Source organism: Salvelinus namaycush, chromosome 4, assembly GCF_016432855.1.
Source record: "Salvelinus namaycush isolate Seneca chromosome 4, SaNama_1.0, whole genome shotgun sequence".
Taxonomy (NCBI): Eukaryota; Metazoa; Chordata; class Actinopteri; order Salmoniformes; family Salmonidae; genus Salvelinus; species Salvelinus namaycush.
In genome coordinates, this window is record NC_052310.1 from 70,148,670 (window position 1) to 70,292,848 (window position 144,179).

Genomic DNA, 144,179 nt, shown 5'->3' on the forward strand with positions numbered 1-144,179 from the left:
TCCTTGCAATAAAACTTGCCAATGGCCAAATAACAAGTATCCTATTTCAGAAGACATATTCCTCCCATGTCTCTGAACCAGTGATCAATAATTCCCTATTACAGAAAAAACACAATTTCCCTTCATTGTTATTACTCTATTGACTTCTCGTCCTTTTGACCTCTCGTCCTCTGTCTCTGCGTTATGTATTTATCTTCGACATATTCTTACACCTCCTGTACACCCTGTTCACCCACGACTGCTTGGCTGCACACGACACCAACACCATCATCAAGTTCTCTGACAACACGACAGATCACCGGCGACAATGAGGCAGCCTATAGGGAGGAGGTCAAAGACCTGGCAGTGTGGTGCTACGACAACGACCTCTCCCTCACCGTCAGCAAGGCAAAGGAGCTGATCATGGTCTACAGGAAATGGAGGGGCGAACACACCCCCATCCACATCGATGGCGCTGTAGTGGTGCAGGTCCTGAGCTCCACTACAATGTCCACATCATAAAGGAATGAACATGTCCACATAACTAATGAATTAACATGTTCCACAGATACCCACACAGTTGTGAAGAAGGCATGACAGCCTCTTACCCCTCAGGAGGCTGAAAAGATTTGGTATGGGCCCTCAGATCCTCAAAAAGTTAAACAGCTGCATTATTGAGAGCATTCTGACTGGTTGCATCACTGCTTGGTACAGCAACTGCAAGGTACCTGACTGCAAGGTACTAAAGAGGTGATGAGTACCGAGCTCCCTGCCATCCAGGACCTCTGTACCAGGCGGTGTTAGAGGAAGGACAAAATAATTGTCAAAGACTCCTGCCACCCAAGCCATTGGCGGCAGGTAGCCTAGTGGTTAGAGCGTGGGACTAGTAGCCGAAAGGTTGCAAGATCGAATCCCGAGCTGACAAGGTACAAATCTGTCGTTCTGCCCCTGAACAAGGCAGTTAACCCACTGTTCCTAGGCCGTCATTGAAAATAAGAATTTGTTCTTAAATAAATGTAAAATAAAAAAGTTGACTGTTCTCTCTGCTATCGCATGGCAAGCGGTACCAATGCACCCAGTCTGGAACTAAAAGGACCCTGAACAGCTTCTACCCCCAAGCCACAAGACTGCTAAATAGCTAATCAAATGGCGACCTGGACTACCTGCACTGGACTCTACACACACACACTGGACTCTACTCACACACACACACTGGACTCTACTCACACTGGACTCCACACACGCACGCACTGGACTCTACTCACACTGGACTCCACACACGCACGCACTGGACTCTACTCACACTGGACTCCACACACGCACGCACTGGACTCTACTCACACTGGACTCCACACACGCACGCACTGGACTCTACTCACACTGGACTCTACTCACACTGGACTCCACACACGCACGCACTGGACTCTACTCACACTGGACTCCACACACGCACGCACTGGACTCTACTCACACTGGACTCCACACACGCACGCACTGGACTCTACTCACACTGGACTCCACACACGCACGCACTGGACTCCACACACGCACGCACTGGACTCCACACACGCACACACTGGACTCCACACAAGCACGCACTGGACTCCACACACGCACGCACTGGACTCCACACAAGCACGCACTGGACTCCACACACGCACACACTGGACTCCACACACGCACGCACTGGACTCTACACACGCACTGGACTCTACGTAACGGATGTGAAATGGCTAGCTAGTTAGCGGTGGTGCGCGCTAATAGCCTTTCAATCGGTGACGTCACTTGCTCTGAGACCTTGAAGTAGTAGTTCCCCTTGCTCTGCGGCCGCGGCCTTTGTGGAGCGATGGGTAACGATTCTTCATGGGTGACTGTTGTTGATGTGTGCAGAGGGTTCCTGGTTCGCGCGAGGGGACGGACGTAAAAGTTAAACTGTTACATTGATGCTGTTGACCCGGATCACTGGTTGCTGCGGAAAAGGAGGAGGTCGAAAGGGGGGTGAGTGTAACGGATGTGAAATGGCTAGCTAGTTAGCAGTGGTGCGCGCTAATAGCCTTTCAATCGGTGACGTCACTTGCTCTGAGACCTTGAAGTAGTAGTTCCCCTTGCTCCGCAAGGGCCGCGGCTTTTGTGGAGCGATGGGTAACGATGCTTCGTGGGTGACTGTTGTTGATGTGTGCAGAGGGTCCCTGGTTCGCGCCCGGGTCGGGGCGAGGGGACGGACTAAAGTTAAACTGTTACATCTACACACACTGGATTCTACACACACACACACTGGACTCTACACACTGTAACGGTTTTGACTTGAGTATATTATTTATAGGGGTGCCAGGTAGGTTGTGCCTACCAGAGAAAACATTGGTTTCTCCTTTTGGTTTGGGAGGGAATGAGTCCCATCTGGTCCGTCAAGTCTACACCAATACACTCACACACTGGACTCCACTCACACACTGGACTCTTCACACACTGGACTCTACACACACTGGACTCTACACACACTGGACTCTACACACACTGGACTCTACACACACTGGACTCTACACACACTGGACTCCACTCACACACTGGACTCTACACACACACACTGGACTCTACACACACACACTGGACTCTACACACACACACTGGACTCCACTCACACACTGGACTCTACACACACTGGACTCTACACACACTGGACTCTACACACACACACTGGACTCTACACACACACACTGGACTCCACTCACACACTGGACTCTACACACACTGGACTCTACACACACTGGACTCTACACACACTGGACTCTACACACACTGGACTCCACACACACTCTACACACACTGGACTCTACACACACACACTGGACTCTACACACACACACTGGACTCTACACACACACACTGGACTCTACTCACACACTGGACTCTACACACACTGGACTCTACACACACTCTACACACACTGGACTCTACACACACACACACTGGACTCTACTCACACACTGGACTCTACTCACACACTGGACTCTACACACACTGGACTCTACACACACTGGACTCCACTCACACACTGGACTCTACTCACACACTGGACTCTACACACACTGGACTCCACACACACTCTACACACACTGGACTCTACACACACACACTGGACTCTACACACACACACTGGACTCTACACACACACACTGGACTCTACTCACACACTGGACTCTACACACACTGGACTCCACACACGCACGCACTGGACTCTACTCACACTGGACTCCACACACGCACGCACTGGACTCTACTCACACTGGACTCCACACACGCACGCACTGGACTCTACTCACACTGGACTCCACACACGCACGCACTGGACTCTACTCACACTGGACTCTACTCACACTGGACTCCACACACGCACGCACTGGACTCTACTCACACTGGACTCCACACACGCACGCACTGGACTCTACTCACACTGGACTCCACACACGCACGCACTGGACTCTACTCACACTGGACTCCACACACGCACGCACTGGACTCCACACACGCACGCACTGGACTCCACACACGCACACACTGGACTCCACACAAGTACGCACTGGACTCCACACACGCACGCACTGGACTCCACACAAGCACGCACTGGACTCCACACACGCACACACTGGACTCCACACACGCACGCACTGGACTCTACACACGCACTGGACTCTACGTAACGGATGTGAAATGGCTAGCTAGTTAGCGGTGGTGCGCGCTAATAGCCTTTCAATCGGTGACGTCACTTGCTCTGAGACCTTGAAGTAGCAGTTCCCCTTGCTCTGCGGCCGCGGCCTTTGTGGAGCGATGGGTAACGATTCTTCATGGGTGACTGTTGTTGATGTGTGCAGAGGGTTCCTGGTTCGCGCGAGGGGACGGACGTAAAAGTTAAACTGTTACATTGATGCTGTTGACCCGGATCACTGGTTGCTGCGGAAAAGGAGGAGGTCGAAAGGGGGGTGAGTGTAACGGATGTGAAATGGCTAGCTAGTTAGCAGTGGTGCGCGCTAATAGCCTTTCAATCGGTGACGTCACTTGCTCTGAGACCTTGAAGTAGTAGTTCCCCTTGCTCCGCAAGGGCCGCGGCTTTTGTGGAGCGATGGGTAACGATGCTTCGTGGGTGACTGTTGTTGATGTGTGCAGAGGGTCCCTGGTTCGCGCCCGGGTCGGGGCGAGGGGACGGACTAAAGTTAAACTGTTACATCTACACACACTGGATTCTACACACACACACACTGGACTCTACACACTGTAACGGTTTTGACTTGAGTATATTATTTATAGGGGTGCCAGGTAGGTTGTGCCTACCAGAGAAAACATTGGTTTCTCCTTTTGGTTTGGGAGGGAATGAGTCCCATCTGGTCCGTCAAGTCTACACCAATACACTCACACACTGGACTCCACTCACACACTGGACTCTACACACACTGGACTCTACACACACTGGACTCTACACACACTGGACTCTACACACTGGACTCTACACGCACACACTGGACTCTACACACACACACTGGACTCTACACACACACACTGGACTCCACTCACACACTGGACTCTACACACACTGGACTCTACACACACTGGACTCTACACACACTGGACTCTACACACACTGGACTCCACACACACTCTACACACACTGGACTCTACACACACACACTGGACTCTACACACACACACTGGACTCTACACACACACACTGGACTCTACTCACACACTGGACTCTACACACACTGGACTCTACACACACTCTACACACACTGGACTCTACACACACACACACTGGACTCTACTCACACACTGGACTCTACTCACACACTGGACTCTACACACACTGGACTCTACACACACTGGACTCCACTCACACACTGGACTCCACTCACACACTGGACTCTACACACACTGGACTCCACACACACTCTACACACACTGGACTCTACACACACACACTGGACTCTACACACACACACTGGACTCTACACACACACACTGGACTCTACTCACACACTGGACTCTACACACACTGGACTCTACAAACACTCTACACACACTGGACTCTACACACACACACTGGACTCTACTCACACACTGGACTCTACACACACACACTGGACTCTACACACACTGGACTCTACACACACTGGACTCTACACACACTGGACTCTACACACACTGGACTCTACACACACTGGACTCCACTCACACACTGGACTCCACTCACACACTGGACTCTACACACACTGGACTCCATACACACTCTACACACACTGGACTCTACACACACTGGACTCTACACACACTGGACTCTACACACACTGGACTCTACACACACTGGACTCCACTCACACACTGGACTCCACTCACACACTGGACTCCACTCACACACTGGACTCCACTCACACACTGGACTCCACTCACACACTGGACTCCACTCACACACTGGACTCCACTCACACACTGGACTCTACACACACTGGACTCTACACACACTGGACTCTACACACACTGGACTCTACACACACTGGACTCTACACACACTGGACTCCACACACACACACACACACACACACACACACACACACACACACACACACACACACACACACACACACACACACACACACACACACACACACACACACACACACACACACACACACACACACACACACACACTGGACTCCACTCACACACTGGACTCCACACACGCACTGGATTCTACACAAGCACTGGACTCTACACACACACTGGACTCTACACACACACTGGACTCTACACACACACTGGACTCTACACACACACTGGACTCTACACACACTGGACTCTATATACACACTGGAATCTACTCACACTCTGGATTCTACACACACACACACACACAGGGCCGCGGCTTTTGTGGAGCGATGGGTAACGATGCTTCGTGGGTGACTGTTGTTGATGTGTGCAGAGGGTCCCTGGTTCGCGCCCGGGTCGGGGCGAGGGGACGGACTAAAGTTAAACTGTTACATCTACACACACTGGATTCTACACACACACACACTGGACTCTACACACTGTAACGGTTTTGACTTGAGTATATTATTTATAGGGGTGCCAGGTAGGTTGTGCCTACCAGAGAAAACATTGGTTTCTCCTTTTGGTTTGGGAGGGAATGAGTCCCATCTGGTCCGTCAAGTCTACACCAATACACTCACACACTGGACTCCACTCACACACTGGACTCTTCACACACTGGACTCTACACACACTGGACTCTACACACACTGGACTCTACACACACTGGACTCTACACACACTGGACTCTACACACACTGGACTCTACACACACTGGACTCCACTCACACACTGGACTCTACACACACACACTGGACTCTACACACACACACTGGACTCTACACACACACACTGGACTCCACTCACACACTGGACTCTACACACACTGGACTCTACACACACTCTACACACACTGGACTCCACACACACTCTACACACACTGGACTCTACACACACACACTGGACTCTACTCACACACTGGACTCTACACACACTGGACTCTACACACACTCTACACACACTGGACTCTACACACACACACTGGACTCTACTCACACACTGGACTCTACTCACACACTGGACTCTACACACACACACTGGACTCTACACACACTGGACTCTACACACACTGGACTCTACACACACTCTACACACACTGGACTCCACACACACTCTACACACACTGGACTCTACACACACACACTGGACTCTACACACACACACACTGGACTCTACACACACACACTGGACTCTACTCACACACTGGACTCTACACACACTGGACTCTACACACACTCTACACACACTGGACTCTACACACACACACTGGACTCTACACACACTGGACTCTACACACACTGGACTCCACACACACACTGGACTCCACACACACACTGGACTCCACTCACACACTGGACTCCACTCACACACTGGACTCTACACACACTGGACTCCACACACACTCTACACACACTGGACTCTACACACACACACTGGACTCTACACACACACACTGGACTCTACACACACACACACTGGACTCTACACACACTCTACACACACTGGACTCTACACACACACACTGGACTCTACTCACACACTGGACTCTACTCACACACTGGACTCTACACACACTGGACTCTACACACACTGGACTCTACACACACTGGACTCTACACACACTGGACTCTACACACACTGGACTCCACTCACACACTGGACTCCACTCACACACTGGACTCCACTCACACACTGGACTCCACTCACACACTGGACTCCACTCACACACTGGACTCCACTCACACACTGGACTCCACTCACACACTGGACTCTACACACACTGGACTCTACACACACTGGACTCTACACACACTGGACTCTACACACACTGGACTCTACACACACTGGACTCTACACACACTGGACTCCACACACACTCTACACACACTGGACTCTACACACACATACTGGACTCTACACACACACACTGGACTTTACTCATACACTGGATTCTTCACACACACACAAACACACACACTGGACTCCACACACAAACACACACACACACACACACACACACACACACACACACACACACACACACACACACACACACACACACACACACACACACACACACACACTGGACTCCACTCACACACTGGACTCCACACACGCACTGGATTCTACACAAGCACTGGACTCTACACACACACTGGACTCTACACACACACTGGACTCTACACACACTGGACTCTATATACACACTGGAATCTACTCACACTCTGGATTCTACACACACACACACACACACACACTGGACTCTACACACACTGGACTCTACACACACTGGACTCTACACACACTGGACTCTACACACACTGGACTCCACTCACACACTGGACTCCACTCACACACTGGACTCTACACACACTGGACTCTACACACACTGGACTCTACACACACTGGACTCCACTCACACACTGGACTCCACACACACTCTACACACACTGGACTCTACACACACACACTGGACTCTACACACACACACTGGACTCTACACACACTGGACTTTACTCACACACTGGACTTTACTCACACGCTGGACTCTACTCACGCACTGGAATCTACTCATACACTGGATTCTTCACACACACACACTGGACTCCACACACACACACACACACACACACACACACACACACACACACACACACACACACACACACACACACACACACACACACACACACACACACACACACACTGGACTCCACACACGCACTGGACTCTACACACGCACTGGACTCTACACACGCACTGGACTCTACACACACACTGGACTCTACACACACACTGGACTCTACACACACACTGGACTCTACACACACTGGACTCTATATACACACTGGAATCTACTCACACTCTGGATTCTACACACACACACACACACACACACACACACACACTGGACTCCACACACTGGACTCCACACACACACACTGGACTCCACACACACACACTGGACTCTACTCACACACTGGACTCTACTCACGCACTGGAATCTACTCATACACTGGATTCTTCACACACACACAAACTGGACTCCACACACACACACACACACACACACACACACACACACACACACACACACACACACTGGACTCCACTCACGCACTGGATTCTACACAAGCACTGGACTCTACACACACTGGACTCTATATACACACTGGAATCTACTCACACTCTGGATTCTACACACACACACACACACACACACTGGACTCCACACTCACACACTGGACTATACTCACACACTGGACTCCACACACACACACTGGACTCTACACATGCACTGGACTCTACACTCACTGGACTCTACACACACACTCACATATACAGTACTTACACCGACACCCCAACACACACACGCTACATATGGCCACACACACATAGAATGCGTACACATGCATACTGACGCCACACACTCACACTTTCACACTCACCACATACTGTACGCTGCTGCTACTGTTTATTATCTATCCTGTTGCCTATTCACTTTATCCCTACCTATATGTACATATCTACCTCAATTACCTCGTACACATGCACATAGACTCGGTACTGGTACTCACTGTATATAGCCATGTTATTACCTGGTACTCCCTGTATATAGCCATGTTATTACTTGGTACTCACTGTATATAGCCATGTTATTACCTGGTACTCACTGTATATAGCCATGTTATTACCTGGTACTCACTGTATATAGCCATGTTATTACCTGGTACTTCCTGTATATAGCCATGTTATTACCTGATACTCCCTGTATATAGCCATGTTATTACCTGATACTGACTGTATATAGCCATGTTATTACCAGGTACTCCCTGTATATAGCCATGTTATTACCTGGTACTCCTTGTATATAGCCATGGTATTACCTGGTACTCCCTGTATATAGTCATGTTATTACCTGGTACTCCCTGTATATAGCCATGTTATTACCTGGCACTTCCTGTATATAGCCATGTTATTTTTTACTTGTGTTTGTTATTCTTTATTTACTGTGTATTTATTCCTCATGCCACTATTTCATATATTTAATTTGTGTATCTTTAACTCTGCATTGTTGGAAAAGAACCCTAAAGTAAGCATTTCACTGTCAGTCTACACCTGTTGTTTTATGACGCATGTGACAATTATTTATTTGTTTGATAAATTTCGCATGGCCATACCTGAATGCAATATAATAATAACAAAATAATAATCATAGTGATGTAGAATACACAACCAAATTTGCCAGATATATAGATGTTACATTATTCACAGTATTATGGTCAAAATGTTTCCTAAAAGCTGTCTGAATTGCTTATGTTCAATCATTTCAAACAGTTAATAGGATTACATTTTAAATCAGCCCACATCCATTAATATTTACATGTATAAATCAATTTTAAATGTTTGAATCAATTATAGTATTTGGACAGCTATTTGGGCACATTTTTACCATAATTCGGTGAATAATTGAACATCTTTATATATCTGGCACACCTGGCTCATGTGGTTGGGCATGCTACAATTAACAGGAGGTTGGTGGCACCTTAATTGGGGAGGATGGGCTCATGGCAATGGCTGGAGCGGATTAGCTGGAATGGTATCAAATACATCAAACACATGTTTTGATGCCATTCCATTTGCTCCATTCCATACATTATTATGAGCTGTCCTCCCCTCAGCAGCCTCCACTGCCAATTCTAATTTATACAGGTATGGTCATGTGAAATTGATTAAATAGGACCCCATTGAGTTGTTTGGTGGCCATAGTGGAAAAAGGCTTCTGTGGGATTAACCCTTTACACCCGTGGGAATTGGCCTATATTGATAGGGCTACATTTAAATGTTTCTTACAGAAGAAATATGAAATGCATAACCATGGTAGCAATTGAAAGGAAACAGTTTGGAGATTATGGGAAAATTATTAGACCAAAGGTGAGGACACAAGTTCACCTTGTTTACTGTACTTTTTGCCGCATTTGTTGATAACAACATCTGAAAATACTCTGGATACACTCAGTAACATGATAAGAATATTCCTGGAAAATGTGCGGTAGGTGCAACATAAAACAAAGAAATGACAAGGGTTTGAGTGTAACGTCTGGAGAGTGATGGGTGTGGAGTCAGACGCAGAGAGCAGAAGGTTGACGGGAAAAACGCTTTAATGTCCTTTCGTAAAGTAACCAGTTACAAACATGGGTCAAGCCCAAAACACAGGTGCAACAAACCCAAAACCATAGTTACTAAAAATACCGGACAGCGAAAACCCAAAAGAACACAAACACCACATACGTCAAATAACAACAAGCCCGCACAAACACCAGCGGGCTAAACGAACTTAAATAATACTCATCCCAAAACCCCAACAAGGAACAGGTGAAAACAATTAGACAAAAACAAACGAAAAGGAAAAAGGGATCGGTGGCAGCTAATAGACCGGCGACGACGACCGCCGAGCGCCACCCGAACAGGAAGGGGAGCCACCTTCGGTGGTATTCGTGACATTGAGTGAAAGGACTAACTGGTGTCTCCAAGTGGCCACATACCTCTTCAAAGTGTGCAAAGTTCCTTAGTAATTTCAAAGCACTTTTATGACTCAAAGAAGAGTCTTAAACTATAAGGTGCTTTTTTGAGCTCAGCTAGCTGTGTTGTTGAGGAACTAGAGCAGGGATGGGTAAATTCGATAGGGGTGGGCGCCACAAAAAATCTGAACTCATCATCAGGGGCCGGCCGCAGTTGCTTGCGGGTCTGCGTACGCAGAGAAAGCTGCCAGTACTGCACTGCTGCCACACATTTTCCAACTTTAGGGACATAGTCTTCAAGAAAATCGCTATGAGACATTGTCAACACAAGTGAGCCCGAAGGCCCAAATTTGTGAGTTTGACCCATGGACTATAAAGACCAGAGATGGGCAACTCTGACTCTGGAGTGCCACTGTGTGTGTGTGCAGGCTTTTGTTCAAGCGTAACACTAATGCAGGGGAGTCCATCCTGGCTGTGGATGGGTATCGGGGTTTGGAAACGGTGTCCAGGGAACATGACTATGTATCTAGTCCAGCCTAGCTCTAGAGAGCCCAAGGGGGCATTCCTACTGTAATGTAATGGATGGAATTGGAGTCATGATAAGGGAAAAGTCCAGCCAGACAGTTGCATAAACCATAGGGCAGAGTCAAAGCAGGACCAGGCAGGCATGTAGTATGGCACAACATGGTGGAGGCTAACCAACTTAATTAGATGAGGGCTCACTTCCAATACCCTAGAAAGTGTCAGTGTTATTTTTATATTTACGGTGATTTCGTTTTTTAATAATTTCATTGTAAATTGCACTTATAATCTAATCAAATTGTATTTGTCACATGCACCGAATACAACAGGTGTAGACCTTACAGTGAAATGCTTACTTACAAGCCCTTAAACAACAATGCAGAAAGATAAGTGTTTAAGTAAAAAATAGATAAGTAAAAATGTTTAATTAAAATAACAAATAGTTAAAGAGCAGCAGTAAAATAACAGTAGTGAGGCTATATAGAGGGGGTACTGGTACAGAGTCAATGTGCGGGGGCACAGGTTAGTTGAGGTAATTTGTACATGTAGGTAGAGTTAATGTGACTATGCATAGATGTAGGTAGAGAGAGTAGTAGCAGCGTAAAATAGGGGGTGGGGGACAATGCAAATAGTCTGGGTAGCCATTTGATTAGCTGTTCGGGAGTATTATGGCTTGGGGGTAGAAGCTGTCAAGAAGCCTTTTGGACCTAGACTTGGCGCTCCGGTACCGCTTGCCGTGCGGTCGCAGATAGAACAGTCTATGACTAGGGTGGCTGGAGTCTTTGACAATTTTTTTTGGGGCCTTCCTATGACAACGCCTGGTATATAGGTCCTGGATGTCAGGAAGCTTGGCCCCAGTGATGTACTGGGCTGTACGCACTACCCTCTGTAGTGCTTTGCGGTCGGAGGCCGAGCAGTTGCCATACCAGGCAGTGATACAACCAGTCAGAATGCTCTCGATGGTGCAGCTGTAGAACTTTTTGAGGATCTGAGGACCCATGCCAAATCTTTTCAGTCTCCTGAGGGGGGAATAGGCTTTGTCGTGCCCTCTTCACGACTGTCTTGGTGTGTTTGGACCATGATAGTTTGTTGGTGATGTGGACACCAAGGAACTTGAAGCTCTCAACTTGCTCCACTACAGACCCGTCGATGATAATGGGGGCGTGCTTGGTCCTCCTTTTCCTGTAGTCCACAATCATCTCCTTTGTCTTGATCACGTTGAGGGAGAGGTTGTTATCCTGGCACCACACGGCCAGGTCTCTGACCTCCCCCTTATAGGCTGTCTCATCGTTGTCGGTGATCAGGCCTACCACTGTTGTGTTGTCGGTAGGGTTGCACATTTTTGGGAAAATTCAGAGTTGGAAACTTTCTGTGGGAATTAACGGGAATATATGGGAATTAACGGAAATATATGCAAATTAATATGAATACCATTTAAATGTAGATGTTTTTTGCATTGGATATATTTACCATATCATACGGAGACAGAAACATAAACATTTTATATTTTCATAAGTAGACATAATTGCAAATGATTAAATCCTTCCAATAGAAATAAAAAAAACAATTTAGTTACGAATTGAACTTTAATTAAATGAGTTGACTCTTCACATGGGATGATTTCACTGAACAATAAAATAAAGGGAATATTGAATGATCCCCAAAGATCCATTGCATCTCCTAAAAACGTTTTCAACATACATATGTAACGGATGTGAAATGGCTAGCTAGTTAGCGGTGGTGCGCGCTAATAGCGTTTCAATCGGTTACGTCACTCGCTTTGAGACCTTGAAGTAGTGGTTCCCCTTGCTCTGCCACTGTGGAGCGATGGGTAACGATGCTTCGTGGGTGACTGTTGTTGATATGTGCATAGGGTCCCTGGTTCGCGCCCGGGTCGGGGCGAGGGGACGTACTAAAGTTAAACTGTTACACATATGTAAAATGATAGTCTAGAAACTAAAGCTTTGGTTGTCTTCCTCTCAGGCTTCCATGTCTTCTCCCTGGACCTCCTCAATGTCCACCTCTTGAACGACAGACTCTGAGGCCTCATCTTCACTGTCACTTTCCAACCTTGTTGATGATGGCTCGTTGTCAGGCTCAAAAAGCCTCAAATTTGCTTGGATGGCCACCAATTTTTCAACCCTTGTATCAGTCAGCCTGTTGCATGCTTTGGTGTGTGTGTTCCCAAACAAGGACCAGTTGTGCTCTGAGGCGGCTGATGTTGGTGGGATTTGGAGGATGATGGAGGCAACAGGGGAAAAAGCCTCAGATCCACACGACTGCCATATTGCATCTCCATCCCAAAGCCCTTACTTGGAAGTGTACTTCACCAGACTGCAAAGAACCTTGCCCTCATCCAGGCCAAGGTGGTGAGACACAGCAGTGATGACACCATAGGCCTTGTTGATCTCTGCACCAGACAAGATGCTCTTGCCAGCATACTTGGGGTTCAACATGTACGCTGCGGCGTGTATGGGCTTCAGGCAGAAGTCTTCATGCTTTTTGATGTATTTCAGAACGGCAGTTTCCTCTGCTTGGAGCAACAGTGAAGTGGTCAGGGCAGTATGGATTTCTTCTCTTACATCTGCAAGCAGTCTGAACATCAGACAGGATGGCATTGTCTCCCTCAATCCGTGCAATGGCTACTGCTATAGGTTTCAGGCTACTTACCACTCTCTCCCAAAATACATCATCCAGGAGGATCCTCTTGATGGGACTATCCATATCGGCAGACTGATATGGCCATTTCTCTTCCAGGAGGCTGTCAAACATGATGACAACACCACACCAACGGTTGTTGCTGGACAGCTTCAATGTGGTGCTCTTATTCTTCTCACTTTGCTTGGTGAGGTAGATTGCTGCTATAACTTGATGACCCTTCACATACCTAACCATTTCCTTGGCTCTCTTGTAGAGTGTATCCGTTGTTTTCAGTGCCATGATGTCCTTGAGCAGATTCAATGCATGAGCAGCACAGCCAATGGGTGTGATGTGAGGGTAGGACTCCTCCACTTTAGACCAAGCAGCCTTCATGTTCACAGCATTGTCTGTCACCAGTGCAAATACCTTCTGTGATCCAAGGTCATTGATGACTGTCTTCAGCTCATCTGCAATGTAGAGACCAGTGTGTCTGCTGTCCCGTGTGTCTGTGCTCTTGTAGAATACTGGTTGAGGGGTGGAGATGATGTAGTAAATTATTCCTTCTCCACGAACATTTGACCACCCATCAGAGATGATTGCAATACAGTTTGCTTTCTCTATGATTTGCTTGACCTTCACTTGAACTCTGTTGAACTCTGTGTCCAGCAAATGAGTAGATAAAGCATGTCTGGTTGGAGGGGTGTATGCTGGGCGAAGAACATTCAGAAATACACATTGCCTGTGAGCATCAGTGGTGAACCAGTTGCATACACAGCTCAAGCAAGACATTCATCAGCATTTCTCTGAATACGTTCCTCCATTGAGTCAAACGTCTGATTCCAGGAGGACCATGAGCTGTTGCTATCGATAAGGTGTCTGATTCATCATTTTCACCTCAAATAGAAGTAGAGCGACTTTTGTCAGAGGTTGCTTGTTGTGAGCGCTGAGGGAACTTTATGCCCATGGCCAGATGATTCTGCATCTTCGTTGCATTCTTCACATATGATTTGGCACAGTATTTGAAAATGTACACAGCTTTTCCTTCTACATTATCTGCAGTGAAATGTCTCTACACATCAGATAGTGCCCGTGGCATTTTCCTGTAATGATTAGAAACTAATGAGTAAAAAAAAAAAATACAATTCCATGTACAGATAAATAGTTAAGCAGTTCGATTAAACAACTCCTTTGTAAGATACATGTTTAAAAATGAACATGTATGGAAACAGGTGAATTAACACTCCTCAGTTAGCAGGCTCAAGCAAGCTAAAAAAAAACATGGTAGCAAAAACAAATGAGCAGAAATTGTTAACAAGTTAGAAATGATTTAAACACACTTTGCTGTAGGCTACTATTTACTAGTTATTTACTAAATCATGTATGTCATATAAAATATATTCACCCCACCCAGTACTGTAATCAAAACTTATCAGAAAGCACGTAGTCCTTGGCTCAGACAGTGTAGTAGTGTGGGCTCAATAGCATCTCATTAGTGAGCAAGATCTTGAGAATCAGCTGTACATGTGATGGAAGAGTGCACTGCACATGTGATGGAAGAATGCACTGTGCATGCAGAGGGTTGCAATTCCATTGAATTGGGGATAGTTTAACCAAAATATGCCACAAGACCTAGAATTGCCTTATGTGTATCCCACAAAAAAAGTTCACTGTTATAAGCTAACTTTTTTGATGAATGTAAGCAAAATTCATCAAATTCCAGGGCTTAACTTTCATTGGAAAATTCCCATTAAGATTCTGGAAATTTGGCAAACGTAATGATGTCTTTGGCAAACGTAATGATGGTGTTGGAGTCGTGCCTGGCCATGCAGTCATGGGTGAAAATCAAATCAAAGTTTATTTGTCACGTGTGTCGAATACAACAGGTGTAGACCTCACAGTGAAATGCTTACTTACAGGCTCTAACCAATAGTGCAAAAAAGGTATTAGGTGAACAATAGGTAAGTAAAGAAATAAAAACAACAGTAAAAAGACAGCGAAAAATAACAGTAGTGAGGCTATAAAAGTAGCGGGGCTACATACAGACACCGGTTAGTCGGGCTGATTGAGGTAGTATGTACATGTAGATATGGTTAAAGTGACTATGCATGTATGATGAACAGAGAGTAGCAGTAGCTTTAAAGAGGGGTTGGAGGGTACAGGAGGGGACTGAACAGGGAGTACAGGAGGGGACTGAGCACGCACCCCTGAGGGGCCCCGTGTTGAGGATCAGCATGGCAGATATGTTGTTACCTACCCTTACCACCTGGGGGCGGCCTGTCAGGAAGTCCAGGATCCAGTTGCAGAGGGAGGTGTTTAGTCCCAGTGACCCTGTGACAACAATTTTGGACCCCCTTGTGGCCCCCTTAAATGTGGAGTATGAAATAATTATTACACAACTAATTTTTGCTATCGTTCTTTTTTTACATTCGTTATTAGACAGTGGCAACGATGATGATTATGAACATGGTCTTTTGCCTGCTAATGCCTGCAATGCAGTGAAGAAAACGATGACAACAATAACGTCTAATGTAACTGGCCCCTCTAACAGTACAACTGGCCCCAGCTTGGCCCCCCCAGTTGAAATGGTCTAGAACAGCCACTGCGGGTCGGTAGTCATTTAGGCAGGTAACCTTAGTGTTCTTGGGCACAGGGACTATGGTGGTCTGCTTGAAACATGTTGGTATTACAGACTCAGTCAGGGACAGGTTTAAAATGTCAGTGAAGACAATAGACAGTTGGTCAAATTCAGCTTTGAGTGCCAGTGAGAGATGATGTGTCACAATTTAACCATTATCATCATGAAGTCCACATGGGCCTGTTACAGAGGCTACAACCTTACAGAACATTCAGATAGAAATGTATTGTGTAGCGAGAGATATGACTCACTGTCATGTTGAATAGGGATATGATAGTGTCCATTGCAAAGCACTACAGAACGTTCAGAAAATGTATATAATAAAACAGAAAGGATAAGGTGCCATGTAGAATAGGCCTATTGGGAATCATGCCAGTCCTATATGCATTTATCCAGTATATATAGGCCTGTATGACTCTGCATTTACTTACATTCTGAATGTTTCAGTAGGCTCCTGAACGTGGCCCGGTAGGAGCCAGGGGCCCTAAGGAAGGAAAGAAGAGAGGTGACTGAAAAACCTCAGAATTATAAAGAAGTATTCAAGAGTGTAGTCCTACTAGGCTAAATTAAATAAGTTGTTGCATGGTGCAACCATTGAGATCCCATTAATGTATTCAAATTCCCATGTCCATAATTTACCACCATGCATGCAGTTGCAATTCTGATTTAACCAGATACATTGTATCATATTTGTACTGCATTGCAACATATAGGCTACATGTATTGAAATACACACTTTTCAACTATTGCATTTTCCAGACCCTGGAGATAACAGGCTATTTATTCTATCCCCAATAAATTACAGCTGCGCTGGATTTTTTCGTATCACCTCTTCGCCACAGCCAACAAGGGTTTGCTGCCCGACGTTTATGTTCATTTTATGCTAAGGGTGGCATAAATGACGGGTGTAATCATGGAAGATATATATTGGGACAATTTTCTCGCATCAGATGAAGCTATATGAGTTTAGAGGAGAGCCGCTACGTGTGTCTCCCTCTCTCTCACACCGAGCCCCCTCCTCCTCCGCTGGCAATTTATAAAGAACAAAAAATTCGACTAGGGAGGGGGTTGATACGCCGAAGCTGAAATCGAGAGGCGAACCCAGGAAAGGAGTATATTGTACACGCGACTTTCCCCCCCTTCGTCCCCCAAAAGGAGGGGGAAAAGTCAGAATTGTGGAATCGAAAAGGAAAATAAGGTTCAAAAGACGTGAAAACGTCTTCCGTTGTGGATACCGTATATCTTTTTAATTCGAAAAAATATGGCCGAGAACGTTCTGGACTCTGGCCCGCCTTCAGCCAAGAGGCCTAAACTATCCTCTCCGGCACTGTCTGTCTCCGCCAGCGATGGAAACGGTAAATGTTGTTTTTATTTGGTTTGTTAGGGTATTATGTTGTATGTTTTTGTTTTGTATTATTTTAAATTAAATGTGATTTTTATTCGAAATAGGAAGGGGCCGTGCGATTGCCCCACTGTTTTTGTCGTACTAGCTCTAGCTAGCGAGTGTCGGACTAGCAATAGGCTAGTAATTTCAGCACTACGATGAACGCTGGCTACTACTGTAGCTAGTTACGAATGCGGGGCTTAGATTGATAGCTACTTCGCTGCATGGGTAGTTGGCTACAGCGTATATTTGGCGTTGGTATTTAGGTATTAAATACAGGAAAATATAAATGGTATGTCAGCAACACGGTTAACATTTTAAATTATCCCGATATTGACAAGTACTTCGTTTAGGCGACACAGCTAGCTTGCTAACTATTTTTAAGTAGCTAACGCGCTAGCTAGTGTTGAAGCTTACCGCTTGATCGGTGTGGCAAATGATGGTTGGAAAAGCTAGTTATCTAAATTATTATAAAACGTTAAGTGGCAATCCATGAAACATAAATGGTTCAACTCGCTCACCAGTAAATTGACTTGCCTAGCCAAGTAGCTAGCTACTTTGCTAACTAGTTAGCTATTTGTAGTTTGCTAGCTATCTATTTAGTCAGCTCGCTAGCTAACTTTCAAAGCGAGTTATGACAAAGCTCATCGCCATACAATGCTAACTAGCTAACGCGTTAACACAAACGCACCAACGAACAGTAAAATTCAACACTGTCTGATGTGTATATACATTTTCCAACAGTATTTCATAGTTATCATTAACTATATATATATATAACAAATGATATAACGTTAGCTCGTAAACTAATTGTTGAAGTTTCCTTCACCTGGTTACCTGGAAAAGTTCAATGTTTCCAATTTAGTACGCTAGCTTAGTTTGATTGCTGGCTAACGTTAATTTCATAGTTAGATAGCTACTGCAGCAGGCCCATCCATGTAGCTAGCTAGCTAACCGAGTGATTGTTATGCTCAAATTGCCATTGTCAGTTTTTCTGAAGATGTGTGGGAGAGACTGGAGGATCCAGTCCAGCAACCTTATACAAAAAGGTGAACAATTACACGGTTAAGACAAAAAGCCAGAGAACGTGGCCACATTATTTACCACCACTCCGATGTGTTAAAATGGCCTGCAGATGCTCGCTAGTAGTTATGTGAGAAGGCATGTTTGAAATGGGACTTGAAACTGTTCGTACATTTTGTCATTGCATAGCTACGGCCTCCCATTGTCCATCTGATACATGCTCAAGTCAGCCACTTGACACAAAATACTTTAAGGGTCCAAGTTACCCTAATAACAGAAAATAATCCAGTGCATGTACTGCACTTTTGAAATGTTTTCCGCCCCCATACTGCTCAGAGAATGCTGTGGCGGTCCAATATATCCAGAAAAAAAATCCTGTAGGCCTATATTTGTAAATTCTCTAGTTGTTGTGTTGAATACTCTGGCACAGAGCTGAGCCCTGTGTGTGTGTAAACATGTCTGTCCGCGCCGAGCTAAATCACGCTCGAGGTCCGGAACGGACAACCTGTGGTCGGCCACTGTGTTTGGGGGGGGGGGGCGTCTGTCTGTCTGTTTGGGGATCTGCCTTCATTTCAAAGCTTTGGTTTTCCTAGTGGTTAGAGCGTTGGACTAGTAACCGAAAGGTTGCAAGTTCAAATCCCTGAGCTGACAAGGTACAAATCTGTCGTTCTGTCCCTGAACAAGGCAGTTAACCCACTGTTCCCTAGGCGGTCATTGAAAATAAGAATTTGTTCTTAACTGACTTGCCTAGTTAAATAAAGGTAAAATAAATAAAATTATACAAATGTAGGTATATTGCTATGCCAATTAGCCACCTCATTTGATGCAACCATGTCTGAATGCAGTACACTGGATTTGGTTTTGTTACTAATAATTTGTTATGCCAGCAATGTACCCTAGCACACTTATCTCTTTCTCTCTTTTATCTTCCAATCCCCTCTTCTCTCACTCACAATCCCGTCATGCTATTTCTCCCTCATCTCTCCATATGCTCTCGTTCTCTCCCTCTCTGCACAGATTTCGGCTCGTTGTTTGACCTGGAGCATGACCTCCCGGACGAGCTTATCAACTCCTCTGAGTTGGGCCTGGTCAATGGCGGGGACCTCAGCCAACTGCACACCAGCCTGGGAGGTGGGATGGGACCTGGGGGAGGGGGTGGCCAGGACGCGGTGGCCAAGCACAAGCAGCTCTCCGAGCTCCTTCGGTCAGGCGCTCCACACACCTCCACCCAGCAGGGCGCAGTGGGCAGCACAGGCGGGGCCAGCATGGGCCACCTGGGAAACATGAAGGTGTCCCCTGGGCCCCAGGGCATGGGCCAGCAGCAACACCTCTCACCCCAGCAGCAGGCCAGCATGATGCAGCAGCAGGCGGGGATGGTGGGCAGCATGAATCGGGGAATGATGGGGGCCCAGAAGGGCAACGGACAGCAGCAGCAATCCATGATGGGTGGGCAGGTGATGAACGGATCCCCCAGGATGGGCTTCTTGAACCAGGGGATTGGGGGGAACAGTAACCTGCTGGCTGAGACTCTGCAGCAGCAACAACAGCAGCAGCAGGGGGCTGGTGGACAGGCTGGACTCAGAGTACAGCAACCTGGAGCAATGAACAAGGTATGTGTGGACCCTTCAGACCACAGGAGAGAGATGTTTTTTTTTTTTTAATTGACCTGTTCTTTATTTTACCAAGGAGGGGACATTGAGATTAGTGTCTTTTTTTCCGAGTAAGCCCCCCTGACCAAGAAAGCTACAAGCAGTTATTTTTGCCCACACAACGTTAATATCCAACAGTTTATTCACACGAAAAGAGAGCAGGGTGAAAGAGCACGTTTCAGTACTCCTATTAAGGATGTATTAATCATGGTTTAAAAACGTACACATTGGAGTTGTAGAGATCAAAAGCTTGGGATGGTTAAAGGCTCTGTCGGGGAGCAGGAAGAACATAGGAAAGAGCATGGCTGGGATATGGAGGGAGAAAGCTGGGGAGGGAATTAATGCAAATTGATGAAAACGTTCACTTAACCCCAAGTTCTTGGAGAGGTGGAGATGCATGAGCACACACACCAGCGCTGCTTCTTCTGCTTGCTGTTTGGGGTTTTAGGCTCGGTGTCTGTATAAGCACTTTGTGACAACTGCTGGTGTGATATTTTACTACAAATTGGGAGCCACGTGGAAGCCCTTGATTAATATTTCACATCAGTGGTCGTCTTAATCCAACATGTCAACATGAAATGTGGGGCAACCGTGGCATGGCGGAGTAGTAATTGGTCTGCCTGTTCTGAGCCATCATTAATGAGTTAATTGAACCCACCAGCGCTACCTGCCGCTAATTGATTAGAAATGAAGTACATTATCTCTCTTTAGAAGTGGTTGATTTAATTGGTGTGTAAATGGCAGGGAAGGGAAGTTGATTAGTGGTAAAAAGCAGTATGATTTAATAATCTCTCTCTGAAAGGAGATGGTGGTTCTTTTAGCTTAGATGCTCTTCACTGTAAGTGGGTAATATCCCTGGGGTTGTGTTCATTTAACAGGGCTACTGTCTGAAATGACACAATTGACTTGAACACTTACATTTTCATACACATTGTTTGGAGCAGCATATAAAAGCTGTAGAAATAATGTCAATTTATTAAACTGTTTTTCTTCTCTCCCCCCAAATCTCCTCAGATGGGTATGATGGGTAACCCGAGTTCATATGGAGGCCCCTATGGAGGGCAGCAGGCAGGCCAGGGCCTGGGGGGAGCAGGGCTGGGCCCTCCGCTCCAGAACAAAGGCTCCATGCCCAACAGCCTGGCCCAGTTCAGCATGGACAAGAAGAGCCAGCCCATGCAGGGCATGTCTGTCATGGTTAGGAAGTTAGCTAGCTAGTCTCCTACCTATTTCTTCTCACTTACCTGTCTCAAAGCTTTCTTATGCAGAAGGTGCTACCGTTTGGGTACCAGTCAACTGCACTGACCATCCCTTAACTGACCATCACAGTTCTCTTTTCTCTCTTCCTCCCCTCTCTATTCCCAGGCCCCCCAGCAGTCCGCTGCAGGTGTGGGCGGTGGAGCCGGAGGCACTGCAGGGATGGTCCCCAACGCCCAAGGAGGCCTGGGGCCCGCCGTGTCTGTAGCCGCAGCTGCCGCAGCAGCCGGGGCGCCCCCTACGGCCGACCCTGAGAAGCGCAAGCTTATCCAGCAGCAACTAGTGCTCCTGCTACACGCACACAAGTGCCAGCGGCGGGAGCAAGCCAACGGGGAGGTGCGCCAGTGCAACCTGCCACACTGCCGCACCATGAAGAACGTCCTCAACCACATGACCCACTGCCAGGCTGGCAAGTCTTGCCAAGGTGAGCTGATGAAACACAGAAGAGAAAGACCTGCAAGATGGTTCCCTGTCACACCTTTACCTGAGATGTGTATGATATTCACCATTGTCTGACGTACTCATCACATTAGCCTTTTCTCCCTCCCTTTTTATTTTCCTCGTCTCTGCCTCGCCCTCCTACTCTCTCTGCCCCACCCCCCTCTCTCTTCCCCAGTGGCTCACTGTGCTTCATCCAGACAGATCATCTCTCACTGGAAGAACTGTACACGGCACGACTGTCCGGTCTGCCTGCCGCTCAAGAACGCTGGGGACAAGAGGAACCAGCAGTGTGAGTGTCTCTGCCCATCAAACGCTACTCCCCCAGCTGGCTCATGTAATAGTAGTATGCATTTGTAGTATTCTTATTAGGTTTTAAAGAGCCGTCAGATCTCAACTCTTTAAAGTAGTGTGTATGGATGTATACGGGTGGTCTAGATGCTTTGAGAGATTGTCTTATGATTGAACTCTGCCGTGGACTTCTGGATCTGTTGCCTTATAAATATGTTGTAAGTGACTACATTTGAAACTTCGACAGACCAATTCCTTGTGTTCCTGACCTAGGTGTTCATAGCATACGTCCTAGAGGACAGAAATATTAACACCGATGGATCTACCCCTCTACTGTCTCTACAGCTCTGCTAGGAGGTGCTGGTGTAGGTCTGGGTAGTTCCCTGGGCTCAGTGCCCGGAGGTCAGCCCAGCGCCCCAAACCTCAACCCCCCCAGCCAGATCGACCCCAGCTCCATCGAGAGGGCCTACGCCGCCTTGGGCCTCACTTACCAGGGCCTGCAGAGCCAGCCCAACCAGGCTTCTCTGCCCTCACAGGGCCTGCAGAGCCAACCAGGCATGAGGCCGCTCAATCCCATGGGTAAGCTGTTTAGTTAGTCCAGTCTAATGTTTTTTTTTTTTTTTTATATATATATTTTTTACTGGTTTAAATAATTGATGTACTACAGCAACAGTGTGCATGTCCCTCTTGGGGATTGAAGCTGTAACCAGTCAATATCCACAGTAGTAAGGTTACACTGCTGCTTTCCCTAACCTCCCCCTCTTCTCCACTTTAATAGGAATTACTCCAGCACACATGTTTATCTCTGCATGTTTTGTTTGTCAACATTTGTCAAGTTGGCCTTTTTTATCAAGCCATTTGCAAATAAAACGTGCAGGGGGAGTAATTTCTATCATTGACTTATAAGTAGTGTTTGTTGGTGGCTCTGAGAAGAAAAAAGAAAAAAAGGTCATGTTGAATATTGACTGTGTATTAATGTTTCTTACACTCTGTCAGGGGGTAACCCGATGGGAGTGAATGGAGGTGTGGGTGTTTCACCCCAGAACCAGCAGGCCAGCCTGCTACAGGACACCATGCTACACCTCAACATGAACTCCCAGGGGTGAGTAGCAGACCTGCCTTCAAATATACTTTATTAGCTTTCTTTTCAATACTTCTATCTGTGCTTGATTGAGCATGCCCGGCGCAATGGAACCAATAGAATAGTCCCTGAAGTGCAAACCCCATCGACCATACCTGACACTCCAGGCAGGCGCTATCAAATGCTCCAAGTTGTGATTTTTGGATAAATAAATAAATAATTTTCCAGTGATGAATTTAACTTTGTTCTCTCTCTGTGTGTTCTAGTCTGATGAGTGATGTGGGTGGGGCGGGTAACATGGGATGCATGCCCACGGCGACCCCACCCTCGGCAGCGGGCATGAGGAAGAGCTGGCACGAGGACATCACCCAGGACCTGAGGAACCACTTGGTGCACAAACTGTAAGTGACTGAGCTGGAATGGAGGGACAATAGCCTCTGGATGCGGGCTTAACACTCTTATACGGCTAAAGAGTTACAGCCTGTAGTGGGGCGTGTGAGCCTATAGCAGAACACACTACTCTTCTACATTTGCACACACTGTACATAGACTTTTCAATTTTTCTTTTGTGTTATTGACTGTACGTTTGTTTATGTGTAACTCTGTTGGTTTTTGTCACACTGCTTTGCTTTATCTTGGCCAGGTCACAGTTGTAAATGAGAACTTGTCCTCGCCTGGCCTACCTGGTGAAATAAAAAATAAAAATAAGTGGGCCGTGTGAGCCTATAGTGGGGCGTGTTAGCCTAAAGGGTCTCTAATTTGTGGATAATGAAGACATCCTGCTAAATTTGGTTTAGCAGTGTCTTTCATTTGAATTTGGTTCAATTAGTTGTATACAAGCCAAAAACTAGCCTCCGTTTCAATGCAGCTAATGCTATCTCATGTCATAGATGGGTATACTGTAAGAACACGGAACATTGAATTGCTATAGGAAATATGAAGAGAACTATTTGTGGTAAATGTACCAGCCCAGACAGTGCAGAACAGGCCGCAGACAGTTTCACAGTAAACTCACATCCTCTGGGTTTTCATACAGCGCAGAACTACTATGACAGAACACACTGACCACATTCACCACATCTAAGCACCTCCCCACTGTCTCCCAGCTCACACAGCTGGCTAGGTGTGATTGTCTGCTTTCAACACTCTTCCCTGCTGCATCTCCCCTAGCGTTCCTCTTAAATCATTCTCTATGGGACAAAATAAAAGTTATCAAAATGGTTTTCTTTGCACTGAACTGTGATTTGCGTCCTGCTCTCGTTCACCCCCCCCCCCCCACCCCAGTTTCCTTAGTCTCTTGTCTCTCTCTCTGTGTAGGGTACAAGCCATCTTCCCGACCCCAGACCCTGCTGCTCTGAAGGACAGGCGGATGGAGAACCTAGTGGCGTATGCTAGGAAGGTGGAGGGGGACATGTATGAGTCTGCCAACAGCAGGGTAAGCTGTTACACTGACTGACTGAAGACTTTCACTGAGTTCCTGTTGAGGGGGGCAACCCTTAGACGATACAAATGTCTGGAATACAAATACACTTCAGAATTTTTCTCATTTTGTGTATTTGTCTGTTCCTAGTATGTTATAAATAATTTCCCCCTCTTTTCCTTACACTGTTCCCCTTTCTCATCATTACCCCTCTTCTATCACCCTAACCTTCATTTATCTTGCTGTCTCCTTCACTCTATCATTTCTCCTTGCCTGTCTCTCTCCTCCCAGGCGGAGTACTACCACCTGTTGGCTGAGAAGATCTATAAGATCCAGAAGGAGTTGGAGGAGAAGAGGCGGACGCGGCTCCAGAAGCAGGGTATGTTGGTGCCCACCCCTACAGGGTTTAGGGCCCTGGGCCAGCTGGCATGCCCCCTACAGGGTTTAGGGCCCTGGGCCAGCTGGCATGCCCCCTACAGGGTTTAGGGCCCTGGGCCAGCTATAGCCACTGCCTCTCACTGAGTGGACAGGATACACATGTAATATCACAAATAGATGTGCATACTGCATTCAGATTCTCAGACAGGACACATACTCTAGAGTGCAACAGCGGCAATACATCTTCTCTCCATCTTTTCGCCTCTTCACCCCTACAGATGGTCCCCTCCCTGACCACTCTCTGGTGCGGCCCGGTGGACCCAACCAGATGGTTAATAGGATGCAGAACCCTGCAGGTGAGTCCATGGAGAGAGGGGTCGCCAAACAGACATTATTGGGCTGTTTTTAGTGGTGTTATACCTTATCGTTTCACTTGCGGTTACTACATTTGGCTCATGTTGACAATATTTTATTCTGTTACTTTGTTAGTGTGCCTTGAGCCATCCTGGTTACTATGTCCAATGTTATGCAGCACGTTTAGATGCATAAGCACCTAAATGCGTTTCCTTTATGTGATCATCCTCATGCTTGTTTTCTTCAGGTATGAACCAGTTCAATCAGATGGGGATGCAGTCTATGGGTCAGAGGTTGACCCCTCCTCTCCCCCTCACACCCATCAACCAGGTCAGTACTCTTTTTATATGCACTTAATGGGCGCTGTTTTGAAAAGAGAGCATTATACCCAAATACAAACGTTTTAGTGTTCAATTGATCTTATAGATGTATTATGACGTAAGAAGAACCGTATCATGTCATAGCACTAACGTATACATTGATTAAACACATGGAGTAGTCCCTAGTATCAGTGTCTGAGAGGACTAATGAGCTCTGTTCTAAACCAATGTCTGTGTCCCCTTTTTAGATGGGCATGGGGAACCCCAGGATGGGCCAGCCCAACGTGGGCCAGAACCAGTACCTGCCCCAGGGACAGTTCCCAGGCTCCGGTCCAGGCCTCGGCACGGGTCAGCCCGGCGTGGCACAGCCTGGCATGAACCAGCAAGGCAACCAGGGAGGCATGGCACAGCCTGGCATGAACCAGCAAGGCAACCAGGGAGGCATGGCACAGCCTAGTATGAACCAGCAAGGCAACCAGGGAGGCATGGCACAGCCTAGTATGAACCAGCAAGGCAACCAGGGAGGGATGGCACAGGTGAGAGAGGTGGGCAAAAGTGGAACTACATGGTCTGTCGCTGCCCTCAAAGTCTTATGTAGATGCAGGAAACGGAAGGACAGATTGGGTTATGCTGTTGGTTTTAATTGTGAACCGTATCACCAAACCAACTAAACACAATCGCTAAGACATTCCCACACATCTGTACATGCACAAGTGAAACCCTACTTCCTACACTAGTGTTTCCTCATGTAGGTTCACTGGAGGGATGCCCCTGTCATACATAATGTATGTTAATGTCTGAATAATGTATGAACTGTTAATGCTAAATACCTCATCTCTCCTTACAGACTCAGATACCCATTCCTTCCCCTCTTCCCGTCAACAGCCCTCTAGCTGGGCCCGGCTCGGTCGGAGGGGGTAGTGGTGTCCCCTCGGTGGGGCCCATGGGTCCCCAGAGTGTGGGTGGAGGCCCCTTGTCCAACCTGCCCCTGTCCAACAACCCCCAGCAGCCCAACTCCATCCCCCACCTCGCGGCCATGCGCCAGAGCTCGCCCTCCCCCGCCCGCAGTCTTACCCCCACACCCCACCAAACGCCACCCAGGCTAGCTGGCTCACAGACCCCCCAGCCCCACACCCCCAATCCGTCCCAGCTGGCCCCCCCAGGCCCTCAGCAGCAGCTAGGGCCCGGCAGCCAGGGACCAGGCTCCAACAAGCCCATGCAGCAGGGGATGGGGGTGGGGTCCACCACCCCATCGCACCCTGCTCACGCCTCCACAACCCCCAACCCCCATGGAGGCCAGCTCCCTCGCACGCCTCGCACTCCGGTGAGATTGACTTATTAGATCATGTAGAAAAGTACAGCTATATCTCCAACATGTGGTATGAATAGTACATTGATTCAGTACCAGTTTTACAAAAGTGATCACAACATTGACATACAGCTGCAAAATGGAACAGTTAACAGCCAATGTACTAATTACTTGTTTTGGAACTTCCTCTCACCCACCTTACTGCACTGAGTTGCCTGTCAATTTCCTCACCTTCACTAACTCCCATGGGGGTTGTTGCATTCTCTTGTAATATCATTTTATTTTCTAACCAGTGTCCTGTTCGTTCTCCCCCCCCCAGATGTCCCAGAAGGGCGGCTACCAGCCCCAGGACGGTCAGGCTCTGACCCCAGCGTCGGTCAGCAGTGCGGACACAGCCTCCCAGCAGGCCTCCCATTCGGATGCCTCGGCCTCCGTGGACCCCAAGACGGAGGTCAAGCAGCAGCAGGACGAGGAGGACGACGGGGAGGAAGGCTGCTCCAAGGGGGGGAAGTTATCCAACGTCAAGATGGAGAACAAACCCATCAAAATGGAGGGGGTGAAGAAAGAGGAGTGTGGGGGCAAAGGTGTTCCCATGGAAACGTCGTCATTGGTGGGGGTAAAGAGTGAAGATAGGGTGAAGACTGAAGACCGGAAGCCGGAGGTGAAGAAGGAGCCAAAAGAGGAAGAGAAGGGGTCCGAGTCCCCTGGTACACCGTCTGGTGCCCAGAACAAGAGGAAGAGTAAGGACTCTTATTTTGTGGTAGCATATGTACTGAGTTGTTTCTATAACCACACAGAGTATGTTCCTGCTTCTAAAAATGTATGCAGTTATCCGTTTCTGAATCTGACTTGAACCCTAACCTGTCTCTCTACTCCTTCCACCTCATCTCCTTCTACCTCTCTCAGTCTTTAAGCCAGAGGAGCTGCGCCAGGCCCTCATACCCACCCTGGAATCTCTATACAGACAGGACCCAGAGTCTCTGCCCTTCAGACAGCCTGTGGACCCTCACCTACTGGGCATACCTGTATGTACTGAATATTCACACTGTTTCAGTTAATGCTCCATCAAAAATGTGCTTTTTACATGTGAAGCTAGCCAAACCAATTTCCCCTCTGTGGAATAGTAAAGGAACCTAAACTTGACCAAACCTCTCTCCCTCCCCAGGACTACTTTGACATAGTGAAGACCCCCATGGACCTGTCCACTATAAAGCGGAAGCTTGATACGGGTCAGTACCAGGAACCCTGGCAGTATGTGGACGACATCTGGGTCATGTTAAACAATGCCTGGCTATACAACCGCAAGACGTCCCGTGTCTACAAGTACTGCTCCAAACTGGCTGAGGTGTTCGAGGCCGAGATAGACCCCGTCATGGTCAACCTGGGCTACTGCTGTGGTCGGAAGGTGAAATGGGAGTGTGATGCGGGGTTATGTGTTTGTGTGGTTGGTTATTAGGGTGTGTGACGTATAGTGTCAGGCTAGATGTGGCTATTACATCGTTAGTTTCACATCCCATTCTGTGCATGGAGACGAGGCTTGGCTAATTTCAGCGTTGGCATAACACCGCCATATTAACTTTCAACCCTTTTTTAAATATTGAGCATAACCTTGCAGCTATTTCTGACTTTGCTCTTGAATGGGCTAAGCAAAGTGGTCAACAGGGGATGACTTGAGCGTCTCCGTTCATGAAAACGAGGCGTGGCGGTCGGGGCTCAGCCCCATACAGCTGTTGTCTTGTACTGTGACAGTGAGCCTGAAGGTCCATGTGAGCCAGGACTGACACATTCCTCTGGCCTAACCAAGTGACCCATGATGATGCCAAAACATTTTTCTATTGCTTTGGGCAGAGGCTGTAGATAGTCTGTCCTCTTGGGTCTAATGGTGCTCATGATCATGTTTCCCTGGTCGCATGGTCTGGTAAAACTCTTGGCAATGCGTAACAATTTTTTAATTTTTTTTTTAAATTAGCCATCTTTTCATTCTCCTTGCTCCAGTCTTTTTGTTAGTACTTACATTTGTAAAATGGGTAGCACTTTCTTTTTTTGAACCTGTATTGAAAAACTGTACAAATATTATTATATTCCTCCTGGTATTGAAGGACCAAACTATTTTGAAAATGTAGTTTGGGTTTAAGTGTTCATTTATCATCTACCTTTCTCTTTCCTGTTTTCCTTTCTTCTCCTAACTCAGTTGGAGTTTTCTCCCCAGACGTTGTGCTGCTATGGGAAGCAGCTGTGCACTATACCCCGGGACGCTGCCTACTTCAGCTACCAGAACAGGTATGGAGGGGGGGAATCTGAGTGTCACACACGGTGATCAATAGAAAAGTTATTCTATGTTGAATTGTGTTTCTATGGAAATAAATGGTTTGCCACTTCATTTTCATATCTGTTCAGTGTCTGCATTGTCCCATGTTTCCCCTCCCTCCCCCTCCAGTTGATTCTGTCGCTGCTGTGGTGGTTTTGCTCATCTTCTCATGTCCAAATGCTAATCTGTGCTTTGCCTCGGCCTTCTGCTCTGTTGTCTTGTCCTCCCTCTCCTCACCATCCAACCCTTTTGGTCCTCTCCCTCTGTCGTCAATGCCTGTGACATCTGCATTGGCTTGCTTTTGTCTGATCCAATCATGCGCCTCCAAACCCCTCCCTCCCCTTCAATCCTGAATCATGATTGGCTGTTCTGATGACGACCCCTGCCCCGCCCGCTCTGCGCTCCTCCTGCGTGCTTGCTCCCGCCCTGTCCTGCCATGCCTTGCCCTGATTGGTGGCTGCCTCCCCGTGCCTTCTCTGTGATTGGCTGTGCTGTTGGGGAACGGTGTAGTTCACCAAAATTTGGGCTTCTTGCTGACAGGTACCACTTCTGTGAGAAGTGCTTCAACGAAATCCAGGGGGACAACGTGTCCCTAGGAGACGACCCCTCCCAGCCTCCGACGTGAGTAGAACGTTACCCTCTAGCCTTCCCTCAACTTGTCTTTTAGTTTTAACGTACATTTGATTTTATATTTAGGCTTTTATTATTTGACTCCTCATATGCCAAGCTTCTCCCTCATATCTGCTTAAAGTACCTCCATTTGCTGTTATTGGTAATATTTTGTGAATGTCTCCCTTCCATTTCTATGTTTTCTGTGGTATTCTGTCTTCTGCAGTAGGTGATTGGTTTTATTGTACATCTGTACTGCCGCTGTTATTGTTTGTCTCACCTCTGACTGGTCTTCCTCTATAGCCCTACATTTGTTTTGCAGCATCTCTTTAGTAAATCAAGATTGGGATGAAAACACACCGTATTTAAAAATCTGGCCAGGATATCTGGCAGGTTTCATGAGTCTTATACTTTCTATATGAAATGTTGGACAAGGGCACAGCCAGAGAATCTAATGCCACCTTGTGGTGATTTTAGAGTTTGATGTATTTATTTAATGGTTGGGGGAGGGGGGGAGAGGGTTGGGAAGTGAGAACCATTTAGCCCAGGCACTTTATAGCTAAGTAACAAAGCATGGCTTTGTGTTTTACCTTTACAATGCAGAAAACCACTTGCTTCTAGCTCAAACGTTCAAAACTAAATACCTTATTTAAATTAATTTTTTATCATGAGTAAGGAGCTATGGCAATAGCTAAACAAAAAATAGAAACGCAACATGTAAATTGTTGATCCCATGTTTCATTAGCTGAAATAAAAGCTTCCCAGAAATGTTCCATACACACAACTTATCTCTCATATTGTGCACAAATGTGTTTACATCCCTGTTAATGAGCGTTTCTCCTTTGCCAAGATGATCCATCCACCTGACAGGTGTGGCATATCAAGAAGCTGATTAAACAGCATGATTATTGCACAGGTGCACCTTGTGCTGGAGACAAGAAGGCCACTCTAAAATGTGCCAGATAATTAAATGTTAATATCTCTACTATAAGCTGCCTCCAACATCGTTTTAGAGAATTTGGCAGTACTTCCAACTGACCTCACAACCGCAGACCATGTGTATGGCGGCATGTGGGCGAGCGGTTTGCTGATGGTGTGGTTATGGTATGGGCAGGCGTAATCTACGGATAACGAACACAATTGCATTTTATCGATTGGGAACTTGAATGTGCAAAAATACCGTGACGAGATTGTGAGGCCCTTTTTTAATTTTTTAAAATATCTTTCACCAACAGATACATATCTGTATTCCCAGTCATGTGAAATCAATAGATTAGGACCTAATTTATTTCAATTTACTGATTTCCTCATATGAACTGTTACTCAGTAAAATCTTTCAATGAAGGTTGGGAACCACCTAGGCTGTGGTTCATCCATCTTACCTTTTTTCCATTTTCATAAACTCATGAGGCTTTTGACTGGGTGTGGCCTGGTTGTGGATGTTGACTGGGGGTGGAATTTCTTCTTTCTCACTTCAGTTCCATCGGTAAAGATCAGTTTGAGAAGAAGAAGAATGACGCATTGGACCCAGAATTGTAAGTCCACCATTAGAAGTAAATATCTTGTTGAGTAATTGCAATTCATGTTGTGATTTGTGTTGTGAGCGCAATGTAGTTGTGCAGTTGTAAGAAGTCGCAGTGATTGATTTGGCTCCTCTCTGCAGGCTTGTGGAATGTATGGACTGTGGACGTAAGATGCACCAGATCTGTGTCCTGCACAACGACACTATCTGGCCATTAGGGTAAGTCTGTCTGTCTCTGCCCTGTAACCTAGGAAAGATGAGGCAGTTTGAGTTTAAGAGTCTGGTTTCTCTAATGAACTCTTTCTCCTACCAGTTTTAATTGTGATGGCTGCTTAAAGAAGTTGAATAAGACACGTAGAGAGAACAAGTATGCCGCCAAAAGTAAGTACCAATGTCTTTATATAAAAAAAAATCTAAATATCACTTACCTGTGTCCATTTTGATGTAGTTCATCCCTCTTTACCTAGCTTACTTCTAACTAAACTAAGCTCATCTCCCTCCCTCGCTCCAGGGTTGCCCCACACTAAGCTGGGCTGTTATTTGGAGACGAGGGTGAATGACTTCCTGAAACGTCAGAGCCACCCTGAGTCGGGTGACGTCACCATTCGAGTCGTCCACGTCTCTGACAAGGTGGTGGAGGTCAAACCAGGCATGAAGTCCAGGTAAGGGACACCATGGGGGGGTATGTGTGTGTTACCCTGAAGAAATAGAACAGGAGAAAGGGATAATGGTAGTGGTGGAACAAGTGCGGTTAATGTAGTAATTTGCTGAAGCCAAAATCAACCCATAGCCTCTACTCCCTAGGCACTTTTGTACATCTGAGAGGATTGGATCACTTCTTTCCCTCAGAATTAGTTTTTATTTATTTTTATTTTTAGAATTGTTAGATGGAGAAACAGTAACAGTTCATCCCGTCAGTAGATGATACCTGGCTATTCTTTAAAAGTGCCTTCCTCACCATCTTAAATAAGCATGCCCCATTCAAAAAATGTAGAACTAGGAATAGATATAGTCCTTGGTTCACTCCAGACCTGTCTGCCCTTGACCAGCACAAAAACATCCTGTGGCGTTCTGCATTAGCATCAAATAGCCCCTGTGATATGCAACATTTCAGGGAAGTTAGGAACAAATATACACAGGCAGTTAGGAAAGCTAAGGCTAGCTTTTTCAAACCGTACTACAGGATGCAAATTTCCAACTCAAAAAAGTTCTGGGACACTAAAGTCCATGGAGAATAAGAGCACCTCCTCCCAGCTGCCCACTGCTCTGAGGCTAGGAAACACTGTCACCACCGATAAATCCACTATAATTGAGAATTTCAATAAGCATTTCTCTACGGCTGGCCATGCTTTCCACCTGGCTACCCCTACCCCGGTCAACTGCCCGGCACCCTCCACAGCAACCCGCCAAAGCCCCCACCATTTCTCCTTCACCCAAATCCAGATAGCTGATGTTCTGAAAGAGCTGCAAAATCTGGACCCCTACAAATCAGCCGGGATAGACAATCTGGACCCTCTCTTTCTAAAATGATCTGCCGAAATTGTTGCAACCCCTATTACTAGCCTGTTCAACCTCTCTTTCGTATCGTCTGAGATTCCCAAAGATTGGAAAGCTGCCGCGGTCATCCCCCTCTTCAAAGGGGGTGACACTCTAGACCCAAACTGCTACAGACCTATATCTATCCTACCCTGTCTTTCTAAGGTCTTCGAAAGCCAAGTTAACAAACAGATTACCGACCATTTCGAATCCCACCCACTTCTCCGCTATGCAATCTGGTTTCAGAGCTGGTCATGGGTGCACCTCAGCCATGCTCAAGGTCCTAAACGATATCCTATTCGCCATCGATAAAAGACAGTACTGTGCAACCGTCTTCATTGACCTGGCCAAGGCTTTCGACTCTGTCAATCACCGTATTCTTATTGGCAGACTCAACAGCCTTGGTTTCTCTAATGACTGCCTTGCCCGGTTCACCAACTACTTCTCAGATAGAGTTCAGTGTGTCAAATCGGAGGGCCTGTTGTCCGGACCTTTGGCAGTCTCTATGGGGGTGCCACAGGGTTCAATCCTCGGGCCGACTCTCTCACACCAAACAATTATGTTAGCTCAGTACATAGCCACATAAAAACACAGCCATTTTCCCAGCAAAAGATAGTAGTCACAAAAAGCAGAAAGAGAAAATTAATCACTAACCTTTGATCTTCATCAGATGACACTCATGTTCGATAATGTGCATATTTATATCCACAAATCTCGGTTTACATTGGCGCCATGTTCAGAAATGCCTCCAATATCTGGAGAAATTGCAGAGAGCCACGTCAAATAACAGAAATACTCATCATAAACTTTGATGAAAGACACATATTCTACATAGAATTAAAGATACACTTGTTCTTAATGCAACCGCTGTGTCAGATTTCAAAAAAACTTTACGTAAAAAGCACACCATGCAATAATCTGAGACGGCGCTCAGATATAAACAACATTTCTCCGCCATGTTGGAGTCAACAGAAATATGAAATTACATCATAAATATTCCCTTACCTTTGATAATCTTCATCAGAATGCACTTCCAGGAATCCTAGTTCCACAATAAATCGTTGTTTTGTTCGATAATGTCTTACTTATGTCTCAGTAGCTACTTTTGCTAGCATGTTTAGTGCACATGCGCAGATGCAGGCGAACTCGGACGAAAACTTCAAAAAGTTTATATAACAGGTCGAATAAACTGGTCAAACTAAGTAGAGAATCAATCTTCAGGATGTTGTCATAACTATCCAATAACGTTCCAACCGGAGAATTCCTTTGTGTCTCTAGAAGAAATGGAACGCAAGGCGATATCATGTGTAATGCGCGTGACCAGGAACTGGCATTCTGCCAGACCACTGACTGAAACACCTCCCATCCGGCCCCACATCACACTAGAGGCTTCATTCCACGTTCTACAGACTGTTGACATCTAGTGGAAGGCGTAGGAAGTGCAAACAGATCCATATCTTACAGGGAATTGAAAAGGCGATGAGTTGAACATCAACCAGCCTCAGAATTCTCACTTCCTGTTTGGAATATTTCTCAGGTTTTTGCCTGCCATATGAGTTCTGTTATACTCACAGACATCATTCAAACAGTTTAAAAAAACTTCAGTGTTTTATATCCAATAATAATATGCATATATTAGCATCTAGGACAGAGTAGGAGGCAGTTCATTATGGGCACGCAATTCATCCAAAAGTGAAAATGCTGCCCCCTATCATAAAGAAGTTAACTAACCTCCAGACGAGCTTCAATGCCATACAACTCTCCTTCCGTGGCCTCCAACTGCTCTTAAACGCAAGTAAAACTAAATGCATGCTATTCAACCGATCACTACCCGCACCTGCTCACCCATCCAGCATCACCACTCTGGACGGCTCTGACTTACAATACGTGGACAACTACAAATACCTGGGTGTCTGGTTAGACTGTAAACTCTCCTTCCAGACTCACATTAAGCATCTAGAATCGGCTTCCTATATCGCAACAAAGCATCCTTCACTCATGCTGCCAAACATACCCTCGTAAAACTGACCATCCTACCGATCCTCGACTTCGGTGATGCCATCTATAAAATAGCCTCCAACACTACTCAACAAATTGGATGCAGTCTATCACAGTGCCATCCGTTTTGTCACCAAAGCCCCATACACTACCCACCATTGCGACCTGTACGCTCTCGTTGGTTGGCCCTCGCTTCATACTCGTCGCCAAACCCACTGGCTACAGGTCATCTACAAGTCTCTGCTAGGTAAAGCCCCGCCTTATCTCAGCTCACTGGTCACCATAGCAGCACCCACTCGTAGCACGCACTCCAGCAGGTATATCTCACTGGTCACCCCCAAAGCCAATACCTCCTTTGGTCGTCTTTCCTTCCAGTTCTCTGCTGCCAATGACTGGAACGAACTACAAAAATCACTGAACCTGGAGACACTTATCTTCCTCACTAGCTTTAAGCACCAGCTGTCAGAGCAGCTCACAGATTACTGCACCTGTACATAGCCCATCTATAATTTAGCCCAAACAACTACCTCTTCCCCTACTGTATTTATTTTGCTCCTTCGCACCCCTCTATTTCTACTTCTACTTTGCACATTCTTCCACTGCAAATCTACCATTCCAGTGTTTTACTTGCTATATTGTATTTACCTCGCCACCATGGCCTATTTTTTGCCTTTACCTCCCTTATCTCACCTCATTTGCTCACATTGTATATAGACTTATTTTTCTACTGTATTATTGACTGTTTTGTTTATTCCATGTGTAACTCTGTATGTGTCGAATTGCTATGCTTTATCTTGGCCAGGTCGCAGTTGCAAATGAGAACTTGTTCTCAACTAGCCTACCTGGTTAAATAAAGGTGAAATAAAAAAATAATTTAAAAAATGACCGTAACTAGTTACTAACGGATTACATTTAGAAAGTAACCTACCTAACCCTGTTGGGATGCATGCATTGTAGCATCAGTTGTCTCACTTTTGTCATGTCTCCAGGTTTGTGGACACTGGGGAGATGTGTGAGTCATTCCCATATAGAACGAAAGCCCTGTTTGCCTTTGAGGACATCGATGGCGCTGACGTCTGCTTCTTCGGCATGCATGTACAGGAGTATGGCTCGGACTGCCCTCCTCCCAATCAGAGGTAATGGTTCTGTTAATGGTCAATTTTATCTTAACTCAGTTGGGAGCAGTTTTATGTACATGCATCAAAGGACTGGACCTCATCTTTGCTTTTTCTCTCTCTGCCTACTTGTCTACCCCAGACGAGTGTACATCTCGTACCTGGACAGTGTTCACTTCTTCCAGCCTCGTTCTCTGAGGACGGGTGTCTACCATGAGATTCTCATTGGCTACCTGGAGTATGTCAAGAAGCTGGGGTACACGACAGGTCACATCTGGGCATGCCCACCTAGTGAAGGGGACGACTACATTTTCCACTGTCACCCTATGGACCAGAAGATCCCCAAGCCCAAGAGGCTACAGGAGTGGTATAGGAAGATGCTGGACAAGGCTGTGGCGGAGCGCATAGTGCACGACTTCAAGGTAAGAGTCTTGCAGGGACAGAGTTCAAATTTTAAATGGCTCCATCCACAAGTGGAAGGGTTGAGCGCACAAGGACAGAGTCATGGATTGGCTTCTGAGAAGGAGCACAATTTTTATCACTGCTCATGTTTTGGTGTTATGCATTTGTTACATAAAGCAGGACGAGTGGAGGTTTAATCTCTCTCTCCCTCTCTCAGGACATCTTCAAGCAGGCCACGGAGGACCGTCTGACCAGTGCCAAGGAGCTGCCGTACTTTGAGGGGGACTTCTGGCCCAACGTGCTGGAGGAGAGCATCAAGGAGCTGGAGCAGGAGGAGGAGGAGAGGAAGAGAGAGGAAAACAGCACTTCCAACGAGAGCGTAGATGTAAGTGGGATAGGTATTTACTACAAGGTACATTGCTGTGTGTTCTTATGGGTCTTTTGATCTCTTTCAATGTGATTCAATTTTAACTTTTAAATACAAAATGTAAAATTGATGCTTGTATGAACTGCATTTCTACATTTGATCTAAATCAAAAAGGGTTACTACTGTGTGTAATTCTCCTCCAGGCCACGAAGGGCGACAGCAAGAACGCCAAGAAGAAGAACAGCAAGAAGACTTCTAAGAATAAGAGCAGTATGAGCCGAGCCAATAAGAAGAAGCCAGGCTTGCCCAACGTGTCCAATGACCTCTCTCAGAAACTCTACGCCAGCATGGAGAAGCACAAAGAGGTAGGAGGAAGAGACCGTTGAATGTTTTTAATGTATTTCTGAACATAAGTTACAAACATTGGGTAGTAAATCAGGCTCCCTTGGAGTAAATTGGTGAGAATCAGATTTTAGGACCGGCTGAACGAGTCACTTTCGCAAACCCCAAAATACTTTCCACTCAGACTCTTCTCACTCTTCTCTCCTCGCCAGGTATTCTTTGTGATCCGTCTGATAGCAGCGCCCATGTCCAACACGCTGGGCCCCATCACAGACCCCGACGGCCTGATGGCCTGCGACCTGATGGATGGGCGCGACGCCTTCCTCACCCTGGCCCGGGACAAACACTTGGAGTTCAGCTCGCTGCGCAGGTCCAAGTGGAGCTCCATGTGCATGTTGGTGGAGCTCCACAACCAGAGCCAGGACCGCTTCGTCTACACCTGCAATGAGTGCAAGGGCCACGTGGAGACACGCTACCACTGCACTGTCTGCGAGGTGAGGGGCTGGTGGAGGGTTAGAAGGGGAGGAGGAAAGAAGAGGGGATGGGAAAAGCTGGGACGATAAACTGAAAATTAGACATTGCCTTCCTCTTACCAAAGCAATTTTGTTTACGTCTTTTTAAAAATGTTTTATTTTCTAAAACAAATTCGATGCCCTGTCCCTGTTTCACTGCCTCTCCCATGTGCACACTAATTGGGGGGAGAGATAAGCGCAAGTATATGTTGCAATTGTGGAAAAACACACTGTTTTTAAAGCAACTACCATTATCGAAGAGTGTAAGTTTTCAGGGTTTAACATTTTATTTCTCATCCAATATTGAGCAAATGGCACCAGCACTTTACATATGATTGTGAAGCCTAATGTGGTTGAGATGATGCACCTGTGGAGAGTTGCACGCCATTCATGTTGAATACATCAAGTAGCCTAGGCCTACAGGACATTAAAACTAGAATCCTTAGTTGCTACATACATTTTTGAACTTATAAATTGATGAGTAAAGTGTGGAGTAGTAACCAACACATATGCTTTCTCACCTCTCTGCCCCAGGACTATGACCTGTGCATCACCTGCTACAATACTAAGGGCCACATCCACAAGATGGAGAAGCTGGGTCTGGGCCTGGACGACGAGAGCAACAACGCAGCCTCCTCATCCATTGCCAACCCCGGGGACTCGCGGCGCCTCAGCATCCAGCGCTGCATCCAGTCTCTGGTCCACGCCTGCCAGTGTCGCAATGCCAACTGCAGCCTGCCGTCCTGCCAGAAGATGAAGCGCGTGGTGCAGCACACCAAAGGTTGCAAGCGCAAAACCAACGGCGGCTGCCCCATCTGTAAGCAGCTCATCGCTCTCTGCTGCTACCATGCCAAGCACTGCCAGGAGAACAAGTGTCCCGTACCGTTCTGTCTGAACATCAAGCACAAGCTGAGGCAGCAGCAGCTCCAGCATCGGCTCCAGCAGGCCCAGATGCTGCGGAGGAGGATGGCCAGCATGCAGAGGGTGGGTCAGCCACCTCCGGGACCGGGGGGAAACGGTGGACTACCATCTCCGGGAAACAACGGCACCACAGGGCCCAGCACCCCCATGTCTGTGGGCACGCAGCCCCCCACGCCTCAGACCCCAACCCAGGGGAACATGCCCCAGCAGGGGATGGGCCAGGGCCCCCCAGGGCAGCAGCAGGGCAGCATTCCCCAGCAGCACCACATGCAGCACCAGTTCCAGCAGCAGATGCAGCTGCAGCAGCAGGGGGGAGGGGGAATGATGAACTCTCCTCAGCAGCAACAGATGGTCCAACAGCTTCAACAGCAGCAACAGGGCCAGTCTCCAAATGTCCAGCAGATGCAGCACCCAGGAGGTCTGCCCCCCTACACCCCCAGACCTCCAGGAGCCTCGCCCCTCCACCAGTCCCTGGGTAAACCCGGTCTGGGCCCAGCCACCCCTCCACAGCAGCAGACCAACCCTAGCCAGGGTTCCATGCCCCAGGGGCAGCAGCAGCAGGGGCCTCCTCCGGCAGCGGTGGAGATAGCGTTGAAGATCCAGCGTGTGGCAGAGACTCAGCGTCAGATGGCCCAGGCCCAGGCCCAGATCCTCCAGAGGCAGCAGGCGGCCCAGGGTGGAGGCATGATCCCCCCTCACCACCAGAACCCCCAGGCTCAGATGCAGAGCATGGCCCACGCAGGAGCAGGCATGGTAGGGCCCCAGGGTCTGGCAGGGAGGACCTTGATGGAGCAGCAGGGGATGGTGGTAGGGCCAGGAGGCATGCAGCAGCAGTCCCAGATCCCCCCTCAGGTTCAGCTCCAGCAGCAGGCCCGACTTCAGAACCCCAACCAACAGCAGTGGGGAGGCCCTGGTGGGATGACCCCCCAGCAGAGGCAAGGCATGATGGGACAGATGGGTCACCTGACACTGCAGCAACAACAGCAGCTTGCCCAGCAACAGCAGCAGCGGCAGCTTGCCCAGCAACAACAACAACAGCAGCAGCAAGGTCAGCCCCAGCAACAACAGCAGGCAGGGCAAGGGGGGTTAATGGGGTTGATGGGAGTTCAAGGCGGCGTGGCTGGGGCGGCGGCGGCAATGGTGGGGACAGGGAACCTCCCTCAGGCAGCTCTACAGGACCTCCTGCGTACCCTCCGCTCTCCCAGCTCCCCCGGCCAGCAGCAACAGGTCCTCAACATCCTCCGCTCCAACCCCCTCCTCATGGCTGCCTTCATCAAGCAGCGAGCTGCCCGATACCAGGGAGGTCCAGGGGTGCCTGGGGCACCGGGAGGAGGCCCAGGAGGGGGGCCTGGAGGTGTGCGGTTCCAGGGGGCCCCTGGTGGGGTAGGAGTTGGGCCTGGTGGTAACCAGGTTGTTATGGATGGTCAGCAGGTCAACGTAAACCCTGGAGCGGCCCAGGCAGGTATGAACATGGGCCAGGGAGGAGGAAATATACCCACTATGGCTCAGCTACAGCAGTTGCAGCAGCAGCAACTGCAACAACAACAGCAGCAACTGCAACAACAGCAGCAGCAACAACAACAACAGCAGCAACAGCAACAACAGCAACAACAACAGCAACAACAACAGCAGCAGCAGCAACAACAGCAACAACAGCTGCAGCGCCCTCTCTTGCCTGGGAGTTTGCAGCAACAGCAGCAAATGGCAGCGCAACAACCGCAGCAACAACAAGGCGGTATGCCAGGCCAAGGCACCCCAATGTCCAACATGACTCCCCAGTTCAGAGAGATTCTGATGCGAAGGCACCTGCAGCAACAACAACAGCAGCAGCAGCAACAACAACAGTTGAGTAATAATGGTCAGTTCCAGCAGCCCCCCCAACAGCAGCAGGGTCAGGGCCAGCAGGGCTTCATGCAGCAGGGCCAGCCTGGTCAACCTGGCCAGACCCAGTCTGGGGGAGGAGGGCCGCAGCAGGGGGGGGGCCAGGGGCCCCAGTCGGGTCCCGGGCAGGGCCAGCAAGGGCAGGGCTACCCTGGAACCATGTCCCAGCAGGTAGCCACAGCCCTGCAACAGAGGCTGCAGCACCAGATGCAGATGCAGCAGATGCAGCAACAGGATGGTGGGGGGCCTGGGCAGCTCCAACAGGGGCAGCAGGGTCCCCAACAAGGCCAAGGTGGTCCCCCCCAGCCCCAGTCCTCCCATGCCATTCTCCAGCAGGCCCTCCACCAGAGACTCCTCCAGCAGCAGCACCTAGGAGGGGGCTCGCCTGCCCAGCACGGCAGTCCTATGAGCCCCCAGCAGCAGATGGCCCAGTCCCCACACCCCCACCTCCAGGGCCAGGCTCTGGGCGGTCAATCTCTCAGCAACCAGGTGCGTTCTCCTCAGCCTTCCCCTCGGCCACAGTCCCAGCCGCCCCACTCCAGCCCCTCGCCACGCATGCAGCCCCAGCCCTCCCCTCACCGCATCTCCCCCCAGACAGGCTCTCCGCACCCGGGTCACCTCTCCCAGCACCACCCTGGCATGGTGGCCTCCCAAAACCCACAACAACAATTGTCACAGCAACAACAACAGACTAACTCTGGGGACCCGGGTACGTTTGGTTCGGACCCAAGTGCTATGATGTCCCAGATAAGTGGGATGGGGGGCTTGCATGGCCCAGGGCAGTCGGACATGTTGGGTAATAACAACCAGGACCTGGGGACGAACATTAACCACAACAGTTTAGACATTATGTAACCTACTACTAGGTCTGTCTCGGTGGTCTGAAGAACTGCCTTCATGGGTCTTGCTGGGATTGAATGGAAGGGGGATGGCAGTTTTAAAAGTTATTTTTATTTAATATTTTTCTGATGTATAAATGAAAAGAACTTAACTTCCTATGGGAGATGCAACATTTTAAACCTACAAGTCAATAAATGAATAAATTAAACGAATGGTAAGTTATTGCTGTTTATGTTAGATAGATATATATATATATATCTAACATTTTTGCCAATTGTGTACATAAGGTGTAAGGGGTTTCTGGACGTGAGAGTTCTTCCTTAGTATATGACACAAGTAAAATTTTTGGGGACTGAATTTTTTTAGCTTTTTATTTTTTACAAGTATTTTTAAGATTTTCAATGTGGTGGAAAATTACAGTGAGTTAATACAATGGACCTTTTTATCGTTCTGTTTTCCTTCATAAAACCAGTCATGATTGTATCTGTTTTGCAGAAGTATTTTTTAAAAATATATATTATAATGATCAATATTTTCGCTGTATCTACAAACAAACATCACAACATATCTTCCTGCCTTTTTGGGGGGGGGGGGGGGGGGGGGTGACTTTTTTTTCTGTAAATGTACCTTATGACTGCTACATTTCGCAGAATATATTTTTGAAAATGACTGTCCAAAAACCGAGAGGATTGAGAAAGGTGAGTTTTTTTTAATTTTTATTATTATTATTTTTTTGACTTTTTTTCTGGTTTTGTAATGGGGTTAGAGATCCAAGTTAAACAGTGTTGTGGGGAGGGTGTTGAACACTGGCTGATCTCCCTCTTGGACTGTCTCAGGTCGGAAGCTTCCAGTTTTGACGCCCAGATCTTCTACGCGAGCACCTCTTCCCCCGTGTCTCCCAACTTTTTTTTCTTTTTTTTCCCCCACGAATGTGCACTCCCCTTTTACCCCCACACTTACTACAGAATGATGGATGGACTTACTGAGGATGTTGCCTGTTGCCAGCTGATTCTGATAGATTGATGGCTGTGTGTGTGTACATACATACATACATACCCTCATGAAATGAAACACAGAGGAACGGGGGATATGGCAGTGGGGAATGTGTAGCGGGGTTTGCTAGCTATAAACTCGCCTCTTTCATTTAAAAAAAAATATATTTGTTTTCTTGTCAACAATGCCGCCCTTTCCCGCCTCTCTTCCTAGTCATATCCCCCTTGTCGTCTTTTGGCCTGCACCATTGGGTGTAATCTAATATTACTGTACAAAGAACTGGACTTTAATGAAATGCTGTTTTTGTAATAAAATGAACAGCATAAACTTAGTGTACAGACTTTAACATAGGATGAGCAGAGAGACTCTTTCAATTATAGATTTTCTCCTTTTGATTTGGTTTCCTAGCAACTCGGGCTCCTCCCAAATTGAAAGTATTGAGGTTTCTGTAAGGTACAGTATGGGGTGTAGGTCATATGAGCACCAATGCGCCTTTGTATTTTTGACAAACTGGGGTTATTCTAACAAATCACATCTTGTTTGCTGTGAGCACCAACGCATTCACATGCGCAACACAATACCGGGGAGAAGGCTTATTAGTGTGGTCAGAAAATGAATTGGTCATTAAAGATTTCACAAGTTCACTTATTTTTCTCTATAGGTTGGGATTTGGGGGGGAGGGAAAAAAGTGGCAATATCTTGAGACTTATTTTATATAAAAAGACAGTCTTTTATATATAGATATATTATTTAATTTCTTTTATATATATATATATATATATATAAAACTTGAAGCTACAGGAATTAGATTAAACTTTTTTGTATTAAAGATGTGATGCAAAATGACACTGCGGTCATTGATACTGCGGGTTTGAGTATATCATGCCATTTTGAAGAGATGTACATGCATATAAATGTATACATACTGAATCACTGTAGAAACCATGGCAACTGAACTTTTGTTTTGTTTGTTTCTCTTCCTAAAGAGACTGGAAATAAGACTATTTAATATTTGTTTAGTGTTCAAATGGAATCTTTGACCACTTTTCTCTTTACATATTTTGGTGCTTGTGCTAAAAGGAAGCAAAAAAGAACCGTTGCTCCATTTTTCTTTAGTTTCAAATTTAAGTTATTTTGGTGGTCTGAATTGTATTTTTTTTTTGCAAATAATTTAATTGTACAATAAAGTATGTTTGTACCATTGGAAAAATACCTGTAATGTCTATTTACACAAGCTACAGTAACATGATTCAGCCAATCATACATTGGTTGCACGGACAACACATTTACTTCATTATCTCGCCCACATGACCGCCGATAAATTAAGAAATTACTCACAAATGAACAATTAAAGATTAACATTCATTTATTTTTAGTACAATATAAATATTCTCAGACATTGACAATTTATAGACAATGGTTTTTGTAGATTACATTTTCTGATTAGACAAGCCATAATAAAGTGCAAAATGTCTTTGCTCAGCAGTGAATATTTAAGCAACTAACCACATTTGGCAATATCAAACGAGTCCTGTCATGGCTACAGCATTAGCGCATAGTTTAATCCGAAGAAAAATAGGTAACACTTGACACCCAGTGTCATAACTTGTTATTACATGGACGCAGTCAGAACCATGTAACACTAATGACCCATATTTACACCTGTTGTGACATATTGCGTTATTTTATGGCTGGTTATGACACCCACATAAGTCAAAACCAACATTTTACTGTAATAATTTTTTCCCCTGCCAACAAGTTTCCTTTCTCTTGAAAGTGTATCCTTTGTTGTAATTCATTTTTTCATATTTTAAATAACTTGTAGAAAATACTGACAATCATGAAGCATTATGACCATCCTGTGTCATTTTACTAAGAAAATACACTTTGACACCGTCAAGAAGCATTATGACAATCCTAATTATATAAGCCCATCACGTACATGCCGTTATATCAGTCATCAGTCTAAAAGAGGGTGTCTTGTCCTGCTCCTGCATTTATCCTAGTCATCAGCAACAGCACATTGGGGTAGGTGCATGTCTGACATCAATGTGTGCGCAATTACAATGAGCATTGAATATGGTATATATACACTGTTGACAGGCAGGCCATGGTGTAATGGAATGTTTTGCCTTGTGTGGTAGGTTTTGTGGGTTTTGACACTTATGTACACTACCGGTCAAAGGTTTTATAACACCTAATTCAAGGGTTTTTCTTAATTTTTTACTATTTTCTACATTGTAAAATAAAAGTGAAGACATCAAAACTATGAAATAACACATAGAATCATGTAGTAACCAAAAAAGTGTTGAACAAATCAAAATATGTTATATTTGAAATTCTTCAAATAGCCACTCTTTGCCTTGATGACAGCTTGGCACAAGCTTGGCATTCTCTCAACCAGCTTCATGAGGTAGTCCAGTGGAATGCATTTCAATTAACAGGTGTGCCTTGTTAAAAGTGGAATTTCTTCATGAGTTTGAGCTAATCCTATTTGGTAAAAAACCAAGTCCATATTATGGCAAGAACAGCTCAAATAAGCAAAGAGAAATGACAGTTAATCATTACTTTAAGACATGAAGGTCAAGTCAATACGGAAAATTTCAAGAACTTTGACATTTTCAAGTGCAGTCGCAAAAACCAAGCGCTATGATGAAACTGGCTCTCATGAGGACCGCCCCAGGAATCGAAGACCCAGAGTTACCTCTTCTGGAGAGGATAAGTTAATTTGAGTTACCAGCCTCAGAAATTGCAGCCCAAATAAATGCTTTACAGAGTTCAAGTAACGGACACATCTCAACATCAACTGTTCAGAGGAGACTGCGTGAATCAGGCCTTCATGGTTGAATTGCTACAAAGAAACCACTACTAAAGGACACCAATAAGAAGAAGAGACTTGCTTGGGCCAAGAAACACGAGCAATGGACATTAGAGCGATAGAAATTTGTCCTTTGGTCTGGAGTCCAAATTGGAGATATTTGGTCCCAACCACTGTGTCTTTGTGAGACGCGGTGTGGGTGAATGGATGATCTCTGCATGTGTATTTCCCACCGTAAAGCATGGAGGAGGAGGTGCTTTGCTGGTGACACTGTCAGTGATTTATTTAGAATTCAAGGCACACTTAACCAGCATGGCTACCACAGCATTCTGCAGCGATTCACCATCCCATCTGGTTTGGGCTTAGTGGGACTATAATTTGTTTTTCAACAGGACAATGACCCAACACACCTCCAGGCTGTGTAAGGGCTATTTTACCAAGTAGGAGAGTGATTGAGTGCTGCATCAGATGACCTGCCCTCCACAATCATCCGACCTCAAACAAATTGAGATGGTTTGCGATGAGTCAGACCGTAGAGTGAAGGAAAAGCAGCCAACAAGTGCTCAGCATATGTGGGAACTCCTTCAAGACTGTTGGAAAAGAATTCCATGTGAAGCTGGTTGAGAGAATGCCAAGAGTGTGCAAAGCTGTCAAGGCAAAAGGGTGGCTATTTGAAGAATCTCAAATATAAAATATATTTTGATTTGTTTAACACTTTTTTTGGTTACTACATGATTCCATGTGTTATTTCATAGTTTTGATGTCTTCACTATTGTCCTACAATGTAGAAAACATTTTTAAATAAAGAAAAACCCTTGAATGAGTAGGTGTTCTAAAACTTTTGACCGGTATTGTAGGTGTCATAACCAGCCATAAAATAATGCAATGTATGTCACGACAGTGTTATGACATGGTTATGAACATGTCAATGTGTTACGACGCTGTGTGTCAAGTAAAGTGTTACCAAAAAAATCTGTTCAGTATTTACTAATACACAAGTTTTCTCCTTCAAATAATAAATACATTGAATTACATTCAGTCAGATCGATATATAGAAAAATAAGGACTAAAAAGACACAATACCCTTCAGTCTGTTTCTCCTAACCCTGGAGTTAAGGTGGAAGAAGCATTCCTCTTACTTCAAGCTCAAAGGATAAGCTGAATAGACATCCAAAAAGAGGGGGCAGTCAGTGTTGCATTGTTGTGTGTGCGCGTGCGCGTGCAGACGCACGTTTACAAGCCCCAAAATATCTCCAGAAAGAGTAACTTCAGGCAGTCCCATAATCCCTTGCTGCATTGTGATCACAGAGGGAGATCATTTTACCGAGTCATACTCACAAGACACCATCAGCCTCGGCTTGGAGTGGGATAAACAGCCACTGACCAATGGGAGATTCCACAAAGATGACAACATCATGATGTAAATACAGTGCAATTCAGAAGAGACTGTTCCCAAGTCAGTTTTTTGTAAAAAAAAATCAAAAAGGTTTTGGTTCCACTTTTAAGGGCAGTTTACACTGCATGTGTTGCGCAGGGTGTTCGTGGGATCCAACATGTCTTGATTATCACTATGTACCCATAGAGAGGAGAGGAGAAAAGTATGCAGGCTGATTAAGTCATTTTGTAGACGATTTCTAAATCATTACAAGACTAAGCCACATCTAATAATAACAGTCCAGATGCAGTGCACAAAACCCTTTTTTGTATAGAAGGCTATGATATACAGTATACTGTGTATAGCCAGCTCGATGTAGGAGTCTATGCCCATCTCAATGTAGTCGGTGTATACTGTACACTACAGTCTGCCTATTGAACGGAAGAGGAAGTTAGTGTGGACAGAGGTCACTCAAGGCCAGAAAGGGAAGAAGGGTAAACGTATGAGGAGAAAAAGAGTTCACGCATTCCCGACAGTGTGGAGATAAAACTCAAGAACCTCTAGAACTCTCTAGAACTCTAAGCCCCAGCCTCTGAAGAAGCCTTTGGCTGCCAGGGCCTCTCTGAAAGTCACTGTGAGAGAGTTTATGGTGACGTCAGTCACGGTCACCTCCCCTGGGCCAATCACTGGGTTCCAAACGTCCGACCTCTCTGACACGGTCACTTCCTCTGAGCCAATCACGGAACTCCAGTCCCCTGCCCTATTCTGCCCTAAGGGGGGGGGGGGGGGGGGGGGGGGGTGAGAGCGGAGGAAAGAGGGAGAGAGAACAGGAGAGGGTAAGTTTGCTGGGATTTCATCAAGTCTATCACGTGTATTGAATGTATGTGTACATCTTCCCATTCTAAATCAACTAATATGTCAGCTTCATGACTTTTAACAGTTTTTATCATTATGATAAAGTTTAAATAACACTGTGCCTCCAGTAGGAGTTGTAACATCAATGATGGTAACACCAATGACACATTTTAGTTAACTGAGAATTTTTGGAATGGAGACCACAGATGGACACATCTAAGGTCATTAACCATTTAAACATAATTTACTAAAGTTATATTTTGAATGATTTTGCTCACAGTAGCTAGGTATCCATTCAATTGGTGACAGAATTGCATGAGAATATTCTAGAATCGGTGTAAAGAAAATATGAACATTTTCCCACCAGGGGTATGTTTCCACAAATGGACTTGTTGAGGATAAAACTCTGTGCGCGATGACGTAGTGCATACAAAATGTACTTTTTGCTTAAGTTTTCATGTACCGAATAAAAAACTAAAGTTCAATGTGTTTACATCGCATTTTCAACTCTACCCATAGTTTTATGAAAAACTGTTGTGTTAAATAGCAAATGTGCCTACTCTGGTCTTGACACATGTGCTCTAGCCAACACCTCACAGATACAGTACAGATAGGCTACAGTGCAGGTAGGCTACAGTGCAGGTAGGCTACAGTGCAGGTAGGCTACAGTGCAGGTAAACTACAGTGCAGGTAGGCTACAGTGCAGGTAAACTACAGTGCAGGTAGGCTACAGTGCAGGTAGGCTACAGTGCAGGTAAACTACAGTGCAGGTAGGCTACAGTGCAGGTAGGCTACAGTGCAGATAGGCTGTGTGGGTTGACTAGTCTACATGATGAGATTATTATGGACAACAGTGAGAATATTTGTATTTGTCAAACGGCAGTCAAGCATCGATCATCATGTCACCAGAATAAGACCCTCGATATTTATTAGAAAGGAGCATCAAGCTTATCATCACTGTGCACTTTCACCACCCTGTGAAGTTCATTATCATTTATTTCATCTGTAGCCTAATCAACTGCTTGCTTTCCCGAGTCGTAGTGAGAGCGCCACACACCATATCATCGCGTGACTCCAAATTGACTTCAATATGGTTATTATATTAATATTTGTGCATATAGGTGTTTTTACCGCCCAAAAGTTATCACTACAACTCTACTCATCACTACAGGCACAAACCAATTTGCTTGCTCTTGGTACTTTATACAATGCATTAAGGTAAGGTTTTGCAATATAAACATCATCTGTTATGTTTTAGTTCATTATAAACCAAAAAAAACATGTATATACACTGCTCAAAAAAATAAAGGGAACACTTAAACAACACAATGTAACTCCAAGTCAATCACACTTCTGTGAAATCAAACTGACCACTTAGGAAGCAACACTGATTGACAATAAATTTCACATGCTGTTGTGCAAATGGAATAGACAAATGGTGGAAATTATAGGCAATTAGCAAGACACCCCCAATAAAGGAATGGTTCTGCAGGTGGTGACCACAGACCACTTCTCAGTTCCTATGCTTCCTGGCTGATGTTTTGGTCACTTTTGAATGCTGGCGGTGCTTTCACTCTAGTGGTAGCATGAGACGGAGTCTACAACCCACACAAGTGGCTCAGGTAGTGCAGTTCATCCAGGATGGCACATCAATGCGAGCTGTGGCAAAAAGGTTTGCTGTGTCTGTCAGCGTAGTGTCCAGAGCATGGAGGCGCTACCAGGAGACAGGCCAGTACATCAGGAGACGTGGAGGAGGCCGTAGGAGGGCAACAACCCAGCAACAGGACCGCTACCTCCGCCTTTGTGCAAGGAGGTGCACTTCCAGAGCCCTGCAAAATGACCTCCAGCAGGCCACAAATGTGCATGTGTCTGCTCAAACGGTCAGAAACAGACTCCATGAGGGTGGTATGAGGGCCCGACGTCCACAGGTGGGGGTTGTGCTTACAGCCCAACACCGTGCAGGATGTTTGGCATTTGCCAGAGAACACCAAGATTGGCAAATTCGCCACTGGCGCCCTGTGCTCTTCACAGATGAAAGCAGGTTCACACTGAGCACATGAGCACATGTGACAGACGTGACAGAGTCTGGAGACGCCGTGGAGAACGTTCTGCTGCCTGCAACATCCTCCAGCATGACCGGTTTTGGCGGTGGGTCAGTCATGGTGTGGGGTGGCATTTCTTTGTGGGGCAGCACAGCCCTCCATGTGCTCGCCAGAGGTAGCCTGACTGCCATTAGGTACCGAGATGAGATCCTCAGACCCCTTGTGAGACCATATGCTGACACATGCACATTTGTGGCCTGCTGGAGGTCATTTTGCAGGGCTCTGGCAGTGCACCTCCTTGCACAAAGGCGGAGGTAGCGGTACTGCTGCTGGGTTGTTGCCCTCCTACGGCCTCCTCCACGTCTCCTGATGTACTGGCCTGTCTCCTGGTAGCGCCTCCATGCTCTGGACACTACGCTGACAGACACAGCAAACCTTTTTGCCACAGCTCGCATTGATGTGCCATCCTGGATGAACTGCACTACCTGAGCCACTTGTGTGGGTTGTAGACTCCGTCTCATGCTACCACTAGAGTGAAAGCACCGCCAGCATTCAAAAGTGACCAAAACATCAGCCAGGAAGCATAGGAACTGAGAAGTGGTCTGTGGTCACCACCTGCAGAACCATTCCTTTATTGGGGGTGTCTTGCTAATTGCCTATAATTTCCACATTTTGTCTATTCCATTTGCACAACAGCATGTGAAATTTATTGTCAATCAGTGTTGCTTCCTAAGTGGACAGTTTGATTTCATAGAAGTGTGATTGACTTGGAGTTACATTGTGTTGTTTAAGTGTTCCCTTTATTTTTTTGAGCAGTGTATTTGCAACTATTTGTAATTTTAAAGTGTTTTCCATGGTTGCAAAGCCGGGAGATGCAAATGCCACCGCAATTCAAGAACAAACTTATTAAGTTAAGTTTCTATGGTGACCTAGATTGTGTATCTCATTTGTCTTTCGTTCCTGATATCATGAACTCACTGACAAAGATTGATAAGAGCACTGTGCATTGCTTGCATGATGAGTACATTGCCTGTAGGCTATGCATAGGCCATCTGTGTTCTACCAGGAAGATTGACATGTACTGTTCTGCGCCATACATTAAACCCCATTGTCAACCCTCTCCCTTGCCATTACTTGTGTCTGTTTGCTGTGCCAGTGGCCAGTTTGGATGGGATCGGGGAGCTTATGTTCCTGGTTGTCTGCCCAGCGGGCCTCCTGTACTATACCTACTAACAGGTTGACACACACACACACACACACACACACACCACACACCACACACCACACACACACACACACAACACACAACACACAACACACAACACACACACATAGCAGTGTCATAGTCTAGAATTAGGTCAATTTGGTGATTAGGCAGAATAGAAACTTCCTGTGACCGACTAACACACTTACCATTCAGAATGCCGCTGGACCTCTCTGTCTCTCGCTCTGACTCATCCTGTCGAGCTTCCTCCTCCTCCATGTCCTCTTCCTCATCTTCCTCTTCCCTCCTTCCCCAGTCCTCATGTGTGGGGTCCTGTGTGGGGGTAGGGGGACCAGGGGGAGATGCCAGGCGCACGAACTGTGACCTCCTGGGTTTGTTTTTGTGGTGGTCCAGGTGGGGGTGCAGGCTCCGTCTACAGGCCACGTAGGTCGGATCCTCTGCTTCAGAGTCCAGTGAGCGAGTCAGGGAGAGACGTAGGCGAGCTGGAGGCTTCTCTGGGGCCTTGTGGGCACTACGGAGATCCATGGTGTAAATAGTGTTCTACAGAGAGGGGAATAATAAAGATGTCTTATAGAGTAGCAGTGTTTCTCCAACATCCTTACCCCTTTAGTTAGTATGCCAACTAGTATTACACTGTCTAAACAGACACAGGAGAAGATACATTTAACATTAACCCATCCCACCTGTAGTAGAAGCCTTTTAGCTTTGGGTCCTCTCTTCCAGTACCCTAGAGCTCTGTCCTTTTGGTCTCTGGTGGAATGGTAAGGTCAGTCAGTACAAACAGGCATAGTTTACTACTACTACAGTACGGTGTATTAATAATACTACTACTACAGTGCTATGATATTCGTTAGCTAGGTAAGGCCTCTACAGTGTCTCATGGACTTACTTTTCCTCATAGGCCTGCACCAGACGCTGGTCCAAGATGTGCTCCTCTGGTTCCCATGTACTGTATCTGTACAAAGACATCGCCGTGGTTAATCATCCATCCAATAATACTCTGTATGACTTATGGTCCTGGATTACTGGATATGAGGATGACATCATAGAGATGATACTCACTTGGGGGGCCATCCCTTCCACTTCAATAGATATTCCACGTTCCCCTGTGACACAGAACGTTGGAGACAAACATCAATCAGGGAGAAAGAGGAGAGTGTGTGTGGGAGGATGTTGATGGTAATGTTGCTATGCTCAGTCTACTCCAAGCACATAGATAAATAGCCTACAATAACTTTTGAAAATCAAGGAAATGCATGTCTTCTCATCTATACGATGTAATCATGTCATTACCGGGAAGTCAGATTCCAGATGACGTTACCCTATATAGCTTCTCGACTTTGACAGTTGCTAAATAGAATGACGTCATCTCACGAGCGCACTGGTGACTTGAGAGAATTGGGAACGTCAACGAGACTCCCCCCTACATACGCACACACTCAGAACATTATAAAATGTATATGTGAACTGGACAGTGATTAAAGACATGCACAACAATATTTGACAGAATGCAATGTTTTTCCCTATGTTACTGGCTATTTTAACGGTTGATGCGCGCCTGCACGGACAATGACTCATGCACTTAAAGCAATGCAAGACCAACACTTACAAGGACTTCGTATCATACATGATGCTTGTCAAACGAGGCGGCCGCGTTTTGCGCCCTAATAACCCACAAACCTGTATCTGCCATTTCCTCAAGCGAAACTGCGTAGCTCTTCACAAATGCGCAATAATTGCATAACCCGTGGGCTATTCTTCTGCCAATGCACAAGACTGAATGCAATGTTTAGGTTCCCGATATGATGCTTCCGTTAGGATAGACCACTGGCACTCGGAGTGTAAAGCGACTGCAACACGCTCCACGTTATGTTAAAGTTAAAGTTAAAGAGATACTCCCCACTTTCACGCCCCCTTAAACGTTTATGTCAATGGATAGTGGATATAAATAGACTACTGGTACAAGTGCTTTTCAATGTAGCCATCTGTGTTCCCTACTAAATGTAGGGTACCCTATAATGGATATTCTCCTAAGTGCGTAAAATTGTCATTATCTAATTATGGTACATGCGTTTTATTTCCAATATGAACGCTTTACCTTTCTAACTCTTTTCTTGATTATTGATTCCACAGCAAACACTTGTTCACCAATCGCTGACAGCTCCATTGGTCCAATATAGAACGTTCTGCTCACTCTTTGAAATAAACTGATCTAGTAGAGATGAGAATAACCGCTGTTAGTTCAGCTCTCCGCTACAAAGTAACTGTATAGGCTATGACAAATATCTATAAGTCGTGTTTAAAAATGGTATTCTCCTCCCCCAACCCTCCCTCTAGAAAGTGAGCTTTGTTTTCGCTTTAGTTCCAGATTAATTTATCCATTGCACTCGATCTCTCCGTACGTACAGTGACTTCTCAAATCTGCGACACATCTGCACTGTTTGGCGCGTCCCCGTACTTCCAAACGCGCGCTCTTCGTTTCACAGTGCCAAAACAACGCTCAACTCGAGCGAAACGCCCGTAACATGGGTCCGCGCACGCAAATGACACTAACAAGCAGTAGCAGGAAAACAAAGCAGGCAACGTAGGGTATATTATAAATGCGCTCCATTTTCCATTCAACAATTGCACTCAAGAAATTAAGCCACATCCTCAGGGGTACCATTACAAGCATTTTATTTTTGTGAAAAAACAGATAAGAGTAACACAACCAGGACCCTTTAACAGAAGGGAGGTGGGTGGGATGGTCATGGAAAAACGCTAAATCCACTATGTCACTACTTACTGGTTTGAAAGGGATTTTCTACCGGTGAGTTTGGTTGCCCAACCTGAAGTCCCCTAGGGGCATCCTCAGACCAGCAACCTCATTGTTTTGTCTCATGATTAGTGACTGTTGCAAATTATTAAATTATCAGTTGAATGAATCATGTGATTGGATGCTCAGATGAATAGGAAAGCTTTTAGGATTGAGCCCACCAGGTGCAAAATTTAACAACCCCTCTTTTGGTAGACAATGTCTGCGTCCTCTGTAAACAAGTTAAGGCCTTATCAAGTCTTGAGTAATTCACAATATGTTGTTGTGATGATGATAAAGATCTATCAACCAAACCTCTCAAACAGCTGTCAAAAAATTTCAATTTCTAAACTAACAGGTCTTGGACTCTCGAACTTTCCCTTTTTCTTCTACACATCTATCGACATACTTTCTCTTTCCATTACTCCCTCAACTGTCAACCTTTTCCCTCTGAATCCACTTTACTTTTCAAACGTACCAACTTCCTTCAACGCACTCAGCATTGTGGACATTACAGCCAAGGCCAAGGCATCTTCAGACAGATCAAAATCTGACAGCAGTGCATTTCCAGCAAATAACTGGAAACCTTAATTAGCATTTGTACCAATTCCACAATTCTGTATATTTGGCTGGTGGATTTTTGCAGACAACCATTTATCCATGGTCAGTTACACATGTTAAGGGTCAGGAGTTTTTCTTAACCACATGATCTAACCAGAAAAAAACTCTGGGCCCTGATTAGCCTATAATCAAGTGTGTGGCTTTTCCTGGTCAGGCCGCATGGTCAAGAACAAATCCTGGCTCTACCATGATACAATATATAGCCATTTGTCAATTAATTTATACATTTTAATTTAACCTTTATTTATATAGCCATGTGTCAATACCTGGGCCTAACATGGCTTCAGCCAAGAGGATTTCTAATTTGAAGACATGAACTAGCAGAGTTTCCTACTAACAGACAGGGATGGTCTCAGAAGCAACTGAGAGGATAAAACAGCTACATACAAAGGTCCTCCTGTGCTATTGAGAAAACGTGCTTCTCACGAACTATATTACAGTCTATGTACACAATAGACACACTATGAAGTGCTTGGCATTCCATTGGTTGCTGTCATCATTAGCTCTGTGTTTGTACAAACGGTAAAAAAAAATTGGGCAGGATTTAGTGTTGTCCGAGTGAAAAAAATGGAATTGTGTGCAGTGACATGATCAGAGGAAGACAGACAGGTAAAGAAGAGATGTACACTGTCACAGTAGAGCAGAGAACGACAGATAGGAGAGACAGAGAGGGACAGAGAGAGAGGGGACAGAGAGAGAGCGAGGACAGAGAGAGAGCGAGGACACAGAGAGAGCGAGGACACAGAGAGAGCAAGCTAGCAAGAGTGACAGATGGGTAGTATTACACACAGTCACATGCCTCTCACACTTGGAAACGTACAAAAAAAATCAAAAGTAACATGGAAAAATAGTCATCAATATATATAAAAACACATTAGAATCCCAAATACCAAACATAATGTTTATAAATCTGAGTGTTGTGTAGTGTGATTTCTTCATGACCTCCCTGTATTCATCTGTTTCCTTCATCGCTTCAGGTCTCATCAGCCAGAGTCCAGCAATGGGTGTGTGAGAAAAAAAAGTATGTCTGGTCGGTGTGCATCTGTGTGATTGGCTGAACAATCTGTCCCCTGATTGGACCATGTTATCCTGAGCAACAACTGGGAAAGTCTAATCCGGTAGAGAAAAGGTTGCCGGGCACATTCAATCAACAGCCATCTGACCTCCATGTTTGGTGGACCTCCACCTCCTCAGACACCACCAATAGGAGCTCACCATTTTTCCCTCTCAGCTGGTAACGCAGGAACTTCCTGTTGTGTGGAGGGAATTGAAAGAACAGAAGGAAAATAAAGATGCCAGCTTGTTATTTATTAGAAGTTAGACAAGGATCAATCATCATTGTGGATGGCGGCCGTGGAATTGATTATTATTTGGGAATGAGACTGATTTTGTATTACTATGTGGCAACACCTAGTGGAGACAATACAAATTACGTTCTCGCTTGGCTGCTCCACAATGTATGTAAAATGAACAACGCAAATTATGATGGACTCAATCTACTGACTGGACAGGATAATTGGGATGACACACACACACACACACACACACACACACACACACACACACACACACACACACACACACACACACACACACACACACACACACACACACACACACACACACACACACACACACACACACACACACACACAGTACCTGAGCTCATCAGGGTTTCCGATGGTATGTGGGCTACGTAGTTTGGAGTCGAGGTTGTAATAGACTCCGCCCACCTCCCGCACCCCTATCCAGTGCTGGCGTTTGAGTGGCAGGCGCAGCGGACCCCAGCGCAGATTGGACGGGACGTTCAAGATGAAGCCCGTTACGTTGGATAGCGCAATACTGCCCACATCCCTGCAGGAACACAATACACAAGTCAATCACGAGCTCCCGAGTGGCGCAGCAGTCTAAGGCACTGCATCTCAGTGCAAGAGTCGTCACTACAGTCCCTGGTTCGAATCCAGGCTGAATCACATCCGGCCATGATTGGGAGTCCCATAGGGCGGCGCACAATTGGCCCAGCGTCGTCTGGGTTTGGCCGGGGTAGGCCGTCATTGTAAATAAGAATTTGTTCTTAACTGACTTGCCTAGTTAAATAAAGGTTACACAATCACAGACTTCCATGAGTGGATTTTCAGTAGCTATTGTAATGTTGTAAATCCATGATGATGTCTGTGGGGTAAGTTAAGCCACCCCTTGTTTCTAGATAACTATACACAAACTTGATCATGTGACCAAATATTTATGAAGAGGTCATAATTTCATGGCATCTGTGAAGGAAGAAACCACATGGGAAAAGTGATAAGCAAGTTATGTCCAAAGAAAAGATTTTCACAAATTCTAATGATTTTGATGCTTGTATCTAAACCAAAGTAGATACTTCTAAGATTATTCTATACATCAGTTGGGGTCTCTATAAGCAACAATATGAGGTCCTTAACATTGCATGAACATGCAACCTTGTAGCTATGTGGGCTAATATAGCCAAAATGTTTGCCTTGGGATAAATTGAGCAATTGGCCACCATACCCCCTACAAATGATGATTACATTTAGTCAGTTCTATGCATAATATGCATAGTATTTCTGCAATGTGTCATGCTTATGAACTCAAGATCATCATTCCTGTGTTTACAAACGGAAAACAAGCAGGGGTCTAGCCCCCCTTAAGGTTCTTGAAAGAAGCAGCCAAGGACGTGAGAGAAGGGAAGAAGTCCATTGGAGCAGCAGCAAGGGATGAAACAAGTTGACTGAATGACACTGAAGAGGTACATTGACAAAAAAGAAAACAGCAGAGGCACAAGGTCTTATCTGATGACATGGAGTCTGAGCTTGATAAACATATCCGGAATTTTGCAGACCAGTTTCATGGGCTTAGTAGCCTCTAATGCAGAGAACTTTCCTACAAATTGGCACATTGAAACAACATCCCTGTCCCAGACAACTGGTCAAGAAATGGAAGGGTAAGTCATATTGAACAGAGAGATCTATATCTGAATGTAGGAATACATTCAAGATATACACAGTGTACAAAACATTAGGAACACCTTCCTAATATTGAGTTGCACCCCTCCCTTTTGCCCTCAAAACAGCCTCGATTTGTCAGGGCATGGACTCTACAAGGTGTCGAAAGCATTCCACAGGGATGCTGGCCCATGTTGGCTCCAATGCTTCCCACAGCGTTGTCAAGTTTGCTGGATGTCCTTTGGGTGGTGGACCATTCTTGATACACATGGGAAACTGTTGAGCGTGAATACCCAACAGCGTTGCAGTTCTTGACACACTCAAACCAGTGCACCTGGCACCTTCGACCAAACCCTGTTCAAGAGCATTTTAAACTTTTGTCTTGCCCATTCACCCTCTGAATAGCACTCATACACAATCCAGGTCTCAATTGTCTCAAGGCTTAAAAATCATCTACAAATCCTCCCCTTCATCTACAATGATTGAAAGTGTATTTAACAGGTGACATCAGTAAGGGATCAAAGTTTTCACCTGGACAGTCTGTCATGGAAAGAGCAGTTGTTCCTAATATTTTGTACACTGTAATAAATTGAATATATCAAAGGGGGCTGCGGAGGGGAGGACGGCTCATAATAATGGCCGGAACAGAGCAAATGGAATGGCATCACACACCTGGAAACAATGTTCGATACCATTCCACTGATTCCGCTCCAGTCATTACCACGAGCCCGTTCTCCCCAATTAAGGTGCCACCAACCTCCAGTAAAATATACCACACCCCCATTCCATGAAATCAACTTTGACCTACCAGTCCCCATCACCCACTTACCCCAAGCTATGTTTTCAAAACTGTAATGTTTACATGAATTCTGATTATTTCCAGGGATACACAATATCCTGAAATATATGTAGATATCTTTGTTAGAAAGAAAACTATATTTGCCTTGACGTAGTGACGCTAAATATAAAAAATGACTTAACTTACCCCACTCTCCCCTATGAATGCACTGTACTTATGTCGCAATTGCTTTGATTTTGAGAATATCAGTTTCGGTAGCTGTTTGGATAATCATGAGTAGCTGCCTTGTGCTCGACAGGGATTCAGAATGAAGAGGATATGCAAAGAAGTCTTCCTCTTTCCACTCTATAGCTGGCGTACGGCCAGTGATTGAAGTGAACTAAATTGAGCACTGCTGAGCCGACTAACATAGTTGCAGACAACACACGCACCAAAAAGGGAGAGGAGTAAACAAGATGGAGAACACAAATGAGCATAGCATTATGGTTCCAATGGCTCAGTGGGTTGGATGGTGCTTGTTGTGGATTTGAAAACCTCTGCATGGGCCACGTACATCGTTTTGGATAAAAATGTTAGTTAAATGACTAGATAGGGAAGAAGGCCATATAGCTTTGATGAGAACAGAGGTATACCTTCTTTTATCCCACCAGACAGCCTCGTATCCTCGGGTCTGCAGAGCGGCCATAATGACATTCACATCATAGTTCCCATTTCCAAGCATGCTCTTCTTGTGGGGGGTTACCAGAGTGCCAGGAGAGAGTCTGTGGAGAGGGACAAGAGAGCGATGAGGACAGAAGAAGCAAGAGAGAAAAAGGTTGAGAAAGGTAGAGAGAGATGCAGAAGGTAGAAAGAGATGCAGGGGGGAGAAAAAGAGAGGGGGTGAAAGAGGAAAGGAATTTGAGAAATAGAGAATGGAGGAGAGAAATATCTCCCCTAGAGAACACAACTTTAACCCCCCACCTCTGGTAGATGTCCTGGAGAGTATCCCTGCTGAAAGCTGCCCCATCCTGGAAGACGTTATTGAGCGCGTGCAGAGCACACAGCTCCCGCCGCTGCTTCTCGTGGTAGATGGGCGGTGGAGGCGTGGCCAGAGGGGTCGAGAGAGCATGCTCTCCCAGGCCTGACCTCCCCCCCCCCACCCCTCTTCCCATCCCTCCCCGCGCCACCACCCCCACCCCTTTCTGCTTGCTCAGCTTCCATGGCATACAGCCCAGGTCCTGCAGCCCCCCTCTCGCCCTCCCCTTCCCGGAACATGGAGCACTCCCCATTACCCTGTCACTACGCCGACACAACTACCATTGTCACGGCAACCTTTCAGTTGCTGTAGGAGCGAGCGTGTGACAAGGGAAGGGGGAGGTGGGTCTACTGGGTGACACTGAGGGGGGCCAGGTCACTTCAGCTACACCTGCTGTTTCAAAAGGGACGATTGGAAGAAAAAAAGAAAAAAAACTGCTGGCAAACAGTGTTCAAGTCGAGTGAGGAGCCCCGAATTGAATTATGTGAACAAAAAGTTGGGTGTGTAGACATTGATATTCCAGTTGCTTCAGTATAAAAATAGAAATAACCACAAGGATCTATGGAAAAATTAGCAAGAGAAGCAAGAGTATGCGTCTCTTTTTTCAACTTCCTCCATTCTGATGTGTGTCATCGTAACTTTTTTTTGAGTACCTCAAGTGTCACGAGAGCTTAGGAGTTCTTTCCATTTCTAGAGAGCCCAGAGGACCACGGCTCCACCACTGAGAGTTTGCTCCAGTGGAAAAGTGAGGGACCTGATACAGGAGGCTCTGTGACATGTAGACAGACCGACGACTCCTTAAGAAAACAGCTGAGGGAGAAGAGGCAGAAACCCATGTTGAGGTTTTCACCTAAATCAATGTCATGCTGAAATAACAATTTAGGGATAACAAGGTGTTTTTCTAAAGCGTCTTTTCAGCAGTGGTGAACAGGAAGGAACACAAGACAAGAGTAAACATTTATACTAACAGCTGACTCGATAAGAGCGGCATGCTTGTGGCATCACAGTAAACTGATATAACTAGACAGCAGGCGTAAGAGTGTCTTGGTATTATTTAGTATTCTGTAAAACAAGTGATATTTACAGATTAGCGAAATATGTGAAATCTACCTGATATTCAAATCCATCGCTCTAGCTAAAATCCAGTGGAACAGGAAGGCAGCTGCAAAGACTAGATTTTCTTTCTATGGCTGGCTGTACGTGCCATTTGTTTGATAGCGTAAACATGGATGCGAAACCCTTCATATTTTGTATATTTATCTGTTGCCACTTACCTTTCGCGTCATGCGATACTGTAGTATGGTTGTCATAATCCTGGTTAAATTAATTGTTTCGCCTCTTTTCCTGGGGTTGTTTAGTCCTTTGTCTTTAGCACCTTTTCCTTGTAGCGCCGTATCTCTATATGAGCATGCGCAAACCGTCAATTGCTTGTTTGCGTGTCATAGGGCTGACGCAGGCTATCTGCGAACTGTAGTCCCTCCACTCCCTCGAGACTAAAAACTAAATCTAGGGTTTAGTTATCTAAAAATGGGTTGAGACCAAACATTTATCTTATGCAAAAACATCCGCAAATTGAATGAAAGTAAATAAGGGCTCTTTTGACTTGCAGTTACACTAGCAGGAAATACAGTCCGAGTCACTGCACTTATTTGGAAGCAACTTTAATACTTTAAAGAAAAAAAGGGAAACCATGGGAGGAATGTAGTATACAGACAAGAGTGTGTGCAAGAAAACAAGTAGTGTACATGAAGGCAAATTGACATGGATTAAATATTGTTCAATAACAGCAGTACTGTAAGAACATGATATTGTTTTTACAAAACAAATTTACCCAACAAGCCCATGCTCAGACTGACATATTTAACAATAATCCCTGCAGAGACAGTGACATCCTGAGGATCAATTCCCCAAAGACAATAACAAACCCAGAATCCAAGAATGACAAAAATAAAAGTCAACAAAATGCACCTAAACCCAAAATGAAGTTTTATTCTTCAACTCTCAATACTCCTGTCCCAGTTTCCGTGCCAACACAGAGGCCATGTCCATCAGCAGTTCCTCCCTGACTTGGTCCTCCCTTTTCTGCAGCTCGTGGGTGTAGTGTCCCCTCAGTGCCCTCATCTCTGCCAGCCTCTCCAGCAGCCCCCTCGCCAGCTCTCTCCTCTCCTCCACCGGCTTGTCTGGGTTGTTGTCCACAAGCTCAGCCCTCTGACCACACAGATACAGAGCAGTTCTGAGGCCTCCAGCATCATCCTCCAGTAGCTGGGCTAGCGTGGAGCCCGGACCCAAACCGTCTGCATGGGTGAGGACAATGAGGATGTGGCCTGTGGCACTCTCTCCGACCAGCTCCAGGAGGGCCCTGGTGGCACTAGCAGCATCCTGGTCCACCCCATCTCCAGATCCAGGGGTCTGGAGCACCAGCAGGAAGGCATGCGGGCCTGGGCTGGCCAGCTGCAGGCTGCGGAGGGTCTCCAAGGCTCTCTTACTGTCACCCAGAGATGGACCCAGGAGGTCTGGGGTGTCTATTATGATCAGCTCTCTCCTGTCCACCACCACCCTCCGCTTAGTACACTCCATCACAGCCCCCAGGGACCCCCCAACCTGAGGGAGCCTGCAGCCAACCAGGGTGTCTGCAAGGGAGGTCCGACCTCCACCGGGAGGCCCCGTAAGGATGAGCCTCAGCCCAGGCTCTATGGAGATAGGGCTGGGAAAGGGCTCTGTGCCTGGGGGACTGTCACTAGAAGCCCCTGGAAAATAAATAGACATGAGTGGAACAGTTCATTCAATGAATGGAGAGGGTTTTGTGTCATGATTTCATCAAGTGCTAGTTCTATTATTAAGGAAAACAACCCACAAGACTAAAGGACAGTTGATAGGATATTTTTTGTGCAGGAATACAGACGCAGCAAGGAACATAATAGAAATGTCTAATTTCCTCTTTCAGTTTGCTGACAGATTCCACACAATGCTTCACATTTGATAGTGAACCTGAGGGGAACAGTATGGGAAACTAAATTACACATACAGTACCAGTCAAAAGTTGACACCTACTCAGTGAAGGGTTCTTTATTTTTACTATTTTCTACATTGTAAAATAATAGTGAAGACATCAAAACTATGGAATAATGTAGTAACCAAAAAAAGTAAAACAAATCAAAAAATATTTTAGATTCTTCAAAGTAGCCACCCTTTGCCTTGATGACAGCTTTGCACACTCTTGGCATTCTCTCAACCAGCTTCATGAGGTAGTCACCTGGAATACGTTTCAATTAACAGGTGTGAATTCTTAAAATTTGTGGGATTTCTTTCCTTCTTAATGCGTTTGAGCCAATCAGTTGTGTTGTGACATGGTAGGGGTGGTATACAGAAGATAGCCCTATTTGGTAAAAGAAGAACAGTAGTTCAACTAAGCAAAGAGAAGTGACAGTCCATCATTACTTTAAAACATGAAGGTCAGTCAATGCAGAACATTAAGAACGTTTGCAAAAACCTATCAAGACCTATGATGAAACTGGCTCTCATGTGGACCGCCACAGGAAAGGAAGACCCAGAGTTACCTCTAGCTGCAGAGGATAAGTTCATTAGAGTTACCAGACTCAGATTGCAGGCCAAATTAATGCTTTAAAGTTCAAATACCAGGCAACATCTCAACATCAACTGTTCAGCGGAGACTGCGTGAATCAGGCCTTCATGGTCGAATTGCTGCAAAGAAACCACTACTAAAGGACACCCATAAGAAGAGACTTGCTTGGGCCAAGAAACATGAGTAATGGATATTAGACCGGTGGAAATCTGTATTTTGGTCTGATGAGTCCACATTTTTGGTTCCAACTGCCATGTCTTTGTGAAACACAGTAGGTGAACGGATGATCTCCGCATGTGTGGTTCCCACTGTGAAGCATGGAGGCGGTGTGATGGTGCTTTGCTGGTGACACTGTCAGTGATTTATTTAGAATTCAAGGCACACTTAACCAGCATGGCGACCACAGCATTCTGCAGCGATACACCATCCCACCTGGTTTGCGCTTAGTGGGACTATCATTTGTTTTTCAACAGGACAATGACCCAACACACATTCAGGCTGTGTAAGGGATATTTAACCAAGGAGGGAGTGATGGACTGCTGCATCAGATGACTTTGCCTCCACAATTACCCGACCGTAACCCAATTGAGATGGTTTGGGACGAGTTGGACCGCAGAGCAGCCAACAAGTGCTCAGCATATGTGGGAACTCCTTCAAGGCTGTTGGAAAAGCATTCCAGGTGAAGCAGGTTGAGAGAATGCCAAGCATTTGCAAAGCTGTCAAGGCAAAGGGTGGCTACTTTGAAGAATCTAAAATATATTTAGATTTGTTTAACACTTTTGTTTACTACATGATTCCATATGTGTTATTTCATAGTTTTGATGTCTTCACTACTACCCCAATGTAGAAAATAGTAAAAATAAAATAAAAACAAAACATTTGAATGAGTAGTTGTCCAAACTTTTGACTGGTACTGTATAAAGGAACAGAACGTGCAATTAACTATAAAAGGGAGAAAAGAGAGGGAGAAACTTACCAGAGTTGTTTTGAATGATAACAGTGAACCCGCTGAGTTTTGAGAATGAAGCTGATAGACGAACAAAACCATATCAATACATGATCAACACTTTTAGAGTTATGAATCAAATACATTATCATTTATAGGGTGGGTGGGTATTAACAATCTCTTACCAACTATAAACCTCCAAATACGCGACAGCCACTTCAGTAAGTACTGTAAGCCTGACACACAAAGACAGAATTAACAAATCATTCACCACCACATCATACATTACTCTATAATGACCTAAAACCTGTGATGGCAATCAATTAATCTACTGCACATTTACATTCAGATGAGTTTAGTAAACATGTCAATTAATATTTTCCTGCGTGTGGGTTTTGATAAAGTGAAGAATTGTGACAGTACGTACTACGAAGAGTTCCCATCAGGTGGCTCACCCAACCCCACAGTGAGGACAGACCTAAAACAGAGGGAATAATATTTAGTTTAAAATAGTATTTAATCAAGAAGACATTTCATTTAATCTGTTGTTCAGATGAAGATACTCAAATATTGATGCCTGATGAATGAGATATGCAGGCTGAATAATGCAATAGGGTTCAAGGTTCAACCTCCAGGCATGATGACTCACCAGTGAGTGTGCAGAAGAGATGGATGGGCCATCTTATCAGAGCTGGGAGGGCTGTAGCGGACCAAAGAGATAAATAAACTCACTCAGTATCAAACAAAACTCTATTTACAGTGGCATAACAAATTGATTATAAAGCAATCAGATACACAACACCTGCTGATGTTAAAACCATACAGTCAGTCCTCAGATGGGAGAGAGGATCATCTTACAGATAAAACAACATGATGTACATCAAAAAAGCATTTGCTGAAATAGTACTGTTGTGGTTTAAGACTGCTGACCCTGTGAGAATCTGTAGAGGAGATAGCCCACCACAGTGAGAGCTCCTGTCAAAACACTGTTGAAGTCCAACCACAGACCTGCAAGAAAAGATTAGTGAAGCATGAGACTGATCAATGTTCTTTACTTGTCAGGAGTTTAACCTTTAACCCCAATAAATTTTGAAACGGGGTATTTTTGGTTCTACATTTATAAACTGTGGGCTTATCAGCTTGGTATACTTTTGTGTTTTGTATTGATTTTCTAGTCTAAATGCGTTATTGTATATATTTGTAATATGTAGCCTACATTTCGGACTCAACTGTCTCCACCAAGATTGAAACAGAAAAGAAACTACGGTCGGCATGTTACACAGACGGAGCAAATGTCGGTATGATACATGTTACTTTTACATCTCGGACGGATAGGCTAACAGTTAAATTTATCGGATGTGAATATCCTTCTTACCAGTGCTACCATCTCCACAGTAGGTTGCGGTACAATCGCTGTCTGGTTTGCAGTCGCACTGGTCCATATTAACAGGTAAGCCCGGTCCGTATGCTACTGGCCAAAACCAAAGCGCCATCTCTCGTTACGTGGTAGTACTTTGAGGAGTCGTCGGAACAAAAGTGTTCTTTATTGTAACTGAATGAGCGATATAATGCAGTATGTGTGGCACTGAGACACGCCTTTTTTCTAATCATACAAGTAAGACGGGAAATAAAGGTAACTGCCAAAATAAAGGAAACACTTGAGTAAATGAGGGTATATAAATTATATTAAAAGCAGGTGCTTCCACACAGGTGTGGTTCATGAGTTACTTAAGCAATTATCATCCCATCATGCTTAGGGTCATGCAGAAAAATGCCCATTATTTTAGCTACCATGGCAAGAAGAGACCTCAGTAGCTAAGTTTCCATCCAATTGTCGACAAATTGAATGCAAATATTCTAACAAATATATGCGCATTTTCCCACCAAACTGACTTGTGGCTAAAAATCAGTCAGTGATGACATTGCACACATTTACTTTTTTGCGTACATTTTAATGTACTCTGGTCTTTGCATGTGCAATCTAGCCAACAACTTGCAGATACAGTGAGGGTTGGCTATAGTCTACACATGTTGATATTATTATGGATAAGAGTGAGAATATTTGTATTTGTCAAACGGCAGCCAAGCATCAAACATGTCACCAGAATAAGACCCTCGATATGTATTGGGAAGAGGCATCAAGCTAATCACCATGCACATTCACCACCCTCTGTAGTTTATCATAACTTATTTCATCTGTAGCTTAATAAACTGCATGCTTTCCCGAGTCATAGTGGGAGGACCACACAACATATCCCGTGACTCAAAGTTTACTTCGATATGATGGTTCTTACACTCACTGAACTAATATATAACTGCAACATGGAAAGTGTTGGTCCCATGTTTCATGAGCTGAAATAAAACAATCCTAGTAATGTTCTATACTCACAAAAAGTTTCTCAAATGGTATGCACAAATGTGTTTAAATCCCTGGTAGTGAGCATTTCTGCTATGCTAAGATTATAGATCCACCTGACAGATGTGGCATATCAAGAAGTTGATTAAATAGCATGATCATTATACAGGGGCACCTTGTGCTGGGGACAATAAAATACCACTAACATGTGCAGTTTTATCACACAACACAATGGCACAGATGTCTCAAGTTAAGGGGGCATGCTTACTGCAGGAATGTCCACCAGAGCTGTTTCCATAGAATTATGTTAATTTCTCTACCATAAGCTGCCTCCAACATAATTTTTGCGAATTTGGCAGTAAGTCCAACCGGCCTCACAACCACAGACCACATGTAACCACACCAGCCTAGGACCTCCACATCCGGCTTCTTCACCTGCGGGATCATTTTAGACCAGCCCATCTAGACAGCTGATGAAACAGAGGAGTATTTCTGGTCTGTAATAAAGTCCTTTTGTGGGGAAAAACCCATTCTGATTGGCTGGCCCAGGCCCACCCATGGCTGTGCCCCTGCCCAGCCATGTGAAATCCATAGATTAGTGCCTAATGAATTTATTTACTAATGCATTTTATTGACTTCATTATATGAACTGTAACTCAGTAAAATTGTTAATTGTTGCATTTACATTTTTAGTTCAGTATAATTCTTTAAAAGAAAAAAATTCAGTACATGGGACTTTAACCCATCACGCACAGGCTTTTATCTGCAACAAGTCAATCTGATGGAAAATGCACATTGTTTTTATGCAGATCTTTAGAATATTCACATGAAAATCTGTTGCCAATTGGATGGAAACCTAGCTAGTGACTTTGAAAGAGGGGTCTCAAAGGTACATAGGGGGTTTAAAGGGTGTGTGCGTGTCAACCTTATGAAACACTTATGGAAGATTCTGGAGTGGAACCTGAAACAGCGACCACCATCAACAAAACACCAAATTATAGAATTTGTCATCGAGTCACATCCCCCCAAAAGTGTTCCAGACACTTGTACAATCTATTCCAAGGCGCATTGAAGCTGTTCTGGCAGCCCGTGACGTCCCATCGCCCTATTAAGACACTACGTTGATGTTTTCTTTATTTTGGCAGTTACCTTTATGTTCAAAAACAGCAATTACAGACAATTATATAAATTGTTCCTTTTCAGTTTTTATTAAAGTTTAAAACATGTAAAGAAACAAATATTATTCTAGCAACACCAATGAGAAACTTTCCATTTTAAGTACAGTGATATATCTCAGACTAGAAACCTTAAAATGGAAGCCCAAAGATAGACCAATAATCCTGCGATCTGGTGCCTCTGACCAGAATATCGACAGCGTAGATGTCAACATATTTTGACATGTACGCCTCATTTGTTGAGCTGTGCAGTCAGGGCGTCTATTAGCTCCTGTTTCTTGGTCCCTGTGACCTTCACCCCAAACTGCTTACAGGCGTCCTTCAGCACGGGCACCGTCAGCTTACCCAGGGTGCCTTTCTGTACGTGACCCCTCAGCTCGTCCTCAGACATCTCCACCTTGGGCTTCTTTTCTGTGCCGCCTGCCGCCTCAGCTGAACACACACAGGGCCAGGATGTTACAACAACCAGTATTTCAACAGTGAGACTGCCAACTACTACTCTGTTCTTTCTTACCCCATGGGCCAGAACCAAATCTCTCCTAAAGGACACAAAGCAAGTAAACCATACACCACAATATAGATCATACAGAACTCACCTGGTTTGCGTTTGGGTGCAGTCTTGCCCTCTGGGTTGTAGTCAGCAGGGTACACCAGATCTCTGAACTCTTGAGCCAGGGAACCAAGACGCTGGTCCATCATATTCACATTGGGCACTGAGAGAGGGAGAGAGAGAAAGATAGATAAGGAGATTGAACAGAAAGAATGGACGAGAAAAAGCGAGCTTGAGCACTGCTAAAAAAGAAGCATGTGGGCCAATCAGAAGCATATGATGTGTGTATTCATCTTACTGGTGTGATCCTCTATGTGCTCTGGGGCCATGAGATCTAAAGCCAAGGCTTCCAGGTTCCTGTAGTGCTGCTGGAGGACTGGGTTCTCAAACGCATCACTCCTGGAACACAGGAAGAGCAACACAGACAACACAGGAATGGGAATCTCAAGACTCATTCAGGTCATATTCTAGGACGTTTATAATAGTGTTCCCCTTGTTTTCTGCTATTCTTTCACTGTTATGTTTTATGCTTTAACTCTTTTCAAAATGTGAATCCTGGTATGAAATAATAATGTTTAGTATTCACTGTAATAAAAGGGGCGTACCTGTATTTGAAACGCAGCTTGTGTACTATCTCCTTCATCTTGTCCACCTGAGGCTCGGAGGCCGTGGGGAGCTGAGGAGCGTCCAGGGTACGGATGTCATCCGCGTAGGGCAGGAAGATGCCATGGAAGCCTGAGACAAACACACACACATACACACATGTCACTACAATTAGTCTGAACGTTTAAAAGTATTTTAATTGTGTGGTATTTGTGCAAGACCACGGCTGCAGTGGGACCCAATGACTGTACCTGGAGCCGCAATCTGGGCTTGGCCATCATCCACCTCCTCTCTTTGGGGCACCAGCGCTAAGAAGCGTGGGGGAGAGTTACGAATCCGTGTATATTTACACAGAGCGAATACGTTCCTCACACTACACCTGCGCAGCAACGCTGTGAACACACAGGCACTCCCTGGGATGGAAAAACAGGACATAATGAGAAAGGGGTTAAAGTTGGAACTCAAAATGGAACTTGGAGGACAAACATGGGCTGACGTTTCCCCGATTACATTTTGACTTGTAGTTTTGTTTTCAACTGTCACCGTTTCTCTTCCCATCATAGTGACAGGTTCACACACACCTGTGACCGCCTCCTCCTCTGGGTAGATGAAGACAGCAGATCTGAGGTGGTGGTGCAGTTTGAGACGCTCCATGGGCTTGAACCCGATCAGCTCCAGACCCGGGTCAGAAAACTTCTTTATCACATCCACCTCGTCTTTCTCCATCACTATCTGCCTGCCTGCATACACCTATACAGACAACACACATCACATCTAGACTGAAATTAACCGGACAGAATGAGAAATATGAAATCATACTTTTTTTTTTTATACCCCTTTTTCGTGATATCCAAATTCGTAGTTACAGTCCCATCCCATCGCTGCAACTCCCGTACGGACTCGGAAGAGGCAAAGGTCGAGAGCCGTGCATCCTCCGAAACAACCCAGCCAAGCCGCACTGCTTCTTGACACAATGCCTGCTTAACCCTGAAGCCAGCTGCAAGAATGTGTCGGAGGAAACACTGTACACCTGGCTACCGTGTCAGCGTGTCCGGCCCGCCAAAGGAGCGCTATGGAACAGGAACATCCCTGCCGGCCAAATCCTCCCCTAACTCAGACGACACTGAGCCAATTGTGCACCGCCCCATGGGTCTCCCGGTTTCGGTGCCGGCTGCGACAGAGCCTGGACTCAAACCAGGATCTCAAGTGGCACAGCTAGCACTGCGATGCAGTGCCTTAGACCACTGCGCCACTCGGGAGGCCCATACTTTCTTTGATACACTTTAAATATATATTTATTTGGTTTGATATGAGATTCCCACTTAGTTACCTGAACCCTCTTGGTGTCGCTGGGGAGCAGCAGACTGCCCGTCTGTGTGTGGTAGAGGCGTGTCTTGGTGCGGACTGGCTCGTTGTTGTCTCTGTAGAGCTTGATGGCGTTAGGCTTCCTGGCCTGTAGGGCCGTGATGTACACACCCACTGCAACGTTCATCCCTTCCCCCAGACACAGATTCAACCTGAGACACAGAGGACAAGAGAGGAGCCATCAGCAACCAGGGCCCTATTCAGTTTTATTAAACATTTGTAACATCTAAACATGTCCTATAAGAACACAGTGCCACGCCTATACAATGATGAGGGAAACAGTGCTGGGCTGTGCTCTGTACCTTGCGACCGATCTCTTCTTCATCTCCTTGGCTCTGACCCTCTTCTGGAGGTCCTCCAATTTCCCACAAGGATCCATCTGCAGGCCCAGCTCAGCCTCGTCCTCGGGGGGGCTCACCACGTCGCAGAAGAAGAGCGAGACGTCGAACCCACCTGGCTTCATCAGATGCATCAGGTCTATCACCACACCTGTGAGAGAGAGAGTTCACTGATCCAACATTGTTTGTGATAAACTAAACATTTGCAAGACCAAGATGCATTTCCGGCCCCTTTCAAACCCCTTCACCTTCAACCCTGTTACATCAAGGAGGCCAACTGCCATAGAGATACAACTATGTATGTTCTCTCTCTTTGACAACTGCCTTCCCCCAGACCCACCGGTCTCTTTGAGGTCGCTAGCCTTGGTGCGGGCCTGGCGGTTGCGCTCGCTGTCTCCCCCATGTGGTGTGTCACGGCAGGTGAAGATCATGAGGCGTTTGTGGGAGAGCCGAAGCTTGATGTCACTGTAGAGGTTGGAGCAGCACCACAGCGCCTCACCCAGGTTAGTATTCCCACTGCCCATGGTCTCTCCTGCCACCTGGGCACCCTTCTCCCCACGCAGCCCGTCCACATCCTGCACCCGACGGGCACCTAGAGGAGAGAGAGATGGGAGGAGATAAAAGAAAAGGATAGACAGAGAGATAGGTGAGGAGGAAGAGTAAAGATAAGCAGATTGGAGATACACAGAGAGAATAATAACAAATGTTCAAATGGGTTCCAGAAGAATCCAAGACTCTTTCAGAACACACACTGAAACTGCAGGCCAGGGGGACATACCAGGTGAGTCCAGGTCATGGTAGATATAGACATGCTTGAAACTGTTCCTGGGGTTCTTGCTCTGTTCCGTCCCATAGAACACTAGAGCCACCAGGTCCTTGTCACTGCTGATTATTTTACTGGTGTAGACGCTGCGGACACACTAGGGAGGGAGAGTAGCACAATACAATAAAACACTGTCAAAGGGCTAAGTAGGACCACAGAGATAAAGAGAGGAGTGGGAAAGGGCCATCAGTCATGTCACTTTTCATGGTGCTAAGAGTTCAGTAATTTTGATCATGTCTGAGATAAGGAGAGAAAGAGGCAGGGGAGGGAGGGGGTGAAGAAAGGACAGGAAAGGGAAAGCAGAGAGGGAGTTAGAGACAGTGAGAGAGAAAGACTACCTGCATGGTCATGTCAAATGGCGAGGGCTCTTCATCCTCCCCCTTGATGAACATCTCCTTGGAAGCATCCACCAGAAACACCAGGCTGTCACGCCCTGTGCTCTTATAGTCCACTGTGGAGAGGGATTACATTACATTACATATGCTAACCCCCATTCTATTCAGTATTGATCCATTCAATCACCATCAATGTTGGTCTTACCTCCAGACTCATCCCTTTCCTCTCCATCCACATCTTCATCCTCATGGTGGTAGTCGTTCCACTGTGCCATTGAGGCATGCACTAGTCTTGCCCTGAAAATAACAAGGAAACAAACGCATACGTGCACACACAGTGTGGTTGTTATAAAACTCATCAGGTGATACCAGACGATGTCGGGGTCAATTTAATGTGGCACTCCTGTCACCTTTTGGGTAAGTGGCTAGTTAGTTCTTGAGAACTCAAGGAGGGTATACACACTTCACAGTTGCCCCACCTTTTGGGTTCTTAGCTGATAGTATGGACCACAGCTACTCTACCTCCCCATGTGAACCACAATCCCGAAGCTCTGTTTACTCCCGACACTCTAAACGCAAATACGCCACTTGCGATAAGGTTTTGTAATCCTTTGGAATGTAACTTTTATATAAGCGAGAAATAATATTTAAAATACAAAACACACACTTTTACTGTGCACAGTTTAGCAAAGTTCCACCCGGCTGTTTTCACACACTGCCTCAGCTACGATATCTCCATTACACCAATACGTTCCACATTTCCGGTGCTTCTTAAAAATACAGCCGTGTGCAACTTTCAAACTGCATGCGGTAAGTCTTCTGTATTTGATTATTTTCTTCCCCTACTTATATTCAAGTTAAGTTCCAAATGTTTCCAAAACTGTATCCAACACCTGCATTTGCGTTTAGACAGAACATTTGGCGGAGCGTCGGGGAATAGGCTGCAGACAACTTTTTGAATATAATATAATCAGTTTCTAAACGGTGTATGGTTATCTTAGCATCCACTTATCAGCATAAATAAGAATGCATTCTCATTTAAACTATACAGCCGAATGAAAGCATACCTTATGGCTGAGTGTATGATGTTACAAAAGTGATTTCGGTGGAATTAGTTAGCTACAAGCCTTGTTTTGTCTTGATGCAGGTGTTGATATCAGACCGTAGTCTTGTCACATAGTTTAATTGCGTCATCAGTTGCGACGTGAACGCGCATTACTTTTTCTATGGTGAAAATGTTGGTGGGTTCATGTAAAGCCAAATGTGCATAGCGCCATCTACTGTGCGATTGAGGTAGAGACGATTTATGAAACAAATATCGTCAACATATTTGTCATATCAATCGTAAAACTCACTTGCATAAACACAAGATTTCTTAATTTTATTACGGATTCTTGCGTCCATTTCATAATATTTTATCAGACGCTTTAACGATGTAGGTCGTCACAGTCAACTGTTTGAAGCTAGCCACAATAAGGATTGTGGAATTTGCAGTTTCCCTTCAAAATAAGATTCCACCATTGAAACATGCAAAATAATACAAATTGTGGAATAATACCTATTTGGACTAGATGCCAAACAAGGTTGGATGTTTTTATATACATTCAAAAAAAGACAATAAGTAGTTAATTTGACACAAAAAAAGTAAAGAATCAGTTGAAATCGCACTGTGGATGTAATTAGACTTCCGTATTGCAATGGGGGCATACTTATAATAAGCACTATCAAATCAAATCAAACACACAATATGCTGAAACACTTAAAAATAACTTTTTGGCGTCAAATTAACTACTTGTTCTCTTTTGTTGAATTTATATATCAATATACCAAACTTGTTTAGGATGATCTAGTCCAAATATGGTATTATTCCACTATTTGTATCCGTTTGCATGTTGCAATGGGTGACTTTTATTTTAAACGCTACCCAAAATTCCACTATTGTGGCCAATTCTTATTGCTGCTAGCTTCACACAGGTGTTCCAGTCTCACTCTGTCCATTCATTGGCTGTTTTTTAAGCCGTATGAATGGGCATTTTTGACAGATGTATTTTGTTTTGAGTCACAGTGACACAGCAACAGCTGACTAGCATGTTTGTTAAGAGCTTCGTTACGGTCGTGACTCGTGAATTTGTCTCAATTATTAGATATTCGTTGTAATTAAGCTTAGCTACTATATGACTTTTTATTTTGCCCAACATAAGGCATTTCGGACTATTTGTGTTTTTCTATTTGCGGAACCAGAACGAAATATAATAACTTAACTAGTTACGTTAGATAACACTACGTTAGCTAGTCGGATAGCTAGCTAGATAATACTAGCTAGCTAGTTCGTACACATTGAAGACAACACAGCACTCAACCTAATTTTACACCACCAAGCTGAATTATGGATCCAAATAACACCTCGTACGCTGTGAAACTGTACGTTTACGATATATCTAAAGGAATGGCTCGCCAGCTGAGCCCCCTCATGCTAGGTAAGTTGCTAACTAACGTTAGTTTTGCTTGGAATATACATTGTTTTACCCGCGGATGTAGAGTTTGGATTGATGAGCAGAGGCCGAGGATGCATTTTAGGCCTATGCGCTGAATTTAGAATCAATTTCTGTATCTTATGTACCCCAAGTTCGCTACAAAATGTAAACTTAATGTATAACGTTATCAATTATTCTGTTCTATTCACAGGTAAACAGCTTGATGGAATATGGTGAGTAAATTATGTATTTTTTGAATGATTGAAATCCTTATTTTAGTGAGGACAAAGGTCAAGTTATGTACACCTTTTATATTTATATTTTCCCCCAGTGTTTTTAAGTCTGTTAATTGGGAATCCGTCTTTATGTGAAATAAACTCTAGCTTTTTTCCTCTCACTTAGGCACACTGCTATTGTTGTACATGGAGAGGAGTTTTTCTATGGGGGAGATGGCATCACAAACTGCCCACCTGTAAGACAATGTTTTATTCTATTCTTTCCTGACATAAACTAGACCTGTAAATCTCTTTCTTATTGGTGTACATAAGTCTAAGTTAGTTACCCCAAGCATAGATCTTGTTAGTTGTGATACAAAACGAATCCTGGGGCTGCATATGGGCTATTGGAGGACAACTGAGCAAGCAGGTGGCAGGTAGCCTAGCGGTTAAGTGTGTCGGGCCAGTAACCAACTGGTTCGAATTCCCAAGCCGGCAAGGTGGAAAAATGTGCAGTTCTGCAAGGCAGTTAAACCTCCAACAACACCTGCTCCCTGGTCAATTTAAGGCACCCCTCCGCACCTCTATGATTCAGAGGGGTTGGGTTAAATGCATTCGGTCGTACAACTGACTAGGCATCCCCTTTCCACTTACAAGCTGTTTGTATTTGTTGTGTGTTTTTTAGGGCGGAACGTCCCTGGGACAACCCAACTCCATAATAGACCTGGGCACCACAGAGGTGACTGAGGAGATCTTTATGGAGTACCTGTCTTCACTGGGAGAGTCCACGTACAGGTGAGGCTGTGGTACCTGGTCGATCTCAACCTGGTGGATCTCAACTCCACACGTAATGGCAATGTGCAGTCTCTCTCCCTCTCTTTCTCCCTTCTATCTTTACTCTGTTCCTATCTTTGCCTCACATCTTCTTTATCTGTAGGGGGAACCAATACCATCTGTTTGAGTGGAACTGTAACACGTTCAGTAACGAAGTGGCCCAGTTCCTCACTGGCAGCAAGATCCCCGGCCACATCACAGACCTGCCGGCTGAAGTGCTCTCCACGTGAGTTACCCCTCTCTCCCCTCCCCTGTCTCTATAGCAACAAGAACCTGTTGTCAGATATTTAGAGTGTAGTGCGGGAGCATGGCACAGCGATAGTCGAGCACATATTGTTCATGAGTGACATGGGTAAGAATTCCACCCCTGACACTTTCATGCTGTCTCTCCTCTACCTGTAACCCTAAATCTACTTTCAATACTGTCTGAATAAAGAGAAAAATATGGAAGGAGGACAAGTCTCCGTTCACATGTAGAATGTAGACCCCACTCTACATGTGAACGGAGACTTGTCTTCCTTCCATATTTTTCTCTTTATTCAGACTGTATTGAAAGTAGATTTAGGGTTACATATATATCACACACACACACACACACACACACACACACAGTTGAAGGCGGAAGTTTACATACACTTAGGTTGGAGTCATTAAACTCGTTTTTCAACCACTCCACAAATTTCTTGTTAAACTATAGTTTTGGCAAGTCGGTTAGGACATCTACTTTGTGCATGACACAAGTAATTTTTCCAACAATTGTTTACAGAGATTATTTTACTTATAATTCACTCAATTCCAGTGGGTCAGAAGTTTGCATACACTAAGTTGACTGTGCCTTTAAAGAGCTTGGAAAATTCCAGAAAATGGTGTCATGGCTTTAGCTTCTGATAGGCTAATTGACATTATTTGAGTCAATTGGAGGTGTACCTGTGGATGTATTTCAAGGCCTACCTTCAAACTCAGTGCCTCTTTGCTTGACATCACGGGCAAATCAAACAAAATCAGCCAAGTCCTCAGAAAAAATAATTGTAGACCTCCACAAGTCTGGTTCATCCTTGGGAGCAATTTCCAAATGCCTGAAGGGTACCACATTCATCTGTACAAACAATAATATGCAAGTATAAACACCATGGGACCACGCAGCCGTCATACTGCTCAGGGAGGGGACGCGTTCTGTCTCCTAGAGATTAATGTACTTTGGTGCGAAAAGTGCAAATCAATCCCAGAACAGCAGCAAAGGACCTTGTGAAGATGCTGGAGGAAACGGGTACAAAACTATCTATATCCACAGTCAAACGAGTCCTATATCGACATAACCTGAAAGGCCGCTCAGCAAGGCAGAAGCCACTGCTCCAAAACAGCCATGAAAAAGCCAGACTACGGTTTGCAACTGCACATGGGGACAAAGATCGTACTTTTTGGAGAAATGTCCTCTGGTCTCATGAAACAAAAATAGAACTGTTTGGCCATAATGACCATCGTTATGTTTGGAGGAAAAATGGGGGGCTTGCAAGCCGAAGAACACCATCCCAACCGTGAAGCATGGGGATGGCAGCATCATGTTGTGGGGGTGCTTTGCTGCAGGAGGAACTGGTGCACTTCACAAAATAGATGGCATCATGAGGGAGGAAAATTATGTGGATATATTAAAGCAACATCTCAAGACATCAGTCAGGAAGTTAAAGCTTGGTCGCAAATGGGTCTTCCAAATGGACAATGACCCCAAGCATACTTCCAAAGTTGTGGCAAAATGGCTTAAGGACAACAAAGTCAAGGTATTGGAGTGGCCATCACAAAGCCCTGACCTCAATCCCATAGAAAATTTGTGGGCAGAACTGAAAAAGCGCGTGCGAGCAAGGTTGCCTACAAATCAAATTGATTTATATAGCCCTTCTTACATCAACTGATATCTCAAAGTGCTGTACAGAAATCCAGCCTAAAACCCCAAACGGCAAGCAATTCAGGTGTAGAAGCACGGTGGCTAGGAAAAACTCCCTAGAAAGGCCAAAACCTAGGAAGAAACCTAGAGAGGAACCAGGCTGAGGGGTGGCCAGTCCTCTTCTGGCTGTGCCGGGTGGAGATTATAACAGAACATGGCCAAGATGTTCAAATGACCAGCATGGTCAAATAATAATAATCACAGTAGTTGCCGACGGTGCAGCAGGTCAGCACCTCAGGAGTAAATGTCAGTTGGCTTTTCATAGCCGATCATTAAGAGTATCTCTACTGCTCCTGCTCTCTAGAGAGTTGAAAACAGCAGGTCTGGGACAGGTAGCACGTCCGGTGAACAGGTCAGGGTTCCATAGCCGCAGGCAGAACAGTTGAAACTGGAGCAGCAGCACGGCCAGGTGGACTGGGGACAGCAAGGAGTCATCATGCCAGGTAGTCCTGAGGCATGGTCCTAGGGCTCAGGTCCTCCGAGAGATAGGAAGAAGAAAAAGAGAGAATTAGAGAGAGCATACTTAAATTCACACAGGACACCGGATAAGATAGGAGAAGTACTCCAGATATAACAAACTGACCCTAGCCCCCCGACACATAAACTACTGCAGCATAAATACTGGAGGCTGAGACAGGAGGGGTCCGGAGACACTGTGGCCCCATCCAATGATACCCCCGGACAGGGCCAAACAGGAAGCATATAACCACACCCACTTTGCCAAAGCACAGCCCCCACACCACTACAGGGATATCTTCAACCACCAACTTACCATCCTGACACAGAAAGATCAAATCGGATAGATACAATCCTGACCCAGTTACACCAGCTCTGTCTGGAGGAAGGGGTCAAAATTCACCTAACTTATTTTGGGAAGCTTGTGGAAGGCTACCCCAAACGTTTGACCCAAGTTAAACAATTTAAAGGAAATGCTACCAAATACTAATTGAGTGTATGTAAACTTCTGACCCACTTGGTTATGTGATGAAAGAAATAAAAGCTGAAATAAATCATTCTCTCTACTATTATTCTGACATTTCACACTCTTAAAGTAAAGTGGTGATCCTAACTGACCTAAAGCAGGGAATTTTTACTAGGATTAAATGTCAGGAATTGTGAAACTGAGTTTAAATGTATTTGCTAAGGTGTATGTAAACTTTCGACTTTAACTGTATGTATGCGCTATAAATCAGGACAGCTTGTTCAAAGCACAAGTCGCTGTGTATGTAGTTCATCATGTTACTCCCCGTTGATCAGATTCTAATTTGTCGTGTTCCACTCTGTCACCCACAGGCCTTTCGGCCAGGCGCTACGCCCTCTACTGGACTCCATCAATATTGCACCTCAGGGGGGCAACACCTTCAACGGACACTATGGCCAGAGATAGACCAGAGATAGACCAGAGATAGACCAGAGATAGACCAGAGATAGACCAGAGATAGACCAGAGATAGACCAGAGATAGACCAGAGATAGACCAGAGATAGACCAGAGATAGACCAGAGATAGACCAGAGATAGACCAGAGATAGACCAGAGATAGACCAGAGATAGACCAGAGATAGACCAGAGATAGACCAGAGATAGACCAGAGATAGACCGATAACACAGGTGCACAGAGTAATATATTGGGTGGGAGATCTGCAGCTCACCTTTTGTGAGTCCCTTAGGCTGCGTTTACACAGGCAGCCCAATTCTGATATTTTTTTCACTAATTGGTCTTTTGACCAATCAGATCAGCTCTGAAAAAGATCTGGTGGGAAACGATCTGATGTGATTGGTCAAAAGACCAATTAGTGACAAAAAGATCAGAAATGGGCTGCCTGATGTATGTCAGTCAGTGGGCCAGGCAGAAACCTAACCCTACCTGACCTCTTTAATACCTTAACACCAACCCAGCCTGGCACACACCATCCCCAGCCGTAACTTGATTATACCTAATTCTCCCCTTTTCCACTATAAAGTTGGCCTGATCCGTGCCTGTATTTTAGTATGTCCACGGTTATCAAGATGGCCGTAAGTATATAATAAGATGGAGCTTTCTTCTACTCTCCGTAGGATCCCATGATCGGCTGAATGTAAAACTAGAGCTGCAAGGTTTTTCTCTAGAAAGTGCAGCTCTTTCCTACACGGGTGGGGGTAGGGTACCTTTTACATACCTTCTATGTTTTACTAAATAAGTATTAAGCTATTTTACTGTTATATTGTTTTGTGTTCTTTTTTAATTACCATGATGTGACTGGGTTGCCACTAGAGGGAGAGAAGGAAAGGAAAAGAGAAACAGCTGAAGTGGTGATAAAATCTAGACAAATTCTGACTTGCACTTGTCTTTGTATTGGGAACTTGCGTATTCACATGTCTTCTACCAACTGTCTTGTGTCAAGGTTTATCCATCCCTTGAATACATCATCACACACTCTCAGGGTCATCATGCGACGATGACCTCAATGTACTGAATGTGTGATTTAAAAAAAAAAATATATATATATTTTTATAACTAAAGAGACCACAACCGATCGTTTCAAATCGGAACAAATTAGTCATAATGGGCAGAACAAGCAAGGAGGTGGGCTGAGCCAGTTACAAGCTAGCGAGATCCTTTTGGCGCGTTCTAGCATACATTCGCATATGTCTGCTTGGGAACACCTACTCTGTGAAGTGCGCGTGTGCAATAACTCAATTCGCTTTTGCACTCCTAAACAGTGCCATTTTTAAACCACTTTAGCAAAGGGTAAATTCTAGGAAACTTAGTCCACTCTGTTCATAACAGATTAAAGTTTTGGCAACAGAACTGTATTGAGATCAAATGTTTCATCGATAAGCAGAATCTCGGCCAAAATCCATCTCATTCCATCTTCTCCCGCTGCTGGCCACTGGACTTCCTCCCACTGGAAACGCTAAGCGGATGCTTCACATTTATACAGTCGGTGAAATATCTGGCTCATTGTTCTATCTGTGTCTGGATCTTTCCAGAGTTTGTATTCTCATACATTTTCAAATGAGCAGGAATACACCATATACAGGAATTCTCTAAGATTGAAATGTTGTGCAGTCTAATGTTGGTCCAGCATAGGAATACGAAAATCACTCTTCATATCACAAGTCATGCCAATCTCCATTCACTTTTCCCCTGATATTAAGTATCAGTGATTTTTCTTTTGTGGTATATTTATTTGGATAATATATATATAAGGCTGTCTTTAAAAAAAGAAAAGAAGGGGTGGATCAGCTTAATATTGCGGAAAGAATGTTGCTTCCATCAATGTAATTGTCTGCATCATTTCCAATCCCCCATATATTTTTTGGGTAAATATAAATATCCATACACGCATGCATACATACATATACACATATGTACATACACATACCTATATAGACATACATACTTTATAAAATAATATACCTTTATTCCCCGCAAACCCTACCACCGATCCCCCAATTGGAGTAAACTAATAAACACTTTGGCTTTTACCTTCAATTTATACATCTTATACACATTTTACAGACAGTCTCTTTTACAATAGTTATTTTTTGTTTGTTTTTAGTCCTTCCTCTATTTCTGTTGTCCATCCAGTTTGATTTCTATTTGTAACTGTGCTATTTCACAAAAGTTCTGAACCTATATACATTTTACAGACCCCGTATGTTTTACATTGTTTATCTTGTTATTAGTCCCACCCTTCAGCTCCATTCAACCCCTCCCATCTATCTCAACATCATCCATTTCGGATTTCTATTTGCCATATATTTTTCAAATAATTGAACCTTCCTATTCTCATAGATTCTACAGATTGTAAATTAAAAATAAGCATTTTTGCTAAAATAATTATTATATTATTGATTGATTGACTATGGCTTTTCAAATCACCCAGTATTGCTATCTGTAGCGTTAGTTCTAGGCAAATGTTGCAATTCTATAGCCATTTCTGTACCTGTGACCAAAAACGAGCTACATATGGACAATACCAAAATAAATTATCTAATGACTCTGCCTCCTCACAGCAGAATCTGCAGAGCTGGGATGATTGTATCCCCCATATATATAACATTTTATTAGTTGCAAGAATTTTGTATAGTAATTTAAATTGAAGAATTCGAAGTTTTGAATCCGGCGTTGTTTTGCGTATCAATTTATAAACCATGTGCCAATGAATGGGTACATCGAAAATCTCTAACCAACTATTTTGACATTTATATGGCACAGCTGTTTTTTGGTCCTTAAATGAAATTGGTATATGTTTTTATTTATTACACTTTTCTTTAACCATTTATGTTCTTTAATACAGGGCTGACGTACAAGTTCCTTACTTTTTTCTCCTTCTACTTGCCTCTTCCATTTTTGTGGTAATGCTGCAATTAATTGGTTGTAATTTTGACTAGAGCGGACATTTCCATATGTCTGTGTTAGCTGCATGTGTGACATAACTCCACCAGTCCTATTTATGATATCATTCACTAAAATGTATACCTTTTTTAAACATTTCTTCGAAAAATAGTTTTTTTAATCAATTAGTATATTTGAATTTAAACACAATATTTGTTGTATTATTTGTTCTGTCTTTTCAGGTGGATTAAACTGAAATTGCAGCCAACTTTCTTAGGCTTGTTTAAAAAATAAAGATATTTTGGAGATTATTACCTTTGCAAACAACCGAAAGTGGGCAAGTGTAATCTGAATAAAGGGAAAAAGGCCCTTCTTGAACATAGGATGAGACATTCGTACCAATTTACTAGAGAACCAGTTTGGATTTAAGTATAACTTTTGTATGACTGATGGCTTTAGTGAGAGGTCTAATGCTTTAATATTTAATCATTTCTGCCCTCCGAATTCATATTCGTTATATAAATAGACCCTTTTGATTTTATCTGGCTTGCCGTTCCAAATAAAATAGATTTTTTTTTGTTCATATAATTTAAAAAGCCGGTCACTAGGTGAAGGTAAAACCATAACCAAATAGGTAAACTGTGATATGACTAAAGAGTTAATCAGGGTGATTTTTCCACAAATAGACAGGTATTTTACTTTCCATGGTAGCAAGATCTTATCTATTTTTGCTAACTTTCTATAAAAATTTATTGGAGTGAGATCATTTCTTTCTTTTGGGATTTGTATACCGAGTATGTCCACATCTACGTCAGACCATTTAATTGGTAAACTACATGGTAATGTAAAATTGCCATTTTTAGTGATCCAATACGTAATATAGTACACATCATTATTTGGTTTTAATCCAGAGAGGATAGCAAAAGTATCTAGATCCTCTATGAAGCCGTGGAGAGACTCTAATTGTGGTTTTAAAAGAAAACATGAATCATCAGCGTACAATAACGCCTTAGTTTTTAAGCCACGGATTTCTAATCCCTTGATATTGTTTGATCTAATCTTAACAGCTAACATTTCGATGGCAATAATAAATAGATATGCCGATAGTGGATAAAGGCTGTCTTTACAAGGTAAATATTTTAATGAATTCCCTAATGTCCTTATATTGTTATAGCTATTGTATTATCAAGGCTAATATATTCAGTAATTCACATTGGTGTTAATATAACAGTTTATTTAACTTTAGTCCGTCCCTTCGCCCCGACCCGGGCACGAACCAGGGACCCTCTGCACACATCAACAACAGTCACCCACGAAGCATCGTTACCCATCGCTCCACAAAAGCCGCGGCCCTTGCAGAGCAAGGGGAACCACTACTTCAAGGTCTCAGAGCAAGTGACGTCACTGACTGAAAGGCTATTAGCGCGCACCACCGCTAACTAGCTAGCCATTTCACATCCGTTACATTAAGTCTATGTTGTGATATCACCCCCCAAAAATCCATCCTTACTGTCTCCGCTATTGTGATATAAATGATCCCGTTTATATTTTACGAAACTCTTGCCAATGCTTGATAAAGAACATTTTATAAGTATTGTTGTCTGTGTCTTCTTGTGTTAACTCGATGATCTTAAGAAAGATCGAGAAGGACGGTGTTCCATAGTGAACTGCACACCACAGTGCAGTGTGTTACCAGCCTGTCTATGGCTATTCTAGTTCTGGTAGTTTACTGAACTAATACTTAAGTTCTCCCATCACCCAAATAACCAGTGATCAGTGGGAGAGCGTTCTACATACGTTATGTGATGGTGTAAGATACTGTGCTACAGGAAAATACAAGTGCTTTTGATGATAATTCCCATAATGTCCAGATGGGGGGGATGGTGGTTTTCTACTTTCAGATTTTTTTTCATTTTTTTTCATGTTGTTGCTCATTTTATTTTTTTACCAAGTTATACAAATAACACTTATGAACGTCTTACAATAGTTCCATTGTATTTCACCTTCATCTGAAGTCAGTTGCATCAAAAACTTAACAAGAACATCTTCATATACAGTACTTACAGGTACAAATAAGTAGTTTATTTTTGATATACATATTTTTTTGGTCCAATATATCCTTGATTATTACGTTTTTATTCAGCACAATATCATACATGTATCACACTTCAGTTAGATAATTATATATTTGGTCATAGTATCTTAAACATTTTAATACTGCACTGTATAATTTTGCCTCAAGTCGGTACATTCATATTTTGCATTGGTCTAGTTGCATTTGTCTCAAACTAGGCTGTAGATTCAGTCTTCAGCTGGTGACAGCTGTGTTACTGGGCTGCAGTGAGAGACAGCCTGAGCTGTGGATCTACAACTGAGCAGAAGATAACCTTAGTCAGACAACATCAACACATCAGGGATTTCCAAAGGGGAACTGTAGAATCTGAATGTCAGATCAAAGTTTATTGGTCACGTACTCAGATGTTATCGCAGGTACAGAGAAATGGTTGTTTCTAGCTCCAAGCATACAGTAATACCTAGCAATACAAAAACATTTAAGACGTATAATCCAGAAAAATACAGAAATTAAGAAATCAGAACGAGCAATGTCAGAGACTGGAATATAAGTAAGGAATAAGGCCTGAGGGTGTGTGGTATATGGCAAATATGCCACTGTTAAGGGCTGTTCTTATACATGACACAATGTGGAGTGCTAGGACACAGCTCTTAGCCATGGTATATTGGCCATATATCACAAACCCCCGAGGTTCCTTAGTGCTATTATAAACTGGTTACCATCATAATTAGAGCAGTAAAAATGTTTTGGCGTACCCATGGTATACGGTCTGCTTTACCATGGCTTTCAGCCCATCAGCAGTTAGGGCTTGACCCACCCAGTTTATAAATATATGCAGTACCAGTCAAAAGTTTGGACACATCTACTCATTCAAGGGTTTTTCTTTATTTTTACTATTTTCTACATTATAGAATAATGTAATTCCAGGTGACTACCTCATGAAGCTGGTTGAGAGAATGCCAAGAGTGTGCAAGGCTGTCATCAAGGCAAAGGGTGGATACTTTGAAGAATCTCAAATATAAAATATATTTTGAATTGTTTAACACTTTTTTGGTTACTACATGTGATTTTTCATAGTTTTGATGTCTTCACTATTATTCTACAATGTAGAAAACAGTAAAAAATAAAGCAGAACCCTTGAGGTGTGTCCAAACTTTTGACTGGTGCTAATATATATATATATATATATACACTGCTCAAAAAAATAAAGGGAACACTTAAACAACACAATGTAACTCCAAGTCAATCACACTTCTGTGAAATCAAACTGTCCACTTAGGAAGCAACACTGATTGACAATACATTTCACATGCTGTTGTGCAAATGGAATAGACAAAAGGTGAAAATTATAGGTAATTAGCAAGACACCCCCAATAAAGGAGTGGTTCTGCAGGTGGTGACCACAGACCACTTCTCAGTTCCTATGCTTCCTGGCTGATGTTTTGGTCACTTTTGAATGCTGGCGGTGCTTTCACTCTAGTGGTAGCATGAGACGGAGTCTACAACCCACACAAGTGGCTCAGGTAGTGCAGCTCATCCAGGATGGCACATCAATGCGAGCTGTGGCAAGAAGGTTTGCTGTGTCTGTCAGCGTAATGTCCAGAGCATGGAGGCGCTACCAGGAGACAGGCCAGTACATCAGGAGACGTGGAGGAGGCCGTAGGAGGGCAACAACCCAGCAGCAGGACCGCTACCTCCGCCTTTGTGCCTTTGTGCAAGGAGGAGCACTGCCAGAGCCCTGCAAAATGACCTCCAGCAGGCCGTCATTCCTGTTACCAAGAACTCTAAGGCGTCTTGCCACAACGACTACTGCCCTGTAGCACTCACATCTGTAATCATGACGTGCTCTGAAAAGCTGGTTATGGCACACATCAACTCCATCATCCCAGACACCTTAAACCCAATCCAATTTGCATACCAGCCCAACAGATCCATAGACAATGTAATCTCAATTGCACTCTACACTGCCCTCACTCACCTAGATAAGAGGAATACCTATGTGAGAATTCTGTTCATTAACTACAGCTCAGCGTTCAACACCATGGTGCCCTCCAAGCTCGTCACCAAGCTTAGGACCCTGGGACTAAACACCTCCCTCTGTAACTGGATCCTTGACTTCCTGATGGGTCGCCTCCAGGTGGTGAGGGTAGGCAACATCACCTCCGCCACACTGACCCTCAAAATGGTGGCTCCTCAGGGGTCTGTGCTTAGTCCCCTCCTGTACACTCTGTTCAACCGCGATTGTGTGGCCATGCACAACTCCAACACCACCATCATGTTTGCTGAAGTCACAACGGTGGTAGGCCTGATCAACGCTGACGATGAGACTGCCTACAGGGGGGAGGTCAGTGACCTGGCAGTGTGGTGCTGGGACAACAACCTCTCAACGTCAGTAAGACCAAGGAGCTGATCGTGGACTACAGGAAACGGGGAGGTGAGCACATCCCCATCCACATTGGCAGGGCTGCAGTGGAGCGAGTCGAGAGCGTCAAGTTCCTCGATGTCCAAATCAGTAAGGACTTAAAATGGTCCAAACACACGCACACAGTTGTGAAGAAGGCGCGACAGCATCTCTTCCAGCCCAGGTTGGAAAGATTTGGCATTGGCCTTCAAATCATCAAAAAGTTACTGCTACAGCTGCAACATTGAGAGCATCTTGACTGGCTACATCTCTGCTTGGTATGGCAACTGCACCGACCTCGAACGCTTGGCACTACAGAGGGTGGTACGGACAGCCCAGTACATCACTGGGGCTGAGCCCCCGGGACCTCTACATTAGGCGGTGTGAAAGGAACGCCCGGAAAATTGTTAGACTGTTCTGAAGTGGCCAGCAATGAGTCCATCTAAATCCCATTGAAAACCTGTGGAAAGATCTGAAAACAGCAATCTGGGAGAACTGGAGCTGTTTGCACAAGAGGAGTGGGCCAAACTGCCTATACAGAGATGCAGGAAGCTCATCAATGGCTATAGGAAGCGCCTTATTGTAGTTATTTTGACCAAAGGCTGTGCTTCCAAATATTAAGTCTTGGGTGTCAATTATTTTGTCAGTTACATTTCTGTTTAGTTTCTGATTTTAAATGGATATATTAAGTTCTGAATCAAAAACAAAGGTTATGTAATATTAATGGTGAATTAAAGAATATTGTAGAGACCAAATACTTTGGTCAATTTCAACTTATTTTTGGGGAAAATTGTGAGTTTCTTGAAAAAAGTGCAAGGCTGCCAATATTTTTCTCCACGACTGTACATATCTAGCTCTATCACTCCACTATCCCTGCACATTGTAAATATGGTATTGGCACTGACCCTGACCCTGGAACTGACGCTGTATGTAGCTACTGACCCTGTATATAACTACTGACCCTTGAACTGACACTATATAGCTACTGACCCTGGAACAGACACTATTTATAGCTACTCACCCTGGAACTGACACTATTTATAGCTACTGACCCTGGAACTGACACTATTTATAGCTACTCACCCTGGAACGGACACTATTTATAGCTACTGACCCTGGAACTGACCCTGTATATAGCTACTGACCCTGGACCTGACCCTGTATATAGCTACTGACCCTGTATATAACTACTGACCCTGGAACAGACACTATTTATAGCTACTGACCCTGGAACTGACACTATTTATAGCTACTGACCCTGGAAGTGATCCAGTATATAGCTACTGACCCTGGAACTGACACTATTTATAGCTACTGACCCTGGAACTGACACTATTTATAGCTACTCACCCTGGAACGGACACTATTTATAGCTACTGACCCTGGAACTGACCCTGTATATAGCTACTGACCCTGGACCTGACCCTGTATATAGCTACTGACCCTGTATATAACTACTGACCCTGGAACAGACACTATTTATAGCTACTGACCCTGGAACTGACACTATTTATAGCTACTGACCCTGGAAGTGATCCAGTATATAGCTACTGACCCTGGAACTGACCCTGTATATAGCTACTGACCCTGGACCTGACCCTGTATATAGCTACTGACCCTGTATATAACTACTGACCCTGGAACAGACACTATTTATAGCTACTGACCCTGGAACTGACACTATTTATAGCTACTGACCCTGGAAGTGATCCAGTATATAGCTACTGACCCTGGAACTGACCCTGTATATAGCTACTGACCCTGGACCTGACCCTGTATATAGCTACTGACCCTTGAACTGACCCTGTATATAGCTACTGACCCTGGAACAGACGCTATTTATAGCTACTCACCCTGGAACTGACACTATTTATAGCTACTGACCCTGGAACGGACACTATTTATAGCTACTGACCCTGGAACTGACCCTGTATATAGCTACTGACCCTGGACCTGACCCTGTATATAGCTACTGACCCTGTATATAACTACTGACCCTGGAACAGACACTATTTATAGCTACTGACCCTGGAACTGACACTATTTATAGCTACTGACCCTGGAACTGATCCAGTATATATCTACTGACCCTGGAACTGACCCTGTATATAGCTACTGACCCTGGACCTGACCCTGTATATAGCTACTGACCCTTGAACTGACCCTGTATATAGCTACTAACCCTTGAACTGATCCTGTATATAGCTACTGACCCTGGACCTGACCCTGTATATATTGTATATATTGATTAGAAAAGGGTAGAGGAGAAGATGAGGCGGTAGAGAAGATGAGGAGGGGGTGAGGAGGAATAGAGAGAAGCTGAGGAGGTGGAATAAAGAAGATGAGGAGAAATAGAGAGAAGATGAGGATGAATAGAGAGAAGATTTGGCGGTGGAGAGGAGAAATAGAAAAAAGAGGAGGAGGAATAGAGACGACGAGGTGGAGAGAGAAGATGAGGAGGTGGAGATGAAGAATAGAGAGAGATGAGGGGGAGAAGAGGAGGAATAGAGAGAAGATGAGGTGGATATGAGGAATAGAGAGAGATGAAGAGGTGGAGATGGGGGAATAGAGAGAAGATGAGGAGGAATAGAGAGAAGATGAGGAGGTAGAGGGGAGGAATAGAGAAGATGAGGAGGTGGAGGGGAGGAATAGAGAGAGATGAGGTGGAGAGGAGAAATAGAGAGAAGATGAGGAGGAATAGAGAGAAGAGGTGGAGTGGAGGAAAATAAAAGATGAGGAGGTGGAGGGGAGGAATAGAGAGAAGTGGAGGAGGAATAGAGAGAAGAGGAGGTGGTGGAGAGGAGGAATAGAGAGAAGAGGAGGTGGTGGAGGGGAGGAAAAGAGAAGATGAGGTGGAGGGGGGAATAGAGAAGATGAGGAGGGGGAGAGGAGGAATAGAGAGAAGAGGTGGTGGAGGGGAGGAATAAAAAAGATGAGGTGGAGGGGAGGAATAGAGAGAAGAAGAGGAGGAATAGAGAGAAGAGGAGGAGGTGGAGGGAAGGAAAGAGATGATGAGGTGGAGGTGAGTATTATAGAAGATGAGGAGGGTTAGAGGAGGAATAGAGAGAAGATGAGGTGAAGAGTAGAAATAGAGAGAAGATGAGAAGGTGGAGAGTAGGAATAGAGAATATGAGGAGGGATAGAGAGAAGATGAGGAGGAATACAGAGAAGATGAGGAGGTGGAGAGGAGGAATGAGAGAAGATCAGGAGGTGGAGAGGAGTAGTAGAGAGAAGATGAGGAATAGAGAGAAGAGGAGGAGGGGGGGGGAGAAGATGAGGTAGAGGGGAGGAATATAGAAGATGTGGAGGGTTAGATGAGGAATGGGGAGAAGAAGAGGTGGAGAGTAGAAATAGAGAGAAGATGAGGAGGTGGAGAGGAGGAATAGAGAGAAGGTGAGGAGGAATAGAGAAGATGAGGAGGGATAGAGAGAAGATGAGTAGGTGGAGAGAGAAGATGAGGAGGTGGAGAGAGATGAGGTGGAGAGGAGGAATAGAGAGAAGATGAGGAATAGAGAGAAGATGAGGAGGGGGAGAGAGAAGATGAGGAGGTGGAGAGGATTAGAGAAGATGAGGAGGTGGAGGGAGAAGATGAGGTGGAGCGGAGGAATAGAGAGAAGATGAGGAATAGAGAGAAGATGAGGAGGGGGAGAGGAGGAATGGATAGAAGATGAGGAAGTGGAGAGTGTCACGACTTCTGCCGAAGTCGGTCCCTCTCCTTGTTCGGGTGGTGTTCGTCGGTCGACGTCGACGATCTTCTAGCCATCACTGATCCATTTTTCATTTTCCATTGGTTTTGTCTTGTCTTCCTTCACACCTGGTTCCAATCCCATCAATTACATGTTGTGTATTTAACCCTCTGTTTCCCTTCATGTCCTTGTTGGAGATTGTTTGACTGTATGTTAGTGCTAGTATGTGTTGGTGCGCCACGGTTTTTGTACCCATTTTATACTTTTTTTTGTATATTTTGGTTTTTGTAGTTTGTGAGTTCTTGTTAAATGACTCTCCTGCACCTGACTTCCCTGCCACCAACACGCACACCTTACAGAGAGGAGGAATCGAGAGAAGATGAGGTGAGACAAGGAATTGAGAGAAGATGAGGTGGAGAGAGAAGATGAGGAATAGAGAGAATATGAGGGGGAATAGAGAGAAAATGAGGAGGGGGAGGCATGTGCGAGGTAGGAGGTAGTAATGCATCATCATCATGACTAGGGGGTAGGCTGTCATTGCAAATAAGAATTTGTTCTTAACTGACTTGCCTAGTTAAATAAAGGTTAAATAAAAATATAAATGACTCATGTATAGAGCGTAGTTGTATTCATTCCCTTCATTAGCGTTCCACTTCCGGAAGTGGATTCAAGCACCACTTGTAGAATGGAGTGCTTCCCATACTATTTAAATAGTCTCGTAACACCTCTAGAGCTGTAGTCTGTGCCCTTTTACTGTCCGTTCATCAGGGGGAATACGAAGAAACACCTCCGCCACTCTGGGGTGCGCTCAGAAATACTCTCTAGCTTGGTCCCAGATCGGTTTATGCTTTTGCCTACTCCACTATCATTGTCAAGCCATGACAATTCCATAAGGAGCTGGCAAGAGAGAAGAAACAGACTGACATCCAGGCTAGACAGACCCCCCCCCCCCCCAGGGAAAAATAAATGTGTACAAATGGACTTTGTCCTTTCATCCGGCTTTCCTCTGAAGATCCTTGGAGTGATCTCCCTCTCTCTCTCTCTCTCCATAACTTGCTCTCTCCCTCTCTCTCTCTCTCTCTCTCTCCATAACTTGCTCTCTCCCTCCCTCTCTCTCTCTCCATAACTTGCTCTCTCCCTCCCTCTCTCTCTCTCCATAACTTGCTCTCCCTCTCTCTCTCTCCATAACTTGCTCTCTCCCTCTCTCTCTCTCCATAACTTGCTCTCTCCCTCTCTCTCTCCATACCTTGCTCTCCATCCCTCTCTCTCTCTCTATACCTTGCTCTCTCCCTCCCTCTCTCTCTCTATACCTTGCTCTCTCCCTCCCTCTCTCTCTCTCTCTCTCTCTCTCTATACCTTGCTCTCTCCCTCCCTCTCTCTCTCTCTCTCTCCATACCTTGCTCTCTCTCTCTCTCCCTCCCTCTCTCTCTCTCTCTCTCTCTCTCTCTCTCCATACCTTGCTCTCTCCCTCCCTCTCTCTCTCTCTGTCCATACCTTGCTCTCTGTCCATACCTTGCTCTCTCTCCATACCTTGCTCTCTCTCTCTCTCTCTCTCTCTCTCTCTCTCTCTGTCTGTCTGTCTGTCTGTCTGTCTGTCTGTCTGTCTGTCTGTCTGTCTGTCTGTCTGTCTGTCTGTCTGTCTGTCTGTCTGTCTGTCTGTCTGTCTGTCTGTCTGTCTGTCTGTCTGTCTGTCCAGCGCTGGAGCAGAGGCTGATTGGAGCTGACGTGACAATGGCATTGTCCCTGTTGAATTAATGTGGCCCTGGGGTGCTATCATCCCTCTAATGGCCTGAACACGTTGCTTTTATGGGTGGAGGAGGGGGGCTGGGGCGTTGTTGCGGGAGTGGGAAATAGAGGATATAGGGGGAAGAACAAGACCGCAGAGTAATGCATGGAGAGATGTAGTTAGTTAGCGAAAGGTTTAGAGCCACACAGAGTTGTGGTGGACATAGAGACCGAGAGTGTCCGGGTTCTGAGGCTCAGAGGTGTTCAGAGAGCGACAGTGTTTCTCTTGCCTTATCAATGTCGCAATGATGTCCGTGGTTAAGTTATTGTACTAGAGTGGCGATGCATCGTTGCACATATTTGTATCTGTTTCTATGTCTCTGTATGCACAGGGGAACTCAGAGTTCCGTGCTCAGACAGTGACCTCCGTCTTGCTGTTGGTGGAGTAGCTCTTATGCCTGGTGTGGTGGTAGGAGGATGGGTGGCTGTACGGCACAGGGTGTTTGAACAGCTCCGGGAAATTCTCTACACTGTGCTGTCTCCTGGTGGAGTAGGCATGCCGGTGGGCCGAGATGTGCCCAGGGTGGGAGGTCTGCCTCTGGACGTGGCGTCCACTGGTGTCCCAGGCTTTGAAGGCTGAGCTGGATAACAGGGGGTGGCTGGTGGTCTTGGGCAAACAGGACCTCTCCAGGTGGCTCTGGGGGATGGAGATGGAGAAGGTTGTTGGGAGGTTGTGCTGGGAGGAGAGCTGGTGGTGGTCTTGGTGTAGGTAGGACTTGTCTTTGGGGTGCAGGGAGATGGGCTGGAAGGCTGAAGGGCCTGCCTGGTACTGGGAGAAGTCCATCAAAGGGTAGCTCTTATAGTAGCCCCCAGAGGCAGTGTCCGCTGCAGAGAGAGAGAGAGTGAGAGAGAGCGCTGTGGGTTTGAGTCATAATATCGCTTTCACACAGATGATTGTAGCTTTCACTTTCGGATGAAGCACCATAGTTGGGGTCAATTCCATTTCATTCAAGGGTTTTTCTTTATTTTTATTGTAGAATAATAGTGAAGACATCAAAACTATAAAATAACACATATGAAATCATGTAGTTACCAAAAAAGTGTTAAACAAATCAAAATATATTTTATATTTGAGATTCTTCAAAGTAGCCACCCTTTGTCTTGATGACAGCTTTGCACACGCTTTGAATTCTCTCAACCAGCTTCAAATGGAATGCTTTTCCAACAGTCTTGAGGGTGTTCCCACATATGCCGTGCACTTGTTAGCTAGTTTTCCTTCACTCTGCGGTCCAACTCATCCCAAACCATCTCAATTGGGTTGAGTTGGGGGATTGTGGGTGCGGCAGGTAGCCTAGTGGTTAGAGCGTTCGGCCAGTAACCGAAAGGTTGCTAGATCGAATCCCCGAGCGGACAAGGTAAAAATCTGTCATTCTGTCCCTGAACTAGGCAGTTAACCCACTGTTCTTAGGCCGTCATTGTAAATAAGAATTTGTTCTTAATTGACTTGCCTAGTTAAATAAAAACCATTGGAGGCCAGGTCATCTGATGCAGCACTCCATCACTCTCCTTCTTGGTCAAATAGCCCTTACACAGCCTGGAGGTCCTATTGTCCTGTTGAAAAACAAATGATAGTCCCACTAAGCGCAAACCAGATGGGCTGGCATATCCCTGCAGAATGCTGTGGTAGCCATGCTGGTTAAGTATGCCTTGAATTCTAAATACATCACAGAGTGTCACCAGCAAAGCACCATGCTTCACGGTGGGAACCACACATGCGGAGATCATACGTTCACCTACTCTGCGTTTCACAAAGACATGGCGGTTGGAACCAAAAATCAAAGGACAGATTTCCACCGGTCTAATCTCAATTGCTTGTGTTTCTTGGCCCAAGCAAGTCTCTTCTTATTGGTGTCTTTTAGTACATTTACATTTACATTTAAGTCATTTAGCAGACGCTCTTATCCAGAGCGACTTACAAATTGGTGCATTCACCTTATGATATCCAGTAGTTGTTTCTTTGCAGCAATTTGACCATGAAGACCTGATTCACGCAGTCTCTTCTGAACAGTTGATGTTGAGATGTCTGTTACTTGAACTCTGTGAAGCATTTATTTGGGCTGCAATTTCTGAGGCTGGTAACTCTAATGAACTTATCCTCTGCAGCAGTGATAACTCTGGGTCCTTTTCTGTGGCGGTCCTCATGAGAGCCAATTTCCTCATAGCGCTGGGTGCTTGAAGAAACTTTCAGCGTTCTTGAAATTTTCCGCATTGACTGACCTTCATGTCTTAAAGTAATGGACTGTCGTTTCTCTTTGCTAATTTGAGCTGTTGTTGCCATAATATGGACTTGGTCTTTTACCAAATCGTGCTATCTTCTGTACACCACCCCTACCTTGTCACAACACAACTGATTGGCTCAAACACATTAAGAAGGAAAGAAATTCCACAAATTAACTTTTAACAAGGCACACCTGTTAATTGAAATGCATTCCAGGTGACTATCTCATGAAGCTGGTTGAGAGAATGCCAAGCGTGTGCAAAGCGGTCATCAAGGCAAAGGGTGGCTACTTTGAAGAATCTCAAATATAAACTATATTTTGATTTGTCGCTTTTTTGGTGACTACATGATTCCATATGTGTTATTACATAGTTTTGATGTCTTCACTATTATTCTACAATGTAGAAAATCATAAAATAAAGAAAATCCCTTGAGTAGGTGTCCAAACTTTTGACTGGTACTGTATGTGCATATATATGTGTGTGTGTGTCTACCTATGTGCGTATGCATGTGTGTGTGTGTCATCTCCAGGTCTCTGTCAGGTCGGATCAGCGTTGTCTGCCAGCGTTGTCTGCCAGGTGATGTGTGTGATGCCTGGATGCTCATTAGAGCCGCTGAGAGACATCTATGACAGTGAATTGGAGCGGATGCTTCTGAGAGGAACTCCGAGTGCATTTTGGGTTTGGAATACTTTCAATTCCACTCTGCTCAGTGAATCATCCCTCTATCCCTGAAAAGTAGACTGTGGAGTGACAGAGGTTCCTGTCCTTTTCTGTTGCTAGGTTTCTCTTCAGTCTGTCAGTGTGGATGGTGTGTTCTGTCCCAAAACACTGCCAAAATGTTGCTCCAGTCACACTGCCATAACGTTGCTTCAGTCACACTGCCATAACGTTGCTTCAGTCACACTGCCATAACGTTGCTTCAGTCACACTGCCATAACGTTGCTTCAGTCACACTGCCATAACGTTGCTTCAGTCACACTGCCATAACGTTGCTTCAGTCACACTGCCATAACGTTGCTTCAGTCACACTGCCATAACGTTGCTTCAGTCACACTGCCATAACGTTGCCTCAGTCACACTGCCATAACGTTGCTTCAGTCACAAAATAAAAATGACAGTGAATGTGCAACTTTATTTCTTTGTTCTAAGTTTATGATCTGCCAATCTGTACCATAACATCACTTCAGTTCCTACTCTACAGTAACTAACTTGAACGTGGTTGTTTGTATGACCTTGACCTATATGGCTTGGACCTCATCTTTCTGGTAAAGGCCTGAGACTGTATGACCTGTATATGGCTTGGACCTCATCTTTCTGGTAAAGGCCTGAGACTGTATGACCTGTATATGGCTTGGACCTCATCTTTCTAGTAAAGGCCTGAGACTGTATTGCGTGTAGTATATCTGCTTTCATTCATGATATCTCTCTGCCATGAGGGGAACTCAATTCGCCTCAGATGCCAGCTGGAAAACCCTGGGCTGGTTTGAAAGGTTACAGTGCCAGTCTGGATAATGATCAGCTTGTCCTGGAATGTACATTGGATGTTTGTGTGTGCACGTTAGTGTGTCCATATGTTTGTGCATGTCTTTGTGTATGTGGCCTTACCCACAGCCCTGAGGGAGGTGTACTTGTTGAGGCCCAGTCCACTGAGATTGCTGTGGGGGTGAGGCATTCCTGGATAGAAGGCTGAATTGTTCAGGTGGTAGTGCTCTGTAGGGAGAGAGAGAAAAGCAAGTAATACGATTAAGATCACTTTATTGTCAATTGTACGGACAGAGAACTGTTTAAATGCTCCTAACATTTGTGACTGGGATTGAGAAGTCTTCTTTTCCAGTCTAGATATGTCTGTTGCAAAGGGCTGTTTTGACAGAAGGAGAAGGTGGCCTCTAGTGTTAAATGAGGTGTGGCTAATTAACAATGGAACAAACAAACTAGGTCCAAAAAACGGTCACTAATTGCATCAATGAGTGCTGCTGGCCCAGCCTCTATCATGCTGTCAGGGGCCACAAGGAAATTGGGACACTGGAGTTGCATAGGGGCAGATTCTGCTCATACCCTGCATGGTCAGTGGCAATACAACTGGGGTTGGTAACTTATATGAACACATAGGCAGAATGATTATTCCCATAGAAATCCCCACGTTTTTCAACAGTGCCATGGCATGACATTGCTGTTAGCAGTATGATATTGGTATATGTCTGTGACCTCTAAATGTTGATTGATCTGTTGATTGATTCAGATTGAGTGTGCATCCTCTTTTCCCTGAAGTCATTTGCTACATACAGTGTGTGTGTGTGTGAGAGAGAATGTGTGTGTGAGAGAATGTGTGTGTGGGAGTTTGAATGTCAAATCAAATCAAATGTTATTGGTCACATACACATGGTTAGCAGATGTTAATGCGAGTTTAGCGAAGTGCTTGTGCTTCTAGCAGTAATATCTAACAAGTAATCTAACAATTTCACAACAGCTACCTTTTACACACAAGTGCATAGGAATTAGAACGCGAAGCGAGGCAGCCAACTCTGTTGGCGCCGGAAGAGTGTGTGTGTGTGTGTGTGTGAGAGAGTATGGTTGTCTCTGTGTGTGTAAGTGTTTAACTACACTTGTGGGGACCAAAAATCCCCACAAGAATAGCAAACAAACAAAAATTTGACCAACTGGGGACATTTTGTTAGTTTCTAGGGGGTTTAGAGTTAGGGTTAGAATTACGTTAAGGGTTAGGAGCTAGGGTTAGGTTTAGGGTTAGGAGCTAGGGTTAGGTTTATGGTTAGGAGCTAGGGTTAGGTTTAAGGTTAGGTTTAGGGTTAAGGTTAGGGTTAGGTTTACGGTTAGGGGTTAGGGAAAATAGGATTTTGAATGGGACTGAATTGTGTGTCCCCACAAGGTTAGCTGTACAAGGCTGTGTGTGTGAGAGTATGAGTTTCTGTGTGTGAGAATTAATTAATGTGTGTGTGTGTGTGCATGCTCAGTTGTGTGCGTGTATACAGAATGATGACAGGTGTGTTTGACTGGTGTTATGGACAGGTGTGTTTAACTGGTGTCATGGATAGGTGTGTTTAACTGGTGTCATGGACAGGTGTGTTTGACTGGTGTTATGGACAGGTGTGTTTGACTGGTGTCATGGACAGGTGTGTTTGACTGGTGTCATGGACAGGTGTGTTTAACTGGTGTCATGGACAGGTGTGTTTGACTGGTGTCATGGACAGGTGGTTTGACTGGTGTCATGGACAGGTGGTTTGACTGGTGTCATGGACAGGTGGGGTTTGACTGGTGTCATGGACAGGTGGGGTTTGACTGGTGTCATGGACAGGTGGGGTTTGACTGGTGTCATGGAGAGGTTGAGAGGTGTGTAGTTTCAAACAGCCTGGCAGGTTTTCATCAAAGAGCTAAGAGATGCACAGAGCCAGCCCTTCAAACACACCCACTACTACAGAAATAGAGGGGTGAAGAGAGAGAGATGGAGGGAAAGAGGGATACTGCATTTAACCCAACCGCTCTGAATCAGTGAGGTGCTTTAATCGACATCTACATCATCGGCGCCCAGGGAACAGTTGTTGTTGGAGGTTAACTGCCTTACTCAGGGGCAGAACAACAGATTTTTACCTTGTCGGCTCGGGGATTCAATCCAGCAACCTTTCGGTTACAATGCTCCTACCCGCCAGGAAGGGAGAGAATTAGAGGGAGAGAGAAGTAGAGTGGGACAAGGGGAGGGAGAGAGAGCAGGATTTGGAGAGAGAATACAGAAACTAGGTAAGGACGTGAGAGAGATGATGGAGTGAGTGAGGGAGGAGAGATGTTGTGTGTTTGTGGAATAAATTAGGAGATTTAGCTGAAGTAAGAAGGGAGGAGTAATGTCAGACGTTAGTCTGAGCCCTAACACACACACACACACACACACACACACACACACACACACAGAGGTTGTCTAAAACCCATAATTCCTGTGCAGTTTTATACAGTAAGCTGATTAGCTGCGGAGATGGCTCTCATGTTCTTCTACTGTAGATTTCTACTCTACGCCCATTGTCTTACATTAGATGGCGTCACTCCTACATGACGCTCGTCCTTCAGTGCAGGCGGAATCGACCGACTATCTGATGTCAGACAATGCTCTACATCGGGGACATAGAGGCAATCTGCTGTCACAGCATCTCTGACCTCTCAGGAGGAGGGCATACTGGACGTTCATTACACATGAGAATGTGAAAAGGGTATATAAAGGGATATAACATACTGTGGTACTCATATGGTATCTGATGACTTTGAGCAGATAGAAGAACATACAACCAGCTTCAAACTAACTCGAACTAGCCAAACAGGAAGACTGAACACACTGTGATTTACAGTTCAAATGTGCTTATCATCATAGTGTTTGTATCAGTCTTCATCATTTTTCATCTGTTCACTATCCTTCTGTAACCAGCGTATTACAGGAACTGCTCTGTCATTGTCATAGTAATGTTGGTGGGTTTGTGGAATAAGCCCCATCTACACAGAGCCCCAGGCCTCCCAGATAGAGACTTGGTGGGAAACCATGCTGGCTGGCACTGAGGGGGGCAGAGGGCTCCGTCGGGGGGCTTCAGGGGCTGTCTGGTGGGGGGCTAGTTATTTATGGTAATGGAGAGCCCAGTGAGGCCCTACGGGGCCTGAGTTATTGACTTTTTACCAGTTCAGGAGCCTCATCAGGGCTCCTCTCTCTGCCTTTGATGACCTTAAGCTTTGTGTTTAACCACTCTGATTATCAGGGCTCATTTTCCTCCACACACACACACACACACCTCTCGACGTGTCCTTGTTGATGTGTTTGCGTCCTTGCTTGTGTGTGTGTTTGCGACCTTGCTGGTGTGTCCTTGCTGGTATGTGTGTGTGTGTGTGTTTGCGACCTTGCTTGTGTGTGTGTGTGTGTGTGTTTGCGTCATTGCTGGTGTGTGTGTGTGTTTGAACTATATGTGTGTAGGCCAACATCAAATGAAAGGTGTGTGATCTAACAACGGTGAAGCTGGGAGTTGGAGTGGTTCTGCGCATCTCCATTAAATTATAACCAAGTAGGAGAACAAGAGGACAGGCGCGGCCCATTATGGTTATGTCATGTAATGTCTCCCAGGCTGGGCTGGCTGGGTGGTGTACTGTACATTACAGACCAGGCTGTGTATAACAGCAGTGGGATAACATGTGTAGTGATCATGTAGATATGTGTCCTTCGCTGTCTGTTCCACTTGGTCCTGGGCTACTCTCTCTGAGCTACGGAGGGTTGTTGAGAAGTGATGCAGTAATCTGAGGGACAGAGGGAAGGGAGTCAAGCAGCAGTACATGTAATGCCGTGGATATTACACGAGAGGTCAGAATGTGTGTTTGTGCGTCATTCTGAACACACTTACCCATAGTGCCATAGTACAACCTGCACCCAAGACCCAGCTATTGTGCGTGTTCATAGCCGTGAAACACTAAGAGACCGCTGAGACAAGCAAGCGTGTGTGTGTGTTTGTGTGTGTGTGTGTGTTTGTAATGGTACATTAAGGATTATTTTGCGCCTTAGGGAGAGTGATAAAGAGTGCTGTGAGATCAGTGTAGTCTCACATTTGCCATTTGAGTGTTGCTAGTGTGGCAGACATACAGACACACACCTACACCTTGTTCTCTCCTAATACCACCCTCCATTACCACCCTGTATTAAGACCCTGTTACCCCCCATTACCACCCTGTATTAAGACCCTGTTACCCTCCATTACCACCCTGTATTAAGACCCTGTTACCCCCCATTACCACCCTGTATTAAGACCCTGTTACCCTCCATTACCACCCTGTATTAAGACCCTGTTACCCCCTATTACCACCCTGTATTAAGACCCTGTTACCCCCTATTACCACCCTGTATTAAGACCCTGTTACCCTCCATTACCACCCTGTATTAAGACCCTGTTACCCTCCATTACCACCCTGTATTAAGACCCTGTTACCCCCCATTACCACCCTGTATTAAGACCCTGTTACCCCCCATTACCACCCTGTATTAAGACCCTGTTACCCCCCATTACCACCCTGTATTAAGACCCTGTTACCCCCTATTACCACCCTGTATTAAGACCCTGTTACCCCCTATTACCACCCTGTATAAAGATCCCTGTTACCCCCTATTACCACCCTGTATTAAGACCCTGTTACCCCCTATTACCACCCTGTATAAAGATCCCTGTTACCCCCTATTACCACCCTGTATAAAGATCCCTGTTACCCCCTATTACCACCCTGTATTAAGACCCTGTTACCCCCTATTACCACCCTGTATTAAGACCCTGTTACCCCCTATTACCACCCTGTATTAAGACCCTGTTACCCCCTATTACCACCCTGTATTAAGACCCTGTTACCCCCTATTAAGACCCTGTTACCCCCTATTACCACCCTGTATAAAGATCCCTGTTATCCCCATTACCACCCTGTATTAAGACCCTGTTACCCCCCATTACCACCCTGTATTAAGACCCTGTTACCCCCCATTACCACCCTGTATTAAGACCCTGTTACCCCCCATTACCACCCTGTATTAAGACCCTGTTACCCCCCATTACCACCCTGTATTAAGACCCTGTTACCCCCCATTACCACCCTGTATTAAGACCCTGTTACCCCCCATTACCACCCTGTATTAAGACCCTGTTACCCCCATTACCACCCTGTATTAAGACGTTACACCCTATTACCACCCTGTATTAAGACCCTGTTACCCCCTATTACCACCCTGTATTAAGACCCTGTTACCCCCTATTACCACCCTGTATTAAGACCCTGTTACCCCCCATTACCACCCTGTATTAAGACCCTGTTACCCCCCATGACCACCCTGTATTAAGACCCTGTTACCCCCATTACCACCCTGTATTAAGACGTTACCCCCTATTACCACCCTGTATTAAGACCCTGTTACCCCCTATTACCACCCTGTATTAAGACCCTGTTACCCCCTATTACCACCCTGTATTAAGACCCCCGTTACCCCCTATTACCACCCTCTATAAAGATCCCTGTTATCCCCATTACCACCCTGTATTAAGACCCTGTTACCCCCTATTACCACCCTGTATTAAGACCCTGTTACCTCCTATTACCACCCTGTATTAAGACCCTGTTACCCCCTATTACCACCCTGTATTAAGACCCTGTTACCCCCTATTACCACCCTCTATAAAGATCCCTGTTACCCCCTATTACCACCCTGTATAAAGATCCCTGTTACCCCCTATTACCACCCTGTATTAAGACCCTGTTACCCCCTATTACCACCCTGTATTAAGACCCTGTTACCCCCTATTACCACCCTGTATTAAGACCCCCGTTACCCCCTATTACCACCCTCTATAAAGATCCCTGTTATCCCCATTACCACCCTGTATTAAGACCCTGTTACCCCCCATTACCAACCTGTATAAAGACTCTGTTACCCCCTATTACCACCCTGTATAAAGATCCCTGTTATCCCCATTACCACCCTGTATAAAGATCCCTGTTATCCCCATTACCACCCTGTATTAAGACTCTGTTACCCCCCATTACCACCCTGTATTAAGACCCTGTTACCCCCCATTACCACCCTGTATTAAGACTCTGTTACCCCCTATTACCACCCTGTATTAAGACCCTGTTACCCCCCATTACCACCCTGTATTAAGACCCTGTTACCCCCCATTACCACCCTGTACTAAGACCCTGTTACCCCCATTACCATCCTGTATTACCACCCTGTTACCCCCCCTTACCACCCTGTATTAAGACCCCCGTTACCCCCTATTACCACCCTGTTACCCTCCATTACCACCCTGTATTGAGACCCTGTTACCCCCCATTACCACCCTGTATTAAGACCCCCGTTACCCCCTATTACCACCCTGTATAAAGACCCCCGTTACCCCCTATTACCACCCTGTATAAAGATCCCCGTTATCCCTATTACCACCCTGTATAAATATCCCTGTTACCCCCTATTACCACCCTGTATTAAGACGTTACCCCCTATTACCACCCTGTATTAAGACCCTGTTACCCCCTATTACCACCCTGTATTAAGACCCTGTTACCCCCTATTACCACCCTGTATTAAGACCCCCGTTACCCCCTATTACCACCCTGTATAAAGATCCCTGTTATCCCCATTACCACCCTGTATAAAGATCCCTGTTATCCCCATTACCACCCTGTATAAAGATCCCTGTTATCCCCATTACCACCCTGTATAAAGATCCCTGTTATCCCCATTACCACCCTGTATTAAGACCCTGTTACCCCCTATTACCACCCTGTATAAAGATCCCTGTTATCCCCATTACCACCCTGTATTAAGACCCTGTTACCCCCCATTACCACCCTGTATTAAGACCCTGTTACCCCCCATTACCACCCTGTATTAAGACCCTGTTACCCCCCATTACCACCCTGTATTAAGACCCTGTTACCCCCCATTACCACCCTGTATTAAGACCCTGTTACCCCCATTACCACCCTGTATTAAGACCCAGTTACCCCCCATTACCACCCTGTTACCCCCCATTACCACCCTGTATTAAGACGTTACCCCCTATTACCACCCTGTATTAAGACCCTGTTACCCCCTATTACCACCCTGTATTAAGACCCTGTTACCCCCTATTACCACCCTGTATTAAGACCCTGTTACCCCCCATTACCACCCTGTATTAAGACCCTGTTACCCCCTATTACCACCCTGTATTAAGACCCTGTATTAAGACCCCCGTTACCCCCTATTACCACCCTGTATAAAGATCCCCGTTATCCCCATTACCACCCTGTATTAAGACGTTACCCCCTATACCACCCTGTATTAAGACCCTGTATTAAGACCCCCGTTACCCCCTATTACCACCCTGTATAAAGATCCCCATTACCACCCTGTATTAAGACCCTGTATTAAGACCCCCGTTACCCCCTATTACCACCCTGTATAAAGATCCCTGTTATCCCCATTACCACCCTGTATAAAGATCCCTGTTATCCCCATTACCACCCTGTATTAAGACCCTGTTACCCCCTATTACCACCCTGTATTAAGATACCTGTTATCCCCATTACCACCCTGTATAAAGATCCATGTTATCCCCATTACCACCCTGTATTAAGACCCTGTTATCCCCATTACCACCCTGTATAAAGATCCCTGTTATCCCCATTACCACCCTGTATAAAGATCCCTGTTATCCCCATTACCACCCTGTATTAAGACCCTGTTACCCCCTATTACCACCCTGTATAAAGATCCCTGTTATCCCCATTACCACCCTGTATTAAGACTCTGTTACCCCCCATTACCACCCTGTATTAAGACCCTGTTACCCCCATTACCACCCTGTATTACCACCCTGTTACCCCCAATTACCACCCTGTATTAAGACCCCCGTTACCCCCCATTACCACCCTGTATTAAGACCCCCGTTACCCCCCATTACCACCCTGTATTAAGACCCCCGTTACCCCCTATTACCACCCTGTATAAAGATCCCTGTTACCCCCTATTACCACCCTGTATAAAGATCCCTGTTACCCCCATTACCACCCTGTATTACCACCCTGTTACCCCCCATTACCACCCTGTTACCCCCCATTACCACCCTGTATTAAGACCCTGTTACCCCCATTACCACCCTGTATTAAGACCCCCGTTACCCCCTATTACCACCCTGTATAAAGATCCCTGTTACCCCCTATTACCACCCTGTATTAAGACCCCCGTTATCCCTATTACCACCCTGTATAAAGATCCCCGTTATCCCTATTACCACCCTGTATAAAGATCCCTGTTACCCCCTATTACCACCCTGTATTAAGACCCTGTTACCCCCTATTACCACCCTGTATAAAGATCCATGTTACCCCCTATTACCACCCTGTATAAAGATCCCTGTTATCCCCATTACCACCCTGTATTAAGACCCTGTTACCCCCTATTACCACCCTGTATTAAGATACCTGTTATCCCCATTACCACCCTGTATAAAGATCCCTGTTGTCCCCATTACCACCCTGTATTAAGACCCTGTTACCCCCTATTACCACCCTGTATAAAGATCCCTGTTATCCCCATTACCACCCTGTATTAAGACTCTGTTACCCCCTATTACCACCCTGTATTAAGACCCTGTTACCTCCTATTACCACCCTGTATTAAGACCCTGTTACCCCCTATTACCACCCTGTATTAAGACCCTGTTACCCCCTATTACCACCCTCTATAAAGATCCCTGTTACCCCCTATTACCACCCTGTATAAAGATCCCTGTTACCCCCTATTACCACCCTGTATTAAGACCCTGTTACCCCCTATTACCACCCTGTATTAAGACCCTGTTACCCCCTATTACCACCCTGTATTAAGACCCCCGTTACCCCCTATTACCACCCTCTATAAAGATCCCTGTTATCCCCATTACCACCCTGTATTAAGACCCTGTTACCCCCCATTACCAACCTGTATAAAGACTCTGTTACCCCCTATTACCACCCTGTATAAAGATCCCTGTTATCCCCATTACCACCCTGTATTAAGACTCTGTTACCCCCCATTACCACCCTGTATTAAGACCCTGTTACCCCCCATTACCACCCTGTATTAAGACTCTGTTACCCCCTATTACCACCCTGTATTAAGACCCTGTTACCCCCCATTACCACCCTGTATTAAGACCCTGTTACCCCCCATTACCACCCTGTACTAAGACCCTGTTACCCCCATTACCATCCTGTATTACCACCCTGTTACCCCCCATTACCACCCTGTATTAAGACCCCCGTTACCCCCTATTACCACCCTGTTACCCTCCATTACCACCCTGTATTGAGACCCTGTTACCCCCCATTACCACCCTGTATTAAGACCCCCGTTACCCCCTATTACCACCCTGTATAAAGACCCCCGTTACCCCCTATTACCACCCTGTATAAAGATCCCCGTTATCCCTATTACCACCCTGTATAAAGATCCCTGTTACCCCCTATTACCACCCTGTATTAAGACGTTACCCCCTATTACCACCCTGTATTAAGACCCTGTTACCCCCTATTACCACCCTGTATTAAGACCCTGTTACCCCCTATTACCACCCTGTATTAAGACCCCCGTTACCCCCTATTACCACCCTGTATAAAGATCCCTGTTATCCCCATTACCACCCTGTATAAAGATCCCTGTTATCCCCATTACCACCCTGTATAAAGATCCCTGTTATCCCCATTACCACCCTGTATAAAGATCCCTGTTATCCCCATTACCACCCTGTATTAAGACCCTGTTACCCCCTATTACCACCCTGTATAAAGATCCCTGTTATCCCCATTACCACCCTGTATTAAGACCCTTTTACCCCCCATTACCACCCTGTATTAAGACCCTTTTACCCCCCATTACCACCCTGTATTAAGACCCTGTTACCCCCCATTACCACCCTGTATTAAGACCCTGTTACCCCCCATTACCACCCTGTATTAAGACCCTGTTACCCCCATTACCACCCTGTATTAAGACCCAGTTACCCCCCATTACCACCCTGTTACCCCCCATTACCACCCTGTATTAAGACGTTACCCCCTATTACCACCCTGTATTAAGACCCTGTTACCCCCTATTACCACCCTGTATTAAGACCCTGTTACCCCCTATTACCACCCTGTATTAAGACCCTGTTACCCCCCATTACCACCCTGTATTAAGACCCTGTTACCCCCTATTACCACCCTGTATTAAGACCCTGTATTAAGACCCCCGTTACCCCCTATTACCACCCTGTATAAAGATCCCCGTTATCCCCATTACCACCCTGTATTAAGACGTTACCCCCTATACCACCCTGTATTAAGACCCTGTATTAAGACCCCCGTTACCCCCTATTACCACCCTGTATAAAGATCCCCATTACCACCCTGTATTAAGACCCTGTATTAAGACCCCCGTTACCCCCTATTACCACCCTGTATAAAGATCCCTGTTATCCCCATTACCACCCTGTATAAAGATCCCTGTTATCCCCATTACCACCCTGTATTAAGACCCTGTTACCCCCTATTACCACCCTGTATTAAGATACCTGTTATCCCCATTACCACCCTGTATAAAGATCCATGTTATCCCCATTACCACCCTGTATAAAGATCCCTGTTATCCCCATTACCACCCTGTATAAAGATCCCTGTTATCCCCATTACCACCCTGTATTAAGACCCTGTTACCCCCTATTACCACCCTGTATAAAGATCCCTGTTATCCCCATTACCACCCTGTATTAAGACTCTGTTACCCCCCATTACCACCCTGTATTAAGACCCTGTTACCCCCATTACCACCCTGTATTACCACCCTGTTACCCCCAATTACCACCCTGTATTAAGACCCCCGTTACCCCCCATTACCACCCTGTATTAAGACCCCCGTTACCCCCCATTACCACCCTGTATTAAGACCCCCGTTACCCCCTATTACCACCCTGTATAAAGATCCCTGTTACCCCCTATTACCACCCTGTATAAAGATCCCTGTTACCCCCATTACCACCCTGTATTACCACCCTGTTACCCCCCATTACCACCCTGTTACCCCCCATTACCACCCTGTATTAAGACCCTGTTACCCCCATTACCACCCTGTATTAAGACCCCCGTTACCCCCTATTACCACCCTGTATAAAGATCCCTGTTACCCCCTATTACCACCCTGTATTAAGACCCCCGTTATCCCTATTACCACCCTGTATAAAGATCCCCGTTATCCCTATTACCACCCTGTATAAAGATCCCTGTTACCCCCTATTACCACCCTGTATTAAGACCCTGTTACCCCCTATTACCACCCTGTATAAAGATCCATGTTACCCCCTATTACCACCCTGTATAAAGATCCCTGTTATCCCCATTACCACCCTGTATTAAGACCCTGTTACCCCCTATTACCACCCTGTATTAAGATACCTGTTATCCCCATTACCACCCTGTATAAAGATCCCTGTTATCCCCATTACCACCCTGTATTAAGACCCTGTTACCCCCTATTACCACCCTGTATAAAGATCCCTGTTATCCCCATTACCACCCTGTATTAAGACTCTGTTACCCCCTATTACCACCCTGTATAAAGATCCCTGTTATCCCCATTACCACCCTGTATTAAGACCCTGTTACCCCCCATTACCACCCTGTATTAAGACCCTGTTACCCCCCATTACCACCCTGTATTAAGACCCTGTTACCCCCCATTACCACCCTGTATTAAGACCCTGTTACCCCCCATCACCACCCTGTATGAAGATCCCTGTTACCCCCTATTACCACCCTGTATTGAGACCCTGTTACCCCCTATTACCACCCTGTATAGAGACCCTGTTACCCCATATTACCACCCTGTATAAAGACCCTGTTACGCCCTATTACCACCCTGTATAAAGATCCCTGTTATCCCCATTACCACCCTGTATAAAGATCCCTGTTATCCCCATTACCACCCTGTATAAAGATCCCTGTTATCCCCATTACCACCCTGTATAAAGATCCCCCTTTCTCCCTATTACCACCCTGTATAAAGATCCCTGTTACCCCCTATTACCACCCTGTATAAAGACCCTGTTACCCCCTATTACCACCCTGTATAAATATCCCTGTTTCTCCCTATTACCACCCTGTATAAAGATCCCTGTTTCTCCCTATTACCAACCTGTGCTTAAAGAGTCAGACTTGGTCAGTTCCGGTGAGAGACTGGTTTCTATATATTTAACTTGAGTGCTTCACTCAGGGCTGGAAAGAGCGAGGCTACCAATCCTTCCCTGGTAAGATCTGTAATTTATAAGAATAACAAACCGTTTGTGTCTTTTTTAGGGCCTGGGGATGGGAGGCTATCAGAAAAGATTAGCATACTAAGAAAAATAGGGAAGATAAATGTGGCCGAAAAAAGTTATTGCGGAGAAAGAGAGTAAGAAAGATGGATGGAAAAGAAAGAGGCAGAGAGAAAGATGGACGAAATAGAAAGAGACAGAGAGAAAGATGGACGAAATAGAAAGAGACAGAGAGAAAGATGGACGGAAAAGAAAGAGGCAGAGAGAAAGATGGACGGAATAGAAAGAGGCAGAGAGAAAGATGGACGGAAAAGAAAGAGGCAGAGAGAAAGATGGACGGAATAGAAAGAGGCAGAGAGAAAGATGGACAGATAGAAAGAGGCAGAGAGAAAGATGGACAGAATAGAAAGAGGCAGAGAGAAAGATGGACGGAATAGAAAGAGGCAGAGAGAAAGATGGACAGATAGAAAGAGACAGAGAGAAAGATGGACAGATAGAAAGAGGCAGAGAGAAAGATGGACAGAATAGAAAGAGACAGAGAGAAAGATGGACGGAATAGAAAGAGGCAGAGAGAAAGATGGACGGAATAGAAAGAGGCAGAGAGAAAGATGGACAGAATAGAAAGAGGCAGAGAGAAAGATGGACGGAATAGAAAGAGGCAGAGAGAAAGATGGACGGAATAGAAAGAGGCAGAGAGAAAGATGGACGGAATAGAAAGAGGCAGAGAGAAAGATGGACGGAATAGAAAGAGGCAGAGAGAAAGATGGACAGAATAGAAAGAGACAGAGAGAAAGATGGACGAAATAGAAAGAGACAGAGAGAAAGATGGACGGAATAGAAAGAGGCAGAGAGAAAGATGGACGGAATAGAAAGAGGCAGAGAGAAAGATGGACGGAATAGAAAGAGGCAGAGAGAAAGATGGACGGAATAGAAAGAGGCAGAGAGAAAGATGGACAGAATAGAAAGAGACAGAGAGAAAGATGGACGAAATAGAAAGAGACAGAGAGAAAGATGGACGGAATAGAAAGAGGCAGAGAGAAAGATGGACGGAATAGAAAGAGGCAGAGAGAAAGATGGACGGAATAGAAAGAGACAGAGAGAAAGATGGACGAAATAGAAAGAGACAGAGAGAAAGATGGACGAAATAGAAAGAGACAGAGAGAAAGATGGACGGAATAGAAAGAGGCAGAGAGAAAGATGGACGGAATAGAAAGAGGCAGAGAGAAAGATGGACGGAATAGAAAGAGGCAGAGAGAAAGATGGACGGAATAGAAAGAGGCAGAGAGAAAGATGGACAGAATAGAAAGAGACAGAGAGAAAGATGGACGGAATAGAAAGAGGCAGAGAGAAAGATGGACGGAATAGAAAGAGGCAGAGAGAAAGATGGACGGAATAGAAAGAGGCAGAGAGAAAGATGGACAGAATAGAAAGAGACAGAGAGAAAGATGGACGAAATAGAAAGAGACAGAGAGAAAGATGGACGGAATAGAAAGAGGCAGAGAGAAAGATGGACGGAATAGAAAGAGGCAGAGAGAAAGATGGACGGAATAGAAAGAGGCAGAGAGAAAGATGGACGGAATAGAAAGAGGCAGAGAGAAAGATGGACAGAATAGAAAGAGACAGAGAGAAAGATGGACGAAATAGAAAGAGACAGAGAGAAAGATGGACGGAATAGAAAGAGGCAGAGAGAAAGATGGACGGAATAGAAAGAGGCAGAGAGAAAGATGGACGGAATAGAAAGAGACAGAGAGAAAGATGGACGAAATAGAAAGAGACAGAGAGAAAGATGGACGAAATAGAAAGAGACAGAGAGAAAGATGGACGGAAAAGAAAGAGGCAGAGAGAAAGATGGACGGAATAGAAAGAGGCAGAGAGAAAGATGGACGGAAAAGAAAGAGGCAGAGAGAAAGATGGACGGAATAGAAAGAGGCAGAGAGAAAGATGGACGGAATAGAAAGAGGCAGAGAGAAAGATGGACGGAATAGAAAGAGGCAGAGAGAAAGATGGACGGAATAGAAAGAGGCAGAGAGAAAGATGGACGGAAAAGAAAGAGGCAGAGAGAAAGATGGACGAAATAGAAAGAGACAGAGAGAAAGATGGACGAAATAGAAAGAGACAGAGAGAAAGATGGACGGAAAAGAAAGAGGCAGAGAGAAAGATGGACGGAATAGAAAGAGGCAGAGAGAAAGATGGACGGAAAAGAAAGAGGCAGAGAGAAAGATGGACGGAATAGAAAGAGGCAGAGAGAAAGATGGACGGAATAGAAAGAGGCAGAGAGAAAGATGGACGGAATAGAAAGAGGCAGAGAGAAAGATGGACGGAATAGAAAGAGGCAGAGAGAAAGATGGACGGAATAGAAAGAGGCAGAGAGAAAGATGGACGGAATAGAAAGAGGCAGAGAGAAAGATGGACGGAATAGAAAGAGGCAGAGAGAAAGATGGACGGAATAGAAAGACAGAGAAAGATGGATGGAAGAGAGAAAGAAAGAGCTATTGAGTGAGAGGTAGTGCGAGGTGAGTGAGTGATGCTGATTCCTTGGTGGTTTCCTATTTGATAACTAGGTCATTGGGAGTTTTGTACTTTTCTTTCTCTTGGCAATCTCTTTCTTACATTAAAGGCCCAGTGCAGTCCAAAACGGGATTGTCCTGTGTTTTATATATTTCCACGCTATGAGGTTGGAATAATACTGTGAAACTGGGAAAATTATGATAATGCCCTTTTAGTGTAAGAGCTGTTTGAAAAGACTGTCTGAAATTTCTGCCTGTTTTGGTCAGATGGAGTTTTGGCCTGCCTGGTGACATCATTTTGTTAATAGACCAATAAGAAAGAGTTCCAAACCTCTCTGCCAATAACATCTATTTTTCAGTTTTCCCCTCCCCACTCACATGCTGACCAGACCACCCACGTTGCGTGTGCGAGCCTGTCAAAATAAATGTACACTTACATGTTATTCAATCATTTCATCCAAACTGCTCACGCGAGTCAACGGCATCTGTGTAGCCAGGTGTTAAAATAGGACTTTGTTCTATTTTAAACACTTGACACGCCACAAATCCCCCCTCTCCCATCTACTCATTGGTTTTTACAAGCATATACCCATGTGGGTGATTGAAAGATGAACGAGGTCCACACTCCAGTCCAGTTGGTGTGGGAGTGAATGAGACACATAAGCAACACATAGATGTATAGGATAGCTGAACACTAAAAATAGACCACATGAAGAAAGGGCGACACATAGGCGCCCAGGACAACTGGACACACTAATGATAGAAGAGACACATAGTCTGCGGATCCTAATAAGGGCAAACATACCAAGGCATACACTGAGCTAAATACAGGGCCAAGACATAGGCCTATAGGATAGAGAGTCATATATTATTTTTAGGACAAGCAAGGGCTCTGCCACCATTATAATCTAACTGAAAGCAGATATGGGCGTTAGTAGGCGTGAACAAGCAGGAAGCCTGAACTAAAAAGATAATGGTGGCAGAGGAATTAGGGGAATAATGGTTATTTGCATGTGGGACGGACTCATATGCTATATATGTATAAATACTGGAGCCGGGGCTCTGGGAAGCGGTGTGTGTTCCGCGGACCATTCCGGCTTGCTATACTTTGTATTAAAAGCCTATTTGATTTCCGATTTTCCACGACATTGGTTGCGGTAATGCACCTTAAAGTTGGTTGCCAACTGCCAAAAAATCCACGGAAGAAAAAGAATGAACGAGGAGAGATTTATCAAAGAAAACTAACAAAAAACTATTTTGTGTGTCTCAAAATGGGTCCAAAAGATCCACCTAAAAAAAGGACCATATGCATTTCAGGTAAAATAACAACCCAATGTTTATATCCCAGGACAAATTAGCTAGCAACAGCAAGCTAGCTAGCTAAATGTCCATAAATGTTTCATACTGTACGTGTTTTGACCTGTCCCCCAAAAAATATAGTTGGTTCACAGTTGGTTTTGGTATTTTATGAACTTGTCTGGTGGGGATAGACAAAATCCACATGCTCAACATGCGCACAATCACAGTAAGGTACTTAATTCTTATTCAGAAATGATTTGATATTGAGATAAAAATGGCTGCATTAGACCTTAGCATCTCTTTCTTTTTCCAAACCATCTCTTTCTTTTTCCAAATCATCTCTTTCCCTCCCCACTGGAAAAGCCAATACTGTGTCATGACGTTGGCCTGTGGGTAAGGTTTATGACCTCCCCCATAAATACCTTTCTCCCTTCCCTCTCTCTCTGACTCTACTGAGGGACTCTTGAATAGCCTTTGTTAAACATAGAGAGTCTGGGAACATCAAACAAGTGGAGGGAAAGGAATCATATTTCGGTAATAGAACCAGTTGAAAATATGCGTTGGTACTTAATGAATATGATGTCAGTTCGGTTGTAATCTGAGACATTATGATGACAGGACGACAAACTGTATCTGGGAAAGTCTACACATTATAGTTATCAGATTCACATGGAATTGTTGTGCAATTTAAATGCAATTTAAATGAAGCTATTTGTGAAAAGATTAAATGTAATTTTAGCTTCCAAATGAGAGAATTGGGTTTTCATAAGATTAGAGCTCTGCTCAATCAGTGGCCCGCCCCTGTGAAGAGACATGGGTTATAAACTATGAAACACACCCTTCTCTCCCTCCACTATATAAGCCCTTGACGAAAATGTAACCTTCTGTTCCGGGTACATTAGGACGACGGTCCGATGTCAGAATGATTCAGATAATAACTACAGAACGAAGCCAACCTCAGCGTGAGCTTTGGTTGCGAATGGTATGAACTTTGAACTCTTATTCGCTACAGAAGTGATACCTCCTAGCCGTTGAGTTAGCAGCGGCTGCTGTAAACGTGGGCTAGGAGAGGACAGACAGAGTATCCCGTCTACCACACAATGACGACACTACAACGTTTCCCTTTCACCACCAGATACACTCTTCAAAGGACAAAGGACTCTGTTGGGCAACACGGCCTTCCATCTACCACCAACCTATTGAAGCGCAGCTCAGAGTAAATATTTATTGCATTTTCCTTTTCCAAATGGGCGGTAATTTAGAATGCATAAGATTCTGTATTTACGATAGAGTAGCTGCCTACGGCCCGATAGAGACATAGCTTCTCCCTTTGTTCCTCAGTCTTCCCACTCTTTCACTCAAACCCAACCCCCTTTCCTTTGTGTAACCAGCTGTCATATCTGCTCCGTCCACTAGGGACGTTTTCCTTTATGACGTAATTTGTAATCAATGTATGGTTCATTCTGTGTATATGTAATTCTGTGTGATTAGTTAGGTATTTAGTAAATAATTAAACCCAATTTTGTATTGCTGATTCAACTTGTTAGCCAGGGTACATTTTCATACAATATGTTACAAATTACAATACGTATGATATGTTAGCTAAGTGGCTAACTTTAGCTAGGCTAGGGGTCAGGGATTACGGTTTAGGTTAGGGTTAAGGTTAGGGGTTAAGGTACAGGTTAAGATTAGGGTTAGGGGTTAAGATACGGATTAAGGTTAGGGGTTAAGGTTTGGGTTAAGGGAAGGGTTAGCTAACATGCTAAGTAGTTGCAAAGTTGCTAAAAAGTAGTAAGTAGTTGCTAAAATGCGGAAGTTGTGCGTGATGTGATTCGAAAACACACAACCTTTGGGTTGCAAGACATTCGCTTTATACGCCCACCCAAACTCCTCGACCAACCTCCCTCCTTTCATTTTTGGCTTAAGTAACCTTCTGTCTTATGTAACCATACCAAACATAATGTATCATACAAATTTGAGTGTCACAGATTTACATTTACTATGTTACGTCTAGTCTGAGACCAGGCTGGTGATTGCTGCTAGTTTTGCTATTGATGTTTACCATGTGTACCGTGCACATGGTCTACTTACAGAAGCCCCTGGTTTTCTTCTCTTTTCCCTAGCTCCTTATCTCCTTGATGTGTATAGTATCTGTTGTTCCCACTACCAGACAAGGAATTCTCCAAATCAATGTCTCACTGATGTTATCAACCACTAAGGCATGCTTTGTGTAAACTTGACGGCTCTATCAGCACAGTGTACACACCATAGAATTAGAATGAGTAATTGTTATTCTACGGTAGCTACACACACACATAAACTCAGCAAAAAAAGAAATGTCCTCTCACTGTCAACTGTGTTAATTTTCAGCAAACTTAACATGTGTAAATATTTGTATGAACATAACAAGATTCAACAACTGAGACATAAACTGAACAAGTTCCACAGACGTGACAAACAGAAATGGAATAATGTGTCCCTGAACAAAGGGGGGATCAAAATCAAAAGTAACAGTCAGTATCTGGTGTGGCCATCAGCTGCATTAAGTACTGCAGTGCATCTCCTCCTCATGGACTGCACCAGATTTGCCAGTTCTTGCTGTGAGATGTTACCCCACTCTTCCACCAAGGCACCTGCAAGTTCCCGGACATTTCTGGGGGGAATGGCTCCAGCCCTCACCCTTCAATCCAACAGGTCCCAGACGCTCTCAATGGGATTGAGATCCGGGTTCTTCGCTGGCCATGGCAGAACACTGACATTCCTGTCTTGCAGGAAATCACGCACAGATCGAGCAGTATGTCTGGTGGCATTGTCATGCTGGGGGGTTATGTCAGGATGAGCCTGCAGGAAGGGTACCACATGAGGGAGGAGGATGTCTTTCCTGTAACGCACAGCGTTGAGATTGCCTGCAATGACAACAAGCTCAGTCCGATGATGCTGTGACACTCTTTACAATGAAGATCTGTGAAGTTTTTTTAGGATTTTTACGAATTATCTTTGAAAGACAGGGTCCTGAAAAAGGGACGTTTCTTTTTTTGCTGAGTTTACATGCATATTGTGATGTATACCCAGCTGGATGCTACTGAAGTACGAGTACAAATCCATGCAACTTCTCTGGTCATTGAAAGACGAGGGCTCCAGAAATCATGTTGTTTCTGTTGCTGTACCTCGTGTCATACACGTAGAGAATAATTTCATCATCCTGTAATGCGATGGACTGAGTTGCTCTGAATTCCTCAAATAGTCATACAGCGTTTGGGTGTAGGGTTGTAAGTACACCATAGAGCCTCATCCTGTAACCACACACTAATGGTATAACTCTGCGCTGAAACTGCAGTGTTTGGTCTGGCTACTTTAGTTGCTAGAGAAGAGAAGGGGCTGTTGGGTGTTCCTGTCAGGCCAAAGTACAGTAAGAGAAACCAGCTCGCGTCCTCCAATGAGAGAGAGGGGCCTCTGGTTAAAACAGCTCTGGCTGGGTTTGTTTTTCTTCACAGAGGAACACAGAGAAACCCTCAACTTCGTTGATTCGTAGGGAGTGTGTTAGCATGTGTCTGTGTGCTGAGTAGCTGTGCTTACCGCTGCGGCTCCGTAGCATCCTAGCTGAGACTCCGTTGGTTCCGATAGGGGGGTTGGTGATTGTACTTTCCACTGAGCTCACCTCTCCTCCGGGTTGTTTCATAAGCTCTGTTATGGTCCTGTAGATGGACAAACAAACATTACAGTTAGACTTCAGTCATTTAGAATGACTCTCTACATGTATGTGGATTTAAGGAGGAACAACCTGAGCAGGGATTGAAACAGCAATTCTGCGGTTACAGGCAATCGACCCAAGCACTAAACCTAAACTTCTGGGCCAATGACTCCTCATAGCGCCCCATCGTTAGCCACTGTGCGTGGCTGTAGGCTTAGTCAAAGCCAAAAATAAGGGCAGCAACACTGCAGGGGAACATGGTAGAAAGTGATGGGAGCCAGAGAATTGGGCTGAATGTGTGACAACATAATCTGCAGAGAGAAAGAGTGAGAGTAACACTGAAAATAGGCCATTTTAATTGCGTGTAATCTTATAAGACACACACTGTCACAGTCACAAATACCCCCAAACACACTGTCACGTCATTGAGTTGTGTGTAAGGGAACACACTGCTGTAGTGACAGACATCATCTGTGTGTGTGTGTGTGTGTGTGTGTGTGTGTGTGTGTGTGTGTGTGTGTGTGTGTGTGTGTGTGTGTGTGTGTGTGTGTGTGTGTGTGTGTGTGTGTGTGTGTGTGTGTGTGTGTGTGTGTGTGTGTGTGTGTGTGTGTGTGTGTGTGTGTGTGTGTGTGTGTGTGTGTGTGTGTGTGTTAGGGACCCAGGCCTCAGGAGGTGTGGGGGGCCAGGGCTGTTCTCTCCTGGGAGGGCTTTCCTGAACAAATAGACCTTCCCCTGGGCTGTGGTTCAGTGTACAGTACATTGTGTGCCAGGAATGTGTCTAAATGTTGGGAGGGTGCTAGGGTGTAAAATGCCCTCCCTAGCTGAGCAGAGCAGAATGGGTATCAGCTGAGGGAGACATGTACACTTTTAAAAAAAGGGTTCTTCAGCTGTCCCCATAGGAGAACCAGGTAGAACCCTCTCTAGAAAGGGTTTGACATGGAACCCAAAAGGATTCTTCTCCCTGCAACCACAAAGGGTTCTCCTTTTAAAGAACACTTTTTTTCAGCCAATGGGTTCTAGATAGCATCGTTTTTTCAAAGAGTATATTATATGGGCAGAGATATGTATCATATGGGGAGAGATATGTATCGTATAGGGAGAGAGAGATGTATCATATGAAGAGAGAGATGTATCATATGAAGAGAGAGATATGTATCATGTGGAGAGCGATGTATCATGGGGAGAGAGATGTATCATGGGGAGAGAGATGTATCATGGGGAGAGATATGTCTCATATGGGGAGAGATATGTCTCATATGGGGAGAGATATGTCTCATATGGGGAGAGATATGTCTCATATGGGGAGAGATATGTCTCATATGGGGAGAGAGATGTATCATGGGGAGAGATATGTCTCATATGGGGAGAGAGATGTCTCATATGGGGAGAGATATGTCTCATATGGGGAGAGATATGTCTCATATGGGGAGAGATATGTCTCATATGGGGAGAGAGATGTCTCATATGGGGAGAGAGATGTCTCATATGGGGAGAGATATGTCTCATATGGGGAGAGAGATGTATCATATGGGGAGAGATATGTGTCATATGTGGAGAGATATGTATCATATGGGGAGAGATATATGTATCATGTGGAGAGAGAGATGTATCATGGGGAGAGAGATGTATCATATGAAGAGAGATGTATCATATGGGGAGAGATATGGGGAGAGATATGTATCATATGCGGAGAGATATGTGTCATATGTGGAGAGATATATGTATCATATGGGGAGAGAGATGTATCATGGGGAGAGAGATGTATCATATGAAGAGAGATGTATCATATGGGGAGAGATATGGGGAGAGATATGGGGAGAGATATGTATCATGGGGAGAGAGATGTATCATGGGGAGAGAGATGTATCATGGGGAGAGAGATGTATCATATGGGGAGAGATATGTATCATATGGGGAGAGATATGTATCATGTGGAGAGAGAGATGTATCATGTGGAGAGAGAGATGTATCATGTGGAGAGAGAGATGTATCATGTGGAGAGAGATGTATCATGTGGAGAGAGATGTATCATATGTGGAGAGATATGTGTCATGGGGAGAGATATGTATCATATGAAGAGAGAGATATATGTATCATGTGGAGAGAGATATGTGTCATAGGGAGAGATATGTATCATGTGGAGAGAGAGATGTATCATATGGGGAGAGATATGTATCATATGGGGAGAGATGTATCATGTGGAGAGAGAGATGTATCATGTGGAGAGAGAGATGTATCATGGGGAGAGATATGTATCATATGGGGAGAGATATGTATCATATGGGGAGAGATATGTATCATGTGGAGAGAGAGATGTATCATATGGGGAGAGATATGTATCATATGGGGAGAGATGTATCATGTGGAGAGAGAGATGTATCATGTGGAGAGAGAGATGTATCATGTGGAGAGAGAGATGTATCATGTGGAGAGAGATGTATCATATGTGGAGAGATATGTATCATATGTGGAGAGATATGTATCATATGGGGAGAGATATGTATCATATGAAGAGAGAGATATATGTATCATGTGGAGAGAGATATGTATCATGTGGAGAGAGATATGTATCATATGTGGAGAGATATGTGTCATGGGGATAGAGATGTATCATATGTGGAGAGAGAGATGTATCATATGGGGAGAGATATGTATCATATGGGGAGAGATGTATCATGTGGAGAGAGAGATGTATCATGTGGAGAGAGAGATGTATCATGTGGAGAGAGAGATGTATCATGTGGAGAGAGAGATGTATCATGTGGAGAGAGAGATGTATCATGTGGAGAGAGAGATGTGTCATGTGGAGAGAGAGATGTATCATGTGGAGAGAGAGATGTATCATGTGGAGAGAGAGATGTATCATATGTGGAGAGATATGTATCATGTGGAGAGAGAGATGTATCATATGAAGAGAGAGATGTATCATGTGGGGAGAGATATGTATCATATGGGGAGAGATATGTATCGTATAGGGAGAGAGAGATGTATCATATGAAGAGAGAGATGTATCATGTGGGGAGAGATATGTATCATGTGGAGAGCGATGTATCATGGGGAGAGAGATGTATCATGGGGAGAGAGATGTATCATGGGGAGAGAGATGTATCATGGGGAGAGATATGTCTCATATGGGGAGAGATATGTCTCATATGGGGAGAGATATGTCTCATATGGGGAGAGATATGTCTCATATGGGGAGAGATATGTCTCATATGGGGAGAGATATGTCTCATATGGGGAGAGATATGTCTCATATGGGGAGAGAGATGTATCATGGGGAGAGATATGTCTCATATGGGGAGAGATATGTCTCATATGGGGAGAGATATGTCTCATATGGGGAGAGATATGTCTCATATGGGGAGAGATATGTCTCATATGGGGAGAGAGATGTCTCATATGGGGAGAGATATGTATCATGTGGAGAGAGAGATGTATCATGGGGAGAGATATGTATCATATGGGGAGAGATATGTATCATATGGGGAGAGATATGTATCATGTGGAGAGAGAGATGTATCATATGGGGAGAGATATGTATCATATGGGGAGAGATGTATCATGTGGAGAGAGAGATGTATCATGTGGAGAGAGAGATGTATCATGTGGAGAGAGAGATGTATCATGTGGAGAGAGATGTATCATATGTGGAGAGATATGTATCATATGTGGAGAGATATGTATCATATGGGGAGAGATATGTATCATATGAAGAGAGAGATATATGTATCATGTGGAGAGAGATATGTATCATGTGGAGAGAGATATGTATCATATGTGGAGAGATATGTGTCATGGGGATAGAGATGTATCATATGTGGAGAGAGAGATGTATCATATGGGGAGAGATATGTATCATATGGGGAGAGATGTATCATGTGGAGAGAGAGATGTATCATGTGGAGAGAGAGATGTATCATGTGGAGAGAGAGATGTATCATGTGGAGAGAGAGATGTATCATGTGGAGAGAGAGATGTATCATGTGGAGAGAGAGATGTGTCATGTGGAGAGAGAGATGTATCATGTGGAGAGAGAGATGTATCATGTGGAGAGAGAGATGTATCATATGTGGAGAGATATGTATCATGTGGAGAGAGAGATGTATCATATGAAGAGAGAGATGTATCATGTGGGGAGAGATATGTATCATATGGGGAGAGATATGTATCGTATAGGGAGAGAGAGATGTATCATATGAAGAGAGAGATGTATCATGTGGGGAGAGATATGTATCATGTGGAGAGCGATGTATCATGGGGAGAGAGATGTATCATGGGGAGAGAGATGTATCATGGGGAGAGAGATGTATCATGGGGAGAGATATGTCTCATATGGGGAGAGATATGTCTCATATGGGGAGAGATATGTCTCATATGGGGAGAGATATGTCTCATATGGGGAGAGATATGTCTCATATGGGGAGAGATATGTCTCATATGGGGAGAGAGATGTATCATGGGGAGAGATATGTCTCATATGGGGAGAGATATGTCTCATATGGGGAGAGATATGTCTCATATGGGGAGAGATATGTCTCATATGGGGAGAGATATGTCTCATATGGGGAGAGAGATGTCTCATATGGGGAGAGATATGTCTCATATGGGGAGAGAGATGTATCATATGGGGAGAGAGATGTATCATATGGGGAGAGATATGTGTCATATGTGGAGAGATATGTATCATATGGGGAGAGATATATGTATCATGTGGAGAGAGAGATGTATCATGGGGAGAGAGATGTATCATATGAAGAGAGATGTATCATATGGGGAGAGATATGGGGAGAGATATGTATCATATGCGGAGAGATATGTGTCATATGTGGAGAGATATATGTATCATATGGGGAGAGAGATGTATCATGGGGAGAGAGATGTATCATATGAAGAGAGATGTATCATATGGGGAGAGATATGGGGAGAGATATGGGGAGAGATATGTATCATGGGGAGAGAGATGTATCATGGGGAGAGAGATGTATCATGGGGAGAGAGATGTATCATATGGGGAGAGATATGTATCATATGGGGAGAGATATGTGTCATATGTGGAGAGATATGTATCATATGGGGAGAGATATATGTATCATGTGGAGAGAGATATGTATCATATGTGGAGAGATATGTGTCATGGGGAGAGATATGTGTCATGGGGAGAGATATGTATCATATGTGGAGAGATATGTGTCATGGGGAGAGATATGTATCATATGGGGAGAGATATGTATCATGTGGAGAGAGAGATGTATCATGTGGAGAGAGAGATGTATCATGTGGAGAGAGATGTATCATATGGGGAGAGATATGTATCATATGTGGAGAGATATGTATCATATGGGGAGAGATATGTATCATATGAAGAGAGAGATATATGTATCATGTGGAGAGAGATATGTATCATGTGGAGAGAGATATGTATCATATGTGGAGAGATATGTGTCATGGGGATAGAGATGTATCATATGTGGAGAGAGAGATGTATCATATGGGGAGAGATGTATCATGTGGAGAGAGAGATGTATCATGTGGAGAGAGAGATGTATCATGTGGAGAGAGAGATGTATCATGTGGAGAGAGAGATGTATCATGTGGAGAGAGAGATGTATCATGTGGAGAGAGAGATGTATCATGTGGAGAGAGAGATGTGTCATGTGGAGAGAGAGATGTATCATGTGGAGAGAGAGATGTATCATGTGGAGAGAGAGATGTATCATGTGGAGAGAGAGATGTATCATATGGGGAGAGAGATGTATCATATGGGGAGAGAGATGTATCATATGAAGAGAGATGTATCATATGGAGAGAGATGTATCATATGGGGAGAGATGTATCATATGGGGAGAGATGTGTCATATGGGGAGAGATATGTATCATGTGGAGAGAGATATGTATCATATGGGGAGAGAGATGTATCATGGGGAGAGAGATGTATCATATGAAGAGAGATGTATCATATGGGGAGAGATATGTATCATATGGGGAGAGATATGTATCATATGGGGAGAGATATGTATCATATGGGGAGAGAGATGTATCATATGGGGAGAGAGATGTATCATATGGGGAGAGAGATGTATCATATGGGGAGAGAGATGTATCATATGGGGAGAGAGATGTATCATATGGGGAGAGATATGTCTCATATGGGGAGAGATATGTCTCATGGGGAGAGAGATGTATCATATGAAGAGAGATGTATCATATGGGGAGAGATATGTATCATGGGGAGAGAGATGTCTCATATGGGGAGAGAGATGTATCATGGGGAGAGAGATGTATCATGGGGAGAGAGATGTATCATGGGGAGAGAGATGTATCATATGAAGAGAGATGTATCATATGGGGAGAGATATGTATCATATGGGGAGAGAGATGTATCATATGGGGAGAGAGATGTATCATATGGGGAGAGAGATGTATCATATGGGGAGAGAGATGTATCATATGAAGAGAGATGTATCATATGAAGAGAGATGTGTCATATGAAGAGAGATGTATCATATGGAGAGAGATGTATCATATGGAGAGAGATGTATCATATGGGGAGAGAGATGTGTCATATGTGGAGAGATATGTATCATTTGGAGAGAGAGATGTATCATTTGGAGAGAGATGTATCATATGGGGAGAGAGATGTATCATGGGGAGAGAGATGTATCATATGAAGAGAGATGTATCATATGGGGAGAGATATGTATCATATGGGGAGAGATATGTATCATGGGGAGAGAGATGTATCATATGAAGAGAGATGTATCATATGGGGAGAGATATGTATCATATGGGGAGAGATGTATCATATGGGGAGAGATGTATCATGTGGAGAGAGCTATATGTATCATATGGGGAGAGAGATGTATCATATGGGGAGAGAGATGTATCATATGGGGAGAGAGATGTATCATATGGGGAGAGAGATGTATCATATGGGGAGAGAGATGTATCATATGGGGAGAGAGATGTATCATATGGGGAGAGAGATGTATCATATGAAGAGAGATGTATCATATGAAGAGAGATGTATCATATGAAGAGAGATGTATCATATGGAGAGAGATGTATCATATGGGGAGAGAGAGATGTATCATGGGGAGAGAGATGTATCATATGGGGAGAGATATGTATCATATGGGGAGAGATATGTGTCATATGTGGAGAGATATGTATCATATGGGGAGAGAGATTTATTATATGAAGAGAGATGTATCATATGAAGAGAGATGTATCATATGGGGAGAGATATGTATCATATGGGGAGAGATATGTATCATGGGGAGAGATGTATCATGGGGAGAGAGATGTATCATATGGGGAGAGATATGTATCATATGGGGAGAGATATGTGTCATATGTGGAGAGATATGTATCATATGGGGAGAGATATATGTATCATATGGGGAGAGATATGGGGAGAGATATATGTATCATATGGGGAGAGAGATGTATCATGGGGAGAGAGATGTATCATATGAAGAGAGATGTATCATATGGGGAGAGATATGTATCATATGGGGAGAGATATGTATCATTTGGGGAGAGATATGTATCATATGGGGAGAGATATGTGTCATATGTGGAGAGATATGTATCATATGGGGAGAGATATATGTATCATGTGGAGAGAGAGATGTATCATATGGGGAGAGAGATGTGTCATGGGGAGAGAGATGTATCATATGGGGAGAGATATGTGTCATGGGGAGAGATATGTATCATGTGGAGAGAGATATGTATCATATGTGGAGAGATATGTGTCATGGGGAGAGATATGTATCATATGGGGAGAGATATGTGTCATGGGGAGAGATATGTATCATGTGGAGAGAGAGATGTATCATGTGGAGAGAGAGATGTATCATGTGGATAGAGAGATGTGTCATGGGGAGAGATATGTATCATATGAAGAGAGAGATATATGTATCATGTGGAGAGAGAGATGTATCATGTGGAGAGAGATATGTATCATATGTGGAGAGATATGTGTCATGGGGAGAGAGATGTATCATATGTGGAGAGATATGTATCATATGAGGAGAGATATGTATCATATGGGGAGAGATATGTGTCATGGGGAGAGATATGTATCATATGGGGAGAGATGTATCATGTGGAGAGAGAGATGTATCATGTGGAGAGAGAGATGTATCATGTGGAGAGAGAGATGTATCATGTGGAGAGAGATGTATCATATGTGGAGAGATATGTATCATATGGGGAGAGATATGTATCATATGAAGAGAGAGATATATGTTTCATGTGGAGAGAGAGATGTTTCATGTGGAGAGAGATATGTATCATATGTGGAGAGATATGTGTCATGGGGATAGAGATGTATCATATGTGGAGATATATGTATCATGGGGAGAGATATGTGTCATGGGGAGAGATATGTATCATGTGGAGAGAGAGATGTATCATATGGGGAGAGATATGTATCATATGGGGAGAGATGTATCATGTGGAGAGAGAGATGTATCATGTGGAGAGAGAGATGTATCATGTGGAGAGAGAGATGTATCATGTGGAGAGAGAGATGTATCATGTGGAGAGAGAGATGTATCATGTGGAGAGAGAGATGTATCATGTGGAGAGAGAGATGTATCATGTGGAGAGAGAGATGTATCATGTGGAGAGAGATATGTATCATGGGGAGAGAGAGATGTATCATGTGGAGAGAGATATGTATCATATGTGGAGAGATATGTGTCATGGGGAGAGAGATGTATCATATGTGGAGAGATATGTATCATGGGGAGAGATATGTATCATATGGGGAGAGATATGTGTCATGGGGAGAGATATGTATCATATGAAGAGAGAGATATATGTATCATGTGGAGAGATATGTATCATATGGGGAGAGATATGTATCATATGGGGAGAGATATGTATCATATGGGGAGAGATATGTATCATATGGGGAGAGAGATGTATCATATGGGGAGAGAGATGTATCATATGGGGAGAGAGATGTATCATATGGGGAGAGAGATGTATCATATGAAGAGAGAGATATATGTATCATGTGGAGAGAGAGATGTATCATGTGGAGAGAGAGATGTATCATATGTGGAGAGATTTGTGTCATGGGGAGAGATATGTATCATATGGGGAGAGATATGTGTCATGGGGAGAGATATGTATCATGTGGAGAGAGAGATGTATCATATGGGGAGAGAGATGTATCATATGGGGAGAGAGATGTATCATATGAAGAGAGATGTATCATATGAAGAGAGATGTATCATATGGGGAGAGATATGGGGAGAGATATGTATCATATGGGGAGAGATATGTATCATATGGGGAGAGATATATGTGTCATATGTGGAGAGATATATGTATCATATGTGGAGAGATATATGTATCATATGGGGAGAGATATATGTATCATATGGGGAGAGATATGTGTCATATGGGGAGAGATATGTATCATATGGGGAGAGATATATGTATCATATGGGGAGAGATATGGGGAGAGATATGTATCATATGGGGAGAGATATGTGTCATATGTGGAGAGATATGTATCATATGGGGAGAGATATATGTATCATGTGGAGAGAGAGATGTATCATGGGGAGAGAGATGTATCATATGAAGAGAGATGTATCATATGGGGAGAGATATGGGGAGAGATATGTATCATATGCGGAGAGATATGTGTCATATGTGGAGAGATATATGTATCATATGGGGAGAGAGATGTATCATGGGGAGAGAGATGTATCATATGAAGAGAGATGTATCATATGGGGAGAGATATGGGGAGAGATATGGGGAGAGATATGTATCATGGGGAGAGAGATGTATCATGGGGAGAGAGATGTATCATGGGGAGAGAGATGTATCATATGGGGAGAGATATGTATCATATGGGGAGAGATATGTGTCATATGTGGAGAGATATGTATCATATGGGGAGAGATATATGTATCATGTGGAGAGAGATATGTATCATATGTGGAGAGATATGTGTCATGGGGAGAGATATGTGTCATGGGGAGAGATATGTATCATATGTGGAGAGATATGTGTCATGGGGAGAGATATGTATCATATGGGGAGAGATATGTATCATGTGGAGAGAGAGATGTATCATGTGGAGAGAGAGATGTATCATGTGGAGAGAGAGATGTATCATGTGGAGAGAGATGTATCATGTGGAGAGAGATGTATCATATGTGGAGAGATATGTGTCATGGGGAGAGATATGTATCATATGAAGAGAGAGATATATGTATCATGTGGAGAGAGATATGTGTCATAGGGAGAGATATGTATCATGTGGAGAGAGAGATGTATCATATGGGGAGAGATATGTATCATATGGGGAGAGATGTATCATGTGGAGAGAGAGATGTATCATGTGGAGAGAGAGATGTATCATGGGGAGAGATATGTATCATATGGGGAGAGATATGTATCATATGGGGAGAGATATGTATCATGTGGAGAGAGAGATGTATCATATGGGGAGAGATATGTATCATATGGGGAGAGATGTATCATGTGGAGAGAGAGATGTATCATGTGGAGAGAGAGATGTATCATGTGGAGAGAGAGATGTATCATGTGGAGAGAGATGTATCATATGTGGAGAGATATGTATCATATGTGGAGAGATATGTATCATATGGGGAGAGATATGTATCATATGAAGAGAGAGATATATGTATCATGTGGAGAGAGATATGTATCATGTGGAGAGAGATATGTATCATATGTGGAGAGATATGTGTCATGGGGATAGAGATGTATCATATGTGGAGAGAGAGATGTATCATATGGGGAGAGATATGTATCATATGGGGAGAGATGTATCATGTGGAGAGAGAGATGTATCATGTGGAGAGAGAGATGTATCATGTGGAGAGAGAGATGTATCATGTGGAGAGAGAGATGTATCATGTGGAGAGAGAGATGTATCATGTGGAGAGAGAGATGTGTCATGTGGAGAGAGAGATGTATCATGTGGAGAGAGAGATGTATCATGTGGAGAGAGAGATGTATCATATGTGGAGAGATATGTATCATGTGGAGAGAGAGATGTATCATATGTGGAGAGATATATGTATCATGTGGAGAGAGAGATGTATCATATGGGGAGAGATATGTATCATGGGGAGAGATATGTGTCATGTGGAGAGAGAGATGTATCATGTGGAGAGAGAGATGTATCATGTGGAGAGAGAGATGTATCATGTGGAGAGAGATGTATCATATGTGGAGAGATATGTGTCATGTGGAGAGAGAGATGTATCATATGGGGAGAGATATGTATCATGGGGAGAGAGATGTATCATGTGGAGAGAGAGATGTATCATATGTGGAGAGATATATGTATCATATGTGGAGAGATATGTGTCATGGGGATAGAGATGTATCATATGTGGAGATATATGTATCATATGGGGAGAGATATGTGTCATGGGGAGAGATATGTATCATGTGGAGAGAGAGATGTATCATATGGGGAGAGATATGTATCATATGGGGAGAGATGTATCATGTGGAGAGAGAGATGTATCATGTGGAGAGAGAGATGTATCATGTGGAGAGAGAGATGTATCATGTGGAGAGAGAGATGTATCATGTGGAGAGAGAGATGTATCATGTGGAGAGAGAGATGTATCATGTGGAGAGAGAGATGTATCATGTGGAGAGAGAGATGTATCATGTGGAGAGAGAGATGTATCATGTGGAGAGAGATATGTATCATGGGGAGAGAGAGATGTATCATGTGGAGAGAGATATGTATCATATGTGGAGAGATATGTGTCATGGGGAGAGAGATGTATCATATGTGGAGAGATATGTATCATGGGGAGAGATATGTATCATATGGGGAGAGATATGTGTCATGGGGAGAGATATGTATCATATGAAGAGAGAGATATATGTATCATGTGGAGAGATATGTATCATATGGGGAGAGATATGTATCATATGGGGAGAGATATGTATCATATGGGGAGAGATATGTATCATATGGGGAGAGAGATGTATCATATGGGGAGAGAGATGTATCATATGGGGAGAGAGATGTATCATATGGGGAGAGAGATGTATCATATGAAGAGAGAGATATATGTATCATGTGGAGAGAGAGATGTATCATGTGGAGAGAGAGATGTATCATATGTGGAGAGATTTGTGTCATGGGGAGAGATATGTATCATATGGGGAGAGATATGTGTCATGGGGAGAGATATGTATCATGTGGAGAGAGAGATGTATCATATGGGGAGAGAGATGTATCATATGGGGAGAGAGATGTATCATATGAAGAGAGATGTATCATATGAAGAGAGATGTATCATATGGGGAGAGATATGGGGAGAGATATGTATCATATGGGGAGAGATATGTATCATATGGGGAGAGATATATGTGTCATATGTGGAGAGATATATGTATCATATGTGGAGAGATATATGTATCATATGGGGAGAGATATATGTATCATATGGGGAGAGAGATGTATCATATGGGGAGAGATATGTATCATATGGGGAGAGATATATGTATCATATGGGGAGAGATATATGTATCATATGGGGAGAGAGATGTATCATATGGGGAGAGATATGTGTCATATGTGGAGAGATATGTATCATATGGGGAGAGATATATGTATCATGTGGAGAGAGAGATGTATCATGGGGAGAGAGATGTATCATATGAAGAGAGATGTATCATATGGGGAGAGATATGGGGAGAGATATGTATCATATGCGGAGAGATATGTGTCATATGTGGAGAGATATATGTATCATATGGGGAGAGAGATGTATCATGGGGAGAGAGATGTATCATATGAAGAGAGATGTATCATATGGGGAGAGATATGGGGAGAGATATGGGGAGAGATATGTATCATGGGGAGAGAGATGTATCATGGGGAGAGAGATGTATCATGGGGAGAGAGATGTATCATATGGGGAGAGATATGTATCATATGGGGAGAGATATGTGTCATATGTGGAGAGATATGTATCATATGGGGAGAGATATATGTATCATGTGGAGAGAGATATGTATCATATGTGGAGAGATATGTGTCATGGGGAGAGATATGTGTCATGGGGAGAGATATGTATCATATGTGGAGAGATATGTGTCATGGGGAGAGATATGTATCATATGGGGAGAGATATGTATCATGTGGAGAGAGAGATGTATCATGTGGAGAGAGAGATGTATCATGTGGAGAGAGAGATGTATCATGTGGAGAGAGATGTATCATGTGGAGAGAGATGTATCATATGTGGAGAGATATGTGTCATGGGGAGAGATATGTATCATATGAAGAGAGAGATATATGTATCATGTGGAGAGAGATATGTGTCATAGGGAGAGATATGTATCATGTGGAGAGAGAGATGTATCATATGGGGAGAGATATGTATCATATGGGGAGAGATGTATCATGTGGAGAGAGAGATGTATCATGTGGAGAGAGAGATGTATCATGGGGAGAGATATGTATCATATGGGGAGAGATATGTATCATATGGGGAGAGATATGTATCATGTGGAGAGAGAGATGTATCATATGGGGAGAGATATGTATCATATGGGGAGAGATGTATCATGTGGAGAGAGAGATGTATCATGTGGAGAGAGAGATGTATCATGTGGAGAGAGAGATGTATCATGTGGAGAGAGATGTATCATATGTGGAGAGATATGTATCATATGTGGAGAGATATGTATCATATGGGGAGAGATATGTATCATATGAAGAGAGAGATATATGTATCATGTGGAGAGAGATATGTATCATGTGGAGAGAGATATGTATCATATGTGGAGAGATATGTGTCATGGGGATAGAGATGTATCATATGTGGAGAGAGAGATGTATCATATGGGGAGAGATATGTATCATATGGGGAGAGATGTATCATGTGGAGAGAGAGATGTATCATGTGGAGAGAGAGATGTATCATGTGGAGAGAGAGATGTATCATGTGGAGAGAGAGATGTATCATGTGGAGAGAGAGATGTATCATGTGGAGAGAGAGATGTGTCATGTGGAGAGAGAGATGTATCATGTGGAGAGAGAGATGTATCATGTGGAGAGAGAGATGTATCATATGTGGAGAGATATGTATCATGTGGAGAGAGAGATGTATCATATGTGGAGAGATATATGTATCATGTGGAGAGAGAGATGTATCATATGGGGAGAGATATGTATCATGGGGAGAGATATGTGTCATGTGGAGAGAGAGATGTATCATGTGGAGAGAGAGATGTATCATGTGGAGAGAGAGATGTATCATGTGGAGAGAGATGTATCATATGTGGAGAGATATGTGTCATGTGGAGAGAGAGATGTATCATATGGGGAGAGATATGTATCATGGGGAGAGAGATGTATCATGTGGAGAGAGAGATGTATCATATGTGGAGAGATATATGTATCATATGTGGAGAGATATATGTATCATATGTGGAGAGAGAGATGTATCATATGGGGAGAGATATGTATCATATGGGGAGAGATATGTATCATGTGGGGAGAGATATGTATCATATGGGGAGAGAGAGATGTATCATATGGGGAGAGAGAGATGTATCATATGGGGAGAGAGAGATGTATCATATGGGGAGAGATATGTATCATGTGGGGAGAGATATGTATCATATGGGGAGAGAGAGATGTATCATATGGGGAGAGAGAGATGTATCATATGGGGAGAGAGAGATGTATCATATGGGGAGAGAGATGTGTCATATGGGGAGAGAGATGTGTCATATGGGGAGAGAGATGTGTCATATGTGGAGAGAGATGTATCATGTGGGGAGAGAGATGTATCATGTGGGGAGAGAGAGATGTATCATGGGGAGAGATATGTGTCATGGGGAGAGAGATGTATCATGTGGGGAGAGAGATGTATCATGTGGGGAGAGAGATGTATCGTATGGGGAGAGAGATGTATCATATGTGGAGAGATATATGTATCATATGTGGAGAGATATATGTATCATATGTGGAGAGAGAGATGTATCATATGGGGAGAGATATGTATCATATGGGGAGAGATATGTATCATGTGGGGAGAGATATGTATCATATGGGGAGAGAGAGATGTATCATATGGGGAGAGAGAGATGTATCATATGGGGAGAGAGAGATGTATCATATGGGGAGAGATATGTATCATGTGGGGAGAGATATGTATCATATGGGGAGAGAGAGATGTATCATATGGGGAGAGAGAGATGTATCATATGGGGAGAGAGAGATGTATCATATGGGGAGAGAGATGTGTCATATGGGGAGAGAGATGTGTCATATGGGGAGAGAGATGTGTCATATGTGGAGAGAGATGTATCATGTGGGGAGAGAGATGTATCATGTGGGGAGAGAGAGATGTATCATGGGGAGAGATATGTGTCATGGGGAGAGAGATGTATCATGTGGGGAGAGAGATGTATCATGTGGGGAGAGAGATGTATCGTATGGGGAGAGATATGTATCATATGGGGAGAGATATGTGTCATGGGGAGAGATTGATAGAATGATGAACTCTCTTGCTCTTCACCCTCTGTTGCTATACAAAACAGGCTTTGCAGGGACTTGTTAATTACACACGCACATATACACATACACACACACACACACACACACACACACACACACACACACACACACACACACACACACACACACACACACACACACACACACACACACACACACACACACACACACACACACACACACACACACCTTACTGGTTTTCTATCCTCGTGGCGACCTAAAATTGATTTCCATTAAGAATCCTATTTTCCCTAAACCTAATCATGACCTTATCCCGTAACTCTAATCCAAACCATAAACCTAAACCTAACCACTAACCCCTTACACTAACACTAATTCTAACCCTAACCCTAAATCCAGCCCATATTAAGCTTAAAATAACCTTTTCCGCATGGATAATGTCCCCATTAGGGAGACTTTTCCTTGTTTTACTATCCTTGTGGGGACTTTGGGGATTTTAGATCACAGGAGGATAGAAGAGAAGAACAAGACACACACACACACAACCCCCAACCCGCAACGCTCTCATTCATCACTTTAGAACGTTTCTCTCTTTGAGTCTGTTTAATTCTCAGAATTCTCCCTTGATCCATTATTCACACGCTGGTGCCTCTATTCCGCTAACTTAGCTCAGTGTATCGCCCGCTACCAAATAGTGCTCCTCAACCTGCACATCAGGGACTGGGACCACATGGTAAGAGGACCAGACAGAGGGGAACCCCTGTGTTCGAGGTGCCAAAAAGTGAGCCTGTGCTATTGGCACTGCTGAGTGGTACAGTGTGTAGGTGTGATGTGGGTATGTGGGACTTTGACCACATCTGCCCAATTGTGCCCCTAAGAGGAGTGTTGTGGTGCCATGCTGAGAGGGAAGTGGTGTTGATGTCAGATGTGATAGCTCGCTGTTTTCAGTTGGAACAAGAGTCTAATTTACAGGGACTCCTTCCTCTCTGTCTCTCTCGCTCTCTCAATTCAATTCAATTCAAGGGGCTTTATTTTCATGGGAAACATATGTTAACATTGCCAAAGCAAGTGAAGTAGATAATATACAAAAGTGAAATAAACAATAAAAATGAACAGTAAACATTACACTCACAGAAGTTCCAAAATAATAAAGACATTACAAATGTCATATTATGTATATATACATTGTTGTAACGATGTAGTACAAATGGTTAGAGTACAAAAGGGAAAATAAATAAGCATAAATAGGGGTTGTATTTACAATGGTGTTTGTTCTTCACTGGTTGCCCTTTTCTTGTAGCAACAGGTCACAAATCTTGCTGCTGTGATGGAACACTGTGGTATTTCACCCAGTAGATATGGGAGTTTATCAAAATCGGGTTTGTTTTTTTGTTTTCACAGGGTGTGATGTGGGTGGGCATTCTGTTTTATGTCTAGGTTGTCTATTTCTGTGTTTGGCCTAGTGTGGTTCCCAATGAGAGGCAGCTGTCGTTGTCTCTGATTGGGAGCTATACTTGGGTAGCCTGTTTTCCATTGTGTTGTGGGTGATTGTTTTCTGTTTGTGCGTATTGCTTGCAGAACTGTTTAGTTTTCGTTCTCGCTCTTTATTATTTTTTTGTCAATTCAGTGTTCAGTTTATTTTGTTTATTAAAATGAACACGTACCACGCTGCACCTTGGTCCTCCTCTCCTTCCACCAACGAGAATCGTTACATTTAAGTGGTTTTGATAATTAGCGGGTATCGGCCTAATTCTGCTCTGCATGCATTATTTGGTGTTTTACATTGTACACTGAGGATATTTTTGCAGGATTCTGCATGCGGAGTCTCAATTTGGTGTTTGTCCCATTTTGTGAATTCTTGGTTGGTGAGCGGACCCCAGACCTCACAACCATAAAGGGCAATAACTGATAATGGGTTCTATAACTGATTCAAGTATTTTTAGCCAGATCATAATTGGTATGTCTAATTTTATGTTCCTTTGATGGCATAGAATGCCCTTTTTGCCTTGTCTCTCAGATCGTTCACAGCTTTGTGGAAGTTAACTGTGGCGCTGATGTTAAGGCCAAGGTACAGTTGAAGTCAGAAATTTACATACACTTAGGTTAGAGTCATTAACTCGTTTTTCAACCACTCCACAAATGTCTTATTTAGAAATGATAGTTTTGGCAAGTCAGTTAGGACATCTACTTTGTGCATGACACAAGTAATTTTTCCAACAATTGTTTACAGACAGATTATTTCACTTATAATTCACTGTATCACAATTCCAGTGGGTCAGAAGTTTACATACATTAAGTTGACTGTGCCTTTAAATAGCTTGGAAAATTCCAGAAAATTATGTCATGGCTTTAGAAGCTTCTGTTAGGTTAATTGACATAATTTGAGTCAATTGGAGGTGTACCTTTGGATGTATTTCAAGGCGTACCTTCAAACTCAGTGCCTCTTTGCTTGACATCATGGGAAAAGTCTCTGGGGCTCTGGGGCGACGCACAATTGGCCTAGCGTCGTCCGGGTTAGGGAGGGTTTGGCCGGTAGGGATATCCTTGTCTCATTGCGCACCAGCGACTCCTGTGGCGGGCCGGGCGCAGTGCGCGCTAATCAAGGGAGCCAGGTGCACGGTGTTTCCTCCGACACATTGGTGCGGCTGGCTTCCGGGTTGGAGGCGCGCAGTGTTAAGAAGCAGTGCGGCTTGGTTGGGTTGTGTTTCGGAGGACGCATGGCTTTCGACCTTCGTCTCTCCCGAGCCCGTACGGGAGTTGTAGCGATGAGACAAGATAGTAATTACTAACAATTGGATACCACGAAATTGGGGAGAAAAGGGGGTAAAAAAAAAAAGCCAGACTATGGTTTGCAACTGCACATGGGGACAAAGATTGTACTTTTTGTAGAAATGTCCTCTGGTCTGATGAATTTTTTTTTAAAACTGTTTGGCCATAATGACCATCGTTATGTTTGGAGGAAAAAGGGGGATGCTTGCAAGCCGAAGAACACCATCCCAACCGTGAAGCACGGGGGTGGCAGCATCATGTTGTGGGTGGGCTTTGCTGCAGGAGGGACTGGTGCACTTCACTAAATAGATGGTATCATGAGACATTAAAATGATGTGGATATATTGAAGCAACATTTCAAGACATCAGTCAGGAAGTTAAAGCTTGGTCGCAAATGGGTCTTACAAATGGACAATGACCCCAAGTATACTTCCAAAGTTGTGGCAAAAGGGATTAAGGACAACAAAGTCAAGGTATTGGAGAGGCCATCACAAAGCCCTGACCTCAATCCTATAGAAAATGTGTGGGCAGAACTGAAAAAGCGTGTGCGAGCAAGGAGGTCTACAAACCTGACTCAGTTACGCCAGCTCTGTCAGGAGGAATGGGCCAAAATTCCCCCAACTTATTGTGAGAAGCTTGTGGAAGACTACCTGAAACGTTTGACCCAAGTTAAACAATTTAAAGGCAATGCTACCAAATACTAATTGAGTGTATGTAAACTTCTGACCCACTGGGAATGTGATGAAAGAAATAAAAGCTGAAATAAATCATTCTCTCTACTATTATTCTGATATTTCACACTCTTAAAATAAAGTGGTGATCCTAACTGACCTAAGACAGGGAATTTTTACTCAGATTAAATGTCAGGAATTGTGAAAAACTGAGTTTAAATGTATTTGGCTAAGGTGTATGTAAACTTCCGACTTCAACTGTATGTATAGTTTTTGTGTGCTCCGGGCAACGGTGTCTAGATGGAATTTGTATTTGTGGTCCTGGCGACTGGAATTTTTTTGGAACACCATTATTTTGGTCTTGAGACTGAGATTTACTGTCAGGGCCCAGGTCTGGCAGAATCTGTGCAGAAGATCTAGGTGCTGCTATAGGCCCTCCTTGGTTGGTGACAGAAGCACCAGATCACCAGCAAACAGTAGAAATTTGACTTCAGATTCTAGTAGGGTGAGGCCGGGTGCTGCAGACTTTTCTAGTGCCCTCGCCAATTCGTTGATACTGTATATATGTTGAAGAGGGTGGGGCTTAAGCTGCATCCTTGTCTCACCCCACGGCCCTGTGGGAAGAAATGTCTGTGTTTTTTGCCTATTTTAACCGCACACATGTTGTTTGTGTACATGGATTTTATGTCGTATGTTTTCCCCCAACAACACTTTCCATCAATTTGTATAGCAAACCCTCATGCCAAATTGAGTCAAAGGCTTTTTTGAAATCAACAAAGCATGAGAAGTCTTTGCGTTTGTTTTGGTTTGTTTGTTTGTCAATTAGGGTGTGCAGGGTGAATATGTGGTCTGTCGTACGATAATTTGGTAAAAAGCCAATTTGACATTTGCTCAGTACATTGTTTTCACTGAGGAAATGTACGAGTCTGCTGTTAATGATAATGCAGAGGATTTTCCCAAGGTTGCTGTTGACACATATCCCGCGGTAATTATTGGGGTCAAATTTGTCTTCACTTTTGTGGATTGGGGTGATCAGTCCTTGGTTCAAAATATTGGGGAAGATGCCTGAGCTAAGGATGATGTTAAAGAGTTTTAGTATTGCCAATTGGAAATTGTTGTCTGTATATTTGATCATTTCATTGAGGATACCATCAACACCACAGGCCTTTTAGGGTTGGAGGGTTTGTATTTTGTCCTGTAGTTCATTCAATGAAGTTGGAGAATCCAGTGGGTTCTGTTAGTCTTTAATAGTTGATTCTAAGATTTGTATTTGATCATGTATATGTTTTTGCTGTTTGTTCTTTGTTATAGAGCCAAAAAGATAGGAGAAGTAGTTTAACCATACATTTCCATTTTGAATAGATAATTCTTCGTGTTGTTGTTGGTTTAGTGTTTTCCAATTTTCCCAGAAGTGGTTAGAGTCTATGGATTCTTCAATTACATTGAGCTGATTTCTGACGTGCTGTTCCTTCTTTTCCTGTAGTGTATTTCTGTATTGTTTTAGTGATTCACCATGGTGAAGGCGTAGACTCCGGGTCTCTATGTTTTTGGTTGGACAGGTTTCTAAATTTCTTTCATAGATTTTTGCGTTCTTCATCAAACCATTTGCCATTGTTGTTAATTTTCTTCGGTTTTCTATTTGAGATTTTTAGATTTGATAGGGAAGCTGAGAAGTCAAATATACTGTTAAGATTTTCTACTGCCAAGTTTACACCTTCACTATTACAGTGGACTGTTTTGTCTAGGAAGTTGTCTAAAAGGGATTGAATTTGTTGTTGCCTAATTGTTTTTTGGTAGGTTTCCAAACTACATTCCTTCCATCTATAGCATTTCTTAATTTTACTCAGTTCCTTTGGCTTTGATGCCTCATGATTGAGTATTTCTCTGTTCAAGTAGATTTTGCTGTGATCTGATAGGGGTGTCAGTGGGCTGACTGTGAACGCTATGAGAGACTCTGGGTTGAGGTCAGTGATAAAGTAATCTACTTTACTACTACTTTACTACTGCCAAAAGATGAGCTATAGGTGTACCTTCCTGGAGAGAAGGTGACCAAAACGCAGCGGGGTAAGTGTTCATTGTAATTTAATAAAATAACCTGAACACTGCAACAACAAAAACAACAAAGAGAGTGAACAAAACGAAACAGTTCTGTCTGGTGCAACAACACAAAACAGAAAACAACCACCCACAAACCCCATGTGGGCAAGAGCTACCTAAGTATGGTTCTCAATCAGAGACAACGATAGACAGCTGCCTCTGATTGAGAACCACACCCGGCCAACCAACAAAGAAATACAAAACATAGAACACAGAACATAGAATGCCCACCCCAACTCACGCCCTGACCAAACCAAAATAGAGACATAAAAAGGATCTCTAAGGTCAGGGCGTGACAACATGTCCCTGGGCCTGGAAATGATTGATTTCCCCCTCCAGGATGGAGAAGCTGTCTTCATTAAAGTATGGGGATTCTAGTGGCGGGATATACGTAGGTAGCACACAGGAGGACATTTTTCTCTGTTACGATAATTTCCTTTTGAATTTCTAGCCAAATGTAAAATGTTCCTGTTTTGATTAATTTAATGGAGTGAGTTAGGTCTGCTCTATACCAAATTAGCATACCCCCTGAGTCCCTTCCCTGTTTTACACATGGTAGTTTGGTGGATGGGACTACCAGCTCTCTGTAACCTAGAGGGCAACCAGTGTTGCCTCTATACCAGGTTTCTTGAAGGATGACAATGTCTGTATTTCCGATTTCTTTGATGAAGTCCAGGTTCTTGCTCTTTAGGCCAAAGGCAGAGGACCCATAGGCCTTGGATATTCCAGGATGAGATATTGAAGGCTTTGTGTTCCATAAAGTGTCCAATGTTGTTGGTCGTGTGGTTTGGCCTCAGGCCAGTAAGTGTGAGCAGAGCCTGCTGAGCATCTGGTACCTGCCGTTGGCTTTGGCTAGTGTAAGAGTGGGGGTTGGGCCTGTTTGCCCGCCCACGGCCTGGGTGTATGTGTGACTTCCATGTTGAGGCCCTCTTTGCGGTGGTGGGGTGCATGTGGTGGGCAGGAGGGGCATAGGTCCGATCTGAGAGGGCCTAAATGGGGTGTGGGCATGACTGGCTTGGGGGGGTGTTGATTGGTTGGGGAGTGTATGTGGCAGGTGGCGTTGTGGTCTGGCTGTAGGTCCTCTCGGCATGGGTCCTCTATGTGTAGGTCCAGGGGGGGGTCCCACAGGTCTTGGACGGTGTCTCGCTGGTCTGGGCGGGGTGACTATTGATCTGTTGCTCCTGTGTGAAGTGTTGGGGCTGTGTTTGAGAGCGATGTACTTTAGAGTCCGGGCGAAGGTGAGCACTGCTGCCTTGTATAGGTGAACCTGGTCATAAAGGCTGTTCAAGTCCAGGGTGGAGTGGTGGGCCAGGAAAATATTTGGTTGCATGGTTGCCTGCTGTATGGTAGCAGGGTGGAATACTTTTCTTGGTAGCAGGGTGGAGATAACCACTTGTGCATTGGGGAAAGTAGAAGAAGATTTTTCAATCACTTCCTTCAGTGCTGTGGCAAAGAGTGTGCAAAGCTGTCATCAAGGCAAAGGGTGGCTATTTGACAAATCTCAAATGTAAAATATGGTTTGATTTGTTGAACATTCTTTTGATTATTTTTACTACATGATTCCATGTGTTATTTCATAGTTTTGATGTCTTCACTATTATTCTACAATGTAGAAAATAGTAAAAATAAAGACAAACCCTTGAATGAGTAGCTGTCCAAACTTTTGACCAGTAGTGTACATATTGCAAACTGATGAATTGCCTGGGGGACTTTGCAGACGTGTGGGGGTGTCAGGGGGACTTTGCAGACGTGTGGGGGCGTCAGACGGACTTTACAGACGTGTGGGGGCGTCAGACGGACTTTACAGACGTGTGGGGGCGTCAGACGGACTTTGCAGACGTGTGGGGGCGTCAGACGGACTTTACAGACGTGTGGGGGCGTCAGACGGACTTTGCAGACGTGTGGGGGCGTCAGGGGGACTTTGCAGACGTGTGGGGGGGCGTCAGGGGGACTTTGCAGACGTGTGGAGGGGGGCGTCAGGGGGACTTTGCAGACGTGTGGGGGGGCATCAGGGGGACTTTGCAGACGTGTGGGGGGGCGTCAGGGGGACTTTGCAGACGTGTGGGGGGGGCATCAGGGGGACTTTGCAGACGTGTGGGGGGGCGTCGGGGACTTTGCAGACGTGTGGGGGGGGCATCAGGGGGACTTTGCAGACGTGTGGGGGGGCGTCAGGGGGACTTTGCAGACGTGTGGGGGGGCGTCAGGGGGACTTTGCAGACGTGTGGGGGGGCGTCACGGGGACTTTGCAGACGTGTGGGGGCGTCAGGGGACTTTGCAGACGTGTGGGGGCGTCAGGGGGACTTTGCAGACGTGTGGGGGCGTCAGGGGGACTTTGCAGACGTGTGGGGGCGTCAGGGGGACTTTGCAGACGTTTGGGGCGTCGGGGTCTTTGCGGCCGTCAGGTGGACTTTGCAGATGGGTGGGGCGTCAGGAGGACTTCTCAGACGTGTGGGTTATCAGGGGGACTTTGCGTGCGTCAGGGGGACTTGCAAACACGTGGGTTGTCAGAAGGACTTTGCAGACGTGTGGGGGCGTCAGGGGGACTTCTCAGACATGTGGGGCATCAGGGGGACTTCTCAGACATGTGGGGCATCAGGGGGACTTATCAGACGTGTGGGGGCGTCAGGGGGACTTCTCAGACATGTGGGGCATCAGGAGGACTTTGCAGACGTTTGGGGTGTCGGGGGTTCTATGTGTGCAGTCGATGAAGACATGGGGCTTGGTACCAATAAAATTGAGTAAAGATTGTGCTCAAATCATTTAACTACTGGGCCAATAAAGGTATTCTCTTTCAAGCCACCTAAATCTCTAAATATTCCTTTCTCTCTATTTCTCTCTCAATCTCTCTCATTCTCAGTCTTTTGTCATGTCAGTCTCTGAATCTGTCTCTTTCTCTCTTTTACTTTCTTTCTCTTTCTAAACCTACATTACTCTCTCTCGCTCTCTCTCTCTTTCTCTCCCTCTACCTCATGTTGCCTGTGACTCACTAGCTGAGACTAGCTGAACAACTTGCTGATTTGGACATTTAATCTACAGCAAAACTGCTTTTATCTCTGGGCATTTAGTGCATTTATAGAGGCTAAGTTTAACTTCCATCACAGGTTCCATCTATGTGGTAAAAATAAAACATTTAATTGAGAGATGTTAGCTTAAGTGAGGAAGTTTTACCCCAACTTTACATGACTAGCCTAACGTGTGTTTGATGTAAATTAGTATTAAATGACTATAATAAAGTAGATATAGGCCATCAATACGGGATATACTGTAAAAAAAACTGGGACTACATTTAAACAAGGGATGATCATCATTACTGCCCATTCATTTATGACTCAGCCTGCAATGTGTAAACAACACTATGTTTGTCTATAATCAAATCAAATCAATAATGTATCTTCAAGGTCATAAAGATGATAAACAGACCAGAATCCTCCTTTCCACTTGAATTCCAGTAACTTCATGATAACATCTCAAGTCAGTTAGTTTTGAAAGACACAACCATCTTGCTGTCAATGAGCAACAATAGGCTTACGTCTTGTCCTTCTCCTAGACAGCAGGGAAGGTAAAAGCATTGAGCATCACATTTAGCCTTGCCTACATACAGTACAGTCTCTGTTTGCATGCCAAATAGTACATTACTTTTGACCAGAGCCTGTGGTCAGAAGTAGTGCACTATATAGGGAATAGGGTGTCATTGGGGACACAGTCTCTGTATCTATAGCCACTTATATAAGACTTCCTGCGTCGGAGTGTTCGTTATATGATCGCTAATCCTTTTTGGTGAAAGCACATCGTATCGAATCGAAGGAGAGTGAGACACGCATCTTCTAATGCTGTGTAGCAATCAATTATCCCTCCTCCCATACCAGGGAGGCAGATAGCTAATTAGCAACACTCAGTCCTAGTGTTCATCACTCACCACCACTGTTTCCAGCCCAGCTCAGAATCGATGTACTGTACTGTACAGTCCCCACTCTGATGATTGGAAAATGTTGCCCTCTGATCCAGCCCAGCTCAGAATCGATGTACTGTACTGTACAGTCCCCACTCTGATGATTGGGAAATCTAGCCCTCTAAACTAATGTACTTTATCCTTTATTAACTCCGAGGGCAGTTTCTAAAGCAGAGATGTCCTTGTATTATCTGCTATCATGTTTTCTCCTTGACTTTATGAACCATTTTCAGAATGAACATATCTGCTAATTCAAAGGTTTTCATGGCCGAGCAGCCGCACACAAGCCTAAGATCAGCATGCGCAATGCCAAGCGTCGGCTGGAGTGGTGTAAAGCTCGCCACCATTGGACTCTGGAGCAGTGGAAACGCTTTCTCTGGAGTGATGAATCATGCTTCACCATCTGGCAGTCCGACGGACGAATCTGGGTTAGGTGAATGGAGAACGCTACCTGCCTGAATGCATAGTGGTCTGGGGCTGTTTTTTATGGCTTGGGACAGGCACCTTAGTTCCAGTAAGAGGAAATCTTAACACTACAGCTCAATTCAAAGGTCTTACTTGAGAAATGTTTAGGCACTATTATCATAAACTTTAATGGAGCCCTTCCGGTTTCTACCCCAGACTGGATTTCGAATCGGTGTGAATAATCTGAATTGGATTGTTAAAATTGGCTTTGTTGTTATGGTGATGAGCACTGAGAGAACCATCGACAGGAAGGAGATTACAGCAAACAGATGAAGCCTGGATGAGTTGTGATGAATTTATGTTTTGTGTGTGTGTGTGTGTGTGTGTGTGTGTGTGTGTGTGTGTGTGTGTGTGTGTGTGTGTGTGTGTGTGTGTGTGTGTGTGTGTCACCTCACATCTGACCTTTTCCCAAAACAGTGCTTCACCTCTCTGTCCGTGTCAGACCCCATTTGCTTTGTGATCCATTTCTCTCTCTCTCCCTTTTTCTCTCTACATCGCAGCCTCTTTCCCTTTCTCTTACCCTCCCTTCATCTCTTTCTCCCTTTCTCGCCATCTCTTTTCCACTAGCTCTCTTCTCATTTCTCAATCTCCATCCTTCTGTCAACAGTGCAGTTAAAACTCACTCAGAATCCCCTGTCAATTCAGATTAGTGTTACAGAGCAGGGACATCACCAACAGCTCCCAGAATCTGCTCACATACACCCAGTGTCACTCCAGGGCCCTATGGGAACATGCAGACCAGTTCAGAGATACATTGGGAACACCAATACCCAATTCTGTACACTATTAATTTAAATATAATGGATTGGTTTTAGCATTGGTAACACGGTATTGGATATGCTGCCCAATGCTATTGCCTAATGGTATGCAGATCTAAGCGCTCAGAAGGCAGGCTAGGGTGACATTCAGAACCTCACAGGATTCCAGGAGACATATGCTTTATCTATCCAATCCTTTCAGATCTAAACAAGTGCTCAGGGGTTAGAGGTTAGAGATCGATTTGGAATTGGGCACAACACACGCAGTGGCATGCAGGCCCCTAACCTGTCCTCTATGGACAGTCAAACACAGGATTATTGGTCACCCTACAGTATAAACTATAGCGAGCTGTAGGTCTGGGCAAAGATGATTCATTACTACCTCAACACTTCCTCTCTTTCTTGAGGCCCCTGATGTTGGTTTCCCTCAGAACTTGACATCTACGTTCTGGCTTGGCCTTACATCCATTTCAGCGCCATTTTGTGGTATTTAGAAAAAAGGATAATGTGAGAATTCAACCCCTGGAGCTGAGTCAATGAGCAGTGACCCTTGTGTGTCTCTTCCAGGCACAGCCTCAAGGGGGAGGGAGGGGGGGGGGGGGGGGGGGGGGGGGGAAGAGGTCAGGAGAAGGTAAATGTCATGAAATTTCCATCGCAGGTGGACTAGGAGGGAGGGAGGGAGGGAGTGTACGAAATCAGAGAGCACGTATTGTAAACCAGCCTTGAAGGAAATCTGAGCGATGGAGGGATGGAGGAAGGGGTGTGCCCAACTCTCTGTCTGTCTGTGTCTTTCTTTGGGTTGCTTCTCAGGTTGAAGATGACACAGCTTTTAATGTTTTTTCCTAATACTGAAAGACATTGAAACCCAGCAGCGAAGGACAGGCAACGTAAAAGGCATAGCTCATCAAAGAAGAATGTAGTGGTAGAGGGAGAATTGGTAAAGCAATCAAGTTTTTGTTTTGTTAATTTGCCTTATTGAAGGGCATTGCGGTATAACTAAAGTCAAGCCCTTTTTAGGAGCCATCTTAGTCCCATGTTATAGAACATGATATCTTAAGGTCCCAAGGATGGCCGTATCTCTCACACACGCGCACGCACGCACACACACACACGCACGCTCGCTCGATCGCTAGATCAGATCAGTTCCTTAGACCACCCAGTCTTCTCTTCCCCATGTTAATCCTCACCTTTGTGGATACTGCATGCCATGCTATCATGCCTGGGCCCATGTCCTCTGAATGTTGTGGTCTGAACCATGCACTACCAACCTAAAAGTCAGCATCATAATTCTTGTTGTTAATTTAACTATAAATCACTATTCAGAATGTGGAATGATGCCTTTTGGGATGAAGGTTATTGTTGTTTGTTTAAGTTATATGCAATGTCCCTTCCGGTCGATGTCCTCCATTAGATTAGACATGCATCAATGGGTAGAGTGGTACATTCTGTCCTATGTACACCGATATTTGGAGAATAGGAGAATTGTGATGTACTAACTGCTGTGAGATTTTAGGGGGGGATTGAGGGGAGTATGGAAGTAACACCTGTCCTGGTAGAAACTGACTGTAAGATTTGAGAGCAGATACTGCATGCTGTTCTAATAAGCGCCCTATAGAGCAGCACTGCAGGGTGTGTTGTCAAAGAGGGTGAAAGAAAAGAAGAGATGGACAAAATGAGCTGTGTAGAAATGAGTTGGTCTCTATACACTCTGTGTAGAAATGAGTTGGTCTCTATACACTCTGTGTAGAAATGAGGTGGTCTTTAAACACTCTGTGTAGAAATTAGTCGGTCTCTATACACTCTGTGTAGAAATTAGTCGGTCTCTATACACTCTGGGTAGAAATTAGTCGGTCTCTATACACTCTGGGTAGAAATTAGTCGGTCTCTATACACTCTGGGTAGAAATTAGTCGGTCTCTATACACTCTGGGTAGAAATTAGTCGGTCTCTATACACTCTGTGTAGAAATTAGTCGGTCTCTATACACTCTGGGTAGAAATTAGTCGGTCTCTATACACTCTGGGTAGAAATGAGTCGGTCTCTATACACTCTGGGTAGAAATGAGTCGGTCTCTATACACTCTGGGTAGAAATGAGTCGGTCTCTATACACTCTGGGTAGAAATTAGTCGGTCTCTATACACTCTGGGTAGAAATTAGTCGGTCTCTATACACTCTGGGTAGAAATTAGTTGGTCTCTATACACTCTGGGTAGAAATTAGTTGGTCTCTATACACTGTGTGGAAATGAGTCGGTCTCTATACACTCAAAAAAAGGTGCTATCTAGAACCTAAAAGGGTTATTTGGCCGACCCTATTAGGATAACCCATTGAAGAACCCTTTTTGGTTCCAGGTAGAGACCTTTTGGTTCCATGTTAAACCCTTTCCACAGAGGGTTCTACATTTAACCTTTCTAGGACAGGAATTCCGCTAGCGGAACCCCTCGACAACATTCCGCTGAAAAGGCAGCGTGGGAAATAAAAAAATATTTTTTAGAAATATGTAACTTTCACACATTAACAAGTCCAATACAGCAAATGAAAGATAAACATCTTGTTAATCTACCCATTGTGTCCGATTTCAAAAATGCTTTACAGCGAAAGCACAACATATGATTATGTTAGATCACCGCCAAGTCAAAAAAACACACAGCCATTTTTCCAGCCAAAGATAGGAGTCACAAAAAGCAGAAATAGAGATAAAATTAACCTTTGATCATCTTCATCAGATGACACTCATAGGACTTCATGTTACACAATACATATGTTTTGTTTGATAAAGTTAATATTTATATCCAAAAACCTCAGTTTACATTGGCGCCATGTTCAGAAATGCCTCCAAAATATCCAGAGAAATTGCAGAGAGCCACGTCAAATAACATAAATACTCATCATAAACTTTGATGAAAGATACATGTTTTACA

At 44.5% G+C, this 144,179-nt stretch overlaps 6 protein-coding genes across 11 annotated transcripts; 2 read left to right on the forward strand and 4 right to left on the reverse strand.

Annotated features, from left to right (window-relative positions):
* The first annotated feature begins 17,982 nt into the window (after positions 1-17,982).
* LOC120046778 (histone acetyltransferase p300-like) lies at positions 17,983-42,718 on the forward strand. 3 transcript variants are annotated; one of them, XM_038992278.1, is made up of 29 exons: positions 17,983-18,287; positions 20,357-20,949; positions 22,003-22,182; positions 22,351-22,666; positions 22,859-22,972; positions 23,317-23,550; positions 23,968-24,073; positions 24,319-24,453; positions 25,370-25,487; positions 25,764-25,851; positions 26,129-26,206; positions 26,452-26,534; positions 26,773-27,069; positions 27,372-27,848; positions 28,153-28,573; positions 28,740-28,858; positions 28,999-29,238; positions 30,025-30,113; positions 30,652-30,762; positions 32,229-32,285; positions 32,414-32,491; positions 32,586-32,653; positions 32,784-32,934; positions 36,796-36,942; positions 37,064-37,343; positions 37,541-37,708; positions 37,894-38,055; positions 38,245-38,526; positions 39,079-42,718. In XM_038992278.1, exons 1-29 carry the CDS (start codon positions 18,194-18,196, stop codon positions 42,199-42,201), a joined length of 8,409 nt encoding a protein of 2,802 aa, XP_038848206.1. In that variant the 5' UTR covers positions 17,983-18,193; the 3' UTR covers positions 42,202-42,718. The 3 variants fall into 3 exon arrangements, with proteins under 3 accessions (XP_038848206.1, XP_038848208.1, XP_038848207.1); XM_038992280.1 differs by having other exon boundaries at positions 30,682-30,762; XM_038992279.1 differs by having other exon boundaries at positions 26,773-27,060.
* Positions 42,719-46,849: 4,131 nt separating this feature from the next.
* LOC120045710 (chromobox protein homolog 7-like) lies at positions 46,850-53,791 on the reverse strand. The gene is made up of 6 exons (XM_038990652.1): positions 53,593-53,791; positions 52,557-52,600; positions 52,384-52,449; positions 52,178-52,244; positions 51,683-52,034; positions 46,850-48,142 (listed from the first exon to the last, which is right to left on the reverse strand). Exons 1-6 carry the CDS (start codon positions 53,659-53,661, stop codon positions 47,943-47,945), a joined length of 798 nt encoding a protein of 265 aa, XP_038846580.1. The 5' UTR covers positions 53,662-53,791; the 3' UTR covers positions 46,850-47,942.
* Positions 53,792-54,153: 362 nt separating this feature from the next.
* LOC120046779 (josephin-1-like) lies at positions 54,154-61,073 on the reverse strand. Its single transcript, XM_038992281.1, has 6 exons — positions 60,961-61,073; positions 60,340-60,496; positions 59,632-60,079; positions 59,304-59,432; positions 56,569-56,763; positions 54,154-56,159 (listed from the first exon to the last, which is right to left on the reverse strand). Exons 3-6 carry the CDS (start codon positions 59,937-59,939, stop codon positions 56,057-56,059), a joined length of 735 nt encoding a protein of 244 aa, XP_038848209.1. The 5' UTR covers positions 59,940-60,079; positions 60,340-60,496; positions 60,961-61,073; the 3' UTR covers positions 54,154-56,056.
* A 264-nt stretch (positions 61,074-61,337) lies between these two features.
* On the reverse strand, positions 61,338-66,447 carry LOC120045711 (GTPase IMAP family member 4-like). Its single transcript, XM_038990653.1, has 7 exons — positions 65,591-66,447; positions 65,146-65,223; positions 64,865-64,915; positions 64,643-64,693; positions 64,401-64,451; positions 64,246-64,296; positions 61,338-62,433 (listed from the first exon to the last, which is right to left on the reverse strand). The coding sequence occupies exons 1-7, from the start codon at positions 65,706-65,708 to the stop codon at positions 61,688-61,690; spliced, it is 1,146 nt and encodes a 381-aa protein (XP_038846581.1). The 5' UTR covers positions 65,709-66,447; the 3' UTR covers positions 61,338-61,687.
* A 1,309-nt stretch (positions 66,448-67,756) lies between these two features.
* On the reverse strand, positions 67,757-72,958 carry LOC120046780 (X-ray repair cross-complementing protein 5-like). Of its 4 annotated transcripts, none has more exons than XM_038992282.1 (13): positions 72,828-72,958; positions 71,966-72,057; positions 71,764-71,876; positions 71,381-71,522; positions 70,943-71,194; positions 70,567-70,753; positions 70,230-70,416; positions 69,481-69,649; positions 69,151-69,312; positions 68,902-69,031; positions 68,595-68,695; positions 68,343-68,459; positions 67,757-68,178 (listed from the first exon to the last, which is right to left on the reverse strand). In XM_038992282.1, exons 2-13 carry the CDS (start codon positions 72,033-72,035, stop codon positions 67,979-67,981), a joined length of 1,830 nt encoding a protein of 609 aa, XP_038848210.1. In that variant the 5' UTR covers positions 72,036-72,057; positions 72,828-72,958; the 3' UTR covers positions 67,757-67,978. The 4 variants fall into 4 exon arrangements, with proteins under 4 accessions (XP_038848210.1, XP_038848213.1, XP_038848214.1 ...); XM_038992285.1 differs by lacking the exon at positions 72,828-72,958 and adding an exon at positions 72,428-72,527; XM_038992286.1 differs by lacking the exon at positions 72,828-72,958 and adding an exon at positions 72,240-72,421.
* Positions 72,959-73,798: 840 nt separating this feature from the next.
* LOC120046781 (desumoylating isopeptidase 1-like) lies at positions 73,799-78,702 on the forward strand. Its single transcript, XM_038992287.1, has 6 exons — positions 73,799-74,237; positions 74,446-74,467; positions 74,637-74,706; positions 75,135-75,244; positions 75,387-75,509; positions 78,516-78,702. Exons 1-6 carry the CDS (start codon positions 74,147-74,149, stop codon positions 78,607-78,609), a joined length of 510 nt encoding a protein of 169 aa, XP_038848215.1. The 5' UTR covers positions 73,799-74,146; the 3' UTR covers positions 78,610-78,702.
* Positions 78,703-144,179: the final 65,477 nt, after the last annotated feature.

Coding starts and splice junctions, on each gene's coding strand:
- LOC120046778 (XM_038992278.1), top strand. CDS start 18,194: ATGGCCGAGAACGTTCTGGACTCTGGCCCGCCTTCAGCCAAGAGGCCT. Junction 24,454..25,369: donor AACCACTTGGTGCACAAACT/GTAAGTGACTGA, acceptor CTCTCTGTGTAG/GGTACAAGCCATCTTCCCGA. Junction 27,849..28,152: donor CTCGCACGCCTCGCACTCCG/GTGAGATTGACT, acceptor TCCCCCCCCCAG/ATGTCCCAGAAGGGCGGCTA.
- LOC120045710 (XM_038990652.1), bottom strand. CDS start 53,661: ATGGAGCTGTCAGCGATTGGTGAACAAGTGTTTGCTGTGGAATCAATA. Junction 52,450..52,556: donor TGGAAGGGATGGCCCCCCAA/GTGAGTATCATC, acceptor GTCTTTGTACAG/ATACAGTACATGGGAACCAG. Junction 48,143..51,682: donor GTCCAGCGGCATTCTGAATG/GTAAGTGTGTTA, acceptor CCCCCCCCTTAG/GGCAGAATAGGGCAGGGGAC.
- LOC120046779 (XM_038992281.1), bottom strand. CDS start 59,939: ATGGGGAGTGCTCCATGTTCCGGGAAGGGGAGGGCGAGAGGGGGGCTG. Junction 56,764..59,303: donor GTCTGGTGGGATAAAAGAAG/GTATACCTCTGT, acceptor GTGTTCCTGCAG/GGATGTGGGCAGTATTGCGC. Junction 56,160..56,568: donor GGAAACCCTGATGAGCTCAG/GTACTGTGTGTG, acceptor TCCACACAACAG/GAAGTTCCTGCGTTACCAGC.
- LOC120045711 (XM_038990653.1), bottom strand. CDS start 65,708: ATGGCGCTTTGGTTTTGGCCAGTAGCATACGGACCGGGCTTACCTGTT. Junction 64,916..65,145: donor CCTCTACAGATTCTCACAGG/GTCAGCAGTCTT, acceptor GGTCCGCTACAG/CCCTCCCAGCTCTGATAAGA. Junction 62,434..64,245: donor TATCATTCAAAACAACTCTG/GTAAGTTTCTCC, acceptor TTTATTTTCCAG/GGGCTTCTAGTGACAGTCCC.
- LOC120046780 (XM_038992282.1), bottom strand. CDS start 72,035: ATGGCACAGTGGAACGACTACCACCATGAGGATGAAGATGTGGATGGA. Junction 68,460..68,594: donor GCACATAGAGGATCACACCA/GTAAGATGAATA, acceptor TCCCTCTCTCAG/TGCCCAATGTGAATATGATG. Junction 68,179..68,342: donor TGCACCCAAACGCAAACCAG/GTGAGTTCTGTA, acceptor GTGTGTGTTCAG/CTGAGGCGGCAGGCGGCACA.
- LOC120046781 (XM_038992287.1), top strand. CDS start 74,147: ATGGATCCAAATAACACCTCGTACGCTGTGAAACTGTACGTTTACGAT. Junction 74,707..75,134: donor GCATCACAAACTGCCCACCT/GTAAGACAATGT, acceptor TGTGTTTTTTAG/GGCGGAACGTCCCTGGGACA. Junction 75,245..75,386: donor CTGGGAGAGTCCACGTACAG/GTGAGGCTGTGG, acceptor CTTTATCTGTAG/GGGGAACCAATACCATCTGT.